This window comes from Haliotis rufescens, unplaced genomic scaffold (assembly GCF_023055435.1).
Source record: "Haliotis rufescens isolate VD_foot unplaced genomic scaffold, xgHalRufe1.0.p SCAF_6, whole genome shotgun sequence".
NCBI classification, from domain to species: domain Eukaryota; kingdom Metazoa; phylum Mollusca; class Gastropoda; order Lepetellida; family Haliotidae; genus Haliotis; species Haliotis rufescens.
Window position 1 is genome coordinate 27,813,182 of NW_025964334.1, and position 111,510 is coordinate 27,924,691.

At 40.6% G+C, this 111,510-nt stretch overlaps 6 protein-coding genes and 1 long non-coding RNA gene across 10 annotated transcripts; 4 read left to right on the plus strand and 3 right to left on the minus strand.

Moving 5' to 3' along the window:
• The first annotated feature begins 8,953 nt into the window (after positions 1-8,953).
• Positions 8,954-19,155, plus strand: LOC124141109. Of its 2 annotated transcripts, XR_007218699.1 has the most exons (7): positions 8,954-9,210; positions 10,060-10,167; positions 11,241-11,376; positions 12,447-12,573; positions 12,975-13,236; positions 18,115-18,240; positions 18,703-19,155. It is a non-coding gene; the product is annotated as an uncharacterized LOC124141109 (long non-coding RNA). The 2 variants fall into 2 exon arrangements; XR_007218700.1 differs by lacking the exons at positions 11,241-11,376; positions 18,703-19,155 and having other exon boundaries at positions 18,115-18,591.
• Positions 19,156-20,020: 865 nt separating this feature from the next.
• On the plus strand, positions 20,021-36,998 carry LOC124141108. The gene is made up of 7 exons (XM_046509008.2): positions 20,021-20,128; positions 21,022-21,104; positions 31,998-32,088; positions 33,384-33,483; positions 34,486-34,627; positions 36,115-36,166; positions 36,872-36,998. The coding sequence occupies exons 2-6, from the start codon at positions 21,023-21,025 to the stop codon at positions 36,138-36,140; spliced, it is 441 nt and encodes a 146-aa protein (XP_046364964.2). The 5' UTR covers positions 20,021-20,128; position 21,022; the 3' UTR covers positions 36,141-36,166; positions 36,872-36,998.
• LOC125371564 lies at positions 22,497-28,181 on the plus strand. Its single transcript, XM_048386074.1, has 3 exons — positions 22,497-24,253; positions 24,494-24,654; positions 24,982-28,181. The coding sequence occupies exons 1-3, from the start codon at positions 23,996-23,998 to the stop codon at positions 26,174-26,176; spliced, it is 1,614 nt and encodes a 537-aa protein (XP_048242031.1). The 5' UTR covers positions 22,497-23,995; the 3' UTR covers positions 26,177-28,181.
• LOC125374738 lies at positions 27,891-30,942 on the minus strand. The gene is made up of 2 exons (XM_048386073.1): positions 30,113-30,942; positions 27,891-29,690 (listed from the first exon to the last, which is right to left on the minus strand). The coding sequence occupies exons 1-2, from the start codon at positions 30,697-30,699 to the stop codon at positions 28,475-28,477; spliced, it is 1,803 nt and encodes a 600-aa protein (XP_048242030.1). The 5' UTR covers positions 30,700-30,942; the 3' UTR covers positions 27,891-28,474.
• Positions 36,999-41,890: 4,892 nt separating the features above from the next.
• Positions 41,891-54,103, minus strand: LOC124141092 (uncharacterized protein C56G2.4-like). 2 transcript variants are annotated; one of them, XM_046508990.2, is made up of 9 exons: positions 53,950-54,103; positions 50,346-50,606; positions 49,248-49,483; positions 47,168-47,351; positions 45,540-45,644; positions 44,991-45,126; positions 44,320-44,444; positions 42,764-43,025; positions 41,891-42,378 (listed from the first exon to the last, which is right to left on the minus strand). In XM_046508990.2, the coding sequence occupies exons 1-9, from the start codon at positions 53,993-53,995 to the stop codon at positions 42,117-42,119; spliced, it is 1,617 nt and encodes a 538-aa protein (XP_046364946.2). In that variant the 5' UTR covers positions 53,996-54,103; the 3' UTR covers positions 41,891-42,116. The 2 variants fall into 2 exon arrangements, with proteins under 2 accessions (XP_046364946.2, XP_048242310.1); XM_048386353.1 differs by having other exon boundaries at positions 47,168-47,378.
• Positions 54,104-58,355: 4,252 nt separating this feature from the next.
• LOC124141091 (transmembrane protein 53-like) lies at positions 58,356-71,260 on the minus strand. Its single transcript, XM_046508989.2, has 2 exons — positions 70,852-71,260; positions 58,356-63,217 (listed from the first exon to the last, which is right to left on the minus strand). The coding sequence occupies exons 1-2, from the start codon at positions 70,891-70,893 to the stop codon at positions 62,345-62,347; spliced, it is 915 nt and encodes a 304-aa protein (XP_046364945.1). The 5' UTR covers positions 70,894-71,260; the 3' UTR covers positions 58,356-62,344.
• An 8,679-nt stretch (positions 71,261-79,939) lies between these two features.
• On the plus strand, positions 79,940-96,847 carry LOC124141090. 2 transcript variants are annotated; one of them, XM_046508986.2, is made up of 6 exons: positions 79,940-80,076; positions 84,451-84,734; positions 86,593-86,734; positions 88,351-90,225; positions 92,032-92,273; positions 94,028-96,847. In XM_046508986.2, the coding sequence occupies exons 2-6, from the start codon at positions 84,516-84,518 to the stop codon at positions 94,325-94,327; spliced, it is 2,778 nt and encodes a 925-aa protein (XP_046364942.2). In that variant the 5' UTR covers positions 79,940-80,076; positions 84,451-84,515; the 3' UTR covers positions 94,328-96,847. The 2 variants fall into 2 exon arrangements, with proteins under 2 accessions (XP_046364942.2, XP_046364943.2); XM_046508987.2 differs by lacking the exon at positions 79,940-80,076 and adding an exon at positions 80,093-80,115.
• The last annotated feature ends 14,663 nt before the right edge of the window (positions 96,848-111,510 follow it).

Consider the following 111,510-nt stretch of genomic DNA (forward strand, 5'->3'; position numbering starts at 1 on the left):
AATACGTTGTTAGGCAATATCTAAATGTTTAGTAGGCCACTATAATCATGATGTAATAGGCCGTCACAAGCACAACTGAGCTTTACTTAAGCCTGAAGGGGCGGTCGGGTAGCCTAGTAGTTAAAGCGTTCGCTCGTCACGCCGAAGACCCGGGTTCGATTCCCGACATGAGTAAAATGTGTGAAGCCCATTTCTGGTGTCCCCCGCCGTGATATTGCTGGAATATTGCTAAAAGCGGCGTAAAACATACTCACTCACTCACTCACTCACTCACTTAAGCCTGAAGCGTATCACTTATTACCCCCGATCGGTGTACGTTACATTTGCATTCTCCCCTCCATAGGGAGTATACAATTCTAGCTTTCTGTTATAAACAGACAAGCTATTGTTTTAATGTTGAGTTTCTTATTACGAGCATATCATATTAACCCGGTTTCCATTACGTTAATTAGTACCCGTGAAGATTCCAGGGTAGAATAAGTCTTCAGCAACCCATGCTTGTCGTAAAAGGTGACTATGCCTGGCGTAAAAGGCGACTAACGGGATCGGGTGGTCAGGCTCGCTGACTTGGTTGATGCATGTCATCGATCCCAATTGCGTGGATCGATGCTCAAGATATTAATCACTGGATTGTCAGGTCCAGACTCGATTATTTACAGACCGCCGTCATATAGCTGTAATATTGCTGAGTGCGGCGTTAAACAACAAACCGACCAACCAACATTACGTTAATTAGATTTGGCATAACTTCGCACGTACAACCAATCTCATTAAAATCAGCCCTTAGTTCTCGTTATTGCTAAACAAAGATCTGAAGACAAACCATTAGGGGTCACGTCAGCACGACCTTTCATCCGACCAATCAGAGCATCGCTTACCAGATTGTGAAAGTGACAGACGGAATGTGATTTCTAATCATGCAACCTTGAAAATTTTTGACGTGCCACAATCCACCATCCTTACTGCTGTCCACCATCCTTACTGCTGATGATGTAGAAAGATTAGGTATAAACTGCCGGCCAAAATAAAGTAAACACCCATGCGCAAATGAAACAAACAGGAAATGGTTATTCGATGGTGATGTATTTACTATAGTTGAGTTTTGGACCTTCTATTTGCCTAGTAACGTTTTGATAACATTTGTAGGTTTTGGGCCAAATCCAATTTTAACTCTATACTTTCTTTCGTCCGGGAGTTTATGTACAATCGTCATGGTTTGATTAGGTAAATTTAATGCATGATCAGTAGAAAGTAGAAAGCGATGACGGTGGTGGTGATAAGAACGACAACGGTGATGATGATGGTTGTGACGACGATGATGATTGTAATGATGATGATGATGATGATGATTAATCTTTACCAGTATGGTAATATCCGTTATTTTACATAAATCACTTCATACTACGGAAGCCTTTTAGGGCCATTTGTTTTTTTAATTTTTTTCGATACTAAGTTGAAATTTCAAGATACTATCTTGAAATTTCAAGATACTAAGTTGAAATTTCAAGATACGAAGTTGAAATTTCAAGATAGAGAAGTTGAAATTTCAAGATACTTAGTTGAAATTTCAAGATACTATCTTGAAATTTCAAGATACTAAGTTGATATTTCAAGATTATTCACTTCAAACGTATTTTTACATCTTAGGATGTTAAAAACTTATTATCTTGAAATTTCAACTTAATATCTTGAAATTTCAACTTAGTATCTTGAAATTTCAATATAGTATCTTGAAATTTCAACTTAATATCTTGAAATTTCAACTTAGTATCTTGAAATTTCAAGATTGTATCGAAAAAAAACAAAAAACAAATGGCCGTAAAAGGCTTCCGTATTCATACGGATGATCGGTTTTTTTCTTTTCCAGAAGATGGATCTGACCGTGAGTATACCTCGGTGTATTTTATTCCATGATTTGGTCAAACGGCCTGTAAGGTTAAAATTACAAGTAATTAAGAAACTGAACAGTACGGAGATTAACATCGATAGTTTTGTTTAAGGGGTTGTACACGGTGACGTTATAACATCAAAGGGACGTAACTCTAATTTCTTTATGTCACCTTGGTCGGACCTTTCAGAAGGTCGTGGGTGTTCGAGAAACACCAATGTAAATCAATGTCTTGATATGACCTTGTGACAACGTGTGCAGTCCTGTTCAGAAAACTTGGCCAAAATACGGCAATTCTGTCTACACAGCTTCACTCTTTGGGGCGTCCATCTGGTGTAAACACGTACATTTTCCCTTTCATTTCGTGACCATCTACTCTGCACGTTTTCAAGATATCACCACCAATAGGAAGCAACACAGGGTATATACGTTACATGCACGTTATAAAAAAACCTACTGCAGCTGGAAAATGATTACTCGGTAATTCTTAAAGAGGGAGTGAGTGAGTTAGGTTCAACGCCTCTTTTAACGGTATTCCAGTTATATAGCCCGAGGTGATGCAGGTCTAAGACGTTTACCACTTCGGTGAAACCCACGAGCTATGGTGCTGACAAACCTAGAAACATAATCGGGGCAAACCGGGATTCGAACCCACAATCATAAGTGCGGAAGGGACGCAACTCTGCACAACAAATCCCGGGCCACCCATGCCCCCAATTCATAAAGAAACACATGCACTAGTCATTGGCATGTGGAAGACAACTTGTTTAATACACTATTTTTGCGACTTTTGGGTATTGATCCTCATACTGTTCTCAAACAGGACTGAAATAATACAATGATCTGTGCCCGTAGTATTTTAAGGAAGCGGTCAGTCATAAATTGGTCTACTTTGTCGCCGTCAACTTATAAGACAAGAAATGTCTGTCAAACCATTCACAGCAGAGACAGGTAAATACTAATGTTGACAAACTAAAGCTTTCCATTTCATCCTTTATATGCAACAAACATACACACACAGCAGCAGAGTCCTGTGCTACAAACATACACACCCAGCAGCAGAGTCCTGTACAACAAACATACACACCCAGCAGCAGTCCTGTACAACAAACCTACACACCCAGCAGCAGAGTCCTGTACAACAAACATACACACCCAGCAGCAGTCCTGTACAACAAACATACACACACAGCAGCAGAGTCCTGTGCTACAAACATACACACCCAGCAGCAGAGTCCTGTGCTACAAACATACACACCCAGCAGCAGTCCTGTACAACAAACATACACACCCAGCAGCAGAGTCCTGTGCTACAAACATACACACCCAGCAGCAGTCCTGTACAACAAACATACACACCCAGCAGCAGTCCTGTACAACAAACATACACACCCAGCAGCAGAGTCCTGTACAACAAACATACACACCCAGCAGCAGAGTCCTGTGCTACAAACATACACACCCAGCAGCAGTCCTGTACAACAAACATACACACCCAGCAGCAGAGTCCTGTACAACAAACATACACACCCAGCAGCAGTCCTGTACAACAAACATACACACCCAGCAGCAGTCCTGTACAACAAACATACACACACAGCAGCAGAGTCCTGTACAACAAACATACACACCCAGCAGCAGTCCTGTACAACAAACATACACACCCAGCAGCAGTCCTGTACAACAAACATACACACCCAGCAGCAGTCCTGTACAACAAACATACACACCCAGCAGCAGAGTCCTGTACAACAAACATACACACCCAGCAGCAGTCCTGTACAACAAACATACACACCCAGCAGCAGTCCTGTACAACAAACATACACACCCAGCAGCAGAGTCCTGTACAACAAACATACACACCCAGCAGCAGTCCTGTACAACAAACATACACACCCAGCAGCAGAGTCCTGTACAACAAACATACACACCCAGCAGCAGAGTCCTGTGCTACAAACATACACACCCAGCAGCAGTCCTGTACAACAAACATACACACCCAGCAGCAGAGTCCTGTACAACAAACATACACACCCAGCAGCAGTCCTGTACAACAAACATACACACCCAGCAGCAGTCCTGTACAACAAACATACACACCCAGCAGCAGAGTCCTGTACAACAAACATACACACCCAGCAGCAGTCCTGTACAACAAACATACACACCCAGCAGCAGTCCTGTACAACAAACATACACACCCAGCAGCAGTCCTGTACAACAAACATACACACCCAGCAGCAGAGTCCTGTACAACAAACATACACACCCAGCAGCAGTCCTGTACAACAAACATACACACCCAGCAGCAGTCCTGTACAACAAACATACACACCCAGCAGTAGAGTCCTGTACAACAAACATACACACCCAGCAGCAGTCCTGTACAACAAACATACACACCCAGCAGCAGAGTCCTGTACAACAAACATACACACACAGCAGCAGAGTCCTGTGCTACAAACATACACACCCAGCAGCAGTCCTGTACAACAAACATACACACCCAGCAGCAGTCCTGTACAACAAACATACACACCCAGCAGCAGTCCTGTACAACAAACATACACACCCAGCAGCAGAGTCCTGTACAACAAACATACACACCCAGCAGCAGTCCTGTACAACAAACATACACACACAGCAGCAGAGTCCTGTACAACAAACATACACACCCAGCAGCAGTCCTGTACAACAAACATACACACCCAGCAGCAGTCCTGTACAACAAACATACACACCCAGCAGCAGAGTCCTGTACAACAAACATACACACCCAGCAGCAGTCCTGTACAACAAACATACACACCCAGCAGCAGAGTCCTGTACAACAAACATACACACACAGCAGCAGAGTCCTGTGCTACAAACATACACACCCAGCAGCAGAGTCCTGTGCTACAAACATACACACCCAGCAGCAGTCCTGTACAACAAACATACACACCCAGCATCAGTCCTGTACAACAAACATACACACACAGCAGCAGAGTCCTGTGCTACAAACATACACACCCAGCAGCAGAGTCCTGTGCTACAAACATACACACCCAGCAGCAGTCCTGTACAACAAACATACACACCCAGCAGCAGTCCTGTACAACAAACATACACACCCAGCAGCAGAGTCCTGTACAACAAACATACACACCCAGCAGCAGTCCTGTACAACAAACATACACACACAGCAGCAGAGTCCTGTACAACAAACATACACACCCAGCAGCAGTCCTGTACAACAAACATACACACCCAGCAGCAGAGTCCTGTACAACAAACATACACACCCAGCAGCAGAGTCCTGTGCTACAAACATACACACCCAGCAGCAGAGTCCTGTACAACAAACATACACACCCAGCAGCAGAGTCCTGTACAACAAACATACAAACACAGCAGCAGTCCTGTACAACAAACATACACACCCAGCAGCAGTCCTGTACAACAAACATACACACCCAGCAGCAGAGTCCTGTACAACAAACATACAAACACAGCAGCAGTCCTGTACAACAAACATACACACACAGCAGCAGAGTCCTGTACAACAAACATACACACCCAGCAGCAGTCCTGTACAACAAACATACACACACAGCAGCAGAGTCCTGTGCTACAAACATACACACACAGCAGCAGAGTCCTGTACAACAAACATACACACCCAGCAGCAGAGTCCTGTGCCACTGTAATGCTATACAACTCAAGTATTTAGTAATTTAGTTTTACTGCCAGTGATTAACAATGCCATATAACACGACAGTGATTACCAGTGCTAAACAACACAGGTATTCAGTAATTTAGTGTTACTGCCAGTGATTAACAATGCTATACAAAACAGGTGTATACCCAGGATGTGGCAGGCTGCTAACTGCGCCTTTGAAGACCCCAAAGACCATCTCCATCGACCCTCTCAGCAACACCGTCTACGCCCCATTTGGCCTCAGACCACAGTTATCCCCCCTAAGTTTTACCATGAACCGGAAGGAAAATAGGAGAATATAGTACCCTGTTTAAATGGACTGTTCAGCCTGTGGCAATTTGACCCCAAGTTGAAGGCTGCTGTGTGTGTTTCGGCTCGAAACTTCCGGTGAGCATTGTTGACAGTGGTTACTGCGAAAGCAAGGTGGTGAATGCTGGCCGAAACTATGGAGGGCTGTCATGTCACTGTAGATAGCAAAGAAGGAAATTAATTGTGGTCTGAGGCCTGATATGGTGAGGCTAGTGCATATGTTTCATTCACTATATTTCTATTATTATGCAAGAAATTGACTTGAAACTTGGCACATATATTCACAGTAAGTGTTGAAATCTGTGTACATGTGTTTTCAGGTTGAAATATATATTTATTTATTTTAAAGATTTTGTGTACTTTTTCGAACGTGCGATTTTATGCATGAAACGTGCGATTCACTTGTTGAAATGAGTGAATGCCAGCATCATAATAAGTCATATGAGTTTCAATATGGTAGAATCATGTATCACTACACCTGTCGTGCCTCGTTTGGACTTGGACAATATAAATATGGCCAACATCGAAGCCTTTTTCAAGAAATACAGAGAGATATTTGCTCGGCATTCAGCCAAAAGTGACCAACATGGCACGTGTCAAAACGGGGTTTTGAGGTACTATTGCCCCATATCCAACAAGTGGCGCTCCGTAAATGCCCATAGACTTAGCTACATAGTGCATAGGGAAGATTTCGACATAGGTGATTTGGACATCAGCCATTTGTGCCATAATTATAAATGCACCTATGTCGAACATCTGTCTGCTGAGCCGCATAGTGTAAATGCAGACATAGTAGCCTGTGTGAAGTAGCATGCAAAGGCCATGCGCCCTATCCGGATTGCCTTTTGGCTTTGAAGCTGTGAAAGGAGACAACAACAAGCAAAGTAAATGATTAAGATTTTATTCATTAACTGATGTTCATCACAGTGACAGCTGATTGTAGCATTGCATATACAAAAAACATAGCTGTACAGCAACTGTTACCTATTTCAACTCAGAGTTACACAAAGTCAGTCATAAGCTAGTCATTAGCTACAGTATTACTGCACATGTTCAATTCTTTGAATATGAATGGTCGGCTTGTTTACTAAAACATGGCACAGGGTCAAGTTGACCCTTTTTGTAGTCCCCCCTCTGTTTGTCACTGAGTTTTGACTTTAAATGTTCACTAATTTTGCTCCCATGCTGCACAAGTTTTCTTTTCACAACACTGGGACTTTTCTGGTATTCCTTGTGATAGGCAGCTTCCTTGTCCATTTGTTCAAGTGACCGCACTGCTCGACTTGATAGTTCAACACCAGAGTTTTGGCACTTGTCGATTGCTGATGTCCCGGGGCCATTGTTGAGCCTATGAATAGTCGATGATGCCCTCCCGATCATATTTCTTGAAAAGTTCACGTTCTTTGGCAAAGAAATACTCATTGATCGGTTCACGGCTTCACATTTCTGTGTATCTGTGTACAGTTTCATTTGTTCGACAACTTCGACACTCAGCTTCATCTTGAGAATTTCATTCATCAAGTGTTTATCATTGTCATCCATATTGAAATGAGTGATTTTGTTGCAGCCGAGGAACATGGACCGCTGCCACAAGCTGTTTGTTACACCGCCTCGACACACAACAGAGTACCGGGCACACCTGGAGCAGTCGCCGCTGTAGCACTTAAGGGTTGCTTCGAGCACTCTAGGTAAAATACTATGAAGTGCTTTCATGTCGCCTGCATGATCCTTCATGCGTTCTTTCAGTATCAGGCTGCACCGTGCCTTTACATCCTGACTTAGCACCTTCTTAGCCTCCAATTTCTGTGTACGAGTAGTGCCGGAGAACATATCTGGGTTGAAATCAGCTCTGTAGCATTGCCGAAACTGTCCTTGAGCCAAGTGGGTGGGATCAGCTAGTCTCTGCACCTTCCACATAGGGTCTAACACTTTCAGAGCTTGGTCTATTCCATCTGCAGACTTAGAATCCCCATCGGTAGTAGCATACTTAATGAGCACACCCTGTAGCGCAAGCTGATTTCCAATGTCCTCTCCCATATTGAACTCGGAGAACGGAGCGAAGGCTGACATGTTTGCAGTACAGTCTGGGTGCCCCCCCTGGACACTTCACATCCATTCCTTTTCCTTTCAGCCAAGCACCAGTCCAGCACAGCTTATTCTGGAATGACGCGCCGATGATGAACTTCTTATCGGTAATAGTTTCGCAGGCTATGCCGATTGCTTGTGATGCATTCTGCCCTAGGCTTCTTCCTGCTTGCTATTGTCGTTGAGTTGTATCGGCCATCCATGGCAATATTCATCTCGCATGGCTCAGTACCCCTCTTCAGATTAACTTCCTTTACCAATTCAACTTTTTCAGCCATATCCTGTGTATTCGGTTCAGTAACAGCAATAGCCACCTTGTTAGAGGTCCTCTGCATACTGCTCCTGCATGGGGGCGGAATGTCCATGTTCGCCATCAGTAACCTGGCTCTTGTGTTTCCAATAGGGGTGTCTTGAAGACCCAAGGCAAGTCCTATGTTAGGTTTGTTATGTTATGATTTTGATAGAAACAAGCAAGTACATTTAAATAGAAAAGGAGCGCCATTTACATGGAAGATTCAGAACTCAAGGAAAATCTAAACTAGCTTTATTTCGGGCCATGCGGCTGTTTAAGGGGGGGGGGGGGGTCGTAGCTAAGACCGTTTTGTGTAAGTGTTTGTTTGTTTGGTGTTTTACGCTGCACTCAGCAATATTCCAGCTTAATGACGGCGGTCTGTAAATATTAGAGTCTGGACCAGACAATCCAGTGATTGACATCATGAGCAGCGATCCATGCAGTTGGGTTACGATGACATCAACCAAGTGAGCCAGCCTGACCACCCGATCCCACCGTTAGTCGCCTGTTACGACAAGCATAGTCGCCTTTTACGGCAAGCATGGGTTGCTGGAGGCTATTCTACCCCGGATCTTCACGGTTAGTGCGTAAGTGGGCCTTGGGGTAATCAAGCGTGTGTTCAAGAGTTGTGTACATTGTATCTTGTGTACATAAAGTGTACAATGTATCCAGGTGATCGCTCCCTATGCCGGCCCGAGGATCCCCGTGAACAGGGACAGCCCCTACGTGTGGCTCGTGCTGAAGCAGCAGACGACACTCAACGTGACCACCGTCAACAACATCTTCGCCACGCTCTTCGATATTGACTATTCTGTGTATATGGAAGATGTAATCTCTCTCCTAGCTCTGTCAAGTGAGTCGGAGGTGTACTTCTGTCACATGGGTGATGCTGTACTGTGTCACGTGGGCCCTGATGTACTTCTGAGCCTCGTGAGTGATTTTGTACTCCTGTGTCACGTGTAGGGTGGTGTGTGTGTGTCGCGTGAGTGTACTCCTGTGTCACGTGGTTGGTGGTGTACTCCTGTGTCACGAGAGTGTACTCCTGTGTCACATGGGTGGTGATGTATTTCTGTGTCGCGTGGGTGGTGCTGTATTTCTGTGTCACGTGGGTGGTGGTGTATTTCTGTGTCACGAGAGTGTACTCCTGTGTCACGTGGGTGGTGCTGTATTTCTGTGTCGCGTGGGTGCTGGTGTATTTCTGTGTCACGTGAGTGCACTCCTGTGTCACGTTGGTGGTGTGTCACGTGGGTGGTGGGGGTGTATTTCTGTGTCACGTGGTTGGTGGTGTATTTCTGTGTCACGTGGGTGGTGCTGTATTTCTGTGTCACGTGGGTGGTGGTGTATTTCGGTGTCACGTGGGTGGTGGTGTATTTCTGTGTCGCGTGAGTGGACTTTTATGTCACGTGGATTGTGGTGTCTTGTGTCAAGTCAGTCGGTGGTGTGTGCCTGTGTCACGCGGGTTTGGGTGTCCTCCTGTATCGCGATGTACGGGAGTCGATTGTGTACTCCAATGTCACGTTAATATATGAGGTAGTCCTGTTTGACGTGGGTTGCTGGTGTACTCCTTTGCCATGAGTTGTACTCTAATGTCAAGTGAAGTGATTGCCAAGGGCGGTGACTGCTGACGAAGGTAATGCACGGGGATACCCATGGAGGCAGACCTCAAATGGTGTACGAGATGAGATACTCTTCCGCATTACACATATATCGAAAAATAAACTGAGAATGATTGACGATGGACTGTCAGAAAATACTATCAAACTGTTTTTATGTTGTCAGCAAAGTCGTACGGCTTCAACACATTCCGGGCCAACACAGACGAGTACGCTGCCGTCTACATCAGGAGGCTGGGATATCTCAACCAGTGTCCAGGCTACTACGGCAAATGTAAGCTGTCTTAGATTCTTCAAAAACCCGTAAGACGAGGCGGAACATGGATGTGATAACCCGGAACATCTGGTTTCAGAATTGTGTAACAATCTCATTAAAGTTAGATCTTATTGCTTGCTACCGCCACACAAAGATCGGAGGACATACGTGATTGGGGGACGATGTTCGTATCACTTAACTCAGTCGTAGTGATTAGGGGACGGTGATCGTATAACGTAACTCAGTCGCAGTGATTGGGGGACGGTGATCGTATAACGTAACTGAGTCGTAGTGATTAGGGGACGGTGATCGTATCACGTAACTGAGTCGTAGTGATTAGGGGACGGTGATCGTATAACGTAACTCAGTCGTAGTGATTGGGGGACGGTGATCGTATAACGTAACTGAGTCGTTGTGATTAGGGGACGGTGATCGTATCACGTAACTGAGTCGTAGTGATTGGGGGACGGTGATCGTATCACGTAACTGAGTCGTAGTGATTGGGGGACGATGTTCGTAGTGATTGGGGGACGGTGGTCGTATCACGTAACTGAGTCGTAGTGATTGGGGGACAGAGTTCGTAGTGATTGGGGGACGGTGATCGCATCACGTAACTGAGTCGTAGTGATTTGTGGACGGTGTTCGTGGTGATTGGGGGACGATACTCAGTTGTAGTGATTAGGGGACGGTGATCGCATCACTTAACTGAGTCGTAGTGATTTGGGGTCGGTTTTCGTATCACTTAACTAAGTCGTACAGTGATTGGGGGACGATGTTCGTATCACGTAACTGAGTCGTAGTGATTGGGGGACGGCGATCGCATCACTTAACTGAGTCGTAGTGATTGGGGGATGATGTTCGTATCACGTAACTAAGGCGTAGTGATTGGGGGACGGTGTTCGTATCAGGTAACTGTGTGTTGGGTCAGGGAACTGATTTTGTATCATGTATCCGATTTGCATGACGCAACTGAGGCTCTTTTTTATCCTTCTAGCCACCGTCAATCCAAGTTACATATGAATATCAGAAAGTGTAAATGAAAAAATATTGCTATTAGATTATCCCCAAATAATCCATTTCTCACGTTTCAGGGTTAACAAGCTATATCAGGCAACGAGGCGGAGTGCCATCCCTGTCGTTAACCCTCCATCTAACTGTCTCTGTTGACGTCAGCTTTTCTGCCCCAGTCATAACCTACAGGTCATGTGACATACTGTACTCAAAAGGGTAGGTCCCCGGCCGTTATCACAAACGCCAGGTGGCAGCATGTGTGTGTTTAAGTGGGAAGGTACTTCCAGGTACCCGTCATAACTTACCCGTTGTGAAACATATTGTCAGATACTGGTCATGTTCGGTGCTGGCCGTCCATGTTTTAATCCAACATACAATAAATAACCCAGGTTAGAACAGGTTCGCAGTATATGGCTCGCTGTAAGATACGTCTAACGGGAACAGCTGATCAGACTCGCTTATCACGATGGCGTGGAGCGTTGCCCACAGTGTCCATCACTGGATTGTCTGTTCTGACTGGACACTATACAGTCCGCCGTAAAATAGCTGGAATATTGCCCAGTACGGCGTTAAACAACAAATTGACAACAAAGAAAGACGGCAAATACCCTTTCGGCACTACAGTTTTGTTAAGAGTTTTATTACTCTCTCGATCTTTCTCATCACTCTTCACGCGGAAGAGGGCGGTGGCCAAATCGTTCGAGGCGCCACAATTCACTGTGCAGAGTTGCGTCCCTTGGGCACGCCAGAAATCTATGATTGGGTTTAGATCCCGGTTCGCCCCAATAATGTTTCTAGGTTTGTCAGCAGCATATCCATGTGGTAAACATCACAGACCTGCATCACTTCGGACTTCCCCCCACATCAAGCTGACATGCCGTGAACCTTCAAAGCGGTGTTAAACCCAATTCACTCACTTCATACAGAATTCCTCTCGCTCATATATATTTTATACATCTAATCAATATTTGACTTATTGGCTTATGATATGAACTTTATTGAAATAGGTATAAGTTCGAAACAATCGTGTTTAAATGTCTGAACATGTTTAGATAATGGGGAGTGTTTAGGTGGTGTTTAGGCTGTGAGACGATAGTTCATTTCAAGTGTTTAGACCTAAATGCGTTTTGATAGAACACACTATATGGGTTTTCAGTTAAGGATGTAAACATATCCTATTCGTGTTTAGATCTAAACATGTTTCGTCAATGTTTACATTCTAAACACATATATGACAGTATAGATCAACATGAAAACAATACCTAGATCCTACACCTCTGTTCCAGACCTGTAAACATCACGTTAGATTACCAGAGCTTGAAGCTGTTAGGCTCCGTTCAGACTCGAATCTCCCCCAAGGTCACTCTGGTTCCCATGGAGATCCGTTATGATCCCCCTCTGTCACACTGAAAGGTGAGTGAAACAGTTCCTTGGAATATTGTTCTATATCATAAATGGAAATGGGTTTATAGGATTAAATATGACTATAAATTAGCATGTCACATGCGCACATTTCACGAGATCTGTCCTCTGGGTTTAGTCACTTCGTGACTTGGATAGTATGTGCACCTTTTTTTTCAAAATCCTGGATCTGTTCCTGTAGAGGGTTCGTGCACGTTGCGTCGAGGTGTGTATAGATTTGCAAAGCCAAACTTCCTGTTTAAAACAACTGCTCAAAAGAAGTTAAGGACCACCCGATTCGGTCATGATGCTATAGTAAATCTGTCATGTCATGTCATGTCATGAGTAGCATATTAGCATGCGTAGCGCCAAACATTAGAAATCGGTTGCCATGAGTAGTTGATTCTTTTCAGACAAGCAGTACACCCTGTTGATGCTGGACCCGACCCCCGAGCTGGGAAAGACCAAACAGAACTCCTATATTCATTGGATGGTCGTCAACATCCGGGGTACTGACATCACTTCTGGTGACGAGGTGTATGACTGGCTTCTTCCCATGACGTCAACGTTGAATCAGCTCTACCTCTTTGCCTTGTTCGAGCAGACGACACATGTCGGCGCCGCAACGGCGAGGACCTACGGTGGAGCAAATTGTCCTGCATTCATCAAATTCAGGTACGATGGAAAATTCATTATCATCTCAGTCAGGACGTATCCAGCCAACTATTAACAACAATATAACGGCGCAGCCTTATATTTCTACTGTTGGAACTTGTCGTTTTTGTTCTACTTCGAGACGAATAAACCAGAGATGTTGTTTTGAATTTTCGCTCACAAGTATCGAGAATTTGGAAAGAGCATCGACGCTGATTGGCTGATTAGATCGTCCGTCTTCAGATCGTCTTGCATGCATATATTTGTTTGTTTGTTGTTTAATGCCGCACTCTGCAATATTCCAGCTATATGACGGCGGTCTGTAAATAATCGAGTCTGGACCAGACAATCCAGTGACTTAAAATCATAAGTATCGATCTACACAATTGAGATACGATGACATGCATCATCAAAGTCAGCAGCCTGACCAACCGATCCTGTTAGTTGCCTCTTACGACAAGCATATTCGCCTATAACGGCAAACATGGGTTGCTGAAAACCTATTCTTCCCCTTGCATGCATAGAGGTATTGCTGGTAGTGCTTCCAAATGTTTTATCTTGATTCGACATGAGTATTATCCTCTGTCGCTCATGCCGTGAGTTCTACCAAAGGTATACAATGCATGGCCACGGTCACTTGGCTTTCCTGCCGCCGCGGCAACCGTGCTATAACTAAAATAATGTTCAAAACAGAGTTAAACCAACTCACTCACACATTTGTCATGTTGACAATGTAACGCTAAAAGACTGCTTCACAATATTCAGACTGTTTCCGTGGTCTAGTTGATATAGCCTCTGCCCGGAGAGCGGAAGGTCTGTGGTTTGATCCTTTGGCCGCTTCATAGCAAAATACCAGTTTAAAAATCGCTCTATAGTTGTACCCTGCCTGGCGCTCAGCACTTAATTATAAGAGGATGACAAGGGTTCGTCGATTCTTAGTATAGCTGTGTCTGAGTGGGGTATCTTCAAACTGCCGCATGGCATTTTACTGGGCTAGCATGATAAAACTAGCTTACATGCCTACTGACACTGTTGTCTATATAGTATTGTACTATAGGTACCTTGCTACCTCATATGGGGAAATTGGGTTTAACGTCACGTCCAAGATTATGGCACTTATATAGCTACGTGAATGCACGTGTGTGTGGCTGTTTGTACTAGTCCGGACTGATGCCGATTTGTAGTGCTAGCCCACTAGCTGTGCATATAGTTCAGTCCCTCACCCGTACCAGGATCCGAGAGGCACCCCGAATATGATGCATGTGGCAGGCATAACAGCAATCCCAGCAAACGTTATACCCCTACCCACTTACGTGTCAAATCACCACCGTCATACAGCTAGAGTATATTGCTGAGTGTGGCGTTAAACAGGTGAGATGGGGTTAACGTCGCGTCCAAGACTATTGCATTTATATAGTGACGTGCATGCACCCATGTGTGTGTGGCTGCTTGTACTAATTCTGGCCGATTTAGTGCTAGCCCCCAGAGATACCATGCCGCAGGTTAACATGAATACCCCACTCAGACACAGCATACTGTCTCCGAGCCGACCAGTCCTTGTTTTACCCCCTTAATGCCGAGCGTCAGACAGGGTAACAACAAGCACCATCTTTTAACGTCTTTTGGTATGACACGGCCGGGGATCGAATCCCAGACCTTCCGCTCTCCGGGGGCGGTCTATCTCATAAACTACCGGGCAAAAGAAAGTTTTCACTTTAAAATTTAATAGTTGTATAAAAAGCAAAAAAGCTGGTACAGGTTTGAACCCTCGCAGAAAACATTCGCCCAAATGCAACATGACCATGACCACAACCACAACGCAGCTTTCCAAATCATGCATTGTTGAAAACGTGCAAAACGTGATTTTGAGACATTGGTCCAAATGCACGTGCGTTATTGTGGCATAAATACCGACGTTGGACAGAGCAGGCATTCAGTAAGCAAAAAACCACCAAGAAGATGCCCAGACTTACACAAGCGCAACGAGACAGCGATCGGTATGGCCAATATAGGGGCTACTCAACGTCAGATAGTCAGAACCTTCAACTGCTCCCAGACCACCATCAGCAAGTTGATAATCCGCTACCAATAGACAGGACAGACTCAAGACCGGCCAAGATCGGGAAGATTGAGAGTGACAACACCGACCGAAGACCGCTACGTTTGGCAGATTCACCTCCGAAACAGATGTGTGACGGCGACGTCAACGGCGGCAACAGCACTTGGGCATGCCATCAGCAGACGAACAGTCCTTCGACGACTTCGTACGGCTGGTATACGAGCCTACCGACCCTTCCGAGGAATGGCCTTGACTCGTCTACACCGTCAACGCAGACTGCAATGGGCACGAACTGTACGTCGGTGGCAGCGACGTCACTGGGCGAGAGTGCTCTTTACGGATGAAAGTCGGTTCTGTCTGTTCAGGAACGATGGCAGAGTTCGAGTTTTTCGACGAAGGGGAGAGCGACTGGCGCCAAACTGCATTAGAGAAGTTCACCCGTTTGGAGGTGGAGGCGTCATGGTATGGGGTGGCATTTGTGGCCAGATTACAACACGGATGGTTATCATCCGAGGAAACCTGAATGCTCAGCGATACAGGGATGAAGTGTTGAGACCTGTTGTGGTGCCCTTTATTCAACATCAGCCAAGAGGATTTTGCAACAAGACAACGCAAGGCCCATCGCCACACCGCCCGAATAGTTCAAGACTACCTGAACAACGTTAACGTCAACGTATTGCCCTGGCCACCTTGTTCTCCAGACATGAACCTCATTGAACATCTCTGGGATTATCTTGATCGTCAGCTGAGACATGTACCGCCTCCAGCGAACCGACAGGAACTTGAACAGACTCTATTGAACTTATGGAACAGAATTCCTGTTGATGTTATCCGCCGACTGACGATGTCAATGAGGAGGCATGTGTTGGCGTGCATGGATGCCCAGGGTGGTCACACTCGCTATTGATGACGTGTTACCTGACTACTGTGTCATTAATGGACAGGGGGCGGTCGGGTAGCCTAGTGGTTAAAGCGTTCGCTCGTCACGCCGAAGACCCGGGTTCGATTCCCGACATGGGTACAATGTGTGAAGCCCATTTCTGGTGTCCCCCGCCGTGATATTGCTGGAATATTGCTAAAAGCGGCGTAAAACCTCACTTACTCACTCATTAATGGACTCTTCATGCACTTTTACAATGAACTCTGATTTGTGTAATTTTTAATTTGGACCCCTTGACTCTCTCTCTTTGTGTATTGCGGAGAATGCAATATCGGCATTACAATGCATTTTCAGTCTAAGTCATGGAAAATGATTTCTGTTTATAAATTAATCATCATAAATCTCACATATGCCTTTGTTTTTGGCGTTTGGTCAAGTGAAGTCGGTGAAAACTTTCTTTTGCCCGGTAGTTTAGTAACCTTGTGAGAGGAACCTTTTTGAAGTGAGACCTTTTAATATGCATCCAATGTTGATTTTTGACTGTTTAAGAGTCCCAAGTGTTTTCACATGAAAATTTCTGCCTCACATACGATGTTTAGTATTGTAACCCACTCTTTTCCCACTGAGACACAGGCGGGGCAGGTGGTGAAAGGGTGTTCAATCTTACATATCATGACTTCAGTTGTTTGCATGCTGCAGCTGATCTTTCTCTCGCCCGTTGTCGTCAAATTCGTTTTCTACTGTGACTACTTTATTGTTTCACTATACTGACTGACTATGGTTTTACGCCTCTCTTAGCCATATCACGGCGGGGGACCCCAGAAATGGGCTTCACACATTGTACCCATGTGGGAATCGAACCCGGGTCTTCGGCGTGACGAGCGAACGCTTTAACCACTAGGCTACCCGACCGCCCCTGTTTCACTATAAGGTATCCTGATCATTTCTTATTTCCGAGGCTACCATAAATTTTTAACTCAGTCACTCTTATTCTTCTAGTATTATCTTGCATTTAGACAGTTCATACGTTGATTGAAACACTCATCCTCGCGATCGGTTTTCGGTGAAAATGTAACATCTTGTGTTTACGAAAAGCCCTCGCGGCCCTTGGAGCTTTTCTCGCGCTTGATGTTGAAAGCTCCTATCTCACATTCAGGAATCTGAACACGAATGAAGACGATTTAACGTTTTTCCTTAAATCGTGTTAGAACGTATGAAGGTCGCGCACTCATTCGTGTTCATTCGTGTTAAGTCGTGGTCGATCCCGCGCGGTCGTATGGACGTTGCAGTTCGGCTTAAATCGTGTTATATCCACCCGGTACCCAGGGACAAGATGAACCGGGTCTTGTTCGTTGTTGAACATGGTGAAGACTGACACAGAAATGTTGTTGCAATGCAGCTTATATACTACATGACCCACGTGACCAAAATAAACAAAAATATGTCGTATGAAGGTCTTGCTCAGTCGTATGGAGATCGTGTTTATTTTTGTAGTCGTATGGACATCGTAATGATTCGGGTTTAATCGTATGGCGATCGTGTTTGGTCGTATGACGGTCGTATTGGGGTTGTGTTAAATGAGGTTAAATCGTGTTGTATCGTATGAATATCTTATAACGGTCGTATGAGTGTCGTGTTCAGTCGTATGAAGGTCGTATGAGGGCCGTGTTTGGTTTAGATATTTGCATAAACCACAAGGTCGAGCACGAATCAACACGATTTTTCAACTTTTCTTAAATCGTGTTCGAAATTTCCTCAATCGTGTATGTGAGATAGGGGCTTAACATTTTCAATCAAAACACTGGAGTCGTGTTTTAACGATAACTTAATACTATTAGTACAAACAGCCACACGCATAACATAAGCATGCACGTCGCTGAATAAGCGCAAAAATTTTGAACGTTATGTTAAACCCCCATTTCATCTCATCTCACAACATTCACAACTCTGCTACATACAGGTGCATGTTTCGAGCTGGCGACTTCATCCGTGACAAAAACCTCTCCCTCGTCGGCCTACGACATCTCAGAATCATCCGGTAGCAAGCACACGACGCTATCGGCGCCCATAGTTGGGTAAAATAAACGTAAAAAGTTGGGACCTGTGTATTATGTGTTTCAGTCAGTGAATCATTTCAGTTAAATTTGCCACGGAAGCCCCCGGTTCAACCCGCCCTTCTGGATTTTGCTCTTCAAGGCGAGTGTGTTCGTTTATGCCATCTTTAGCAATATTCCCACGACACGACAGGGCCAATCTCATTCAAACCATATCTTAGTGGAATCGCGCCCGGGCCTTTGGCGTAACGAGTGAACACTTTAACCACTAGGCTACCTCACCACCCCGTTAAGTATAAGGGACCTCCCATTTGATATCCTTGTTGGGGGCGCAGAGGCTAGAATTGGACTTGAAAAAAAGAAGACTGAGAAAAAATGACAGTTCTACTTCTGCCCCCACCTCCCCCACCTCCCCCGCCCCCAGTAATAAATTACCAGTCCCTTATTGAAGATGTATATTTTACTATAAATTGTTTCTTTCTGAACTGATCCAGAAAACATGGTCGTGGTTCCTGCGAGTGGATATCGAAGAGTTGATCTTAGATGATATATCAGGAAAGGTACCGCTAAAAAGAGTGTGCTGAACAAAAAAGGTTAGATCATGAATATTTTTTCTCTAGTGAAGACCGCGAGTACTCAATTTCATAAATATACCGAAAAAATATTCATGATCCATGCTTCTTTTTTAGTATTATTATGCTATATAGAATAGAATGGATCTTTCATACACTGAATAATCAAGGCTGATGTTTGTTTATCTGTTTGTAATGAGTAATGTGGAGCCGCCATAAATCGTATTTGGTATGCAGATTCATCCTTCAAAAATAAATGTTTCACGTAAAATATTCTTTATGTGCTATATTTTTTCTATATTTTCCCTGTAATTTAACTTAAATCATACTTAGACTCCTTTTTTTTGGATTATTGGTTTGTTTTTTGACGCCGCACTCAGCAATATTCCAGCTATATGACAGCGGTCTGTAAATAATCGAATCTGGACCATACAATCCAGTGATTGACATCATGAACATCGATCCACGCAATTGAAATCGCTGACATGCATCATCCAAGTCAGTGAGCCCTGGCCACCCGATCCCGTTAGTCGCCTCTTACGACAAGCATAAACGGCTCTTACGACAAGCATAGACGGCTCTTACGACAAGCATAGACGGCTCTTACGACAAGCATAGACGGCTCTTACGACAAGCATGGGTTAAACTGCATGGAGACCCGGGTGTTCACGGGTCGTGTGACTTTCGAACAATGACTACGGGTAGTAGGAAAACAATAAATGACCAAATTCAAAGTTAACTACTTATTTGAAATGACTAGAAATATAACAAACAGACGTCAAAGCAATATGCCTGAGTGATTAGCAGTATAAAACATACCACGAAACTGGACTAGTGATAGTTTAATCCCGAGGGGGCGATAACGCTTGTCAGTTAAACTCGACTCGAATAGATCACATGATCGGAGCTGTACCAAAGTGAAAACAATTTTCTGAACTTTGTTAGCTATCGAAACATGGCCCTGATTCCTCTATCCGTGTACCGCGCTAAGTTCTGGCTTCTACACGTCCGTGTCGTTGTACAAAACAACCTTAGCGCCTCGACTGTCGTCAGTCTATGTTAAGGTCATGGAGTTACGATCACCTTAGCAGTAAGATCGCTTTGTACAAAAGCACCCTTATCTACATCCGAGTTAACTGCAGCTACGCTGTACACTGAGCCTATTAGACGACTAGACTCCTTATATTAGGCAAGCGCGAGCACACTCCCGCTACGTGGATGGAGGTCTAAACGCTGATTGGTTGCCAGATAGGATCTACGTCATACTTGTTACCGGTTACGGGTTCAGGAAGCGCTGCGACGCGTGGGAAGAAGAGACGGCGTCCGTCATCATCTGCTATCATCACAGGTAGATTGTCCAATTGAACCTTGACTGCTGTTTTGATTGTCGTGGTTATTAATTAGGTTTATGTTTAAATGAATACAACCCGACCTCAAGAGTACACTGCCCTTTATCAAAGGGAAGTTAGTCAAGCTACTCTTACCCTAGTCTATTGGACGTCACGTTTGTTTGGTCTTCCTGTCCTGTCACACGTCACGAAGTGCAGAGTAAGATGTACAAAATGAAACAAGGTTACAATATTCGGCAAACTCCAACTGTTTTAAATATTGAGGAAGCCGCCCCAAGCCGCAGAGGTCTCCAAGTTGCCCAAACATGTAAAATGCCTCAGCTACGTCCCACTTCGACACTGATTTTCAGTACGTTATTACCATTGTATTGATAATGATAATGTTCAGTGCATACCCCAGTAGGCCTAGTTTCTCTAGATTCAGGATGGTTTTGACCAGGGCGACGCCATGTTTTGTTTGCAAAAAACTGAATGCCTAGTAGTACCTACTACTATCACCAGATATATATATATATATATATATATATATATATATATATATATGTGTGTGTGTGTGTGTGTGTGTGTGTGTGTGTGTTTATAAGTTACACAGATTTGCTGTGTATGCGATCATTGTAGAGTAAAGTAACTTTTGCCCTACTAACATATACAAACAATATATACAATCTTGATATTTACATTGTTGTTTTTTGTGACAATTATCGGCCCTGCGTTAACGTAAACGTCCATGTGACTGATCTTGCCGCGCCGTATGGTTTCTGGAAGTGACCGTCATTAGTTATTTGACATGTGTGCGCAAGGTGAAGGTTCGGCTAAAACATAGTATACGTGCACAACACTTTCCATTCTGTACCATGCATTGCTAATAACTAAATGTTTGTTTTAATTATAGTATGAGGACTTTAGCGCTTTTCTGTGTTTTGATGGCGGCCCTAAGTGTGACGCATGGAAAAGGAAAGACGCTCTCGAAGAAAAGTTAGTGTGTCGATGTTGGACATGTACTGTGGTCTATGTAAAGAATGCTATGCAAACCATTAATTTTAAAAGTAAACCCCATACTAAGTTGTGTATCTCAAGCATGCTAGGGCACATTGGGTTCCATGTGTTCTGACCAAATTTAAGGCTTTTGTGTCGTTGCTTTAGTATATCTATATAAAATATCACGAATGTTAGAAATGCACCCGGCCGTTGAAGATACCATTGTTTAATGACAATAAGACGGTTGAGCTAGTTGACAAATTATTGATAAATATTGAAAACTCTGAACACTCGATGACCCCAGCAGCCATGTTGCTTGGCTGGCGTCACAGACATTGTTTCACTTTAACAATTTACGTCATAGGGTTTGTAAACTGTAAACAAAGCCTTCTGAGGTGATCGCAACTCCCATACTTTAACACTGGCTTACGATAATCCGAGCGCTAACATCGCTTTGTGAAACGGTGCCCTGACTTATATATAAACACTAAAAATTAACCCTAGTTAAACTCTTCTTCTCCAAACGTTGTATGGAGAGGACGCCAGTGTCTGTGTCAATTATCTGAGACGGAACAGGGGCACGTTCAGATTGTAAGTCTGATTTTAGTCATATAGTAGTTAGTTTTTGAGTATGGTTTAACGCCGCTTTAAACAAAATTGCAGCAATATAACGGCGGGGGACTTCACACATTGTACCTATGTCGGGATTCGACCCGGGTCTTCGGCGTGACGAGCAAACGCTTTAACCATTAGGCTACCCGACCGCCCATAGTCATATGGTACTTACCAAACTGCCTTATATGTAGGGTGTTATAAGGACCATTAGAAATTTGGGAAATTTGCTGTTAAGGGTTTTGCTATGGGTTATCACTATAAGGACTAGTGGACTCAAACAATTTAATCGCCGTGAATGTGAGACCATACGAAACTGGGTTTTTTATTGCTTTCTGATTTTGGCTAAATTACATCAGAGGCCATCAACGTTTAAGGAGAAATAGGATTGCTTTCTCTTCCAACAAAGTTCGTAAAAACATTGTCAAAGTTTATGACGGTATGTCCAAATAGACTTTGACCAAGCTTTTGATTGAATTTTTTTGTAGTGTAACGGAGGCGTAAAGGTAGGCTGTTGTATGGTATTAAATTAATACGTGTCAACTTTTGATGTGTTCTATTTTTCTGTTGCGGATCGCGTAGATGTCTGCCTGTTTACACACGACAGTGAAATATTATATTCATACGCTTGGGCTAGTTTATGATGTCTATTCCCGTGATGTTCCAGGGTAGAATAGGTCTTCAGCAGATCATGCTTGCCGTAAAAGGCGACTAACGGGATCGTTTGGTCAGGCTCGCTGACTAGGTTGATGCATGTTATCGTATCCAAATCGTGTGGATCGATGCTCATGACATCAATCACTGGATTGTCTGGTCCAGACTCGATTATTAACAGAGCGCCGTCATATAGCTCGAATATTGCTGAGTGCGGCATTAAAAAAACACAACAACAACAACAACATGATGTCTAATCTATCCTGCTGCTTACAGTATCAATCATGATGTAGATTGTGCGCACCTTTTGTGTCTTTTTTCACGCAATGAATTACACTATGGATATTTAGCAATGTTCAGTATCACATATTACGTAGATCTAGGCCACACAATGAATAAACCTTCGTTTGAACATCATTTACATACCAGTTAAAATGTCTTAACTTTAGACAATTGTTAGAAGATGAAATGTAAATGTAACTGCAAAATGTACGTCTTCCCTTTGGAGGGTAATATTCAAAATTGTATCAGTGAATAGCCATTTCATTTCTTCCCAACAACAAACTGAAAGTATTTCTATGAAATATATATGCAACCATTTGTAGGGTGAATTGTCTTTGTCTTGGAATTGTTTTGACCGTTTGATTGACAGACTATTGATGCACTGTATAACGATTCATCAGCTGCGCGTTAGCTACAAACGATTAACGAATTTTGTATAATATTTTCAATTATTTCAACCTTTTTATATATTGTGATCACAGGATATTCTCTGTTTACTTCATTTTTACATGAATTGTTAAAAATGAATATAAACTGCCATGATAATTCCATACAAGAAGAAGCATTTTCACATCTTTCGTTCTATATTCAAGACATTATTTGCATCATCGTATCAATGTCGTCTTTCTTCGCGGACGTCGCCAAAGACATACAATAAGCCATGACGCCAAAAAGGTGTCAAAATATTAGTAATTCATTGCATTTGATGATAAGGCTAGTACTCCATTCATCAACACTTGTTAAATTGCACTTACACAATCAGGCAAATGTGGGACTCTAAGGACAAATTTACATGATTGATGAGGTCATCCATTTGACTATTACTTCCTTTTTATGTAGTACGATTTCCTTATTTCGTGTGTTAATACCTAAACAAGTAGAGTCACAATATTGATATTTGCGTTGGAATAGTTTGGTTCCTCGTGAACAAAGCATTACAAATATATGTTGTCCTTAGCCACAGCAAATTTTCACCAAGTGAGGTGAATTACAATGAATTAGTGCAGAGCATAGCTGAGTTATGTCCCCTTTTCTGGACTATCGCGCATATGATCAGAGACCTTTTACAAAATCAACATCCGTGTTCTGAAAACGTAGTCACTGCCTTTTATATATTAAAATACTCTTTTTTTTGTGCCTAAATGTAGTGTCCTAATGTTAAAAACTGCAGATGAGAAAAGCATTTATGCTAGGATGGTAAACAGTATTCGACTTTCCGAAAAGTCAAGTTCAATGAGAGTTATCCGTCTTGAGTTGGAACTCTTCAATTGGCTGGATGAACTTCCGCCGAGTACTGTCAACTTCCGTCGAAAACAGCGCGCTGCTTCGAAGCTGTCAAAATGGGGAAGCAATACTGCTGTATTTGTAGCAATTTTAGGGGAAAGATAGTCGGTGAAAGAATAGTATCTCTACACGTCATTCCAGTAAGCAAGTCCCTACGACAAGCGTGGATAAGGCGACTTCGGTTAGTGAGAAAAGACCTCACAGTGACCAAGCACACGGAAATATGCTCAGAACATTTCGTGGGTGGTAACGGTCCAGGCATAGGGCATGATGTTCCATCGATTTTTCCGAAGAAAAATTACAGTACTTGCACAGTGAGTTATGTTGATTCTTATAAGATTTATGCTATTGTTGGTGTATTTAATGGGTTTTATCGTTTGTGAATGTTATGTGATTGTGAAAAAAGTGCTATGATTAAAACTTGAAATGAAAAAAACAAACAAAAACGTTTCAAGTTGTGTTGATCTTAAAATTTTATGTATCCTCTCTTTCATCTTATTTGTTTGAATAAATAGAAAAAAAATGTCTCAGTGTCTGTTGATAATTTGTTGCAGGTGTCTGATGCTGACTTTGTTGATACCTCGAAGCCAAATGAAAGCCCATTCAAGCAGGCCTGTGACCCTGAATCTCCCAAAGTGACTTTGCAGGTACATGGAGGGACTCCTCAGTCTGATGAAATTGAACATCATTCCACAACATTCAGTCAAGGTGCCAGGTACAGCGGGAACATAAGTTTTTTCTCTTTTTTGAATTTGTTGATTATTATGAGAAGTTATGCTTAACAAGACAAAATATAAAAATCATGGTGTAGTCTCTCTTACTTACAGAACAATAAAATATAAAGAGCATAAAATATATATAGAGAGCATAAAATATAATAGAGCATTGACCAATAAACTTGATAATACACTTCTTATATTAGCTTTTGTATTAACAGATTTATGTTAATTTATTTTTTATTAATTTTAATTCCTTTAACCTCAAAATATCGGGGAAAAACTATATATTTAATGTGATGAAAAGCTATTTATTATTTTGACAGATCCTATGACGTTGCATCAATTATGCTGCATGACTACTGTGAGGCTGTGTGTGAAGACGACATCAGTTGCATGAGATATGGATCATCGCAAACAGAAATGGTGGAAGTTAGAAGCATGTCTACTCAAACTGACGATGTAATGTTCCAGTGTTTAAATCCTGTGAAAACATCCTGTGCAATGACTCAGACTGAGACTGAAAATAAAAAAGTCTTTCGCAATCAAGCCACTCAAGTCAAACTTCCTGATTTAACATTTTTTGATGTGAAGAATGATTCAGAATTGGTAACCTATTATACAGGTCTTGTGGATGCAGAAAAGTTTTCATGTTTATTTGACGAGTTTTCTGAGGTTCATGACAGGGACTATCCAACATCCAATATCGGACGCCCTAAATCTTTGTCTTTGATAGACGAGTTCTTTCTAGTGTTGATGCGTCTTAGACTTGGACTCCTAGTTGTTGATTTATCAAAGCGATTTCATATTTCCAGAAGCTGCTGTGCTGATGTCATTAATAGATGGATTGATATTTTGTACAACAATTTATCCTTCCTAGTTGTCTGGCCATCAATGGATACTATTAATACAACTATGCCTCAAGGTTTTAAAGATCTGTATCCAAATACAAGGGTTGTTATAGATTGTACAGAATTATTTACAGAAAAACCTTACTCTATTGGTAAACAGTCACAAATGTACAGTCATTATAAAAGTCACATAACATTTAAAGCGCTTGTTGGTGTCACTCCAAATGGTGTTGTTAGCTTTGTCTCTGACTTGTGGTCAGGAGCTATAAGTGACCGGCAAATAACAGTAGAATCCGGACTTTTAGATTTGTGTGATGTAGGTGATGCAATCATGGCGGATAAGGGATTTACAATCTCAGACTTGACAACACCAAGAGGTATACTCTTAATAATTCCACCAAAGAAACATAAGAGAAAACAGCTGACTGCTGTAGAAATTGAACAAACTAGGAGAATAGCGAACTTGAGAATCCATGTTGAAAGGCACATGGAACGTGTCAAGAATTTCAGAATTTTGCAGGGTATAATTCCAATTACAATTTCAAAATCTGTAAACAAAATCTGGAAAATCTGTAATGCTTTGACTACTCTGCTTCCCCCTCTTTATCCTCATGACCAAGAAATTGATGACAATTACTTCTTTGATGACAGTTCCTTGCTTGCTCTGTAATTAGTAGGATTAGCATAATCTTATTGCAGCTCCAGATGTGAATGGTCACATGATATTTTCTGCTGTATTTAAACTTAATAATCATGGTATCATGATAACAATTTTGTATTGAAAACATTGAGCCAAATAAGTCTAGACAAATAAGTCTATTTTTGTCCAATATGACTATTGACATTACCACCTACTGGTTGTCTATTTTTGTTTTACTTATTGAATCAAAGCATTGATATAGAAATCCTGACTCTTCATATAAGTAGCAAGTTGACCAAAGGGGGAAAATTAATCAGCCAACCATTCTGTCATTGAGACCGTGCGGGTGGAACGTTTTTAGCTCAAATATCCACCTCAGTTCAAGTGCTCTCCTCTTAACTGTGGTGTCAGTAGACTCAGGGTTTTCCTTGAGCTGTGCTATGATGTTATATCTAACATCTTTGGTGCTGTGATCATCACTATTGAAGTGATTAGCTACAGGTTTGTCTCTCTTGTAGCTGATGTCTGCAAAGTGTTCTTTCAGTCTAGTCTGAAATTCTCTTTTGGATTCTCAAACGTATTGTTTCTTGCATTTGTTACAAGTTAGCAAGTAAACTATGTTTTTACTTGTACATTCAAACTTGTGGATTTTGAATGTTTTGCCTAATGTCGAGCTGCGAAACGTATGTGTTTTACCTAAGGAGTTGCAGATTTTGCATCCTTCTCTTTTGCAACTCTCATTTACGAAGTTGACTACCTTGCCGCTAATTTGCGGTTTGGTGGGTGGGTGGGTAGTGTAGTACTGTCCTGAAGTAAGACAAGTTCTATGGATGAACAACTTCTTTATTACAATTAGTGCGACGTTTCGGTGTAGATCCTAACACCTTTATCAAGCAAGTGATGGATAGGGCTAAACAACATAGGTATATATACACTTATTGACATCTAAGTTGTTACAGTGACTAGTTGATGGACACAGAGAGGTGATTAAGCTAATTGGAAGCCAGTGGATGACTAATGAACACAGAGTAACTAGCAGAGTAAACAAGCAGACTGATGTTAATTTTATATTACCAAGTTTGTAAAAATCATTGGAGACTGCTTTGATAAACGACTCTAGTGTTGGGTCGGTATAAGGTCTAGGGGTGTAAGTGCTTTTGGGACCGAATTTGTGATCCAGTGTGTTTTGGAGCGGGTGTGAAGTGCCATCAATGGAAGAATCATGGAAAAAATGAGTGAGACATAATTTTCTGAAAAATTGTTTCAGGTCGGAAAAGGTTTTACTTTTGTCAGTAAATCTAGGGGTGGGGCTAAAAGTGAGTCCCTTGTTAAGAACCTCTTATTCAGATGGATTAAGGTCATAATCGGAAAGATTGATAACAAAGTTGTCATGATAAGATTCACCAGTTTTATTATCTGAGTTATTGTTCAGATTCAGATTAGAAAGTTTATTGCACAAACTGTTGTTGTTGAAGTTGAGGTGTTTCGACAACAGCTCTAGGGCCCGTTTGAGGTCCCGCGAATTGTTTCCTTGATTGCCCCTGTCGGGGCGGAAGTTCTGTCGTGGTCTGCGTAGTCCACGAGCTCGATCACGTGATGGTTGTCTCGAGGGGCGAAACTTGGGAGATTTGGCCCGTTTCTGGGTCGGGGTCCCTTGCACGTATAGTTTGGCGGCGAAGGGGTCAGATTTGATAGCCGCCTGTTGTAGGCTAACAAATCTGGTGTTGAATTTTTCATGTGTGGACTTGTGCTCTCTGTCTTTGACTGCTTGACAAGCAGTGTTGATGATGTTTTGAGAGTGTTGATCCGCTTTGGAGATAATTTTATCTTCCAACAGTTTCACTGATTCGTTGACGGAAACAAGCTGGCGTTCTAAAAGTTCTTTTTGTGTACTCATGAGTGTGAGTTTATCTTCATATAAGAACATAAACAATTTCATGTTTTAGCTGTGACAGCAGGATCATAGTCCCATGGTTCTAATTTTTGTGACAATAACTAAAAATGAAAGAAATAAACGCTTGATGATTTTCTTAAATCATGTTGTCCATGTTGTCATTTCAAGACGTTACAGAATATATGTTATGATATGTTATGGCTTAATAGAATGGTTCAAGAAATTACAAGGAGAAGAAGATATCCTATGTCTAAGCGACATACTATCTGAATGGTCAGTCGCCGTGAATGCGGCGTTAAGTAACAATTCACCCATTGAATGGTAAGTATCTATGACTATCAAAGAAAGATATGATATGGTATTGAGTGAAACATTGAATTGACTGAGTGAGCATAGGGTAAAACAACTGGTAAGATGGTAGTGCAACGGTCAATCTAATACAGTGAAACACCTCGCTGGACACGTAGGGTATATTTTTCAGGAATAATGGCTGACAGATAGAAACTGCGAAGCCTTGTGACCATCTGATGCCACTTGTTCTCGTCAAATGTAATCCTTTCAATAGATATCCCTTTGAGAGTCCACAGCACAAAATCACACCAAGTTCTTTTGGTCAAGGCCATCTGTCCTTGTACTTGAAAGTAGTATGCATGGTTTTCTTTTAGAGTCACATTTTTGTCCACAATATGGCAGAAGAAATTTGTATTTGATGCAGCCTCTTCTGGTGTTAGATCTCTGAAAACAGATGGACATTTAATCTCTACTAAGCCATGTTGATTACTACATGTACTACAATCTGTGCATGACACAAGTCCATCAGGGCTAGTTGCAAGGTAAGGGTAGTCTGTATTCACAATTAGTCCACACTGAGACACTTTCAACTGTGGATGAAGACCTGCCATTTTGTTGATATACTGCCGCCTTGCTGCCGATTCATGTGAAAGTCCCCATCTGGTATGTCTGTTACCAAATTCGCCCCGATATCCCATTAGGTCACATACAAGTCTATCTGGAGCTGTAGATGTCTGTCGGATAAATACTTTGCCAAACTGTGAACTTGTTATCCTTTCCAATCTGGCTTCCTTCCAAAACTTTGTTTTATGTTGTCCTCTTGTCATTCTCTCTATTGACCTCACATCCTTTTCTGACACTTTCATGGAATCAAAATAATTTTGAAAGGTAGTTTGACAGGTTGGCGATTTAATATCAACATAGTCAGGAATACAACGATCAATGCATGGTATTTTTGGAAGTTCTGGCATAGGTTCAGGAGCTTGAGTAACAGTAGTTGTATTAACAACATATCCACATTTACTTTTTGTTTCATGACCAATTAACTTCTTATTAAATCTTGTGAGATTTATTGTTGTCTGTGGCATGTTGCTGTTGGGACACATTGATCTTTTGTTGATTGTTCCATTCTGTATTCCGACAGTACCTTGTGTAGTCCCAGTACCTTTTTGTTGACTCTTCCTGCCACTTGACATCAGGTTCAAGTCATCCGATTTCATTGGATCCAACTTCCTTTTTCTGGGAATTTTCCACTTGCACTCAACTGATGTGCATGAAAGCAAACCATCCTTTTTCTTCTGACTAATGTCTGCAAGGGCATGAAGCAGGGCTGATACATGATTACAAGCCTCCCCGGCACTGCAAAAACAAAATTAGTTATATTTATTAATATTATTTGGACTCTAGCTTTAATATTATGAAATAACAATCAAATGCATATAAAATGACACAGTCATGTTTCCTCTATTTCACCCTAAATAATTATTATTTTTAATGTAATCAGCTAAAGATGTCACATATTAATAAGCAACAATATCAATAATCTGTTTATTTATTTAAATTAACAAAAGTGAATGAGAGGTCCCACAAAGGAAGAGATTTTAAAATGTATCAATTACTTTGCTGGTATTTGGAATTAATAATTTACAAATCTTTTGATCAAACTTAATATTTGGAACATATTTTCTTTGAAAAGGTTTTTAAACGTTTTGTTTGTAAAAAAACAGCGATCTAGATATAGATGACACGACTGTAGTTATATAAATGCAAAGTCTACATACCCAGCTGCACAAGTACAATTTGCTGAATGAACACGACCTGTAACTTTTGAGAGACTTGCCCAAACTTCGTGATCGGGGCTTTTCTTAGGATCCGCTGTTGGTAGTGATGGTATGACACGGCATCTGACAAACATATGGTCACAGTCGTGATGGATGTTGTGTAGAGCTACGCCGTGAACATGTCTATCTTGGTAAAACACCACTGCCTTCATTTGTCGTTTAGCCATCATGGGTTTCGTGTCTGAAGTCCTATGGTTGCTAAGTACCATATAATTGTAGATTTCCTTCTCTGAGAATTCCGGCAATGATTCAACAGCATCGTTCCATCCAATCATTAATGTAGTGGGGTCTGGCATTCGATATCCGCTGGGTGTGACGAGCTTCCGTTGCAAGGATATAACGCCTTTACTTGGTTGTACTAAGGTGGTTGCATCCAAACGAAGTGCCTTCGCCCCTCTTGCTCGCGCTAAAACTTGTGCTCTTATCCCAGTCACCTTTTGATTTCGTTCCCGTAGGTATTCACGCAATTCTTTAACTGTCATTTGATGGAATTCATCATCAACGTCAATATTGTTATTTGCCGACATTTTGAAGGTTTACTCGGCGGAAGTGAACGTGAAAAGGGGACATCACTCTAATTTTCTTTGCAAAGGGAGATAACAACACTTTTCGGAAAGTCGAATATAATGCACCACATTCACCCCTGTGACTGACCACCTTGCACCGATTGGAAGGGTTTCAGATCGGGGCGTTTTCTAGGACATGGACTAATTGTCATCCGAAATATTCTTAAGGTATTTCTTCAAATTTGGTATTGAAAAGTATCCTATCCAAAGTTGATAACATCATGAAAATGTCCTATTGGCATTTGTCTCCAGTATAATCATTGCTGTTGAACAAATGTATGCTGGTTCAACCATGGAAAGTCTCCCCCCTGGGGATTTCGGATTAGAAATGGTCCAAAGGTGCTTGTACGAGACTACTAATGGAACGGGATGGGCAATCTTAGTGACTTAGCATCTTAACGTACCACGACGGGGACTTTGCTTTTGTTTGTTTGTTGTTTAAGCTTTACTTTGCATTTTTCCAGCTACATGGAACCGGTAGAATAGGTCTTCAAAACCCATGCTTGCCGTAAAAGGTGACTATGCTTGTCGTAAAAGGCGACTAACGGGATCGGTTGGTCAGGCTCGCTGACTTGGTTGATGCATGTCATCGATCCCAATTGCGTGGATCGATGCTCATGTTGTCAATCACTGGATTGTCTGGTCCAGACTCGATTATTTACAGACCGCCGTCATATAGCTGGAATATTGCTGAGTGCGGCGTTAAACAACAAACCAACCAACCAATCCAGCTACATGATATAAATAATCGAGTCTGTACCAGACAATCCAGTGACTGACATTATGAGAATCGATCTACGCAACTGGGGATACGATGACAAGACTAAACCATCGATCTACGCAACTGGGGATACGATGACAAGACTAGACCAGAGATCAATGTAGATAAGAATGCAGGGATAATTCTACGGTGGGGCCTTGTGCTTTCAGCCCCTGAATTTGAAGAAAGCCCACATTTTCAATTACAGTGGAGGATTTTAACATTGTGTGGGTGTACCTCTGGAATATTTGAAATCTTCACATAAAGGGCCCATATCAGTGACTGGATTGTCTGGTCCAAACTCGATTATTTACAGACCACCGTCATATAGCTGGAATATTGCTGAGTGCGGCGTTAAACAAAAACAAACAAACCGCCCGAAGACCAATCTGTCTCTCCTCCTTTCCCCTCCCCTCTCTTCTCTCTCTTTCTCCTCTCTCTCTCTCTTCCCCCTTTAATACGTGACCAGTCCCTAACTCCCCTTGCCATTCACTTGCAGGTCAATTCGAACTGAAGACAGCGATTGTCCGCACTTTCGACAATAAGTTGCTTCGTTTCCTGAGAATGACAAAGGGATGGATTAAAATGAGGCGAGTTATTTTAGGACCATACTTTTAAAAGTGAATATAGAAGTGTAGGAAGTGAGTTCGTGGCGAACCCTTGTAGCTTGTCCCGGAATGACACGAGTTGGCACGGTTTCTATAAAGACGACAGTGAACATCTGCGAAGAACCAACAGCGGGAAGGACAGACTTTTGCAGGAAGCTGATGTTGCGCTTCGTGCTTGTGATGCGATTGTACTGAGTCAACTGAGGTTACCATTTATGCCGATCTAACTTTAACTTAACATAGCGTGAAGATCCGTGCTAGAATAGGTCTTCAGCAGTTCATGCTTGCTGTAAAAGGCAACTTTGCTTGTCGTAAAAGGCGACTAACGGGATCGGGTGGTCAGGCTCGCTGACTTGGTTGATGCATGATTTTGTATAACAATTGCGTGGATCGATGCTCATGATGTCAATCACTGGATTGTCTTGTCCAGACTCGATTATTTACAGACCGCCGTCATATAGCTGGAATATTGCTGTGCGGCGTTAAACAACAAACCAAACCAAACCAAAACCAAACATAGTGTTTAATCATAACTTAGCTGTCATGACATGAAAATGGGTTTAACGTCGTTCAAGATTATTACACTTATATATATAACGATGTGTGTGTGTATCTTTGTGTTTGTGTCCGCGTTTACTAGTCCGAACTAATGCCGGTTTTATACTTGATAACCCACTCGGACAGTATACTGACTCTGTTTGAGCAGTCCTTGACCCTTGAAGATCCGGGGTAGAATAGGTCTTCAGCAACCCATGCTTGCCGTAAAAGGTGACTATGCTTGTCGTAAAAGGCAACTAACGGGATCGGGTGGTCAGGCTCGCTGACTTGGTTGATGCATGTCATCGATCCCAATTGCGTGGATCGATGCTCATGATATCAATCACTGGATTGTCAGGTCCAGACTCGATTATTAACAGACCGCCGTCATATAGCTGGAATATTGCTGAGTGCGGCGTTAAACAACCAACTAACCAACCAGCCTTGTTGTATCACGTTTATGCCAAGCGCCAGTCAGGGTAACACATGTCATCTTTTTACCCGGAATTGAACAGTATTTAAGTTATATCACGGCATGTCAGCTAAATGCACAGGTTTGTTTTACTAACCACAAACTCATGAAGACCGATATGGTGCTGAAAAACTAAGAATCACGATCGTAGAATCCCAACAGCAGACTCGATAAATCTCACTAAGTTAAGTGAGTTAAGATTTAATGTCGCATCATTGTCGCAGTCATTCGCAAATATTCTAAATATTTGTTTCTCCTTAAAACACAGTCGTACGCAAGTGAAGCATCTACTATATTTGAACAGACGTCATATGGTGCGCAACTGCAAGCTCTACCGTAAATACGCCTCCGACAGACTATTGCACCTCGTAAGTATGCTTTGTTCAAAATGTCAGTATTCTGTGGCGATTCGTGGTTTGAACCAAAGGAGAGTAAATGGATAGGGTAGTCTGTCTGGGTGCTTGGTTGATTGTGTTTCATGTTACCTTGACTGTGTGGATCATTGTTCACAATATCAATCCCTGGTTTGTCGGGTCCAGACTCGAACATTTGGCTGGAACATTACTGAATGCGGCGTTAACTGCACTGTACTAAACTCCAGCGTTAGAAACTAACAGTTTTAGACCACTAGTCCTTATAATGATAGCATATAGCAAAACCCTTAAAAGGGGGCAAATTTCTACTAGTCCTTGTGATACCTTAACTATTGGGCAGTTTGGCAAGGACTATAGGACTAGCGCCATATTCTAACGCTGTACTTTTCAAGCACATCCAATTTGGGTAGAGCAAGGTGACCTCCACATTTCACGTTTCTCCTCTGTCATTGGTTGAATGGTTGTTTAACGCCGCACTCAGCAATATTCCAGCTATATGACGGCGGTCTGTAAATAATCGAGTCTGGACCAGACAATCCAGTGATTAATATCATGAGCATCGATCCACGCAATTGGGATCGATGACCTGCATCAACCAAGTCAGCGAGCCTGACCACCCGATCCCGTTAGTCACCTTTTACGACAAGCATGGGTTGCTGAAGACCTATTCTACCCCGGATCTTTACGGGTCCTCCTCTGTCAAGACATGATAACATGGCCCGTAACTCTCTTATGTCACAGACCCCTAAGGATCAGAGTTATAACTGATATCAAGCAACCCATGCTCGCCATACGAGACTACTGGCGGGATCGGGTGTTCAGGCTCGGTGACTTAGTTGACGCATTTATCGTACCCCAATTGTGTTGATCGATGCTCATGATTTTAAGTCACTGGATTATCTGGTTTAGGCTCAATTATTTACAGACCGCCGTCATAAGCTGGAATATCTGTAAATGCGGCATTAAACAACGATCACACAATCACTCATGTTATAGGATCGTCGACTAACTCCGGAGAACTACGCACAGATGGGTCAAGTCATTGGTTCACGTATCAAGATGGGTTGGAGGTACTACCGGATGCTATCTGAAACCCCGCTCACAAAGTTGACAAAACAAATGGAAAAGTTTCTCTCCAGTGAGTAACACATACGTTGAGAAACATTACCGGTCCTGTGTGTGTATATGTTCTATAAGATAGTTAGTGAAAAGCCTGTCCGCTCAACTGAAAATATAATCGAAATTAGGCATACAAGTCTAGTCTGATGGGACTCCCTTCATAATGATTATGTTAAAAGTTAAAGATGGGTTCCTTGATCCAGGACTTGACCCTTAATTCTTTTAAAAAACTTTTCATACTGATGGTGATTCATTCTTGTGTTCATGTGCCTAAAGTTCGTAAGAATTCAATGTACTGTAAATAGATTTCAGTTTCACATCTTAATGGCATCTCCAGTGTGTAACCTACTGACATCATATATACGTGTATGGCAACAGCATGGAGCAAAACTCTAACATGATGACCATGTATTGATGATAGCTTTCTTCAAATTTGTTTTGGAAGATTTTCTCATTCATCCCATTTTCCTCGACATTGACTAATTCTCGTCTTAAATTTCATACAGATATGTTTAGTTAAACTTTGTTAATGCAATGATAAAATAATACAATTGTCCTAATAATAGCCAAATCGCTGAATCTAACTATTATTTTTAAAATATCTTCTATTTATCACCCTCGTTTATCCAGGGTATTTTATCTCCGTTCTATTATGATATATACCATGGACCCATTCGCTACCCATTGCTTCGGTTTAAGCCCGTGTATTTGGAAGGGTAGATGCTAAAACTACCCTAAAACTCCACTTATTCTCATGAGCAAAGTATTTTCTATGCCAGGGCATACCTGCAAACACTCAGGTCACTGACGTCACAGCGGAAAGCTATGGTGTGGCAGGTCCAGGGTATTTATTCGTAATGGTGTGGAGATCTAGTTGATACTCAAAGCTGACAATTTACGTGAGGCAGTACAAATCACCACACAACAAAGAAGGAAATGCAGGGCAGTGCTGATGCCTATGTATTGTGTATCAGTAGTGTTCAATACATTATTTGGATATGATAGATATTTCCAGGGATGCTGACAACTTACCGACTCCATTTGCCAATTTGTATCATTTTGTGAAATAAGCCATGAAAACAGTAAACCGTTTATGCCACAACGTGGCACATTACATGGGCGTTTCCAGGAATGGTTTAGTTAGGGGATGGCAGAAGTAGAGTCAGAGGTATGGGAAATGGTAAGATTTAAATCCAATCTCATTGAAATCAGATCTTAGTTCTCGCTATCGCTAAACAAAGATCTGATTTTAATGAGATTGGATTTAAATACTTTACTATGACTTTCCTCTAAGAAGCCCGCAAGAAGTGCTTGCAGGATTCAAATAGCTGCGGCCAGAGGGATGTATGAATTGCCACTGAATGCTGTACTGGTAATGTCAACATCCGTTCTAACACATGGGTACAGCGTTAACACCGAGTCATAACCGTTCTTTGATACTAATATGAGGACTGGAAAACCCAACAGTACGTACCATTTGTTTGTTGATTTTAATTCTGTTTACAGAATTGCCTGGTAACTTATCCTGCTAAAGTGATGCGTGCGGCTCTCTGATGAGGTAACACACCCAGTCCCTGACAGTGTCGCCATTTATAATACACTGAGTAACGATTCTGTTATGCATATTTAGGTGATGGCACATAGCTCATCTGTAAACCACCAAGATGGAGTAATAGATCAGAATTTCATTAATTTGGTTTGGCTATGGAAATTGTAATGTTAATTGCCCCTGTCGATTGTAACAATATTTTATATCGGTTTTGCTGACAATAAAGTAAAATTACTTGTACCCAATTGATCATTAGTAAGTGAGTGAGGATGGTTTTACGCCGCTTTTAGCAATATTCCAGCAGTATCACGGGGTGGGGGGGGGGGGGGGGGACACCAGGGATTGGCATCACACATTGTACCCATGTCGGGAATCGAACCAGGGTCTTCGGCGTGACGAGCGAACTCTTTAACCACTGGGCTACCCGACCGCCCCTCATTGATCATTAGAGCACAACAAAAGGCTCTGACACTGGGCATTTGTCATTTGGGCCACGTGTTTAAAGTATTATCTCGATTGTGTACTTCAACCATACACGTTATACAGCAGTTCCAAATGCAATGCCCAGGCTGTGGTTCAGGAAAACACACACACACACACACACACACACACACACACACACACACACACCTATATTGCTGGAATATTGCTAAACGTGGCAACAACTCATCGGTATTTCCTCGTATTTAATCTTTATTTGCTACTTTGTTACAGATGTCTCCCCTTAATACAATGTGTTTGCTTCGCCTCAAGTGCCCCTTGGCCAGACACTGTCAAGTTTTCATCCAACCTTGAACTTCGCAGCCGCGGGAATGTAATAGAACACTCTCAAGGTCAAGGCCACTAGTAGTCCTTGTTGGTTGGATGAATGCAAAGAAGCGTCATCTTGATAAATACGGAAATCTATATATAAGTAAAGGATTTGACGTATTGAGTGTTCAGGTTCCTCCAAGCAAGGTGATCCAGCCCAAGAAGGCTCAGGTCGTCATGCAGGAGGTGATCAATATTCTAGACGACAGCAGCAGACGTGATAAGCCACTCATGATCCACGGTTTCTCTGTGGGGGGATATCTCTATGGCGAGATGCTGGTCACATTGAGGGATCAGGCGGCTATAAACACCAGTATTCGAGATCGACTTTTGGGTCAGATTTTTGACAGCCCTGTTGACTTTGCAAGTGTTCCACGAGGATTCCTTGTAGCACAGAAGTGGATCAGTAAGGGAATCCCAGTCCACCTAAAATGCTGGGAGAACTGCCTAGTGTAAGCCATTTCCACTGACACCCTGACCAGTAGAATCAGACATGGCGTCCTTGGATAAATTGGAATCTCTGCTCTGGGGAGGAAAACGTTGTTCAGGCAGAAAAGAAAGGATAGTTGAATGTATTGACATATTTTCTTTACTGCCATCATATTATCATAGCATCCTGACAAGAGTGATCTCCCTTTCATTACAAGTTTTCCACTGGATACAGTCCATTTTTTAGAAATATTTTAAATACCTTGTCTGGTCATGCTTTTAAGATCTCACAAAATACATATTTGCCTGTGTAACTTTCTCCTCCTCTTAAAAAGCCAGATTGGGGGAGCTGAACTTTGGCATGTATGTTTCTCCTGATGATGTGTTCATTTCCTTAGATTTTAGTGTTATGTATTTGTATTTATGCAGACTATCAATGTTACCAGTTCTAGTGTCTGTTTTTATCTGCTGACTACATATCCAGGTGAGCTACAGCGCCGTAACACTATTTTTCTCATTAGATTTTGTTTTCAAACATAAAATTTGCTATTATCCTTTTAAAATACTGTTTCCGTGGTTTCCTCTGATCCCAAGGAAGGTATCCATTATGTATACTGGTATGTCTTTTGTCAGAAGTCTTCTTATATGAACATGGCAATGACCAAATGAATATTTCTTGTGATGTCTTGTCCTGAAGTTGCTCGTTATTTTGTTATAAATGACTCATATCAGATAGGTGAATTCATTAATGTGTAGTGGTATATGTATTTAATAACAGGAGACCTTTAGATATTGGAATGAAACTGGAATGTGTAAATCACAAAACATGCACATCAGGACGAAATTCATTTTTAGCTCACCTAGATTTTCAGTTAGGTAAGTTAAAGTGTAGGTTGTATGCCCTTCATCTGTCCGCTCTTATGTATACATTTACATTTTGAACACCTGAAATTATAATACATACATAGTTGAAACTCGAAACTCGTAAGTTATGGTGTCTCCAAATATTCTTAAAGAATCCAGATCCAGTTACCGCCACTGTGGCCATGTTCAAAATATTACTTGTGCCCATTACTCAGACATTTCTCCGTGTAGCAGAATGAACGTGTATTTCCAGTGAGATTCTGGTATGCAGAATAACTACAATTTTGGTGTGTTTTGATTTTTGATGCTGCTGTTTTGTTGCATTTTCAGCATCTTTGAACATGGGAGCCATTTGTAAATGTCATGTCTTAAGTTGATGAAATTGTTATGTACATAAATTGTTGTATATCCAATAGCACCATGTATTTTGTTGTGTATTGTGACATTTGGCCCAAATCGACCTTTGAGTTTCAATTCTATATCAACCTGTGATTTTTTGTACATGTAAAATTCCCCTCACTTATTTTGAATCTTCTGTTGATCTTTCTCATCTGTCTGACTATCTCCCGGTCTAGTGCATAGAGCACCAAAGTTCGATCACAGTCGCATCCTCCCAGAAGACGTTAAAAGATGGTACTCGATGTTACCACGCCTGGCACTCAGCATTTAGGTGATAACAAGGGCTGGCTGCAAGTATACTGTGTTTAAATAGGGTATCCATATGTAACTGTGGCGTGGTATCTCAGTTGGCTAGCACTAGTAAACGGTCGCTATATAAGTGCAATAATCTTAAAAGCTAACTTAACCGCATTTCACCCCTGATATGATTTCTTTAGGCCAGAAAACAAGTCAGGTGAGCTACAGTCATGTGGTCATTTGATTTAGCATTTTTTGGTTTACAGAGTTATGCCCCTTTACTGAAATGTGAACTTGCACATTTTACAATGTCATTGAACCTTTTGTTATCGGGATAACAGCAACACTTTCAAGTCACTCCCTGATATGCCAAAGTAAAAATGTGTTGGCAATTATCTGTTTCAATTGGTTGAAATAAGGTGCGCTAGCATGCAACACCAAGCCTATCCTGTTTGACAACCTACAATCAATGTGGACCGGTGAGATGCTGCAATACAGGTTGTCGATAAGCAAATTACGTCATTTTCCACTGACTTCATTATTTTATTTTTCAAACATCTTAATAGTTTAGATTTAATAATCACAAAACAACAGTTCACAGAACATGCTCAAGAAGACGTATTTTAAATCACGAGCTATTTTTTTTTCCGTGGAGTGCTTGTGACATATTGTAAGGGCTAGTTGTCACTTAGCCTACAGTTATAAAAGTGGGGCACGGATGTCTCAGTCGTCCAACCCACAAAAATTCGCACTGCAAAGTTTCGTCACTAAGGCTTGCTTTTGTTTGTTTGTTTTTTAACGCCGCACTCAGCTGTATGGCGGAGGTCTGTAAAATAATCGAATCTGGACGAGACAATCCAGTGACGTCATGAGCATCAATCTACGCAAATGGGATACGATGACATGCATCAAACAAGTATATGCAAATCAGTGCATGCCTGTGTGGGGTATCCATGTTAAACTGTAGCAAGGTATTTCAATCGCAAGCACCATACAACCGACAAATAATTATGTAGTGAGGAAACGAGCTTCCACACATACAAGTGAAATATTCTTGTACGCGACTTTAAACCCTATTTCACCTCATCTCACATACACAATTTGCACACACGAATGACACAAAAACATTAGTATGAGAGTCAGTTTTGTTTGTTTTTTGTTTAAGGCCGCACTCACCAAGAAATAACGGCGGTCTGAAAATAATTGAGTCTGGACCCGAAAATCCAGTGTTTGATATTATGAGAATCAATCTAAGCAAGTGGGATACTTTGACATGCATCAACCACGTCACAGAACCTGACCACCCGATCCTGTTAGTCGTTTGCTGAAGACAAACGCTAATCAGGATCTTCTCGGGTTGTGCGAGTTAGTAGTATATACTGAACCGCAAAAGAAACGTCACCATGGGTAGATATATGAGAATCCTTATTTGTCCAAACACTGTAAACATACTTTGAGACATATTAAAAAGATGAAACTTGGCAAAACTGATCATTAAGGTTGAAATTAAAGTGTCAAATGTTCTTAAAGTGAAACACAACACTAGTGTCTGAGAAATGGGCATCATAAGTCAGCATCTTGTGTGTCCGCCATGTGCATTGATGACTGCCGTGCAACGTCGATACATGGAACGGATGAGGCGATTGATGAAATCCATAGGCACTTGAACCCACACTCTGAGGAACGCCTGACGCAGTTGAGCTGCAGTTGTCGGCCTTGAATCTCATCCAACAGGTGCTCAATGGGGTTTAAATCGGGATTGAGGACAGGCCTCTGCATGGTTCTGTTGCCATTCTGCTGGAGGAAGTCTCGTATTGCTCTCACAGTGTGGGCACGGGCGTTATCAGGCTGAAACTCGTGGTTGCACCGACGAGCCAAATGAGGTATGGCTTGTGGTCTCAAGACTGAGCCGCTGTGACACCATTGCCTCTTCCTGGACCGATGTTCTTGAAGACCACAGGGCCGACCCTCTGTGCAAGACAAATTCCGCCCCACCCCATGATGCTCGGACCACCCCACGAGTCTCTCTCAACAACACAAGCATCCGAATAACGTTCCCCACGGCGTCGCCAGACTCTCTCTCTCTCTCTCTCTCTCTCTCTCTCTCTCTCTCTCTCTCTCTCTGCCACGCTGGTGGCGTCAATGCTGGTGCTGTGTTGCCCACTGACGACGGTCCCGGCGATGACGTTCAGTATATATTATAGTGAGTGGTGTGTGTTGGTGGAGTTGCGGAGACTGACATCAAATCTCCCCCAGAGATCCACTGGTAGCCGTCTTCATAGGCGGACTAGCTAGTCATCAGACAAGAGTTAGCCTCGGACATAGAGTGAGTGTGCGAAATGGTACAGTCTCTTTTGAAGAAAAACAGCATCTACCGACCAACAATGTCACGAAGGCAGCAGTGGAAGAACAAGTGCTGAACACTCTAAGGACCAGGTTGTATCGATACTTCACCTATAAATTGTTTTATTCGTATATGAAACAAGTACAAAACTTTCGCTGATAGTTATAATGAGACCTACCATGGAGCTTTTGGATTGCCTCCATTTAAAGTATCCAAAGACAAAGTTTGAGTGGGTTAGATCGCGGACTTTGTGTGCTGGCGATTAAGTGCCTCACTAGGAGAGTGAGGGTTCGAATCCCGGATGGCGACCCCTAATTTGCATCTGTTCGTGTGCTGTCACATAAATCACACCAGCTATATGTGCTCCTCATCATACTGCAATATACCAGAAGCTGTTATCCATTAAGTTGAACGTTTTATATTATTTACTCGCCAACTTCTAAATTACCAATCAAAACGTTAGTGTTATACTACTGAGTTATTTTAACTTTGCGAAAGTAAGTCAAAATCCGTCCAGCTACGGTCATCTATTATGCGTATCTTCCGCAAATACCAAGCTTGTCTGAAACTCTGGCATACGGCTATGTTAGTATAATCGGTATGATGCGAGTATCTTAACTATGAAATGTTGTGGAACACGACTCCGAATGTAAAAACATAAAATATTTTATTTACAAACAAAACCCAAAACATTTCACAAAATTGAAGGACGAAGTTGGGTTTTAAACTGTGTGGTGTTGACGAATCAAAGAAGGCTGGTAATCGAGACAAAAACAACAACAATAGGTTTCCAGTTTTCAGTTCAGTTTCAAGTGTGATCATATAATGAGCTTGCGCATCTTTCTTCTTACACATGTAGATCTATGACAATGTTGATCACTTCCGTTTTGACATGTATGCAACTGCGGCTGTCAAGAGTGAAACAAAGATGGCGGACGATGTCATTTTCTCTGAACCGGAAGTAGGACATGGGTTAGCGTACCCGCGTGTGCCTTTGCATGCATCGTCCATGCTTTGCAATTTGGCCTCAGAATACGATATAAACTGCCGATAAGTACCGGGAACAATCTTTAGATACCGCAGACCGACGAGGGAGAGTTGGTTTGCACGAATGAAATCTCCGGCCCGATATTCGCACCTGTGGCAAAGAAAAGAAATAGTTCAATTTAAGTATGAAAAATAAATAAAATAATAGTGGCGATGAGTGGACTTTAGGATATTGTGAGTGTACTTAAGTTAGGGCAGTCGTGGCTATCAAAAACAAAGAGAATATTTGTTGAATTTATTAATTAACGTCGTGTCGCACCAGCAAGGATCCATGGCAACGGGGTGTGGTGATACCCAATTAATCAAGTTACAGAGATCAGTGCAATTTATTCGATACCTACGACCAACAGTGAGTTGTTTGGGACCTATTGTACGTCAGGTAGCCCAAGGGATATATATGGATGTATGAACGGATGAAAGATGATTTCTGACCGCAACGCGCCACCCATTGTTAACAAATATCATACAAAACCCACCTGTTCGAAACAAATTCGTGACAACCGTCTCGACTATATGATTTAGCCGAGGAAACGTTTACAGATGTCGTCTGCTCGAACAAGGCAAACAGGTAGAGCTGGGTCAACGTTGACGTCATGGGCAGAAGCCAGTCATACACCTCGTCACCGGAAGTGATGTTAGTACCCCGGATGTTGACGATCATCCAATGAACATACGAGTTCTGTTTGGTCTTGTTGAGTTCAGGGGTAGGGTCATACATTATCAGCGTGTACTGTTTGTCTGAAACAAGACAATTACATGTGTAAAAAGTTGTAAAACTACATGCTTAGGCATATCTTGAATGGACGGATTAAATGAAATGTCCATCTCGGAGATGATTTATACTTTTGTATCTTTTAAATTGTCAAAACTAAATATCATGTTTTGGTTAACGCCGCTTTGAACAGGTATGACATTATGTCAGCTTGATGTGGGACGAAATCCCCAGATGATACTTGGCGTTTACCACTGTGGTGAAACCAACGAGCATCTGCATGGTGCTGACAAACCAAGTCATAATCAGGGCGATTCGATCCCACGATCATTGGATTCTTGAGCGACTAAGGGACGCAACTCTACACAGCGGGTGGTTGAGATATATACACTGGATAATCGAGGATGACCAAGAAAAGGTCAAAACGCTGCTTCCCAAGCCAACACACTCAGCATGTGAAGCTTCTTCAAGATGACGAACGGGTAATCCGGAAGATTTACCCTATACTACAGCACATATTTAGCTACATAGCTTAATCAGTACGCCGACTAGTTTTATAATATAATTTAGTACATTTTAATGTAGAGAGTCAATATTCATGCCATATCACCGCTGATGTACCAATATAGGGAATCGAACTTAGGCGTGTCGAGCAGACGCTTTTACCACAAGCCCCACCCCCATCCCCTTGGTCTGAGGTACACGTGGTATCTATGGTATCCGCCTTGGGATATAAACTTATAATTTTTCATGTATTGCAAAAGAAATTACACCAATTTTTTATGGTGGCTGACAATGAAACAAACAAGAAATGATTATTCGATGGTCATGCATTTGATACATCGGGTTTGCAGTGTTTCGGCGATTGTTTTCAGGGTAGTAACGTTTTGATAACGTTTGTGATTATTGGTTCATATCTAATATTTAAGTGTATACTTTCTGCTCGGGGGTTATATTTCACCGGTCATTATATAAATTGGGTTTAACGACGCGTCCAAGATTATTGCACTTATATAGAGACGTGCATGCACGTGTGTGTGCGTGTGGCTGCTTGTACTAGTCCGGACTGATGCCGATTTATAGTGGTAGCTCACTGAGATACCATGCCGCAGTTTAACATGACTACCCCACTCAGACACAGTATACTGACTCCGAGCCGACCAGTCCTTGCTTTAACCCCTTAATGCCGAGCGCTTGACAGGGTAACAAAAAGTACCATCTTTTAACGTCTTTTGGTATGACGCGGCCGGGTATCGTACCCCGGACCTACCGCTCTCCGGGCGGACGCTCTACCACTAGACCACCGAGGCAGTCCATTACCTTTGAGTGTGTTAGCAGGTGCTTGAAGTATCTCCGTGGGAACTAGCTTGATATTCGGGGTGTTTCGAGTCTCCACAGTTTTGAGTGTGCCAGAGTTTCTATAATCCAAAGTCACGTTTACCGGGCTGGAAACGAGAAAGGGAGATTACAACGTTGCAGAGGTTGTTTAATACATTCAAACAGTGAATGCACATACTATGAATATTTAAAAAAAAACACCTTTTCATAATGAAAGCTATGGTAGAGCCACACCAAAGTACAAAGCAGGCACACTCTACACACTCTCTTCCACGGATCGCTAATATCTACAGTTTTAATTCTCTTTCAATCCTTTAACAAGTTTAAATGTAGCGATTGTTCGGATTACATCTATGTATTCCGTAAGATCATTATCATATACGGTGTCAACATAGCCTTGACCTTGCGTCCACTGCAGTACGTTATAACGGGGATATGAGAAACCATGGGTAGACATTCTGGTCATATCCAACTACTAACAAGCAGCTCATTTCGGATTAGCCGTGACGTAAACAAATACTAGATTAAGGGAGAACACAACTAGTCTAGATTTCCACTAGTCTCGGACTAACGGCCAAGTGGCCGTGTCTATCCCTGTGTGTAGCACAGCACCAGATAATGTTATGGTGTATTATGATATTAAAGGAACCTACCCATTTTTTTCTTCGGTGCAGCAAGCTTCATACGTTATGGAGGAAGCGGTGAATGTGACGTCAACTGATATACTAAGGTCGAAAGGGGAGGTAAGTGACGGCAAGCCTCCTCGCTGCCCTATGTAGTCGCCCAGCCCTTCAAATAGAGGAAATGGAGTCTATATGGCAGCTATAATAGGTCAGTCAGTTCAGTACATTACATTTTGTTGATGTTACAACAGTAAAACATGGACTATGACCCACGATACATGCTATTTTTCACATTAGGAGGTGAGGTGAGGTGAAATTGGGTTTAACGGCGTGTCCACGATCATTGCATTAACGTAAAAAGCTACGTATACATGCACGTATGTGTGTTTGTGCGGGAGCAGGGGTTGCGTGCGTGCGTACGTGTGTGCGTGCGTGCGACAACAGTTATCATCTTTTAACGCCTTTTGGTATGACGAGGCCGGGGATCGAACAACCGACCTTCCGCTCTACGGGCAGACGCCTCATAGGTCTAGAACACCTGAACATGGGACACACATGCGGAATGGTCAAGTAACTCACATTGCCCGTAGTAGTGGGGACATCTGTTGTGGAACTTCATTCCACGGACAAGCACAGCGGCATATTCGTCATTGGTTACCTTGACGACGTTGAAACCGTATGAACCTGTACAGAACATATACACAACAACATATTAAAGTCGGATGAGTGAAATGAAAGAGTGACTGAGTGTGGTTTAACGCCGCTTTACGAAATGAGAGTGAGGTTAATGCGGGACGAAAGGTCTCAGACGTTTACCACTTTGGTGGAATTTACGGGTACGGGTATAGTGCTCGAAGACCAAGAAACATAATCGGGTCGAACCGGGATTCGAATCCACAATCATGGGTGTCTGTCGTGTCGAAGGGACGCAACTCTGCACAACGTATTCCAGGGCCTGAGAGGACTGTGCCACCCGTGCCCCGTCAAGTGAAAGAATACATTGTTGAATGTTCTCAGTAATGTTGGGAGGGAGTAAACCATTAGGGCCACAATGTCCCAGCTGGATGTCTTTGACTTGTTGCATACTACTGTTCCACTTTTGAGTGTGTGAGTTGGGTTTTAAGGCCGCTTTTAACAGTATTCCAGTTATATCACGGCGTGTCAGCTTAATGTGGGAGGAAAGCGCGAAGTGATGCAGGTCTCAGACGTTTACCACTTCGGTGAAACCCACGAGCACGGGTATGGTGCTGACAAACCTAGAAACATAATCGGGGCGGACCGGGATTCGAACCCACAATCATAGGTTTCTGGCGTGCCCAAGGGACGCAACTCAGGACAGCGAATCGCGGCGCCTTAGACGACTGGGCCACCCATGCCCCCGAGTACACAAAGAATCTCACCCGACTGTCGTTTGATATCAAATATTTCTTCCACAAGTTCCATTTTGTAAACAGTTATACCAGTGTCTTATAGCTAGCCAGCTTGGTTGGAAGATAGATCAGTGGTCCAATTGAAGTCATTTGACTTAACAATTGACTTCAAAACAATTTGATTCAATTTCATTGAAATGATATCTCCCGTGGAAGCCAGGTTAAGATGATGTAGTTTGTGTTACACCTCCGTCAGCAATGTTCCGGGTACATCACTGCAGATTCAGAACAGGCCCCCAACCGTCTAAATTGTTGAGTGCGGCGTTAAACAACAAACAATCAAAACATTACTTGTCTCAAAATGCGATGATGATAGATGGATGGTCAGGCTCGGTGACTGATGGGGCGGTCGGGTAGCCTAATGGTTAAAGCGTTCGCTCGTCACGCCGAAGACCCGGGTTCGATTCCCGACATGGGTACAATGTGTGAAGCCCATTTCTGGTGTCCCCCGCCGTGATATTGCTGGAATATTGCTAAAAGCGGCGTAAAACCAAACTCACTCACTCACTCGGTGACTGATTGTGTGTCATGGACAACATTGAACCAAGTTCATTGCATGTATTTCAGTCCCTGATTTGCCTGGCCAAGACTCAATTACTACAGGCCGCAGTGATACTGCTGTACTATAACGGACCTTGGCAAACAACAAACAGCCTCACATCTATCGCGACAGTATGTCAACAATCCATTTTGGCCAGGCAACCACAGGCTGATACAAAGCATAGCAACTCTACTACTGAACGAAGGTCAAGCACATGCGCCTGCTTCTGTTCTCACCTGAAAGGTTGAATCGGGTCACCAACATGTCCAGGTACATGCTTCCCTTATTAGCTGTTGTCTGGTTGTTGTAGAACGCCGTGACGTCAGTGGCGTTTAGAGACGTCGGTTGTTCGAAGACGATCCATACGTAGGGGTTTACACGATCCACGGGGCTCGCGGGGCCAAAATAAGACTTGATTGTCTGGGGAGAAAAATAAGACTTGGCTGTCTGGGGAGAAAAATAAGACTTGATTGTCTGGGAAGCAAAATAAGACTTGATTGTCTGGGGAGAACAATAAGACTTGATTGTCTGGGGAGTAAAATAAGACTTGATTGTCAGGGTAGGAAAATAAGACTTGAATGTCTGGGGAGAAAAATAGATTATTATGATTTCAAGTTTGACGTGAATCTGATTTTCAAGGAACTAGAGTGAGTACATGTGTATTTAATGACGTCAGACGCAAGTCCTTGTTTTGACGTGTACTACATGTTCCCGTGTTTTGTTGAGGTGAACCATTGACTTGCCCTTGAATGTGTTTGTGACGGGCGCCACCGGTAGAGCGGGGCACGCCCACCTTATCGCAAATACCTGGTACACTGTTACAAGTGTGTTTAGAATGTAAACACAGACAAGACATGTTTAGATCTAAAAATCATAAGGAATGTGTTTAAATCTTAAACATTTGGTATGCTCTATCTAAACGCATTTAGGTCTAAACACATGACATGAGCTATCGTCTCACAGCCTAAACACCACCTAAACACAACATCCCCATAATCTTAGAAACGGAGCCACAAGTAAGTCTAGCTGAGTTAACGCACTTTAATGCACTGGGAATTATTAAACTCTAACAGGCAATGCTTATGAGTGTGTACCCATACGACGTCGGTTGTCCATAGTAACAGCAACTGGTTTGTGTGGTCCAGACTCGACAGAACAATGGGTAAGAGCTTGGATAATGCTGACTGCAGAGTTAAACCATATTGGCAAACACACACTATTTCAGCCACACCTCAAGCACGGGTCTCTAAAGACCAATTCTAACCCGGATCTTCGCGGGATGTGAAACGGTTGTTTGTTTGTTGTTGAACGCCGCGACCGCCTCCGTAAGGGCGGAAGGTGCGGGGTCGACCCCCTGCCGCGTCATACCAAAAGATGTTGAAAATTTGTACTTGTTGTTACCCTGCCTGGTGCTTGGCAAAAAGGGGGTAAAACAAGGAATGGTCGGCTCGGAGTCAGTATATTGTGTCTGAGTGGGGTATTCTTTTTAAACTGCGGTAGGTTTCTCAGCTGGCAAGCATTAAATCGGTATCAGTCCGGATACAAGCAGTACAAGCAGCAACACATACACACACACACACAAAGGTGCATGCACGTCGCTATATAACTGCAATAGTCTTGGGCGCGACGTTAACCCCATTTCACCTCACCACACATGTTTAACGCCACACTCAGCAATATATTCTAGCTGTATGACGGCGGTGAATTGACACGTAACTGGGTGGGGATATAACGTTTGCATGCCACCGAGAGACCAAGCATCATATTCGGGGTGCCTCTCGGATCCTGGTACGGCTAAGGGACTGAACTATATGCACAACAAATTGAGGCGCCTTAGACCTGGCCACCATCCCGCTCGATTCCACTCGGCATTTTCCTCTACCAGTCTACCTATTAGTCCAATGGTTTGGACCCGTAAAGATCCGGGGTAGAATAGGTCTTCAGCAGTCCATGCTTGCTGTAAAAGGCGACTATGCTTGTCGTAAGAGGCGACTAACGGGATCGGGTGGTCGGGTTCGCTGACTTGGTTGAAGCATGTCATTGATCCCAATTGCGTGGATCGATGCTCATGATATCAATCACTGTATTGTCTGGTCCAGACTCGATTATTTACAGACCGCCGTCATATAGCTGGAATATTGCTGAGTGCGGCGTAAAACAACCAACCAACCAACCGACCAATGATTTGAGACCACCAAAGTGTGGCACATCCGTGACCCAAATGGTCACATGATCACCCATCCGAGTACTAAATCCATGCCCTAATTTAGACCTATGACGTCATCCATGGGTGTTTCTGATCAAGGTGTAACATACCTCCCCTCCCTGCAGTCGTCCACCAGCGACGTTGACGTACAACGCATGCGTGAAGAAAATACCGGCGTCATACAGCACAACAGTGTAAAGGGCGTTCTCATCTGCCACCCATGTCACTTCCGGCTGCTCACGCAGATCGAATGGGGCGTAGATGTTGTCGTCGAGAGGGTCGATTGAGAAAGTGCGTTGTGTCGTCATTGGTATCGTCACCTTTCTTCCACAGCCTTCGTATGTACCTGCAGAAAAGAATATACACACGATTAATTTAACGATTAATTGATGTATGCTATCGTTACCTTGGACACGCTTTTTTTACTTGTTAGATAATGTTCTAGTACCTGTATTAACTGTCTGTTACCATTACTGTGCACTGGTGGCCTGGTTGTCTAAGGCGTGTCCCAATTGACTGTGCAGAGTAGCATCCCTGAACTGTGCCAGGATTCGCTGGTAGTAGATTCTGATACTAGATTCGCCCGATTATAACTCTTAGTCTGAGAGCACCATACACACCGTCCTTGGTTTCCCAATAAAGCTACACGTCTACGAACAGCGTCACTTACTAAAACATTTACTAAAGTACTGTTTAAAGTGACGTTAGTTCCATGTACATCATCATATATAAGGGGACAGTGCACTGTGAGTTACGTCCCTTAGGCGCGCCAGAAACCTATGATCGTCGGTTCGAATCCCGGTTCGCCCTGTTTCTCAGCTTTGTATACCGTGGGTTTTACCAAAGTAATAAACGTCTGAGACCTGCATTACTACGGGCTTTCCTCCCACATTAAGCTGACACGATGTGATATAACTGGAATACTGTTCAAAGCGGAGTTAAACCCAGCTCACTCACTCACTTATCATATAGAACGTTTTAATTTATCTCTGAGAGTGATAGTACTATACTCACATCACACCAGCCTCTCTGTGAGCGTGTCTAGACGAGACAACCCTATGGTCGATATCAGGACCAACGTCCACACAGCGGTGACACGTATTCCGAACTGGTTTCTAGTGTAACTAGATACAGCTAGCATATTCTTTCTGGGATTAAGAATAACATTTTCTTGTGCTATGAGTAATACCGTCGTTGGCGATGCTTACCTGGCGATGTGGAGTACGTGACGTTGACGACGAATGAGAAACCGCTGGTTTCGGTGGCGGCGTCCCCCATCAGTCGAGTAAGGAGGGACGTGCGGGAGCGTTTAGCGTTCATACACAGCAGGGTGTCTTGCAAATCAGCGGGGCAGGACGTCGCATACGCCGACCCAAACCAGTAGGCTGAAGCGTTGGTGTAGAGGGACGTCACGGCCGCCACACATGCCGCGTCATGTTCGACACTACAGACTGTCTGGGAGCTAATGCCTGAAGGAGCATATTAAAATGGATTAGCAAATTTGTCTTTTACAGCCATTATAAATTTCCATCAACATCGGCATCATCAACATCATCTCTATCAACACCACCACCAACAACAACGCCACCAAAGCATTCGAAGCGTTCTGGGAGACCTCCATTCACATTATCGCCATCCACTTCCATTATTGCTATCATTTCACTTCATACTTACTTATATTCACATCACTAGCAAACGTACTACGTCAAACATTCACTGCATGTGCGTACATTCACAGTATTTGGAAACAGATACATTATCATTATGCATTCACATTATCTTTATACATTCACATTATCTTCATACATTCACATTATCATACATCCAGGTTATCGTCATGCATTGACTTTATCAACATTCATTCACACCAGCATTATACATTGATTACATTCACATTATCGCGTTTACAATATCATTATACATTCACATTATCGCGTTTACAATATCATTATACATTCACATTATCGCGTTTACAATATCATGATACATTCACATTATCGCGTTTACAATATCATTATACATTCACATTATCCCGTTTACAATATCATTATACATTCACATTATCCCGTTTACAATATCATTATACATTCACATTATCCCGTTTACAATATCATGATACATTCACATTATCGCGTTTACAATATCATTATACATTCACATTATCCCGTTTACAATATCATTATACATTCACATTATCCCGTTTACAATATCATTATACATTCACATTATCGCGTTTACAATATCATTATACATTCACATTATCCCGTTTACAATATCATTATACATTCACATTATCCCGTTTACAATATCATGATACATTCACATTATCGCGTTTACAATATCATTATACATTCACATTATCCCGTTTACAATATCATTATACATTCACATTATCGCCTTTACAATATCATTATACATTCAAATTATCGCCTTTACAAGATCATTATACATTCAAATTATCACCTTTACAATATCATTATACATTCACATTATCGCCTTTACAATATCATTATACATTCACATTATCGCCTTTACAATATCATTATACATTCACATTATCCCGTTTACAATATCATTATACATTCACATTATCGCCTTTACAATATCATTATACATTCAAATTATCACCTTTAAAATATCATTATACATTCAAATTATCACCTTTACAATATCATTATACATTCAAATTATCATACTCACATTACCCCCATACATTGACTTCAAAAGCATTCATTCACTGCCGTTATACATTTACGTTAACACAATACGCATACACAATTATAATACATTCACAGTATCCCAAAGCATTCACACTATCGTCATATACCATACTGTGAATTTATTTTTTCTAAATGAAGTTACAGAAAATTCTCAAAAAGATAACTTTGACCCAGGTATAAACCCCCAAAATAATGTTTCAATGAAAGTCAGTTTCATTAATATCTTCTTCTTGTGGATCAGCCCAAAACTGTTTGTCTCCCCATTCCCGAGAAAGGAACGCTGCATGTCAAGCGGCAGAAAACAATATTCTGTCTCAAACAAAAACTATCTCTTTGCAAGCGGAACTCCTACTGTTCCAACACGCGCTGTCACATATTTCTTTCTTACGTTTGTTAAGCGGTAGTAGAACAGGACACTTTCGTGAGGGGCTGTGATAGTATCTAATCTTAGTGTTTATTTAACATCCTCTTTTGTACAAACGACACAACACGCTTCTTGAAGCACACAGTGTAATACACACAGAGAGTTGTCTCCCTTACATTGCAAACGACGCAACCGGATCATAACTGGGCTGAGCCAGTAGTAAATGGCCACGGCCCTGACTTATAAGTTATATCCTTGTGCGATTCTTGTAATTACTCCGTGACCTGTGACAGCCTTTCCGGATTTTCCGGTTGTCCGGCAGGTATGAACATGCATATATTGCTGCAGTGATGAGACACAGTAAGGCACATGGCCTACAGTCAGCCGGATCTGGCTATCCGGTGACAAAGCGTCGCTACCTGTTACCCACCGTATCCGCCTTACTCTATAGCCGCCAGCAACAAACTAAACAATGAACACGATTGTCGTCTTCTTGGTAGAGCTGGGACGAGTCCAAATTTACTACCCGGGTACCCGCCCCCCTCTTACCCTACCCTACCCGGATACCCACTCTAGGTCTCAGGAGATGTCTCAAAATGTCCGAATGGGATATTTTTTAGCATAGCCCTGGCAAAACGTGTTAAGATACATGTATTAAACAATCTGGTCATGCATACACTGAAGTTGAATTAAGTTATATGTTAATTCAACCATATGAAAAGTCAGAAGGAATGGGTGCATAGTCAGAAAGAAAAGCGAACATTAATGACTTGTAGTGTAACCATAGAGTTCCAGATAGTTTCAGTCATTAGACAATGTATCACGTGACTAACCACGGGTCCGGGTAGTCCTGTGGGTACCCGGGTACTACTCAGTACCCACCCGACCCGGGTACCCGAGTTCAGAACAAAATAAAATGTTCATGTTAAATTCTGCCTAACATTTTAATCATGTTGATTAACGGATGAACACAAGACACTATACCTGTCAGCTGACTGTATCATGTTTGATTTTCAAATGAAAATATCTTAAGTTAGCGATATTATATATTTTTTTTAAATGAACTGTCTTGACGCTCAGTCAGCACTCAAAGAATACTTCCACAGTGTTTTATTTTATTTATTTTTATTTAAAACCTTTAAAATTAACCCCAAAAATTTGCATTAGAAACAAGTGCTGATGGGTATATTATAGACATCTTATCTTTCGGCTTAAATTTACATTTCAAACATGTTAGGGGTCATGTGGATGCAAATTCATTTCTTACCCCAGTCTACATTGAACCAATATGTTTACACAAAATCAGGCAGCCACAGGTAACATTTTACAAAGTGTTGTAGGAATGGACGATGGTAAAATAGACACGATCAAATTTAAGTCGGTTTTAAGGAATGTGGACAACGAGCATCATGAAACGAACTGATTGTGCGTGTTCATTCGTCATAAGCGAATGGTTTGGTTGTACATTATAGCATGTTTACATGTTTAAGTGAAGGAGAATGATTTATGTTTTGTGATTAAAATGTTCTAGATGTTATACAAAGCATTCAAACAAATATCTGACAAAAACCGAGCTGGAACCGAGAGTTATACATTAATAATGAGAACAGAATACAGGAATAACTAGAAAAGAAAGTTTTTAAAAATTATAGAAACATTCAAAACTCACGAAAAATGTGGAATATATTACATTTCTAAAACATAATGGAATCGGAAGAATGGACTTACCGTGAAATACAATTTGAAGAACAACAATAACCAGCAGAGGAGCCATGGTAAAACTTGAAACCAGTGTACCTTTAGCTCTACACTAAGAGTGCTGAAGGCGGGGAATTACGCCTTATATACCCGGGAAGATTGTTTGTTGGGATAATTCACAGAAACCCGGATCTATCAGACACATTGCGTAACGGCTTATATTGCAGAAGTTTAGTTTGAACTACAGGATATGAATCAATGTGAAAGACATTGCAAAGCGACGACATTGACTTTACAAACGATTTTCAGTGGTCATCCCAGGCTGATTTTGCCAGTCATCGCGAACCGGTGGAATTATACAGCCTATCCCAGCATATTCTTCCAGGTATCACTGATCCTTGTCATTAAAAAAACAGTTTAACAAAGACGTCTCTGCATATAGAGTCAATTTGCAAAACAACCTGTTCTCGATTTCCCAATGTATTATATTTCCATGGTGAATGTAATATCAATCTTATATACAGCATCGTCCCGAGAAGATTCCGGGTTAGAATTGATCTTCAGCAACCCTTGCTTGTCGTAAGAGGCGAATAATGGGATCGGGTGGTCAGGCTCACTGACTTCATTGAATCTCACATCGTATCCCAATCGCGTGGATCGATGCACATGATGTCAATCACTGGCTTGTCTGGTCCAGACTCGATTAATTACAGACCGCCGTCATAAAGCTAGCATACTGCTGAGTGCGGCGTTAAAAAACAAACAAGCAACAAATATATACAGCATCGTATCAATTCGCAGACGAGATCACCAGCTCCATTTCTCTTATCACTAACGGGGCGGTCGGGTAGCCTAGTGGTGAAGCGTTCGCTCGTCACGCCGAAGACCTGGGTTCGATTCACGACATGGGTACAATGTGTGAAGCCCATTTCTGGTGTCCACGGCCGTGATATTGCTGGAATATTGTTAAAAGCGGCGTAAAACCAAACTCACTCACTCACTTATCACTAACATAGCACATAATTTCTCTCCCACGCGACCGGCAAAACGATAAATAATATATAGGGCATGTGTATGTTGTATAACGCCGCACTTGTAATTCCATCTATATGACAGTGGTCTGTAAATAATCGATTCTGGAACACACAATCAAGTGACTGATATGAGTACGTATGCACGCCGTCAGCGAGCCTGACACCTGATCCATTAGTCGACTCTAACGAGCATGGGTTGCCAGCTGTCGGACCAGTTCTAATCCGGAAACTCCACCGGGCACCGGGCACCTCCTGCGACTAGCTGGGTTGGATTCTGGATTCTGTTTATTCTTAGGAACAACTACCATCGGTGGTACATGGGCTCAAATTACAATATTTCTATTGTAAGATTATGGTTAGACGTTCTTAATTTTAGGATAGGGTAATAAATACTTTTGGAAAGATGAAGAAATTTTCAAAGTTAGGTTTGGTTCGAAGGTATTTGTAATATAGTGCTTGAGGACTAAAACATACGACTGCCCTCTATTTTTGTAGAAATTGATATCTAAGTATTTGTTCGACATTTGAGGATAGCCAGATTGTTGAGCATGAAAAGGGTTCTGAACATAGAGCAAATCCTAATTTATCAATTTAATTCTGTATAAAAGGTAGCTATGGGTATGGGGTATGGCCAAGTTTTTGTGAAACCGTGTGACGTCACTACATTACAAACAAATAAACAAATATCTATCGATATATCTTTCTTGATTATCCAGTGTATTATATTTCCATTCCATCCTAGTGCGAAATCGGCTCATCTGGAAGCGTTCGTTAAATCTCCAACATCATCATCAGGAGCAGCAGCATCCATTCCATTCTATATGTAATAATAGGAGCAGGAGCCATGTTCTCTGGATCAGTTTATTAAGTTTTTCATAGGATATATGACCCGTGAAGATCCGGGGTAGAATAGGTCTACAGCAACCCATGCTTGCCGTAAAAGGCGACTATGCTTGTCGTAAAAGGCGACTAACGGGATCGGGTGGTCAGGCTCGCTGACTTGGTTGATGAATGTCATCGATCCCAATTGCGTGGATCGATGCTCATGATATCAATCACTTGATTGATGGTCCAGACTCGATTATTTCCAGACCGCCGTCATATAGCTGCATGAAATATTGCTGAGTGCGGCGTTAAACAACAAACAAACAAACAAACACAATCATAGGATATATCTAAGTTAAGCCAACACAATACACAATTAGTGAAATATACAACTTCAATAAGGGCCTGGGCTGATATTACTCTGGGTGGGGTGGAGTGGGGTTTTGGTGGGTGGTTGGGTGTGTGGTGTATTCAAATCTATAACATTTTTATATTTTTACACAATACAAGCCGTTAGATGTTATATCAGGGGAGGACAATTATTTGTGTTTTTGAATACGATGAATAATGTCCGCATGCACGTGATCCGACGATGTTATTTTCCAATGCTTTTTAACACATACTTAACACTCTTCACGAGTAAAGTTGGTAAGTTGTAAATAATGAGTAAGTGAGTGAGTAAGTTGGGTTTAACGCCGCTTTTAACAGTATTCCAGTCATATCACGGCGTGCCTGGTTAATGTGAGAGAAAAGCCGGAAGTGATGCAGGTCTCAGACGTCTACCACTTTGGTGAAACCCACGATCTGGGTAAGGTGCTGATAAACCTGGAGACACATAATCAGGTCGATTCAAACCCACAATCGTATGTTTCTGGGATGCCAAAGAAATAAACCTTTGCTCAGCGAATTATGGCGCCTTAGATGACTGGACCACCCCACTCCTTTGTCCTAACTGACAACTTGCCCTTACAATATTTCACAAGTCCTCTACAGGATAACATTTGCTCGTGCTCTTAAATACGGCTTCTTGAACACGTTCCGTGAGAAGTTTTCGATGATAAATGAATCTAAACTGTTAACGTATTGGAGGAGTAAAATATTAAAAGCAGTGGAAAGTGAAGTAATTTGCCAATAGACAATAGGTTGGTATTGTCTTGGAGCGTTTGACAGGTTTGGTTCTAGGTTGGCAAACGGGATAGGCTTGGCGTTGCATACTGGTGCACCTTATATTCAACCCATTCAAACAGATTTTTGCAACCAATTTTAACATTTTCATTAAGCACTGTATTTCAAGAGTGACTTGAAAGTGTTGCTGTTATCCCGATGAAAGACAGTGTACAAGTGCAGATGCCAGTCAAGGGGCATAACTCTGTAAACCATAATCCCATTGACCAAACGGACACATGACTGTAGCTCACCTGGTTTGTTTTCTGTCCAAAAGTTTACTTCAAGAGGTGAAATGGGTTTAAAGGTAGCTTTCAAGATTATTGCACTTACATAACGTCTGTGTCTGTGTTTGCTAGTCGGACCTATGCTGGATTCATAGTGCTTGTCTGAGATACCATGCTGCAGTTTTAACAAGGATACCCTACTCTGACAGTATACTGGCTCTGAGCCTACCAGCCCTTGTTTAATACCCTTAATTGTAAGAACAAGTACTATCTTTTAACGTCTTTTGGTATGATGCAGCTAGACCACTAGACCAGAAGATGGTCAGATAGATCAGAAAGGTCATTCAAGGGTGAATCAGAAGATTTAAAAAAAGTAACAGGAGTTTCATACATATTCTTACTGCATGTACATAACATCACAGGTTGATAAAGAGTTGAGACTCAAAGGTGGATTTGTGCCAAATCTCATAATACACAAAATATAAGGTGTTACTAGACATAGTTTACCACAATTTTTGCATATAACAATTTCATAAACTAAAAAAATGACATTTACAATTGGCTGCCATGGTATCCATGTTTAGAACTTGTGCGGGCCTATTTAAGGGATATCATTAATGGGAACATTACAAATCCCAGCTTCATAAATCCAGAGTTTTCAAAGGAGATGCTGAAAATGAAACAAAACTGTGTGGTCGACAAGAGCATCAAAAATCAAAACACACCAAAATTGTATTGTTATTCTGCATACCAGAATCTCAATGGAAATACACTTTCATTCTGCTACATGGAGAAGTGTTTGAGTAATGGGCACAAGTAATATTTTGAACATGGCTACAGTGGCCGCTACTGGATCTGGATTCTTCAAGAATATTAGGAGACACCATAACTTACGAGTTTCGAGTTGCGAGTTTCAACTATGTATACATTATAATTTCAGGTGTTGAAAATATAAATGAATACATAAGAGCTGGCAGAGGAAGGGGCATACAGAACAGAGAATTGACAATTTACTTATGAACATGCCAACTTGAAAATTCAGGTGAGCTAAAAATGAATTCCATCTTGATGTGCATTTTTTGTCATTTACAAATTCCAGTTTCATTAAATATCTAAAAGTCCCCTGTTATGAAATAAACAACATGGAATAATGATTAAAAAACAGATTTCAGAAAAATAATGAACATCTTTTTTTAAAATCATGCTTTATTCCTCAGTGACAATAAGATGTGATGACACACATTTCCATAAACATGTACAAACTTTCTTTATCAGACAAGGCTCAAGTCGATCTGATTAGAATTAATCAGCAACTTCAAAATGAGACATCACATGAAATATTCATTTGATCATTTTCATATCTCAGTACAGATAAAAAGACTTCTCACAAAAACTTGCCCAAACCCCCTAAAATATTGTTCTAAGAACTGAAACACACTGTTAAATATTGAATTACAGTCCTTACCATAGCATGTGACTGACAGTTCCGGTACACATGTCTTTACCCATGCACTATTAGGTCTGATCAATGAATCGTTTTGTTTACCCAAAAAATGAAACCGAAATAATATTCCTTCCGGCCTCCAGCCTTTAATAGATATATCCATTGGTTTAGTGCTATGATCTTACACAGATGTCATGATGAACCACAGAGTGTACCTGATGAAAGCCGGGAGGCCAAAGCTTGAGATTACGTATATTTATCTAAATACATGTAATATCACAAAAGTTGCAGTTTTCAAGTACTGTGTTTATGGCAACTTTAATTATGTCTTTAAATGTATGTTGGTTTGTTTATATATCTAAAACTATATTATTTCAAGAAGTCTTTTGGAAACTTTTAATTCACATCAATTCATTTATTTCCTATTGCTTCCTGATATATCTGAAATCTTCCTGTGTATTCCAGATTCTGTCATTGCCCCTCACTGTAAAAGGTCATAACACAAACTGTCAACACATTTAATAAGCAAACACAATATAACAGGCTTGTAACAACACCCAACAGCCCAAGAGTATACATAATGGACACCGTAATTAGTTTCAGAGGAAACCATGAAAACAATATTTTAAAACGAACAATAGCAAATTTTATATTGAATTCACTGTGGTTGATAAAAGGGGTCAAGGAGCTGTTTGACACAACAATTAGAAAGGAAAATAGTGATACTGTAGCTCACCTGGATATGGAGTCAACAGTTAAAAACGTCAACAAAGATGGAATCTTAAAAAATGCAGCTGTCAGCTTTGACAGTCTGCTTAAATACAAATAAGTAACACCAAAATCTAAGGAAATAAAAAAAATATATGATCACATTGTATACATGCCCAAGTACAGCTCCCTCAATCTGGCTTCATAAGAGAAAAAGTTTACACAGCCAAAAATACATTTTAGAGAATTTAAGAGAATGGTGCGACAAGGTAAAAATATTGCAAAAATATGGACAATATATGTTGAGCCAAACTACTAACAACATGTGTACAATTTGTCATAACATTATTGTTTTATTTATATTTTTTATAATTGTCCGATTCATAGCAGTTAACAGGATCTTCAACATGGCTTCTGTGGTGGAAATATTTAAATTGGATTCGAAGTTCTAAAACAAATAGGGACGTCATATGTTAAGTTTCAGCTTCAATGAACCAGTGTTTTCTGAGGAGACGTTTACCACGATGACGCACATCGCACAATGGACATCAGACAAACAGGCCATGCCATAAGCTCACTGAATTTCAGGTCAGGTGATCTAAAAATGATAATTCCAAGAGATATGCAATATTTCTAAACTTTTATCTTAGTAATGCAGAACATGGGAGCTAAAGTGATATTGATATGAAAGAAAATGAAATCAAATAGTATAGTCACCAAGGTGATAAAAACATAATACTAACACAACAATACCATTTGCCTGTAGACAATCATCTGTTAAAGCCCTCCACCACATCTACTGTACTACTTCGTCTCTCAAGGCAAGCTAATGCAAAATACAAAAGTAGGGTACACTAAATAAAAATTATGGAGGCATGTAGCAATTAAAAATTGTGCTAAAAATTTACATAAACAGGTAATTCTCATATTTCAACTTTCAAAAAGTTTTGAAAACCATGAAAGCATCTCTCAAATTTGAGACCGAATGTAAAACAAATTCCTGAGTTTCCATAAACAAACATGAACGACTCCATTACGAGTATGGGGACAAGAATTATGGACAAGAAATGCTGGTAATGTATAAATGTACAATCAAATCATGACTAGTTTGGATAATACCCAATAATATCTAAATTTGTTTACAAACCTGTTATACACCTGATATTAAAGCAGTGAGTAGAACAGAGCCAACTAGAGGTGTCAAAAATAATTTAAAAAATATCACGGATGTAATCTGAGCGCTCATTGGTCTGAGCACTTCTAACTGAAACCATAATGGTTAAAAGTAGCAACTGCCATGACTACACAGCAGCATATTGGTTATGGAGGAACACAGTGTATACAAACCATTGACGTCTTACCATGATGACAGGACTAACAACACAATATCCTCTGTGCAATAGTAATGTCGTCTAACAGTGCTCGCAACAGATATTCAAAATTCATGAATACCTTTAAAAATATAATTGGCATGACAGAAAACATTATAAAACTTTAAAGCCAACGTTTTGATCTAATTTTAACACAAGCATTGAGGAGTGCCTCTGCAATATTCAACAATGTACCCTTACTTTGAACCCTGGGTGTTCATTAACATGATAAATAAGTGCTTTTTACAACAATCAGTGAGTGAATGAGTGAGTGCATTGGGTTTAATTCCAGTTATAAATATCATGGCTTGTCAGCTAAATGTGGGAGGAAAACCTACTTGATGCCGATGTTTACAATTTTCGTGTAACCCATGAGCACAGGTGTAGTCCAGACAAACCTATAAAACTGAATTTGACAATCATTGGTTTCTGGCGTGCTAAGGTATGCAACTCTGCTCAGAGAATTGCTGTGCCTCAGATGACTGGGCCCCCTCGATGACAATAAACACAATGAAAAAATAAAACTGTCTCTTCAAAGTCCTGTTTTACAAATTATTTTGTCATCAATCTGTAATCTTGTCCTCAAAATCCAGAAAAATTACTTCATCAGTAACCATGGCATTAAGACAAGAACAGATAACTTTTGATGACAGAAAACTGATACCAATTGTTGTTCAAAGCACTAACAATATTAAAAACAGATTCTTTTACCAGACAAAAACCCATATCATTGATTGCCATCAGAGTAAAGATTTGATTTTAACACGTCGGCAACCTGTACCTCTGCTTTTGCTTCGCAGATTATTTTGACAAGTGGGTTCCTGTCCCGTTTTGATAAATATAGTAAGAGACCTCAGTTTTAATTACTAAAGTCAATCATTGTAATCTTCAAACAACTTTGCAAGGTTATTATAAACTGATTATAAGATTTCATTCCAACCACACATCATTCTATTGTCCCGACAAACCTTTCGACGATTGCTATATATAGTATATATATTCCTTTGATGACATAAACTACATATGTCCTCCCAACAAACAGTCATCATGTTTTATCAATTAAACTAGTCTGTGACACTTGTCCGAAGCCTGAGTCAAGTAAAATGCTCTTTGGTCTAAGCTTAGCTAATAATATTCCATATACACTGTACTACCACTGACCTCTATTGAAATTAAGCTTGGGCAAGTAGACTCAAAAGTTCTTTGCACAGATTGTTAATCTGCATAATGAAGAGATTAATTAGCAGCAATGGACAGATTAATTAGCAATCCTCAATATATGAAATACAAGGCTTCGTTCTTCACATTTCTAAAAAATAGAACCAAAATCTAATTATTTACTGTGGCCTTTATGATGTTTTTTAGTCATATTTTACTAGAATTATGGCAAATCTTTCCCAAAGTTTATTTCCAAACGTCCCTTGATAAAGCCCCCTTATACATCCCTGTATGCTGTATCATCTTCACAATGTTTCTCAAACAAATATAACTAATTACACTTTAACATGTCTAATTCACACACAATAGGAAACAATATATGGCCTCCGAGTGGAAAACGTGTATGAAAGGGAGACCACTCTTGCCATGATGCTATGAAATATGTTGATTGTCTGGAAAGTTACATAAATAAATAAACAAAATATGGCAATACATTCAGGGTATCCTTTCTTTCTTCGCCTGAACTACATGTTCCTGGCTCTCCGGAGCCGAGATTCCGATTTCTTCTAAGAATGCCAGGATCGCTTCGACATACTCGTCAGGGTGTCGGTGGAAATGGCTTACATGAGGTGAGTTCTCCCAGCATTTTAGGTGGACTGGGATTCCCTTACTGGCCCACTTCCTTGCTACCACTTCGATATCCTTTGCCACGCCAATTGGATCAGCTCGCGAGTACAGCAGCAAAGATGGGAGAAGCATCTCGTTATCATGGAATGCTTCAGAAGACTTGATATAATGTTTGGTACTTGTTTCTTTGAATAATTTCAGGTATCCCTCAATTGATGACTTAATGAGTGCTCGAGAAAAAGAGTTAAAGCCAAGGACATTAGCAAAACCTCGCGGAACACCTGCAAAGTCAACAGGGCTGTCAAAAATCTGACCCAGAAGTCTATCTCGAATACTTGTGTACCTAGACGCCTGGTCCCTCAATGTGACCAGCATCTCGCCATAGAGATATCCCCCCACAGAGAAACCGTGGATCATGAGTGGCTTATCACGTCTGCTGCTGTCGTCCAGAATATTGATCACCTCCTGCATGACGACCTGAGCCTTCTTGGGCTGGATCACCTTGCTTGGAGGAACCTGAACACTCAATACGTCAAATCCTTTACTTATATATAGATTTCCGTATTTATCAAGATGACGCTTCTTTGCATTCATCCAACCAACAAGGACTACTAGTGGCCTTGACCTTGAGAGTGTTTCATTACCACGGATGCTGCGAAGTTCAAGGTTGGATGCAAACTTGACAGAGTCTGTCACAGGAGCACTTGATGTGAGGCGAACACATTGGATGAAAGGGGACATCTGCAACAAAGTAGCAAATAAAGAATATATACAAGAAACTACTGACTAGTGTTGAAAATCTGTATCAGGACCATTACTGATCATCACAATAACCATGCCTCAAAGCAATATTCCAGCTACATGACAGTGACCTGTTAATAATCAATTTTGCATCAGACTAAAATACAGGTGTCAGTAGCTAGTTGACACTTCTGCACAGGTGCTAGTACGTTTATCAAGACCCCTGAAGATTCAGGTTAGAATTAGTCTTCAGCAACCATGCTTCTTGTAAGAGGTGACTGTGCTTGTTGTAAGATGTGACTAATAGGATCGGTAGGTCAGACTCAGTGACTTGGTTGAAGCCTGTCATCATATCCCAATTGTGAAAATCGATGCTCCTGATTTCAATCAATGGATTGTCTGGTCCAGATTCAATTATTTACAGACCGCCATCATAAAGCTGGAATAGTGCTGAGTGTAGTTTTAAACAACAAACAAACAGACGTTAATGAAGGAAGGACAAGTGGACTTGTTCTAAATGTCGCATTGAAAGACAAACAAATCTGTATGTCAACTCTGTCCTCATTGATACTACTGTAGTACAGCTTCTAAAATGCCACTTAAAAATATCAATAAGCATGAAAGGATAGTTTAGAATCTGGTATTCACTAAATCGCCATGAACATGGTCTAACTCTAAGGGCTTTGTCAATACTAATGATTAACTGTGATACTGAAGATTCAATACCTTCAGAGTTACCTGTCCTATTAGAACTTAATGGGGTCAAACAGAAACACTGACAAGTACAACACTGTAAGTTTGACTGAGATCACAGTTGACTTTCTGTGAGTAGAGTGTTTAGCTGTACCAGCAGGTATAAAATGGATTAACTCCCGCTTAAACATTATGATAACATCACACCCTTCTTGGTGCAGTAGATTCTGAGCAGGAATTCACTGGCTATTCTGAACATGCATTTTAACATGTAAAACTTTACGTCATCATGTAAAATCAGAGAAATCATACATCAACCATAACATGGTTGAAGTTGGAGAAATCACTCGAATCTGTTGATCCCAAAAGTAGAATCAATAGATTCTCATAATTTCTCCACTACTTCCAAAGCGTCTGACTTGGTGTGTCAGAAATATCCAGAACCCATTAGTAACTGAAGTCAGTTTTTGGTCAGCTGCAATTAAATATTACCAGAGTAGGGATGTGATAATCTAATCTGCCACCTGATAATTGTCTCAAACATTCACATAACCAACCAACTTCAAACAATAAAATAAGGAAAAAACGAAGTGACTCGGTTTCACTATTAGGAATGCAATACACAAACTGATGGCTCTCAATATTGAAACCCTTACATTAATGTTAGAGAAAAATCACTTCACAAAATAAGTTGTTTAAAAAACACCAATTTTGAACATGTTGAACAAAATAACATTTTTTCTCCCAACTGCCTGCCAAATTTGGAATCCTAGATAAACCTCTGCCCCCAAAATACTGAACCCTGTTTGTTTAACAAGACAACAACATACTGGTTATTAGCTCACTGGAACTTATATTAAGCTTATTTCCGTATGCTACATAAAACCTCCCTAGTCCTGCAACTGAAACAATGTATGAAGGTAACCGAAAAAAAACCACTTAATTTATTAATATTTTACAGATCCATTCATGGGTAGTGTGGGGTCCTTTCTAGGAAGTATCATATTTATCTATTAATCAAGACAAAATTTGCCATCTTTTATTCTTGAAAACCCTGAAGTCATGAATCCATTATTTATTTACCTTTGTACGACTCAGCTGTGGATGCATATAGCAACTGTCATCTATTATCTTATCAGAGATACATGTTTATAATAACAATGGATTATACTAAGTGGCACACATTCCGCTTCAGCACAATGGTGAATTATATGACTTTATCTACCTTGGTATGTTATCATATTTATCTGCCTGTCAACACTTTGTCAAGTAAGAATTCATCTGGCTGACAAGGTCAATGTTAGTTCCTGACCCAAATTAGATAACAAATAGTAGACCACTTTACATACAATCTGGGCCAAAAACCGTTTCAATCTACAGCCAGAACTGGACCAAAAGCATTATTTTCTGTAGATTTTAATGTTATTTTTAGACTATTACAAGACCCCTGAAAATTCCGGGGTAGAATAGCTCTTCAGTAACCCATGCTTGCCGTAAAAGGTGACCATGCTTGTCGTAAGAAATGACTAACGGGATCGGGTGGTCAGGCTCACTGACTTGGTTGATGCATATCATCAATCCCAGTTGCGTGAATCGATGTTCATGATATTAATCACTGGATTGTCTGGTCCAGGCTCAATTATTTACAGACCACCGTAATATAGCTTGAATATTGCTGAGTGCGGCGTTAAACAACAAACCAACCAACCACTAGACCTAACAAAATGTTACAAGACTTGGGCTTCAGATAAGTGGCTGAAGTCAAAGACTGCAATTAACCATGTGTACAGGTTCGTGCATCATCTGTCTCCCAGATAACAAAGTAAACAAGTATTTGTCACAGAGTGACGAAATATCCCCCGCCATATACACCATAGTACCAAATATGAAGACAATCCAGCGATTAGTTCTTGAGATATTGTGGCAACACCGTTTTCCAACTCCAAAAACAGATTTGCCTGCTGTGACCTCGAAAATGGGGTCAAGGTCACCAAATCTGACAGGTGTATGCGGTGTCTGTATATACACTATAGTTCCAAATATGAAGACAATCCAGCGATTAGTTCTTGAGATATCGCGGCAACACCGTTTTCTAACTCCAAAAGCAGATTTGCCTGCTGTGACCTTGAAAATGGGGTCAAGGTCACCAAAACCGACTGGTGTCTGCGGTGTCTGTATATACACCATAGTTCCAAATATGAAGACAATCCAGTGTTTAGTTCTTGAGATATCGCGGCAACACCGTTTTCCAACTCTAAAAGCAGATTTGTCTGCTGTGACCTTGAAAATGGGATCAAGGTCACCAAAACCGACTGGTGTCTGCGGAGTCTGTATATACACCATAGTTCCAAATATGAAGACAATCCAGGGTTTAGTTCTTGAGATATCGCGGCAACACCGTTTTCCAACTCTAAAAGCAGATTTGTCTGCTGTGACCTTGAAAATGGGATCAAGGTCACCAAAACCGACTGGTGTCTGCGGAGTCTGTATATACACCATAGTTCCAAATATGAAGACAATCCAGTGTTTAGTTCTTGAGATATCGCGGCAACAAACAGGTGGGACGTACGGACGGACGTACGGACGGACGGACAGACGGACGGTCGTGAATACTATATCCCCCGCTTCGCGCTTTCGCGCGGCGGGGGATAACAAGGAGTCAAGTCTTGGAAAAATGGGCAAGTCTAGATTGCCCCAGTTCAGGGAATTTAGAATTGTTCTGGGCTCCTTTTGGATTTTTCTGATTTTTATTTTGTAGATATATATTTTTACATAAGATTTCTGGGTCTAAATGTCAGTCTAGTTTGTGCACAGTTGATGTCAATTTCATCATCAGTTATTAACATGAGTATTGATGTTTAAAATGACTAAAATGTTCACAAAGGCAATTTACAAATTCAATCATTTTTCAAATAGTTGGATGTAGTCTCTCAGTGACTAAAAATGATAGGATTGATAAGACAACAAAAGTCAATGTATATTGTATTATTTTTGTGGCTTTTATTCCTAGCATAATTAGTCTATTGTGATTTTTTTAAAGCTGTTTTGAACTTGTAAAATGATTGAAATATTTAGGTATTTTGTAAATTGCCTAAGTGAACCACATGTTACACATTGACTGTAACAGATACACCTCATTAATCACATGATGTTGCAACCTCACAAATAGTTGGACAATGTACAATGATGTAGTTAAACCATTAAATAAAGTAAGTGTGTGAGTGAGTGAAAGCTGTGTTCCACACAATATAAAATAAATTCTTCAGGACCATCAAATTCTAAGTTGACACATTTACTTCGAATTGGGAAAAGTAATTTTTGTGTTGGCACAGTTCCGTCATAAAATGTTATGATTACCCACTATATTAAACGCCAATCAACTTCTAGATCAATCTGTCTATGCATTCATACTGAAAATATTCCATCAATGTCGGTCCTACTATTAACTGACTTCTAATTTTACCACTGGTCAGTTTTTATCTTGATTCTACATGGACTTGATTCATCATGTTTACTGGCATCTGCCCAGCAGGCCAGCACATTTGTCAGTGAGGGCAACAAGTGATGGAAATTTTCAAGAGGGAACATAGCTCAATCATCAGCATGACACTAACTGGGATAAATGTATCCGACCTTTGGACTATCATGCTCGTCACCAGACTTGACCTTGTTTACGAACAGACCATATCACTAAATACACTTTAGATTGTATACAAAGTAGCCAGCAACACGCTTGTCCTAAAGCAAGCCCAGAAAGTAAAGATTTGACACTGCCACTTGTGCCAACTAACTTTGTTTATGGACAAACCATATCACTAAGTACCATTAATATTGTATACAAAGTAGCCAATGACAGGCTTGTCCGAAAGCTATGCCGGTAGGGCACTGTGAATTGTCCCTAAATCTGAGAAGACTGGAGGAATAGTCCCTGGTAAAAATCGGCATATATCCCACTCCAGCTCAACAGTAATGGATGTGTTAAACTAAATCTTATCTCACTGCTGATAAAGAAGGCGTTTTCATAATTATTTTATATTCTGGATATCTAATATTGAAATTCTTGCATTTTTTGTTTTTTGTTTAACGCCACACTCAGCAATATTCCAGCTATATGATACGGTCTGTCAAAAATCGAGTCTGGACAAGACAATCCACTGACTGACAACATGAGCATCGATCCACGCAATTGGGATACAATGAAATGCATCAACCAAGTCAGCGAGCCAGACAACCTGATCCAGTTAGTAGCCTCTTACGACAAGCACAGTCACCTTTTACGGCAAACATAGGTTGCTGAAGACCAATTCCAACCCAGATCTTCACAAGCTTCTGCTAGCATATATAATAGGAATTCTACCATTTGGTAAATACTTGATTTTGATTGGTCAATCAGAGGTTTCAAATCACAATAAGCCCCCTCTGATTGTAACAGCGGATTAGACGGCCACAAAACCGTGGAAGGTAATATTTTTAGAATATTACTTCTTTAACAGTCAATGTTGTTAGGCATATTTAAATAATTATATGTAAAATCATAGGCTACAAAATGCAAAGTTTCTGTTCCTACAATATTCAAAGGATGTGTGGCAATACACATCTTACAGAAAACATGATAGAAATCTACAGACTGAATGTATTTCAACCTTTGAAGACAGAGAGCTTGCTATTTGGCGCTTCTCTGAATACATGTGTGACGCCATGTCATGTCACAATGTGAACAATGTGACGTCATAATAGTCAGTGTTCCCGTTTACTGGTAATTACCAGTTTTCTACCGGTAAAATTGGGCTTGGACCGGTAATTCATGTGACTGCCAGTCCCTGTGGACCGGCAAATAAAGTACATTACAAATCTTTGTGGAACAAAACATTGGCGATATTGATATAAGTATATTTTTCAAACGAAGTCAGTTTGCCTAGGGTTCCCCTTGTCTATTTCTAGTGCAAGGAAATAACATTTAAGTATATATTTGTAGTGACTTAGTCTCGAAATATTGAAAAAGAAGAGAGAATTGTGACAGAACTTTGTGTGAATGACAAGTAAATCTAACTAAGTTACTTCAGAGATGACTTCATTGCATTGAATATGATGTTGAGGGAATTAAAACCAGGTAATTTTTACGTTTTTTTATTTGTTGAAAGTTGGGACTGACAAAAATTAGAGGGGACTGGTCACTTTTTTGAGTTGCCAGTCCACCAGTACTGGCAGTTTCAAAAGCCATCACTGATCGTGGAAAGAAGCCTTTGCACAACTTGCTTTGTTTTCATTAGGGGTGCCAACCTCATGTTAGCTTACAAAATTGGTGTGCTACTTGCTCCCAGTGCCTGTCATAAGTTCTAGTGAAGTATTACGCTGTTAACAAACTGTTTGAGCATGTATTAAACAACATTCAAACTCACTTCACTCAAGATGTGCAAATGATTAAATTGTTTACCAATTTTGTTTTGCAATATGTAAAGCAAGAGAAATCTCCAGTCTAAACCACTGCGTATTACAGAAATGGTAGACTGACATTTAGCCCCCTAAATAAAGTTATCTTATTTAAAAATATATATCTACAAAATAAAAAAAATCAAATCAAAATGGAGCCCAGAATAATCCTTAATTTCAGGCCAAGAGCTGAGGCAATCTAGACATGCCAAATCATTCTAGACTTGAGAAGGACTCCTTTTTAATTTTGTTTCTCTAGGGGCTGGGAGACGGACTATAGAAATGGGTACAAATTGCAATACAGTTGAAACACATTGTACCACAAAACAACTGGACAATCAGCCTTCAATTCCAGACAAGTAGACTGGAACAGTAACAGCAGAGTGAGTGAATATTGCTTCAAAATGTTTTAAGAAATAGTCCAGTAATATTACGTACACAGGACACAGAAATGGAGTTCAGTGTGCCGAATCCAACCCGGGACTTCATTGTGGTGCTGTAACCACTAGGTTACCCCAAGAGATACTGAATTTACCACTTCGATATTGTAACACTAAAAACAAATTGTAACAGTAATTTTCAAGTACCCCTGCTGAATTAGATTAAATAAGTTTATTCTCAACTTTAAACACAAATATCCATAAATAACAATATTTTCAGCCGTAATGTTGTATTACCATCATTATACATTCTTTATTTGTGGTTTTTGCTTGTTGTTTAACATTGCACTCAGCAATATTCCAGCTATGTGATACCTGTCTGTAAATAATCGTGTCTGAACAAGAAAATCAAGTGATTAACATCATGAGCATCAATGTTAATTCGCAGTTGGTATACGATGATATGGCTCAATTAAGTCAGCGAGCCTGACCACCTGATTTGTTAGTCGCCTATTACGATAACTATTGGTTGTGGAAGACCAATTCAAATCTGGGTCTTCACATGTGTCTTTATTTGTAATTATGAGACACAATTCCAAGTTACATTTGTAAGTACAACTGAAAAAATCTCAGGTTTAATCACTGTTATAGACATATGGTAACAAGTAACATATTAACATTTGAGGGGAAAAAAGCACCATCTAAGAATAATAGTCACTGTGTAGTATTATGGCAAGCCATCTGTTAACACATATATATAATATATAACAACGTTACAATATTGCTTTGTCTAACAATAATTCGGAATTATTGACTACCTCTCCCCCAACCCATACTGGTCGATTTTATTCATTATTAGGATGATTTTATTCATTATTAGGATTATTTTAACGTTGATGATGTGTACATTAAACTGATGTATACAATTCGGCTCACGGATGATGATGTTTGAATTATGTACCGAATGACAAAAACAATCTTCCCTTGCTCAAACCACTCTCTGATGGTCGTGCGTACAATGTAAACAACAATGCCTCTTGACTGCAGTTTGCACGTGTTCAAAATGTGCCCTTGTCTCTGGATAAGTAATTAAGTTCAATGACATCGTTGATGTTTATAATATATGCTCACCCGCAGTGACAGGAAAGATCGCCGAAGGCCGATGGACGACATATTGTTGAAATGTGATCTAAAGTAAGATTTTCTCTTCTTGGTCTGCTCAACCTTTCACGTCATCTGCTACACTGAAACCGCATATCTTCACCGCTAGGTGGCGTGCTACGCGAACAACCAATCAGACCGGGATATCTTCACACATGATGTATCGGGAGATTCGTGTACTAGTTAATGGACAGTATCTTTTCACACACGTGAAGAGCTCATGGCTTGGTAGCTTGTCTCACAATCCATGAACCATGACATTATCCCTTCTGCCCATATCTTACTCTGATGCTAAAGTCCTTATGAAGCAAGTGTAGATTTTCCAAAGGTGATTACTCTAGAATCTCCCATTTCACTGGGGCTCCAGTTTGCATCAAAATAATGTATTTTCAGGGACCAAGCGTTAGCCTAGTCTATAATGACCAGGAAATGACGGCATGCACATATTTTGAAATTACTTTTGAGTTTATTTGTCATCAATCATTTTGTATATATATGGGGACGAGGCTCAATTTGCAATTTTGTTTTGAGTGGGTTTTCATCTGAATTACGGAATCACATACTTCACTCGAACCACAGGAGTCCGTAAATAGTCTAAAAATAGACGCCCTCATGCATATTCATTACGGGTGTGGAGATGGTCATGAATATGCATGAGGGCGTCTATTTTTAGATACGGACTCCTGTGCTCGAACTAATCACCTGACTGTCGATTCTTACCCGGATTGTAGCCACGTGATCAAAACTTAACGATGATGTTTACCTTAATGATATTTGCACCAGAAGTAACAACTTGATTGTATATACCTTCCCGTTAATGAGGTCGGGCATGCTCAGAAATGGTTCTGGTGTATGCTAAACTGTCATATGCTTAATACTGCTTCAAATTGTCCAACACTACATACCTAAAACTCTGTTAATGAGCTATTCTAACAACCCCACACCATCTCCAACTTGGTCTTGTTTGCTCCAAAATGCGACCCGTGAAGATCCGGGCTGGAATACGTCTTCGGCAACCCATGCTTGCCGTAAATGGCGACTTGGCTTTGTCGTTGGAGGCGACTAACGGGATCGGTTGATGCGTGTCATCGTATCCCAATTGCGTGGGTCGATGCTCATGATGTCAATCACTGGATTGACTGGTCCCGACTCGATTATTTACAGACCGCCATCAAATACTGGGATATTGCTGAGTGCGGCGTTAAACAACAAACAAACCAAACCAAAACTTCAGTGAAGTTTCTATGAAGGGTTGAAATTTCATACGTTATACTTCATATATATTCTCCGGGGGCACGGGTGGCCCAGTCGCCTAAGGCGCCGCGATTCGCTGTGCAGAGTTGCGTCCCTTGGGCACACCGGAAACCTATGATTGTGGGTTCGGATCCTGGTTCGCCCCGATTATGTTTCTATAGGTTTGTCAGCACCATACCCGTGCTCGTGGGTTTCACCGAAGTGGTAAACGTCGGAGACCTGCATCAGAAAAAGTTGGGCTTTCCTCCCACATTAAGCTGACACGCCGCGATATAACTGGAATACTGTTAAAAGCGGCGTTAAACCCAACTCACTCATTCAAGGGTCAATAAAGGATTGTTCATCTTTGAAATCTAATATTTTTTCTCTGGCGTTTGAGTTGTTTACGTTTTTATAGTTATAAAAATCAATGTCTGGGTTTTGGATATAATTCCAATCTCCACAGATGGAGCGGTTATCTGACTCAAACTCAGTGTCAATATCTAAGAATGCTGGCGGTATTTGAACCCTAAAGGTTGATTAAAGGAAATGGTTTTTTTCTCTTAATTGCATTTTAAGGGCAAGTAAGCTACCATTCATTATGATGAACTTCCTTTAATATACTCAACAACAAAAGTTCCCGTGACACCAATATTTTAGTGTATTTTTCAAACAAGTAGAGTTTGGTTTTCAATATTGTAGTACATGTATGGAATCAAGTCACAAAACGTAACTGCTACAGAAAAGCATGCAAAAGTTGACTTTTATGCGAGCCCCATGCATTTCACTACCCAAGAATGGGTATAAAAACATGTGCGTTAACGGGATTCCATATGCATTTTTTATCATCGTGCTGACAACAACCACTCAGAAAAACAACAAAATTGCGCAATTATTCAACATTACGAAATGCCACGCCTGTCCGAAAATGAGCGTCTGTAAGCCGTTATTATGCTTGAAGCAGGATCGAGTCAACGTGATGTTGCAAGACAATTTAACGTCCACAGAAACACCGCCTCCACACAGAAAATGCCTCTATGCATATAGGTTTTACGGTTATGCCATATAATGTAAACAAAAACGTAGTAGGAATATTATGCATATATGTTTTTTGATTGTAGTCTATAGTGTAAGCAAAAATCTGCGAGGCCTATTATGCATATAGGTTTTATGGTCATTCCATATAGTATAAAAAGAAACTTGGTAAGCCTCTTATGCATATAGGTTTTTGGTCATGCCATATAATGTAAACAAAAACCTGGTAGGATTATTATGCTTATATGTTTATTGATTGTTGTCTATAGTGTAAACAAAAACTTGATAGGCCATGTTTCATGATCAAGTTCTATTTATAATGTAAACACCACTGGGCTCATCATGCATAAATATTTCATGTTCTATAGTGTAAACATGAAATGGTAGGCCTATTATGCATATATGTTTCATGGTCAATCATGCTCTATATTGTGAACAAAACATGGTAGGTCTATTGGTATTATACACACCTGTTTTATGGTCAGGGTCTAATATGCAAACAAACATGAAGGGGCGAATATGCATATATATTTCGTAACCATGATATTCATTTTAGTTGCCATATTAGTACTGGGCAAGGGTGTCAGGGATAGGCACATTCACTAGTGTCCAGGAGGTATTTGGGTCTTCAGGATTTTTCACCTCAAGCACAAGGTCAATACCTTTAATTCTTACCCTGGTATACAGGCCCTTTTCCTTTTTTAATTCATATGTTTTTATGTTGTTGAAGGATGATCTGATCTTTTTTTAATATAGATATCGGGAGGTCTGTTTGTACATTCATATTCGAGCCATACACAGCTCTCCTGGCATCGAACACCTCATTCCTGTCTTTAATCGACATGAAAGCTGCAATGATAGTCGGTGGCCTTTGCGTTTCACCCGACTTTTCCTGATACCTCGGGCCTGGCAGTCGATGGTCATCTTTGAATTTCACATTGTCCACATATTCTTCTGATAGTTTGAGAGTGTCAATCATAAACTGCCTCAGAACTATTTCACTGTCTTCTTTGGTATTCCGTAAAACAGTAAGTTAATTTTTCTATCATGCTGCTCTTTTCTTATGGCCTCACGACGGAGCATACCTATCTCGAGCGTAAAATCTGCTCTCAAAGTATTTAACTCTTCTCTCACCTGCTTCACGTCCTCGCTGTAATGTTCCGTACTTCTTTCCGCGACATCTACTCTTGTTTCCAGGTTGGATACTTCTGTTTCAATCTTATCGATAGCGCTCTGCAGTGTTGTGTTGATGTTGTCCATTTTGAGCGATATATTTTGCTCAGATTGGAGAATTGAAGTTCTTTTATTTCCTCCAGATTAGTTGATCTTCGTGACAGTGTGTACCCAGTTTTCGTAGATGTGGTAAAATATGTCCTCACAAGGTAAAGTATATGCACAGATTTGTATTTTGGGTGAAACCCTAGTGTCTTTTACATATAACTTTTCATTTTTTACCTCATTTGACTCAGTTTTGATCGAAGAGCTTTGATTTTCCTAATCATGATCGAGAGCTCGAGTCAAACACGTCTCGGCTTCTTGGCGACCTTGACCTTTTTTCTAGTGTGACCTTACGTCATAATACTTTCGAATGACGTCAACAATGGTGTCCGGATGGCTGAAACATATACACTTGTGAGCGTGATATTTGCACTTAAGAATTGAACGTCAGTTTCGATGGTTCATTGAAGTGTGAACGATTTAAAAGCGCTGGTTAAACTGTGTGAACCTGTGAGCTTGTAAGGTTTTCCGATACAATAGTAAATCGGGTTTTAGTTTGGGGTTGATCAGGAGCAGTCGCTTTGATCTGTGTCCACATCAGAGCAGGGCACAACATTGTTGTCATTCGCAATTGTCTTGGTGCGAGATGCCTGTCACTTCCGAAAACAAGGCTTCAAAGTCAGTATCGCCCAATAGATCAATTTCGTTCACCTCAGTAATTTTGCAGAATTCATTTTCTTCACTTACATTACTAGTATGTTAGTTTGTTTGTTTAACGCCGCACTCAGCAATATGCCCGCTATATGACGACGGTCTGTAAATAATTAAGTCTGGACCAGCCAATCAAGTGATTGACATCATGAGCATCGATCCACGCAATTGGAATACGATGACATGCATCAACCAAGTTAGCGAGTCTGACCACCCGATCCCGTTAGTCGCCTCATACGACAAGCACAGCATTACTAGTATTCATAGGTCAGTCCATATGGGACGTCTGTAGTAGTGATTGCTGCAGAGCATCAATTGTTCCCCGTCGTATAATGTAATGTGCAGAGGAAGGAAGTGTAAGCTGGGGGAGGACAGAATTGGTGTAAAGTACAAACTGGCTGTTATTAATGTAGTTATCTTTGGAAAGCACAATAAAAGAAACGGTGTCTATAAATGGTCAGCACAGGGAAAACCAAGGCAAGAAAACACATAACTGGGCCTGTCAGGCAGAACTTGGTATATGCATGTACTCACTTTTAGTACCAATAATATAAAAACTAATTGATTACAAATCCTATATAGATAACACAACTAATGTCATTTTAAACATGCTTTGGCAGCAACTATCAAGCTTTCTGGTCAAAATGTTGGCTGGGTTGAATGGAACAAACTTTTTAAATGGTAAACACAAATAAATGAATGAATCCACTGTAAATAACTTCAGTCCAAATGTAAAAAATATATTCACGCATTCATTAAAGGATTGCCATTTATCCAACAGCAAGGTAAGAACATAAAGGTTGGTCAAGTCATCCATAAATATTGAAAATTATCTTTCATATTGTAAAAACAAAGCGCATAGGTCACATTTCTCAAAACTTCGTTTAAGTTATCACAAACTAAAAATTTAAACTGGTTGATATACAAAAACACCAACCACATTGGAGTGAGTGAGTGAGTGAGTGAGTGAATTGGGTTTAACGCCGCTTTTAACATTATGTAAGTTATATCACGGCGTGTCAGCTTAATGTGGGAGGAAAGCCCGAAGTGATGCAGGTCTCAGACGTTTACCACTTCGATGAAACCCACGAGCACGGGTATGGTGCTGACAAACCTAGAAACATAATCGGGGCGAACCGGGATTCGAACCCACAGTCATCGGTTTCTGGCGTGCCAAAGGGACGCAACTCTGCACAGCGAATAGACGACTGGGCCACCCGTGCCCCCCAACCCCATTGGAACACTGTCTCTTTGAAACATATGATGTCTTAGAAGATGAGCAACGTCATGCACGGTCTTGTATAAAATCCAACCAAAAAAGAGAATCCCAAATAATCCTCAATTATGACAAAGAATCTGGTACACTCTTACATATTTTTTACCAACAGTTATCCAGAAACAATTTCTTATTATTTATCATATCAACAATTATAGACAAATTCCTTGTATGTACAACATTACTATAGTTTTGCTTAATTCTCATATTGTATCCATAACATTATAGTACATGTTTTAAATACAATTGTTTTAATGTACCTCCTTTGTTGAAGGTGCCTGTGTGTTTTGCACTTATTGTGCATATATTTTGTAGTTTGTGATAGTGTAATACTGCCACTGTTTCACAATACATATCACATCTAACACATCTTTGTTGTATGAAAGTTTGGTACAGTTGCGTCCCTTGAGCACGCCAGGAACCTATGACTGTGTTCGAATCCCGGTTCGCCCTGATTACGTTGTCGTTACAAGACCCGTGCTCGGGTGAACGTCTAAGATCTGATTCACTCGGGCTTTCCTCACACACCAATCTGACACGCCGTGATGTAACCGGAATACCATTCAAAACATCTCCCCAAGGCAAGTGAGTTAACTGACTATGAAAGTCAGTTAACTCTCTTGCCTCGGGAAGATGTATTCAAAGCGGCGTTAAACCAAACTCACACGCTCATTACTCTTGTGTACGATTCGGTTTGGTTAACTGGGTTTGTGGTGTGATTCCTTCCGGTTTAGATTTGAAGTACGAGGGAAGGCTGAAAAGTTCTAAGCCTAAGTGGGATATCTCAATCGGATTGAAACAAACTTTTGCCACCAACAAGTACAATCATTTAATGAATCATAGACATAAGAACTGCAACTGTAGTGTTATTATTGTCTTTGTACCAGACCATCTTGTGAACCTACCCATTGAAATCACCAGAAATGGACAAAACTGGCTATAGGGCAGTCATCAAGTACCTGCAGCTGAAAGGGCTAACTCAAACACAGATTACCCGGGTGCATGACATGGTGATTGCTGATCGACGATTGACCACTCGACATATTGCCAGTGTTGTGGGCATCTCTCTCATGAGAGGGTTGAGCATATTATCACCAACGAGTTGGGAATGACAAAAGTTTCTGCAAGATGGGTGCCAAAGCTCTTGACAGCGGGTCAGAAACGTGTCAGATTCCTGACGTCCAGTGACACTTTATGCCGTTTCGAAGCAGATACCGATGATTTTTTGGCCCGATTTGTAACCACGGATGAGACCTGGATTCATCACTTTCAGCCAGAAACCAAAATTCAGTCTAAACAATGGAAGCATCCGGAATCACCAGCCCCCCCCCCCCCCCCCCCCATCAAAAGCCAAGTCGGTTCCTTCTGCTGGAAAGGTGATGGTTTCAGTCTTTTGGGATTCCAAGGGTATTCTGCTGATTGACTATCTTGAAAAAGGCCAGACTATCAATAGAAGATATTATGCTGACCTACTGAGACAGTTGCGTGAAGCTATCAAAGCTAAGCGACGGGGAATGCTCACTAAAGGAGTCCTGTTCCACAAAGACAAAGCTCCTGTTCACAAATCGGTGGTTGCCATGTCAGTGATCCATGATTGTGGCCTCGAACTCATTGACAACCCCCCTTATTCACCCGATTTTGCCCCGTCAGATTTCCACCTGTTTCCCAAAATGAAAAAAGGAACTAGCCGGTCGCCATTTTCCTAGTAATGATGACGTCATTTCCGCTGTGAATGACTTTTTCAGGGTGGCTGAAGAAAATCTCTTCTTGACCGGCATCCAGGCCTTGCAGTATCGCTGGCAAAAGTGTGTAAACCTGGAAGGGGACTATGTGGAGAAATAAATGAAAACCATCGACTTGGTACGGGTCTTTCACGGTTAGGCTTAGAACTTTTCAGCCAACCCTCGTATGTTTAGAAGAATGTTATAATGTTCAATCTAAACATCATGAATATATCACGCATCCGTATTTTTTTTATAGGAAAATAATTGCAAACTACAGACCAACCTGTTGATTTCCGATGTATCCAGAAGCAAAGAACATATACGGGTGTATAATCTCTGCCGAAGTTAAAAAAAACTGTCAAAGCAATAAACCATGCAGAACCATAAACCGCCGCATGAAACGGTGTGAATCATACTTTACATACAGTGAACCACTTGAAGCAATACGGTGCTCAACTATCCACAGCAAGCACCATACACGACTACTTATTACAAATTTCTCATATCAAATCCGTTGTTTTCTCCATGTGTTGTTCATTGAACAAAGTCAAACTTTATAGAAGCCTGGTATTTAATCGTGTTGCAACAGTAAGTTGCAATAGCAGTGTGAAGGGAGAAAGATTGAGTGCGCGTTACATGCTTGACATGAATTCCTCCCTGGAACCTTTCTCGCTGGCTACCTGAATAACATCAGTACATTGCAAAGGCAGTGCGCAATAGAGCTATTTGGGTGATGGAGATAATCACTCACTCTCAGTGATACAGCTTGAATAAGATACGATGTACAGCATTGCAAGGTCAGCGCGTGATGTAGCTCAATGCGCAATAGTTTATTCGTACAGAATATAGTTCGGTTAACTTTAACGAAAGGTGATATATTTCCCCTAAACAAAATGAATAAATTGCATGGATTATCTACATGATGAAACATGACTAAGTCACATAATGTGACAGGCGATTGTAGGCGATTGGTTAAAACATGTCCAGATTAAGTCACTCTCATTTCATTTTAAAAACTCAAATATTTTAGAGAAACCAACATGGCGCTCTACATGAAACGATACAGAGGGAAAAAACCATTAGGGGCGCAGTCGTTTAATTCTTATATGAGATATCAACATTATGTACAGCCTCTTTAAGGAGGGTGATAAAATGTACAAACTTTAAACATATTTACCCGTATTTAAATAATGATGACTCCCTCAATAGACCTCAGCAATGTCGGACAAGTCCATTTTATGCACGGGTTGGTATTTCCCGCATATTCTCACAATCCTCGCGTCGATTACCCTTTCTCCCATTGCCCACTGTCATAGCTCTCCCGCTTTGGGATGTGATAGATCGGCCACTGCGTCTTTGTGTGTTATTATTATTAGTTACATGGTACTGTGGCCCAATATACGACGTCATCAAGTTGCGAGCACATGTTCGAATCTCCAGAAATGACGTCATAATATAACATTGTTCTTTGCGATTTATCGCGTAGCTATCTTATGTTATCCGGTAAAGGGATAACGATGGGCATTATATATACATCAGTATTTCGAATTAAAACTTATATAGACACTTTGTTCGAACACCGCAGACAATATATTTCAAATAATGGTTGTTAAGGGATTTAAAAGGAATCTCGTGAGATGGCACTGACGTGTATATAAAATGCCCCTTTGATTTTTCGTGAGAGGATCTCAACGTAAGCAATGTTCGACTGGGCTCCATCTTATATATGTTAACTAAGATATTGTTCAACAACAGAACCAGTCAAATCGACCGTGTTCGATTGGATAAGGTTGAAAGGCGTATTGTTCTTCCAATTGATACTGGGTTTATTAACACATAGAAAAAATAGATGGACCTAAAACAAGATACGTATTGCGAGCAGGAATAGTGTATTATTATTTCTTCGTGTGAATACCAACAAACATTCATTTTATTACGGGTATATTTGCAAACCAGTTTATCCAATCGAACTTGCACAATTCCTGGAACGGCAAACAGGTAGGTGTTGGTGTTGCACAAGTGCACCGAGGTGCACTAGTAAGTCGATTATAACATATAATCTGTTGCTAAAAAATGAGAATAAACAGATTTCTAACGTTCTTAAACATTCATTATGTCAAATATAGGATACAATTATTGCTCAAACTAATGTCTTGTTTACAGAATACATTAAGTGCGTAGCCATTACATCTATTTATAGTAATTGGGTAATAACGCGCACATACTTCACAAAACAATACTATATCACCACTAATTATCATGTCGTATGATCACTATAGTTGCTCTGTACATTATCCACAAAAAAATTATTTGGGGGTTTGGGGTCAAATCAATGTTAAAATCCTAACAGTGATTGCAAGGTACAAGATCACTTTAAAACTTTGTATCACGATAACACAAACTCCATTTTGAAGTTTAAGTCGACTTATTACGTTTCACCACATGTATCCATCCATTTGTTTTCTCCATGTACTGATTCAGATAAAAAAAATTGTAGATTACTAAGATTTTGCAAATATAAATAGTTAAGATAAATGACTAAGGAAAGTGACATTATTTTCTTATTTGAAAGTAGGTCATTCACAAATTGTCCTTTGGATGTGTCATCACATGTTTTTCAACACCTTGGAACGAACATTGCCAGAAGAGAGGAGAATGTTCATGATTCCTGTCCTTATTTGTGTCTTTTTTCCACATATGTTTTGAAATATTGTTGTTGTTTTGTGTGTGTGTGTGTGTGGAGGTTGTTGTTGATAATACAGTACAAATACTGTTGCATATGTCCTTGAGAGTTGTACATGTTTTAGATCTAGCCTTTGAAGCAATAAAAGGCTCAGGCAAAGTGGCGCTCCCATCAACTTTTGATTCAACCATTCACTCACAACTTTGTTTGAGTGATTGTTAATATTTTATGATATTTATCAATCTTACTGTTTATTGTTATTCTAATTACACACAGTTTATGTCTCAAATTCACAAATGGGGCAGTGGGTAGCCTAGTGTGTAAGGCGTTAGCTTTTTGAAGGCTCAGGTTTTATTCCCCACAGGGCACTATGTGTGAAACCCCTTGCTGCAATATTGCTAAAGACGGTTCAAAACCATACTCACTCACTCCAAACATCTAGTCCCAGACTGAAAACGGGAAACAGGCCGTGGTGCATAGGTTTCCTTTAAAAGGGGGGCATCTGTGGCCCAGTTGTCTGATGCCTCGCAATTTGATGTGCACAATTCTGCTAAGGCACAGCAGAAACCTATGATTGTATAGAATACTGTTTATAGCATTTTAAACCAAACCCACTCACTCACTTTAAAAGAAGATGATGCTTCATTGTCCCTAGCCCGTAAACTGTTAAGGACCAGGGCTTCAGATATGTTGTGTATTTGCATAAAATATGCAAAATACATCAACATTACTCAGTCAAGTTTAACTTGCTTGCTTGAAAACTTTCACAACCTTAATACTGTAGCAACACTTTGCATTATTGTCCAATGGATCTTTTTTAACTGGCGTACCAGTCTTACTTTGCAAATCTCTATTTACTTATGGAATGACATGTTCCCGAGGCAAAGGAGTTAACTAACTATAAAATATAGAAGTCCAGTGTCCCTGCCGCTATAAGCTGGCATTATGGAGTTATATTTTGGCTAGACTAGTCGACGAGTCTATGCATAGCCTAATCAAAATCGTGTAACAAAATCAAATCAAGTCATAAACTGCCATACAGATTTCGATCGCTTGCAGGATTTGCAAAGCATGCGTACCAGCAACTCTGCGTCAACAGATTTTTTCTATATCATTTCATGTTTTAATGAAGGTGCACATGTGATTTGATGCACTTTGTGAAGTAAGACCAATTTTATCACAAGATACATTATCATTATCAATCAGATCTCTTGATTGGCCGACGCCATTTTGTTTGAAAAAAATGTAAGTGATATGAGAGGTGGAATCTGATTGGTCAATAGGAGGGACATAGAAAGGGACATAACTCGTAATAGCGACTGGTGGCGCTACAATCAAGCCCAGAAATTCCAGGCTAGTTCGGCAAGGATGAAAACTGGACTTTTACAGTCAGTTAACTCCCTTGCCTCGGGATGATGATGGCTTGCAGGCATCACATACACAAACTCAGTAATAGTGAATATTGCGAAAAAAGTTGCTATGCCTTACTTTATGTCAGTTAGATGGTTATGAGTTTATGCAACATGTTACACATTAGAGGCAGCCCACAAACAGATAGAAATCAGAAGTTACCTGAAACAGCATTTTTAACAGAAATATCTTTACAAAAGTAAAATACCTAGACTGAAGGGAGCAAAAAATATATTGAATACCCAAAGCAAACTATCAATAGCCAGTGTGATTCATAACTTGTGAGTAAATACTAGGGCTGGGACGAGTAACTCGGGTACCCAATTCAGGAGGGTATTACGTAGGACCCGGGTACCCACAGGACTACCCGGACCCGTGGTTAGTCACGTGATATATAGTTTAATGACAAAAATTATCTAGAACTCTATGGTTATACTACAAGTCACTAATGTTCGCATTTCTTTCTGACTATTCACCCTTTCCTTTTGATTTTTCATATGGTTGAATAAAGATATAACTTAATTCAACTTCAGTGTATGAATGACCAGATTGTTTAATACATGTATATAGATATGTTTTGCCAGGGCTATGCTAAAAATATTCCCAATCGGACATTTTGAGACCTACAGTGGGTACCCGGGTAGGGTCGGGTAATAGGGGGTAGGGTATCCGGGTAGTAAATTTGGACTCGTCCCAGCCCTAGTAAATACTTCTGGCACAAACATGTATCTTGAGCCCTGAGAACACTGTACAGTAAACTATGTTGATAACAAACACGCTTATAACGAACTGATGGATATAACAAACGTTTTTGGTCTCCTCCATTTGCTGTATATATATATATGTTTATATCAAACTACGGTTATAGCAAACTTAAATTAGTGGTCCCTTTGAGTTCTTATAGCCGTAGTTTACAGTAATTTGTGCCATGGTTGAAACTGAGACATTGTCTCTGTATGATAAGGGTGATTATGGACTGTATTTAAGGATGGAATGAGGGTCATTATGCAACGTAACACCACACTCACTCACTCACTCACTCACTCACTCACTCACCCACTCACTCACCTCACTCACCTCACTCACCTCACTCACTCACTCACTCACTTATTTATGTCATATTTACCATGTTCACCTATCTTCCACTGAAACTGTCAAGTTTCTTAATATTTCCCTGAAATTATGCCGGAACAAATTTGCACAGCATCTCAGTCTGATTTCAATCGAGGTATCCATGTTGAAAATGTCAGTTTGGCCAATAATGTGCTTACAGGAAGTCTGTGGTATATCAGGTTCATGCTAAATTAGACTTATTTACAATGACAAGATGTCTGTAATCCATCTGCTTCAAGTCTTGATGACTCCCTTTAACTTTTGTAGTTGTGTCACAGCAATAAAATATGTTGAGCAAAAAGTAGTAATATTTCTGGAATCTTTGCAATATTCTGTTTTAGAGGTCATGATAAAAGGGCACACAACATGAACAAGAATATGCAAACATAAATAACAGAAATTTCAAAAGAATAAATCATCAGGAGTATTTCACAAATATTGGCCATACTAGTGTCAAGAGTCAATATATACTGTATTAAAAATTTCTTTCAGAAACCACTTACTTGACTTATTTAATGCATATTCTAACTTGAATTTGGAAAATATTTGATTCTGATTTGTCCGTCACAGGTTTCATTTTGTTTGTGGTTTAAAGTCACTCTGTGCAATGCTCCAGCTATATGACAGCAGTCTGTAAATAATCGAGTGTGGACCAGACAATCCAGTGATTGACATCATGAGCATAGATCCACACAATTTGGATATGATGACATGCATCAACTAAGTCAGCGAGCCTGACCACCCCATCCCATTAGTCGCCTATTAGCATAATTAGGGCAAGCATGGGTTACTGAAGACCTATTCTAACCCGGATCTTTACTGATTCGCTCTGACTCACTCCCTTTTATAAATGACCAGTCCCTAAGTGGGTATGTGAAGGGCAAGTGAAGTGAACAGACATAGCATGATCATAAATCTAAATGTCCAAAATTGTTTTGTAGTTATTAATCTGCATATCACTTTCTAACTGCATGTATGATTTCATAACGTTTCCTGCCAAAATGGCTGAGAAATGGGCATAACTGACACTTCAAAATTAGCTGCCATTATTGAGCTACCAGGGTACACAAATAAATTTTCACTTTGATCAAAGCAAGCTTATTGATACGTAAAGTATCTGTAGACCATGTGATTTCAATAATGTTGAACTTTGCGTCTTTTTGCAGCCATCTTGGATGAATGGGTAGACTAGCATAATGCAACATGGGTGTGGTAGCCATGGTAACCTGGAATGATGCCATGGTCATGTGGCGGATGGCAGTTACCTAACAACATGGACGACTTGGATCTGAGGCACATCCAGGGAGAAGCATTGCAGATCCCGATAAGATGTCTTCCACAATCCTGTCGCAAGTTTCTTTCCGATGTCTTAGATCCTGAGTCAACATTGGGAAGGTCTGATTACAGGAGATTTGCTGAACTGCTTGGATTGTCACACTTTCAAACTGAGGTAAGGGTTTCATCATTACCTGTAGGATGGATGGGTCAGGAAGTTAGGTTCAGGGCAAGGAATGGAAAGAAATATGTAATTTGGACAGGGTCAAGAAAAAAGCAGACTGCAGCGGCACAGTTGTTCATGGCCCAGTTGCAATATTTCGGTGACAAGTTTAAATATTGATGTTGAATTACACGATCGATGGTAGGACTGGGACAGATAACTCGAGTACTTGGGTCTGGTGGGTCCTGAGTACATCTCAGGTACCCACAGGACTAGCTGGACCCGTGGTTAGTCATGTGACATATTGTTTAATTAAAAATAACAGAGTCATCAGAAGATGACATATCACTCCAGTCCCCATTTTAGTAACATAAACCCAATGGGCCAACCAAGTATTGTCTCCATGGAAACAGGGATAATATTCCTAAAACTAAAGGCACCACTGCAGGACATGATGAACCGTGCATGTTTTGTTAAAGAATTTTCGTTATTTTCGAGCACTGCTCTGAAAGCGCCATCTACGCCATCTCACGACCAAGTCCAATTGATTCCATGGAAATCAAGAAAATTAAAAATGCAAAATATCCTCAGATAGCAAAAGGCACCACTTCAGGATACGTTTGATATATCTGCCAAGTTTTGTTGAAAGATATTGAATGTTTTTTTAGTTGCGCTCCGGAAATGAAATCAACCCCCTTGTGAGACTAAGTACAGATTGTTTCCATGGAAATTGGGAAAAGTAAAAATGCCAAATATCCGTAAATAGAAAAAGGCACCACTTCAGAATGTTTGATATATCTGTTTGAAATATACTGAATGTTTTCCAAGTTGTGCTCTTGAAACGAAATAATTACGGACTGGCAGACAGACAGACGAATAGACAGACTTTGGTGTGTTTGAGTAAAGATGAAGCTTCAGATTACGTCAATGATCACATCGTTTTATGATTGTATCTAAATAGTTTTTGACAGGGCTGCAGTAAACAGTTCCTAATCTGACAATTTGTACCAACCTAGTAGTAGAAATAAATTTGTTTTGACTCAAAGTTTATCTTGCTTGAAATCTTGGGTGTCAATCAATCTCATTAAGATCAGACCTCAGTTCTCACTAGCTACCGCTAAACAAAGATCTGAGGACATCCCTTTAGGGGTCACGTCATAATGACCTTTCATCCGACCAATCAGAGCATCGCTTACCAGATTGTGAAAGTGACAGTCGGAATCATGCAACCTCGAAAACTTTAACTCCGAAGATAGTTACGGGTTTAACGACTGAATCCATACAATCTAGACCATCTATTAGCCATCCCAGAATGTTCTTTTGTTCAGGTTTCAAATTTGTAATCGAGAATTTGTCAAAATATGTTTCGAGGCATAGTTGCCAATTTGAAATTAGTGCCGTAAAGCACGGGAAAGCTGCCTTCTGATTGGTCATTCCATTGGCCGGTCAAAGTTAGCGCAAGGTCGGTCTGACATGACCTGTAATGGGATGTCCTCAGATCTTTGTTTAGCGGTAGCGAGAACTAAGATCTGATTTTATTGAGATTGGGGTATCAATTTATATCCGGTTATGGCTTCCATGTATTAAAATAAGATTCTATACTGAATGATGTACCCCATGAAGATCCGGGTTATAATTGGTCTTCAGCAACTCATACTTGTCTGGAGATTGGATGGTCAGATTCGTTGACTTAATTTGATGCATGTCATATCCCAATTGTGTAGATCAATGCTCATGATGTTAGTCACTTGATTGTCTGGTCCAGGCTCAATTATTTAAGGACCGCTGTCATATACCTGGAACATTGCTGATTGCGGCGTTAAACAACAAACAAACAACAAACTGTATGATCATGTTTATGTCATGCCAGGGTTGTCGGGCAAGGAATCGGGACCGAAGCATTACTGGTATACTGCTGACAGAGTTCGGACATCAACCAATATGGAGGCTCCTGACCATTCTCCGCGAGATGGATGTGGCGGGGGTGAGAGAAATACTCAATTCATGGCAAGGTATGTTTCACAATGTTTAACCCACCAGGACTGAAAGGTCCAAGTGAACTTATGGCATGGGGTGTTGTCCATACAGTTTTCTTGTGATGTGCATTTCGTTAACATTTTGCAAACACTTTTTATTGATTCATTTTTTCGTTATCTTTATTCGTCAACATGCCCAAGAACGTTTTTCTTGTGACATGCATTTGACATTTTCTTGTTCACTGTTCACTTTTTATGATTCACGCTCCACAGAGCTTGTTTGTTGTTTCTCGTCGCCAGTTTGTTGTGTATGAGAGCCCTCCAAATAAACACAGAAGAGTTTACATGTTGTTTACTTCTTCAAAGGTAGAGTGTGAATGCCCCAGGACAAGGCGACAAGGTGATTGCCTGTCTTGTGCATGATAGATGTGACGTCATCATGTGATGTCATATCTGCATTGCCAGAAATGGCCGGAATTTGTAATACATGACAGTCCACCTACCTTGTCAAGGAGTATAATTGTAAAGACTGACAGTTACTCTGTAGGTGACCTGTCTTGCTGTGCTCTCAACAGAACAAACACCAGAATTAATGTTGATGTTGCAACCCCTCTGCATGTGTTGCTAAGTTTCAGTTTAAAATACGTAGGTGTCAGTGTTGTGAATATGAAACTAGAAGTTGAAAGTGAGATGGTTTGTGAGATTTCAGCATTTGATACGACCCGTGAAGATGTGGGTTAGAATAGGTCTTCAGCAACACATGCTTTCCGTAAGAGGCGACTATGCTTGTTGTAAGAGGCGACTAACGGGATCGGGTAGTCAGGCTTGCTGACTTGGTTGATGCATGTAATCATATCCCAATTGCGTGGATCAATGCTTGTGTCAATGACTGGATTGTCTGACTCAAACTCGATTATTTTACAGACCGCCGTCATATAGCTGGAATATTGCCGAGTGCCTCGTTTAACAACAAACAAGACAGTCCTGTAATTTGCTGTGCAGAGTTGTGTCCCTTATGCATGCCTGAAACCCTGTAAAATCCCTTTGATTTCCAGATTTTCCCTGAGTATGTTGTAAGGTATGTCAGCACAATATCTGTGATCGTGGTTTTCACAAATGATAAACATCTGACCTGCAGTGTCCTGCATTGGTTCAAGCTTCCCTCCCACATCAATCTGATATGCTTTGAAATAACTGAAATACTATTCAAATCAGTGTTAACTCAACCTACTCACTTTCTGATCAGCTTACTTTGACTTTACCTTGTGATCGACAGTGAATAGGATGGACTTTTTTCACATACCGGGGTAGATCACAGAAAATAAAAATCTGATCAAACACCTTTAAATACAAATAACCTTACTGACAAATTTTAAAAGACTGAAACCAAAATGAATAAAGAAGCTTTTGTCTTGTCTTGTACAATCAGTATCCGACATTCAGTTACTTTACTATTTAGTGAAAATCAGAGTCTTGATTATTTTAAGTTTGTTTGGTAAATAAAGGGTATTTTAATAAATGTTATTTCTAGTTTCCGGGTATTTACCAAACTGATGTCGATCCACAAGTATTGATATATGAGTTATTGAAATTGCATCATCTGAAAATGGTATTGTAGTTGTTCCCTGTTTATTAGTGCATTTCTGTTTCAGAAATCCGTGGGAACTATCACACAGAACAGAGTCAGTTGGCAGGAGGCTACCAAGGAGGTGTACAGAATACTGAGAGTCTGTGTACATGCATGAACTGTCCTGCATTTCCCAGCCACCAGAACCGAGACACCTGGGGATACCCTTACATTCCACCCTACCCTCAGGATGAAAGCTGCCATATTAGAGGTCAGGCTAGGCAGAGTGTCATGCATACCCCACCTTCACAGCAGGCATGGCAGCAGCCTCGCACCTCTCCTGAAGGACTGAAGGGGGGTGAAGGACAGGAGGATGCCAGGGGAAAGATGGCGGGACAGGATGCAGGGATGAAAGGGATGCAGGAAGCAAGGCCTGGGGCCATGAGGAACATCACAGAGTTAACTCAGACAGGTCCTGATAGGTGCAATGAAAAACTGTTTCTTGCAAACAACCAATGGTGTAGAGACAACAGACAAGGCTCCCTGCAAAGGATGATGTCAAATGAAGACAATTGCAGCTATGGCATAGAATCGGGTGCAGACGAGCCTATTAATGCTGGGATAAGAAACAATGGATTAGGCGATGGGAACAGTACCCAGAACAATGGACTAGCTGATGGGAACAGTACCCAGAACAATGGGACAGGTAATGCAAACAGTACCCAGAACAATGGACTAGCTGATGGGAACAGTACCCAGAACAATGGGACAGGTAATGCAAACAGTACCCAGAACAACGGACTAGGTGATTGCAACAGTACCCAGAACAATGGGACAGGTGATGGGAACTCTACCCAGTACAATGGAACATGTACCAATCTTCTACTAAACCAGGGTGACCATAATAGTCAGGAAGAACTCAGTTTGACCCAAAATGGACCTGGAAACAGTCTTTCCATACCTGACAACAATGACTGGCTGCCACCGGCAGAATGGGATTCCATCAGCACGTCAGTTAAAACCTTTCAAAACAAGGCCAGTAAAGCATCCAGGCAGTCCCCAATGGCACATGATATTGCAAGAAATGAACACTCCAGCTCAACACCACAAATGGCAAATCGTAATAATGGCAAACCAGTTACACTGTATCCTTCATCCGCCGACAAATCAGAACCCCAAAAGTCCAGTATCTGTCCATCTACCTATCCCAACTACATGCCTACTGATACACGTGGCCATGCCTACTCGTCACCGACTTATGCCTATTCTGAATTTGGTAACCCGGATGATGAACATTATCCATCACATCAAACTTTGCAGAAGGGCTATTTGTACCAATACAATGGAGCGCCGAGGACCTATCATGGACCCCTGGAGACCTACCATCGAGCTCCACAGCCCATCCAAGGTGTTCCTCAGATTTTTCAAGGAGCACCTCAGACACATCAGCGTTTTCCTCAGACAATCCAAGGAGTTCCTTCAAACAATCAATGTGTTCCTCAGCCAATTCAAGGTGGTCAGTTTCAGATGGTCTCTCAGATTCCACATCGCTACAATATGAGAAGTCCACCTCAACATGCTACAGGTAGGGGCTCTCACTTTGTGCAGCAACGTGGACTTGATGCAAGAAATTGGCAGGTTCCACACACCTCAGAAATTCCTACTGCCACACAGACTCATCCAGTTGCATCCCAACTTTACCAGTACCTTCATGATGTTCCTGCTGCTGCTGTTCCCGTTCCCCGAGGACACTCAAATAGACAGTCAGACAGGCCTCCACAAGTGGAAGATGGGCCAGGTTTCAGTGAAAAAGACCAGGTGAAGCTTCGGGGACAAGATTTACGCCAAGGAACTGAGAAGCGACTTTCAGATCCAGCTGTGAGAGAAGAAGTCATTCCAGTTTGCCAGCACAGACGTCATGGATCAGACGAAGGGGGAGCTGTTTATGGAAGGGAGGCTGGTAGGTGGAATGTGATTTCATCAGTTGTTGCCCCTATTTTAGGGATTCTAGGATAGGTTCTCAGTACCCTATGCTTGTCATAAGGAACTGACGATTATGATCCTAGGTTTAGCCCCATACCTGTGCTTGTGGGTTTCACCAAGTGGTAAACATCGTAGACCTACATCACTTCAGGCTTTCTTCCCACATTAAGCTGACAAGCTGTGATACAATTGGAATATTTTTCAAAGCCATGTTAAACCTCACTCACTCACTCACTCACTCACTCACTCATGAGAGCTGAGTAATGAGCAGTCCCCGCTGTATTCCGGAATTAAAATTATGCAGTCAATTTTTGTAAATTCTCCTAATTAAATTATGCAGTCATTTTTTGTAAATTTGATAATTTGTTCACAATTCTACATTCATTTGAGCTTAGTCTTCCTAAATAAATTCGCAGTTTTGGACCTGTTATACTTGTCACAGACATTTTTATAGTAAACTTATCCATGGCTAGAATAGCTTATTGAACTGAATCATAAGATAACTAGTGTAAACATACAGACAATGCAAAAGTCAACTTCACTTCAAAACACAATAAATAGCCATTCACATGTAAAGATTCAGCAGTGTATTTACATGACTCACATGTTAAAATTCTGCAGTGTTATTGACGAATTCTGCGGCAAATAAAAGCAAAATTCTGCACAAGTTATGCACGAAATGTGATTTTCTACAAGATGGTACGTTACTTCACAGAGTGGCATATCTGCAAAATATTCCGCTAGTCTGCGGTTGCGGAATACAGTGGACACTCAGTGAGGATCGGGTGGGTATACAATGTGTGCACTGACAGTATGACATTGTGCCCTGACCGTGATGATCTATGCTCAAGCTGTTGACCACTGTTTCAGTCTGTGACTTTTGCCACTAGTCCGAAGCCCGAATCTAGTAAAATTCTGTTTGGTCCAGTAAGCTCAGCTACTAATAGTCCACATGATTACACTAAAATCTACTGTTCAGGTGAAGAAGAATTTGGCACAGGCTGTTTTGCCTGGCCATAATTTGCTCAATGATATGCAGTTGTTACATAGCTGTAACGTTGGTGACTACAGCCTTAAACAACATTCACTCACTGTTTGATTTGTGAATATAAGTAGTTCCAGATATCATAAAAATTCACAAAGTCAATTACAGTCAAGTCTCGTTAACCCGACACTTGTTAATCCGACAATCGGCTTTATCCGACACTAATGATGGGAACCTATTAAATCAGTGCTATTTAGACCCGGTAATCCGACAGTCTCACATTCCGACTCCGGCACACCTAATTTGCAATGAATTACCGAAATCACTCATTAATCAGTCTCGTAAATCAGACACAGTCAGTCATACAGTCCATAATAGTTGTTTTGTGTTAAGCTTTAGAGGTTGCATGATTAGAAAATATATTTCACTAAAAATGTTACATAACAATATGAATATTTGATTCTTCATTTTTTTCACGTGTTTGTTTCTATATCTATTGTGTAGTTGTCCGATTTTCGATCATGAATGTTGATACTACGTAATTTCGTTCATCCGACATACTCTTTAATCCGACATAATCATATGCAACAAACCATGTCGGATTAACGGGACTTGACTGTACTGTAATTTAATCCAACCCCAAAGCAGTGTAATTTAACATATTTGTTACAATAAACTTTATTTGAAATGTCCCTTGGACACCTATTGTTCTGAATATTACAGTGCTATTACTAGTCACCCACCACCAACCCCGATTTATAAATGACCAGCCTCTACCAACATGTATTAATATTTCAGAAAGTGGACACAGAGGAAGAGAAAAGTATGTGTTCATTACAGGGGGGGACATGGAAAACCAGGAGGCTGTTGCTAAGGAGATGGAGAAGATATGTCACGAACTGCATAAACACAGCATAACAGCTGTGGCTGACCTGCCCAATAAGGTGAAGGCTGTGCCGAGAGATCCCTTGCAGGGAAGTAACTCTCTGTCATTCAGAAGAGACAACATACACGAAGCGAGAATGGCATACTTTGAAAGGGTGAGGCTCTTATTATTTTCAGTTTTCAGTTTCAGCATATAACGTCATGCCTCATCTGTCTGTCTGTCTGTCTGTCTGTCTGTCTGTCCATCCGAAAATACTTTTCAACAAAAATTGGCAGATATATCAAACAGATCCTGAAGTGGTACCTTTGCTATTTAAGGTTTTTTTTGCTATTTTTTATTTGGTTGGATTTCCATGAAATTGATTTGAACTTAGTCTCAAAAAGTGGGGGTAGGAGTCGTTTCCGGAACTTGAAAACTGTGAACATCCAAATTTGGTACATGTATTACCCATGGGCTGAAGTGGTGGCTTTCGCTATTTAGAAATTTTTAAACTTATCCTATCTCACATGCATTTCTTCTTATTCTTCGATCCTGGTGTGGAAACATCCTCGAACAGTTTCCACCTTAAAAAAACCCCACCCCAACACATCTCATACATCACTAAGTCACCACTGTGATCATGGGTCATTCTCATTCTCAATTCTATCACCTGGTGTTTACCAGACGTTTACATAACAGGGAATACTTTTAAGTTTTTGGGTTCACACGGAGATCACTTCTGTCTACCATTACTACGAACTTACGATACGATATGGAGTCGTCACACCCTCTCTGCAAAGACTGCACTCACCGCCACTTGACCCCAATCCGATTTATTGATGCCTGATGTCAGCAGTGTGTCAGAATCGGCTTTCAAAACTTACCTTTGCAAGTGTTTAGAATGGGGGGCTGATCGTCGGTTCAAGGCGTAGTGTAAGGATTCCGCAAAGAAACCAAAAGGAATTGTGTTATTCCATGTGACTGTGCCTTCATGTTCTTGCAGAAAGAAAAAAAAGAAAAGTTCACTTCAGGGATCCAACTCGTTTTTGAATGCTGTATTTATTTCGTTGGTTTTAAAATTGTTATATTTTTGGGTTCAACTGTTTTGAACATTACCTGGTATTAATACACTGTGTTAATTGTATAAAAAAGGCCACTTATAAAGCATTAGACTCCACACCACAAAGGGCAAGCTCAAGACATGTGACATTATTACCCTGGTAAATGGATCAGTTTCTATTCCAATAGCTTCCTCAGTTCCCTGTCTTGTATACCACCCCAGACTTCTTGTCAGGTTCATCAAAGTGAAAAAAAAATAGGGAAAAAAAATATTGTTCTGTAGAACAGTGGGGGTCGGGTGGGGGGGAGGGGTGGGTACCTGGTACACATACACACTGCTTGGTGACCAGAAGCTAATTTGAACAGTCCCTTAACTTGGGTACTACAGCATGTAATGTTCTGAGTAGATTGTTGCTTTCATAACAACATATCATTTCCTACCTACTGGTATATTATTGATACTGTTTGGAAAGGTGATTTTACAATGCTTACCCTAAAATTATTAAAAAAGAATTATGCAAAGCAGTGTATTTATTATATTGACCCCCTAAATTGCAATTTTTTTAGATTTTACTAATGCAATATGGTCAATGATTGAACAAAACATTTACATTAAACATGTCTTTGTGAAGCTTGTTTATCCTTGTAGAAAAGGGAGATTACTCTTGTTCTACAATTTGCAACTCAGGTTGTTATAATTTGCTCAACAAACATTATGGAAGTATGTGGCGACACGCAATGTTTTAAATAGCAGAAAACCTATCTGAGAGATCTTGTTTTTCCTTTTCCACCACAACCAAAATATTTCACAAAATATCCTAGAAACAAAAAAATGTTCTTGTTTCCTATGATCCATGCATTGTGTTTCAGGCTACGTGTGTGCTGATGATCGTCAGCCCTGGGTACAAGGAGTATGTGGACAAGGACAACGACCAAGCCCAGGCACGGCCTTCTGAACACCAGTCTTCCACACGACATATCTACACACTCATGCTGACAGAGTACTGTGAGAAAAACTTCTCCAAGAATAAACGGTTTTATCCAGTGTGCCTTGCAAAACTGAAGACGAAGCGCAGTGATATTCCTGACTGGATTACCTCTACTCTGACGTACTGCTTCCCAGGGAAAGAGCTGTTTCAGCATCTGAAACAAGACTTAGAGAATAACTAAAGTTGGCATGCCTAGTGAAAGAAACAATGACAGCAATAACAGGACTTCTGTTTCAAACTCTTTTCGGGTTTGGAACTTTTCATGAATAAAAGTAAACTTGTTGAAACTGAAGACGTTTACAGTATGCAGTGGTGGAAAAATATAATATCTATTATTGATTCAGGAAAAGGCCTGTCATATGAACAGAGGTAGCAAAAAAGTTGGTGACATACCATCATTTCTGTGTGCCTTGGTGTAGTTTAGTATCAGATAAAATATTGAAATATGTGCACAAGATTTATATTATACATGTTCAAAGCATTTATTTTTTTGTAAGAATACGTTATCCTGTTAAACTTATTGATTGATGGAGTTGATGGATTGACGAATGGATAAAACTGACAGTGACTTCTATACGGCAAAGCATTTTTTTCCCCACCCTGCTGAGATTACAACGAAGCTAGACCATATCCTTGTGGTCTGCAGAGGAACAACGGATGGCCATAGTGGCAAGTGAAGTTTCATTAGAATATGAACTTGACTGTGTTTCAGGTGTTCAGGATTGCCTGAGGTTTTCTTCTGATTCCAACATTGTGCCATCTGTTGCGCTATTATTGACACCTGGAATGTGATTTGGAACAGGCAGATAATGTGACAATGTGAACCATGCAAGGGTTAGATGTGATACAAAGACAGCCAGACTTTGTTTTCATCAAAGCCAATGCTGACTGTCGTTGTTTTGAAAAAAAGCTCAACATTAGTGTCAGGTGTTTTTCTGTATGTTACACAGACAGTTTACAGACTGTCTGTTGTATGTTGGAGTAGAATTTAGATATTTGTTTTCCATTTTTGTCTTGTATTTGTATCCTCGTTTATCCAGGTTAGTATATATCCATTCTGTTATAAGTACCCTGGACCCATTCACAAGTCAGGATCAATTAGGCAGTGATGTGACCATCTCCGTCGTTCATATCAGTGTCTTCCCATGGTTCTCTTACACAGGAGCATAATTTAATTTGACAGCTGCTTTAGGGCCGTGTTTTATCCCCTTACAGCCCCTGCTGTATTCTGCAACCAAAACATCAAATTCCTGCAGTCTACCTTTGTAAAAACTGCAACCAAATTTTGATAATTCTGCACACCATTCTGCGAACTTGTAAGCTTGGTCTTCATGAATTTTGGAGTCTAGCACCTGTTTGTCTTGTGACAGGCATTTTTATGATAAACTTACCCTGGTATCCATGGAGATCACTAGTATAAACACAAAGACAAACAGACATGCAGTTTCGGGAAACAGTAATACAAAAAGTCAACTTCACTTCAAACAAACCAAATTAAATATCTGTATGCATGCTTAAGACCAGCTTTCGACTCATGTTAAAATTCTGCAGTGTTTTTGACAAAGTCTGTGACAGATAAATGCAAAATTCTGCACAAGTTCTGCATAAAATATGATTTTCTGAAAGGAAAGTACATTTTTGCACTGAGTGGTAATTTATGCAAAATATTCCACGACCGCTGAATACAGCATGGACTGCCCTTAAAGCCAGGCCCCAGGCAGGGTAACAACAAGGACCATCTCTTGGTATGATGCAGCTTGGGATGACATTAAGGTAGGAAATGGGTCCACAGTGTTTACCATAATAGAACGGAGATGTATGATGATGCACTTGATGTTTCTTTGTGACACACATGGGACACTGTAGTATTTTAGCTGTTGCTTACGAATAATAGGTGTGCGTTTATTGGTGTTTTTTTAATATACTTAATGTACACATGGTCCAAAGGAATTTACAATTAATGGTTGTCAGTACTCTCTATTTATACACTGAATAATCTGTATTTTTATACTTATGTGTGCACAATCATAGTTAAAATCTCTTGATGAACATTGTTGTAATGTTTGTATGGTTTTAACACTACAGCCTCAGATTTGCCATGTTTTGATTTGGGTGGCCCAGTTGTCTCAAGACACTACTTAGCTGTGCAGAGTTAAACCTGAGTCGCTCACTCATTCACTCGTACAGATAGATAGGAGATCATATTTTTTATTTAATGAGTCCATTCGTATTGTTTGTAGTTTTTATTTCATTTGTACATGTACAAATTTTGCTGAGGTGTACTCGAATACATACTAACATTTTTTAGTCTCAGAAATAAAGATATCTTAATTAAATATAAAGACGAAGATCATTTATGTTGTTTTTTTCTACGATTCACAAAACACGTTTAAACATAAAAGAAAAGATTATGAAATCAGTGACTATTTATCGTCAATTTTGATACAAGATGGTCTCCCTCATCGTCGAGTGTGTTATAGTGAGTGAGTTGGGTTTAACACCAATTTTAAAAGCATTCCAGTTATATCACAGCATGACAGCTTAATATGGCAGGAGAGTGATGAAGGTCTCAGACGTTTACTACTTCAGTGAACCAATCAAAATGTCTCTTCCAAACATGTGTTGGGCATAGATGTACGTTTAAAATCATGGCCTCATCTGTGTGAGCCCTCGATGTATTGAAAATAAAATAACAAGACTGTTTTGATTTTTTTTATCTGGAGAAGATTCTGGCTAAGGTGGTGGATGGGCCCAGGGTATATATCATAATAAAATAGTGATATGATACACTGGATAGTCAGGGAGGCCATTGTCCATGTCAGAAATCACATGGAATATACACAGATGTGGACCAAGAATCTGTACACATTGTTGCATGTTGTTGACAGGATAACAGCAACATCATTAGCCATACATGTAAAAAATTTTCATGACAATTACCAGTCCCTTAATAATGTTCACATTTAAGCTTACAATAGTCATAGTGATATTGTGGCCCCAACAGCTGGGGCACAAATACTGATTGTAACTAGGGATGGGACAGGTAACTCTGGTACTCGGGACGGTCGGGTCCTGAGTAGGACTGTACTACCCAGACCCGTGGTTAGTCACTTGATATATTGTTTAATGAGTGGGTACATGGGTAGTAAATGTGGACTCGTCCCAGCCCTAGTGGGTACCCGGGTAGTAAATGTGGACTCGTCCCAGCCCTAGTGGGTACACCAGTAGTAAATGTGGACTCGTCCCATCCCTAATTGTAACACATGAAACTGAAATCAATATTGTATCAATCAATTTATCATTATTGTCTGGTTGTATGCTGTTGAATGGGACACATTTGTAAGATCTTATAAAAATGCTTCTTGCATGTTAACCATATATAATGTTGAAGATAGATCTAGACTTGGTACAGGTTAATTCCAGGTTTTTTTCCATTTGAACAACCTGGAATAAATGTATTCTGTAATTTTTAGAAATTGCTTATCATCGATGAAGAATAGTATTAATCTTTTTTGCTTGGTTTAAAAATGAATGGTTTGTACACTAAATAATAATACAATGGAAACAATGAATTGTTTAAAACGTTCAATTTATGTTAGACAGTTTTCGTGAAATATGTAGAGCTGAATTTGATTTTGTGTGCTGCTTTGTACAGTATTTTAGTTATGGCTGCTCCCCTATTTATGGGATGTAGATTGTGGCCATTTAACACTTACCGTATTTGATGCCCCGCTCTAATAAGCGCCAAGGCGATATTTGCTTATATATTGGCAAGTGAACAGTCCCAATTTGCACCCCTTCCGAATAATCAATGTAAACAAGACTTAAATTTATTCCTGTATAATACGCACTCGTGTGTTAAATGCACCCTTAATTATGGGCAATTAAATTCTGGAAAAATATATCTGTCGTATATAAACATTTCAGGCTGTCAGCATAAACCACGAAATTAACGATCTTTCACACCTGTTTTTGTTTCACCAAAATAATATTAAAATAAGAGCCTCCTATTTCTAATTTTGAGAGCGCCTTGGGCGCTTATTATGTAGAATACGGTGGTAGATTAGTAGATCCGAGGTGCAGACAAACAAGAGAGCATAAATGAAGTGTATGTGGGCTTCAACCCAGCAGCAGCCTGAGATCAGGTCTTTCTGAAACCTGTGAACCTCGAGATGTAAACTCATTAATTGGTATTTTAAGGATGTATGTTCTTCAGATTGTTTTACATTGTCCCATGTAGCTCTGAATACAAAGTCTCATACCAAGTTTTCTTTCACTATTGTGTATGTGAAGACAACATTGCATATTTAAAAAAATGTTAAAAAGCCTCTGTTTACATTATAACGAGCCTTCATATATTTATCATCCGTGTTTATCATATAAGCTAATCTGTATACAGAGTAAAAAGCATTCATATTTTTTTCATCAGTCTTTATATCATAACTTGGAGCATATGTTCTGTCCATTAGTTACATTTGTTTCTCCACCAAACCAGACTATTTCTCATTCTGTATTGGGGGCACGGGTGGCCCAGTTGTCTAAGGTGCCACGATTCGCTGTGGAGAGTTGCGTCCCTTGGGCACGCCAGAAACCTATGATTGTGGGTTCAAATCCCGGTTCTCCCCCATTATGTTTCTAGGTTTGTCAGCACCTTACCCGTGCTCGTGGGTTTCACCAAAGTGGTTAACGCCTGAGACCTGCATCACTTCGGGCTTTCCTCCCACTTTAAGCTGACATGCGGTGATCTAACTGGAATACTATTAAAGCGGTGTTGAATCCAACTCACTCACTCTGTATTGTCTGCATCACATTTCATTTGATGCATCGGGATTATTCAGTACATGCACATGGCTTCAAACTGTTGATGGCAATATGTGCATCGCTGGAAGGTGATCAGGGATATTGAATGAAGCCACCAACTGTTTTTTGTTTGTTGTTTAACATCGCACTCAGCAGTATTCCAGCTATATGACGGTAGTCTGTAAATAATCGAGTCTAGACATCAATCGAGTGATTGACATGAGCATGTATCTACAAAATTTTCACATTAGTCACCTCTTATGACATGTACGTATTGCTGAAGACCAATTCTAACCGGATCTTCACAGGTCACCAACTGCTTAATGGGATATGGGAGTTTTGTCTGTGTGAGGTAAGTTGATGGGATGAAGGGATATCCAGGTTACCATGTGTCCAGCACTACTGTTTACAAACAGAAACAAATTGAAGAATGTTTGATGACAAATAGAATCGCTCACTCATGTTGAATCCTTTATCGATGGGCCTGATTGATATCCATCAAAGACAATCATGTGAGTGGCATATTTCTTCTGGACATATTCAGTATGTATGGTGCATATGGAATTAAATGTTGCACCCCTGGGCCATGGCAAGTGCGGTAGGAGACAATATCATTAAAATCAGATCTTAGTTTTTGCTACCGCCAAACAAAGGTCTGAGGACATCTCATTACCAGTCACGTCAGAATGACTTTTCGCGAACTTTGACCGACCAATGAAATGACTGACAAGAAATCGGCATTAGCTAATCATAAGGCAGCTTTCTCTACCTTTACAACACTAGTTTACAAACTGGCGACTACGCTTCGAAACATATTTTGACGTATTCTTGATTAAAAATTTTAAAACTGATAAAAAGAACATTTTGGAATAGCTCAAAGATGGCCTAGATTGTATGGATATAATCATAAAACCCGTAACTGTCGTTTGGAATACCCTCTGTTAAATATTTTGACGTTGCATGATTAGAAAACACATTCCGACTGTAAGCGACTCTGTTTGGTTGGATTAAAGGTCATTCTAATATGACCCTAAATGGGATGTCTTTGTGTTGATCACTGGCGTAGTCAGTGCCTGTAATTTTCTGAATAGCTTCATTTACATCTGCACAAGATGGCAGGGTCAGTAGCCACTGTGTACGCTGTGAATCTGTCAATCCACGACCCCATGTCAATCCACCAGTTGTCTTCATGCTTTTCATCAATACCTGTTCTATCAACAAGTCAGATGATAAACCAGCCCAAAAGCGATCACTGCGAATAACATGGTATCCATCTGTGAACAGGGCATATAAATCTGGATGTTGTATCTCCAATCACCTGTTGTAGGTATATAGGTACAGATTTGGTGTATAGGTTATGTCCAGCAGCTGCGAAATAGGGAAGCACAGATTTGAGAGTGTGAATGTGGAGATGCTAGTTTCCTGTTCTCTCTGCCTTAATAAATTGCCGAAGAACATCCACCTTGTCCATGCACTGCATCCAGAGACGAGCTGTTCTGCAACAGTTCTTTCTTTGAACTATTCAGTCTCATGCCCTTTCTCAATACACTCCTCTGAGCAAACATCTTCCACTGAAATATCACCAGTTATAACCTTGTCATAAAGTTGAAGTACAGACGACAAATCCTCTTCAAGCATGTCTGTGTCCTAGGCTGGATCTGGAATAACAATATTCTCTTCTTGGAAAACATCAGGATCCATGGGTTGGGAGTTTTCAAACTGCACTTTAGGGACGCTGAAGGTAGTTGACGTCAGCATGCCATTCAGGACTGTATCTACAAGAAAATGTCCTCTCACTGCCCTAGACACTGCCTTTCCACTTAGCATATGTAGTACATTGTTTGTGGCGTATACAGTCTGAAGCACATCTTGCACACCTGATCCTGACATTACGTTGCCGATGCAACTGAGAAAGCTCATTTGAGTGCGAAATGCACCAAGTCTTAAGGCAGAACTTAGATCACTGCTGCCTGAATCACTTGCTACTACCATTTGGGCCTTCCACCATAGAGTTTGATCAAAGATGATAATAGGCTTGACATTTTGCCATTTTGCCTCTGATGATACAAATCGCAGAGTGGAGTAGACACAACTCATATCACTGGCATTCATGTCTATCATTGGCAAGAATTCAATGGATGGCATACCTGTAACAACGCGTGTGGTCTGACGTTGATTAATGAATAATTTGCATACTCGTATATGCAAGGGGCCAACGTATGGTTCCTGTAGGAAGTGACAACTTGGAGACGATGGCTTGCAGTATATACAGTTTTACTTTATACATGTAGATATATACATACAAATGACACTATGTGCCAAGTCAGCACATAGTGGTAGTGCGTGTTGTCTTGGTGCCCCGGAGCACCCAGCCTAACCCTAGCTAGGCTAAGGGTAAGACCTTTTTTTCTCCTTCTCTCAATCTCTCTGGACCAAGGCTTATATAGCCAAGGTCACCTGACATTTAGTAAGTAATAAGTATAAATGTAAACAGTAAATCATCAGTGACATACTTGCACATCCTGTTCAGGATGGCAGACGGTCGATGTACACAAAAATGGGGATTAACAAATAGGATTAGCATCTTATAAATAACAGCAATTAAGTGTTTCAAGGCATATAGATGTCATGGCTCCAGGGTAATGAGCCTTTGCAATCAAATGTTCTTCAGACAATGGATGTCGTAAATCAGTCGCTATGACAACTTCCCTCCGTTACGTGAAGCTTGGACCCCAAGCTTACATGAGTCCAAATTGATATGTGTGAACTTTTTCACCAAGGAAAACAACCATGCAAATGTGAGCAAAATCAGTTATATGAAATCCTTTTGCAACAAATATATCTATGCAATGACGGTGTGAAAGTGATCATCTAGCCAATTTGATTTAGTGTCAATTTGAAAATAACCAAGTGTTCTTTGTAATGTGCAATTTCACTACGAGGTAATTACTGCTTTGCACAGATTCAATAAATATATCACTGAAGGTTCTTTGAATTCAGGAGTCTTGCTTGGCGGTGCGACTCAGTACCGAATAATGATAATGAGTAATGTCATAAAAAGTACAAATTAAACATCTCAGCAAATATTTCGCATAAAGAAATTTGAAACCAGGAGTCTAGCTTTGCCGCGTGACTCAAACGGTACTTGTGGGTACTATTGCCCTTTTAAGTACAATGGGTGCTCTTCCCGTGTCTTTGACGGAGCTTGCCGAGATATTGTGGGTGCAATGCCCAAGAAAAAATAATCCTTAATTCCGACATCAAAACTCTGAAATGCTGAATACTGCTGTGCTGTTAACTACTTAATACTGACATACAATAAACATACGTGGGGGTGGCTCCCCCAAGAATATCCCTAATCTGAATTCAAAGTCCTAGACAATACATTCAATTTTGTACCAAACTGTGCACATTAATACCTTGTAACAAACGACAAATTTTGTTGTATAGATTTTTGAAATTACGAGTCGAGCTTTAAGGTGTGACTCGATAACCCTACAGCTCAGGTTTGTCTGGGCCCTAGCTTTATCTATATGTCTGGCGTGGCCTGGAGACATTTCAAAGATTCCCTACACAATAACTTCAAAGATCTAGCATGACTAAAGATGTAAAATTGGAGTATATTGCACATACACACAACTGAATTTTGGAAAGACACATTTTGGCATTAATATACTGGCTTTGATTAAACATACCTGGTTGCACTATTCAACAGTCACACAATATATATCCTTGATTTGAGTCCATGTAAGTAAACACAAATTAGTAAGTCCCAATGAGATATCTTGTACACAGTGTCCATCTGGTAGGTGCCCGTGAGGCGGTTTCTGTATTGTGCAGGGTCTGCATGAAGATGGCTATGGTCGGATCTCTGTGGGATACACGTGTATACTTCTTTTCTTAGGTCATGTGCAGGAACGACATCTTGAAGGGGAAGTCTTAGCAGTGTTGCTAAGATATTCGAGCAGGGAAGGTTTGGGATCGGAGAACTTGTTCTTGATTGGAGAGGTTCTTGTTCTTTCTTCAATCTTGTTAAAGGCCATTTCTTCGTTCTTGGTGATTGGCCCCCAGGAAGGTAGTATATCCTTTTAATAAGAGACTGTCACTTCCTACAGTTTTGTGAACCATATACCATGCTGCAAAGAGGTACAGGAAAGGACAGACTAAGAAGTCTGTCATACCCGATAGCTCCACCAAATTAACAACGCGTGTCGGTCTGACGTTGATTAATGAATAATTTGCATACTCGTATATGCAAGGGGCCAACGTATGGTTCCTGTAGGAAGTGACAACTTGGAGACGATGGCTTGCAGTATATACAGTTTTACTTTATACATGTAGATATATACATACAAATGACACTATGTGCCAAGTCAGCACATAGTGGTAGTGCTTGTTGTCTTGGTGCCCCGGAGCACCCAGCCTAACCCTAGCTAGGAGGCTAAGGGTAAGACCTTTTTTTCTCCTTCTCTCAATCTCTCTGGACCAAGGCTTATATAGCCAAGGTCACCTGACTTTAGTAAGTAATAAGTATAAATGTAAACAGTAAATCATCAGTGACATACTTGCACATCCTGTTCAGGATGGCAGACGGTCGATGTACACAAAAATGGGGATTAACAAATAGGATTAGCATCTTATAAATAACAGCAATTAAATGTTTCAAGGCATATAGATGTCATGGCTCCAGGGTAATGAGCCTTTGCAATTAAATGTTCTTCAGACAATGTATGTCGTAAATCAGTCGCTATGACACCTGGATGAGAACCTTCACCCACAGTCTGCATCATGCCTGCCCATCCAATCCTTGGTGTTCGCAGTGGCCATGATACTTTCCACAGGACATCTAAATTCCATGATGGATCTTCATAATCATCATCCTTGATTGCGTCATTTACAAGGGTGGCTAGACTGTAACCTGTTGATCGAAATAAGTGAATATCAATCTTTTCAACTGACACATCATCTGAGGTTGTTGAACATCTGGGTATAGGTGTTTGTCGTTGGGCCTCATGAGTTACCCCGCTATGATGCCCATGCCGTGGAAGGTGTTAAATCCATCTAATGTACAAGTGTTATGATGTGCATTATCCGCCACATACTGAACGAAGTGCCCATTAGTAGTTCCAGGTATGTCTGTACCTTGAGTTTGTGCTGCAGAAGTTTCAAATTTCTTCACTTCAGAGTATGATGAGGAGAATCCATGACTGTTCAATAAGTCAGTTAGAAACTTTGGATGCAAAATGGTGGTGCATTTGCACAGCTAATGCAATTTGAAGAAGAGCAATGGTGGCCCTTGGTTTGGCAGCTTGGACAATGGCCTGGCCCACAGATGCAATTTTCAGTTCTGCATTTTTCTCCCCAAATGTACATCTTAAAATAGGCACCGTGATTCTGGGACAAAATCTAAGTTGTTTACCAGGGAACCAATTTCATCAGGTGTTGGATATTTTTTTCCTGGTAGTAGTCATAACTTTGCTGTCATTCTTGCTGCTGTCTGAACAAGTCTGAGTTTCTCTGCATCCGAGTCTGTAAGCTTTAAACTTTCATGGAAAGGAACCGGATAGATGAAGCTGTAGTGATGAATGTTATGACATCGTTTCAGCCATTCACGTTGGTAATGATGATTTTATTGCCAAAGTGTTCTCTCAGTTTATTCTTCATGTACTTGCAGCTGTATTCTTCAGTCTTCACTGTAACCAAAATATTTCATTTTTACCACAAGGTCGCTGACAGTTACAGGCTCCGCATCAAGTTTAATTAAATAGTCAAGAACTTTTAGAAATTTCACTGTTGTTATCTGTAGTTCGGCCTACTAGATGTACCTCAGTTGGTTTTGTAGACCTAAATGCTACTGAAATGTTTTTGCCAGTTCTGAAGTTAATGTTACATTCTTGATGATAAATTGCATCAACAGCATGACGATCTTGTGAAAACGTAATTCTGCTGTTCAATCTCTGTGCCCCGTCATCATTCCTCTTCAAACATACATTTAGTAGTGTTGATTGAACATACAAGGTTCTTACAGCAAAAACGTCTAATCCTCTCTTCTTGCCTGACTTTTTAGAAGCATTTCCACAAAAAATACAGAGTTCCTTGAAATTGAATGATAGTTCAAACGCAAAGTACAATGATGTGTTGATGCTGGCATATCAATGCTATGCAAATCACGTCTGATGACATTTTTGTTGCAATAGTTGTGTCGATAGATTTGATGAACAGATTCACTTGCCGTCCATCAATCAATTAGGAGATAAACATACTGTGTTTTCAATGTAGAGCTAGGTTACCTGTAGATTTAACCTCGCTAAATTGAATTTCAAATGTTTAATTTAGTGAAAATATTTCCACCACCAATAAGATTATTCTGTACTTTTGATATGTTCATATACAGTCATTTCACTTTATAATACAGCTATAAATAAATTCTTTTGCAATTTGTTTTAGGTCGAATGTTATATTGACTTGACTAATTGAGATACCATGACATGCATCAACCAAGTCAGCGAGCCTGACCAAAGAACCATGTAACTAATTATAACAATAAAAACAAAAAACCAACTTTGGCCTCGTCTATGATTTTTTTTGCGAGTTTTTAATTTTTTTATTGTTATAATTAGTTACATGGTCCTGTGGCCTGAGCGATAACCCGACCCCGTTAATCGCCTCTTACGACAAGCAAGGGTTACGGAAGACCCGGATCTTCACGAGGCGAGAGGTAGATCTATCGTGTACGAGGACAGCAATTTAATCTACTGGGTTGGGTTTTGTTTGAAATAAACTATTTTTTCCAGTCTGCCGTTCAAAACATACATATTTGTCTCCTAAAATCCCAGCTCCCACACTTACACAACTGTTGGGTATCTGTGCCTCGGCATGAGTCGGTTCAGCGTATATAGCTTCCGGAAATCGGAAACTCCTTTCGTAATTTGTAAAGCACTTAAAAGCTGTATGTATGCTGTAGATTATTATTATTTCACAGTAATGCGCTGCTATAAAAAAAAACCTACTTAATACAGCTTAGTCATTCTAGACTTACCAAATCATTCTAGACTTGATAAAGTGTTAATTTAATCTCTTGGGTCTGGGAGACAGACTGTCGAATCCACTGCTATATTTTAACTGCATTGCTAAACTTGCACTGTTTTTGTATTTTCTTATTTCTTTAAATGTACTTACAAAACGTCAGCAAATACTTCTACTAAATTTATACCTATACATTTCGTCAATGACGATATTGTCAAAGATTGATTCGATGTCATCAAAAGTCATCATTAGCAAAAAAAAAGATATTTATTGGACAAAAACAATGTAACTATTCAGAAGAATAGTTTGCTAAAGAAAACTAAACAACTACTAGTATTTTCAAAACCCTTGTAAAATGTTTATACACTTCAACACACGGACACTTTCCCATATCAGGTCGTATGATTTCCTGTCCGCAATCTTAACTGCTGTTCACTTTATCACCGCTTTGAATAGTATTTCAATTTATGTATCACAGCGTGTCAGCTTCATGTGGGAGGATAGCCCACAGTGAGTGAGTGAGTGAGTGAGTGAGTGAGTGAGTGGGATGGGTCAAACGCCGCTTTTCCTGATATCACGGCGCGTCAGTCTAATGTGGAAGGAAAGCCCAAAGTTACGCAGGGCTTAGCTTATAGATATTTACCGTTTTGGTGAAATCCACGAGCACAGGTATGGTGCTGGCAAACCTGGAAACATTATCGGGGCGATTCGAAATGAGGTGAAATGAGGTTTAACGTGGCGTCCAAAATTAATGCGCTTATACATAGCGACGTGTGTGTGTGTGTGTGTGTGTGTGTGTGTCTGTCTGTCTATCTGTCTGTTTCTGTGTCTGTGTCTGTGTCTGCGTCAGCTTGTACTAGTCCGGACTAATGCCGATTTTATAGTGCTAGCCCACTGAGATACCATACCGCAAGTTAACATGGGCGGACGCTCGACCACTAGACCACAGATGCGGTCCGAGGCGATTCGAACCCACGTCCATAGGTTACTGGTGTACCCAAGGGACTCAACTCTTCACGGCCTCAAAGTAAAGTACACTCATGTGCAACGAGCAGACAGACCAAAGGTCATAAGGCGTCTCTGGATTCAAGCCAACTATATGCGGATCCAGATGAATCACTTGAAATATAGGTCAAATAACTATAGTTTCTAGTATGCATGCAGTTACAGAGATACAACCCTGTAGGATCTCAAAAATGTATTTGGAGTTTACGGAAACGTTCCGCTTATACTTAAATGTATGCGCGTTTATTGACTATATATTTGTCCCCCTCCTGAATACAGTCACCGAAACACTGCAAACTTCAGGTCAAAAACACAACTTTATATGACACCCGTATCAAATACATCACCATCGAATAACCATTTTTTGTTTGTTTCATTTTTAGCCACAATCAAACATGGGTGACCGTTTATGCTAGAAGTAGAAGCAGGATCACGAGGGTACATGGGGTTTTATGCTTCCCGCGTTTGGTTTTGAGGCGAGTGGTATAAAACCTAACGAGGGACGCATAAAACCCCATGTACCCCGATCCTGCTACAACGAATTTACAGACATGATTTAATATGACATTGTAAACGAATTTTTAAAAAATATCAAAATTGATAGACAGCTTATTGATTGAGCTGAAGTTTATTTGTGCTATGTCACGTGTCTTTTATTGACTCGGAAAAGGCGTGCGGCGTTTCGCTTCGAAGCGGGATACAAAGGGTTTGTTCTGCCTCTCAGAAATCCACGTGCAGCCTGTCTTGTTCGTGGCGGGCTATAAGGGATTTACTCTCCCGCCCAGAAATATATTTCCCTTCAAGACGGGATACATAGTTTTTTATCAAGATCACGTGGACCAATTAGATCTCATCAATGTGACATGGAGGTATGATAATGCTCGGTAGTCTGGGAACTGCAAGATTGCTGCGCATACTCAAAATATATCCCTGCAAAAAGACATCCTTGTATCGTTTCGTTTGGGGGGCAGTTTGTACTCACTTTGTTTCCTAGACAAGATGATGTATACCAACCTACTCCTGATTCTACCACCTTGTATGGGACTATATGGACACGGACGTGTACATGGCCATGTAAAGAATTTGTGATGTGTACATTTCTCTTGAGAGTATAAGGAACCTACGGACGATAATCTAAGAGTTTGCCAATGGGTAAAACATACATAAATGTACCGCTGCCTCATGTGAACTGTTATTCCCCTAAAAGATTCTTCAAAACCATTTAGATTATGTATATTTAATAAAATTTCAGCGTAAAGCACAATTAGGTGTAACAATTATCGGATGGCAATGAGCACATCGATGACAACTTAAGATATCAGTTGTTATCTTTGATGTCCATTCCTTCAGATGCAGGGGGCACGGGTGGCCAAGTCGTCTAGGGCGCCGCGATACGCTGTGCAGAGTTGCGTCCCTTGGGCATGCCAGAAACCTATGATTGTGGGTTCGAATCCCTGTTTGACCCGTTTATGTTTTTAGGTTGGTCACCGAAGTGGTAAACGTCTGAGACCTGAATCACTTCGGCTTTCCTCCCACATTAAGCTGAAACGCCGTGATATAACTGGAATACTGTTAAAAGCGGCGTTAAACCCAACTCACTCACTCTTTCAGATCCAATAGACCCCCGTCTCTTTTCGAACAACGTTAATACCTTTGTAACTATTTTACCAGAGATACATACCTCCCTTGTACTCAGTAACAATTTCAAAACTGAAGAATTTAGAACAGAGTTTGTCATCATGTCGAATTCTACGTTACAGAGCCATACAGGTACATAGCTCACTATATTGCCATAGTTGTATCCATATTACAACAATGGCAATAATGTGTAAAATACCCAGAGTCATTATTGAGGTGTCATGCTGAAAATAAAACATGAAGTATTGAAAAACGTCTCTTTCCGCCCCGAAAAGTGCAGTTCAGATGCGTCTGGAATGAACAATTTCTACCCACATTGACTGTGACTTGACATGTATTGCACGTGCATTGGCTAAACCACTGGTTGCGTTCAGGCGTGTGTTTCGGGTAGCTCGGTAAGAAAACGTTAAGGGTCCATCGTTGTGATCAGATATACTTTCATTGCCAGCTTCTGTTGTCTGTATGAGATAAATACTATTAGCCATACAGCAAGAGCTCATTTATGAACACAACACTTTAAAAAACTCGGAATATACCGAACCTGCAACATCCTGATTTATGAACACAGCGCTTTAAAAAACTCGGAATATACCGAACCTGCAACCTCTTGATTTATGAACACAACACTTTAAAAAACTCGGAATATACCGAACCTGCAACCTCTTGATTTATGAACACAACACTTTAAAAAACTCGAAATATAACGAACCTGCAACCTCCTGATTTATGAACACAACATTTTAAAAAACTCGAAATATAACGAACCTGCAACCTCCTGATTTATGAACACAACACTTTAAAAAACTCGGAATATACCGAACCTGCAACCTCTTGATTTATGAACACAACATTTTAAAAAACTCGAAATATAACGAACCTGCAACCTCCTGATTTATGAACACAACACTTTAAAAAACTCGGAATATACCGAACCTGCAACATCCTGATTTATGAACACAACACTTTAAAAAACTCGGAATATACCGAACCTGCAACATCCTGATTTATGAACACAACGCTTTAAAAAACTCGAAATATAACGAACCTGCAACCTCTTGATTTGTTGTCATTCACTCTGCCTCCTGAACTGTGGAGCCTGTTGTGGTCACAGGTGTGCTTTTTCCCAGTCACCTTTAATTTAGCCTGGTTTATGTGCATATTTTATGTTAATATTGTGCTAATTAAGTTCGTTGTAAATCCTGGTGGTATGCATTATGCAAGTGCCCGTGAATTTGCTTATCTAATTTCAATATATACACTCTTCAAAAAAAGAAACGCACAGGTAGATATTTTTGTACATTTATTGTACCTAATAAAGTCGATATATTTAATTTAATATCATAGATACAAATGTGAAATTTTGGAGCTCGATAGTCACATGTTGTCGTCGTACAAAGGCATTGAAAACTGTTCATTGTCATGTCACATAAGGCCACAAGGCTGCGCTGGATTCAGTATCTCGTGTGACCGGCCCAGGTAGAAATCACGGCTCTGTTTCTCCTCGGTACTGAGGAAATCTGTCCTGCGGAATTCTGCGCCTTTCTGCTTGTAACGCGTTGGCCAGTTGTGGGAGTGTCTGTGGCATGTTCTGACGTTGACGTACACGTCGATCGAGTTCATCCCAGAGGTGTTCGATTGGGTTGAGATCTGGAGATCTCGACGGCCAGGGCAAGTCGTTGATCTTGGCATTATGGAGGTAGTCTACCTAGACACGAGCTGTGAGCAGTGGAGCGTTGTCCTGTCGAAACAGCTCCCTCTGGCGGTCAATGATTGGAAGAAAGTGAGGTTGAAGCGATTTGCTGTCAAATGTCCCTGAACCACAACCAAGTCAGATCTCGTGGTGTAATATATGGCCCCCCTACACTATGACACAACCGCCACTGAAATTGTGGAATTCACGTTCACAGTGTGGGGCAAGACGCTCATTTCGACGACGATAAACACGCTGTCTTCCATCTCGCTGGTGAAGAAGAAATCGTGATTCATCGCTAAACCAGACTCGTCTCTAGTTTCTCAAATTCCAAGGCTTTAAGGTATGGCATCAACGCAAGCGTCGCTGTCGATGGATCTGACGATAACTGGTCTTCCGGGTCGCATTCCAGCCTCGCGAATATGGTTCCTGACAGTCTGGTCCGATATCCTCCTCAAACCAGGGGTGCGTCCTGCAGTCTCCGTAGCTGTGGCATTGCGATGACGTAGGTGGAACAGTCGAATGTAGCGACCCTGTGCAGGGGTGATAACTCTTGGTCGGCCGGTTCTCGGACGGTCTGCAGTGGAATTGAACTGTGTGTATCGGCCCCAAAGGCGGCCAATGGTGCTCTGGTTGACGTTGAAGTGGCGTGCAACAGAAGAATACGATTCCCCTCTTTCGATAATACGTCCTATTGCGATGTTCCGATCGGCAGCGCTGAGTCTCGGCATTTTCGAACTTGAAAAATGTTGACAATTGAATGACAAATTATTGGCTAATGCTTGACTTTTTATAGCCACAACCACGAGTTACGAATGCCATAACTTGCATATGCCTTTTTTCTTTACTGTTTTCCTCCAAGACATTTTTGAACAAGTGTGAAGAATAAGACATTGCAAATAGACAATGGCTGCGTTTTGACGCCAACATTTTCCAATAACATATATCAAATTTATATACCGGATTTTTTGTGTAGTCGGGTTCAATGAACTACATTCTACCTGTGCGTTTCATTTTTTGAAGAGTGTATTGTACATCGTATCCATATTTATCCAGGTTTAAATGTTATATAAACATGATTAGATTATGAGGAAAAGACACAATGAAATGCATTTTGCCGTAAACATGTTTAAACGCTCGACACGTTTGAATTTTGAAGAAGTTCCGGGTCTCGAGTTAACCCATCTACAGTGGTACATCTATAC

What these genes read in the sequence shown, in the direction of transcription:
- LOC124141108 (XM_046509008.2), top strand. Translation starts at nt 21,023, where the DNA reads ATGAGGACTTTAGCGCTTTTCTGTGTTTTGATGGCGGCCCTAAGTGTG. An exon ending in AAGGGATGGATTAAAATGAG is followed by an intron (nt 32,089 to 33,383) that starts GCGAGTTATTTT and finishes CTTAAAACACAG; the next exon opens with TCGTACGCAAGTGAAGCATC. An exon ending in CCGACAGACTATTGCACCTC is followed by an intron (nt 33,484 to 34,485) that starts GTAAGTATGCTT and finishes CTCATGTTATAG; the next exon opens with GATCGTCGACTAACTCCGGA.
- LOC125371564 (XM_048386074.1), top strand. Translation starts at nt 23,996, where the DNA reads ATGGGGAAGCAATACTGCTGTATTTGTAGCAATTTTAGGGGAAAGATA. An exon ending in AAAATTACAGTACTTGCACA is followed by an intron (nt 24,254 to 24,493) that starts GTGAGTTATGTT and finishes AATTTGTTGCAG; the next exon opens with GTGTCTGATGCTGACTTTGT. An exon ending in ACATTCAGTCAAGGTGCCAG is followed by an intron (nt 24,655 to 24,981) that starts GTACAGCGGGAA and finishes TTATTTTGACAG; the next exon opens with ATCCTATGACGTTGCATCAA.
- LOC125374738 (XM_048386073.1), bottom strand. Translation starts at nt 30,699, where the DNA reads ATGTCGGCAAATAACAATATTGACGTTGATGATGAATTCCATCAAATG. An exon ending in AATTGTACTTGTGCAGCTGG is followed by an intron (nt 29,691 to 30,112) that starts GTATGTAGACTT and finishes TTGTTTTTGCAG; the next exon opens with TGCCGGGGAGGCTTGTAATC.
- LOC124141092 (XM_048386353.1), bottom strand. Translation starts at nt 53,995, where the DNA reads ATGGCTCCTCTGCTGGTTATTGTTGTTCTTCAAATTGTATTTCACG. An exon ending in GACCCGATTCAACCTTTCAG is followed by an intron (nt 45,645 to 47,167) that starts GTGAGAACAGAA and finishes TGTTCTGTACAG; the next exon opens with GTTCATACGGTTTCAACGTC. An exon ending in ACCTGCTAACACACTCAAAG is followed by an intron (nt 43,026 to 44,319) that starts GTAATGGACTGC and finishes GTCTTGTTTCAG; the next exon opens with ACAAACAGTACACGCTGATA.
- LOC124141091 (XM_046508989.2), bottom strand. Translation starts at nt 70,893, where the DNA reads ATGTCGTCCATCGGCCTTCGGCGATCTTTCCTGTCACTGCGG. An exon ending in GATCTTTCCTGTCACTGCGG is followed by an intron (nt 63,218 to 70,851) that starts GTGAGCATATAT and finishes ACTTTGTTGCAG; the next exon opens with ATGTCCCCTTTCATCCAATG.
- LOC124141090 (XM_046508986.2), top strand. Translation starts at nt 84,516, where the DNA reads ATGATGCCATGGTCATGTGGCGGATGGCAGTTACCTAACAACATGGAC. An exon ending in AATACTCAATTCATGGCAAG is followed by an intron (nt 86,735 to 88,350) that starts GTATGTTTCACA and finishes TTTCTGTTTCAG; the next exon opens with AAATCCGTGGGAACTATCAC. An exon ending in GAATGGCATACTTTGAAAGG is followed by an intron (nt 92,274 to 94,027) that starts GTGAGGCTCTTA and finishes ATTGTGTTTCAG; the next exon opens with GCTACGTGTGTGCTGATGAT.